The 118,029-nt window shown below is 49.2% G+C and overlaps 6 protein-coding genes and 1 non-coding gene across 15 annotated transcripts; 5 read left to right on the top strand and 2 right to left on the bottom strand.

Annotated features, from left to right (window-relative positions):
• Positions 1 to 10,314: 10,314 nt before the first annotated feature.
• Positions 10,315 to 42,808, top strand: LOC115387471 (myosin-9). 5 transcript variants are annotated; one of them, XR_003931375.1, is made up of 41 exons: positions 24,538 to 24,869; positions 26,807 to 26,963; positions 27,693 to 27,720; positions 27,805 to 27,898; positions 29,418 to 29,435; positions 30,936 to 31,028; positions 31,105 to 31,168; positions 31,267 to 31,365; positions 31,458 to 31,601; positions 31,689 to 31,784; positions 31,867 to 32,138; positions 32,222 to 32,395; positions 32,468 to 32,641; positions 32,718 to 32,832; positions 33,796 to 33,983; positions 34,062 to 34,183; positions 34,260 to 34,329; positions 34,419 to 34,579; positions 34,699 to 34,807; positions 34,888 to 35,226; positions 35,583 to 35,720; positions 35,800 to 35,923; positions 36,003 to 36,174; positions 36,275 to 36,487; positions 36,580 to 36,724; positions 36,815 to 37,021; positions 37,124 to 37,228; positions 37,326 to 37,478; positions 37,561 to 37,809; positions 37,886 to 38,098; positions 38,180 to 38,392; positions 39,378 to 39,539; positions 39,625 to 39,753; positions 39,844 to 39,932; positions 40,022 to 40,145; positions 40,219 to 40,427; positions 40,505 to 40,613; positions 40,694 to 40,866; positions 40,952 to 41,106; positions 41,219 to 41,250; positions 41,616 to 42,808. XR_003931375.1 is itself a non-coding variant. In XM_030090184.1 (40 exons), exons 2-40 carry the CDS (start codon positions 24,543 to 24,545, stop codon positions 41,061 to 41,063), a joined length of 5,883 nt encoding a protein of 1,960 aa, XP_029946044.1. In that variant the 5' UTR covers positions 10,315 to 10,530; positions 24,538 to 24,542; the 3' UTR covers positions 41,064 to 42,807. The 5 variants fall into 5 exon arrangements, 4 of the variants coding, with proteins under 4 accessions (XP_029946044.1, XP_029946041.1, XP_029946042.1 ...); XM_030090184.1 differs by adding an exon at positions 10,315 to 10,530 and having other exon boundaries at positions 40,952 to 42,807; XM_030090181.1 differs by having other exon boundaries at positions 41,219 to 42,808.
• A 7,610-nt stretch (positions 42,809 to 50,418) lies between these two features.
• Positions 50,419 to 56,306, top strand: slc25a38a (solute carrier family 25 member 38a). Of its 3 annotated transcripts, none has more exons than XM_030090192.1 (8): positions 50,419 to 50,503; positions 51,702 to 51,735; positions 54,060 to 54,184; positions 54,338 to 54,422; positions 54,506 to 54,685; positions 54,766 to 54,934; positions 55,038 to 55,198; positions 55,502 to 56,306. In XM_030090192.1, exons 2-8 carry the CDS (start codon positions 51,721 to 51,723, stop codon positions 55,622 to 55,624), a joined length of 858 nt encoding a protein of 285 aa, XP_029946052.1. In that variant the 5' UTR covers positions 50,419 to 50,503; positions 51,702 to 51,720; the 3' UTR covers positions 55,625 to 56,306. The 3 variants fall into 3 exon arrangements, with proteins under 3 accessions (XP_029946052.1, XP_029946049.1, XP_029946053.1); XM_030090189.1 differs by having other exon boundaries at positions 50,461 to 50,532; XM_030090193.1 differs by lacking the exon at positions 50,419 to 50,503 and having other exon boundaries at positions 51,678 to 51,735.
• A 2,163-nt stretch (positions 56,307 to 58,469) lies between these two features.
• On the top strand, positions 58,470 to 61,656 carry rpsa (ribosomal protein SA). Its single transcript, XM_030090188.1, has 8 exons — positions 58,470 to 58,523; positions 59,562 to 59,733; positions 60,091 to 60,209; positions 60,461 to 60,706; positions 60,957 to 61,085; positions 61,168 to 61,327; positions 61,406 to 61,426; positions 61,519 to 61,656. The coding sequence occupies exons 2-8, from the start codon at positions 59,601 to 59,603 to the stop codon at positions 61,611 to 61,613; spliced, it is 903 nt and encodes a 300-aa protein (XP_029946048.1). The 5' UTR covers positions 58,470 to 58,523; positions 59,562 to 59,600; the 3' UTR covers positions 61,614 to 61,656.
• Positions 60,248 to 60,388, top strand: LOC115387813 (small nucleolar RNA SNORA62/SNORA6 family). The gene has a single exon (XR_003931429.1). It is a non-coding gene; the product is annotated as a small nucleolar RNA SNORA62/SNORA6 family (small nucleolar RNA).
• A 2,034-nt stretch (positions 61,657 to 63,690) lies between the features above and the next one.
• Positions 63,691 to 73,586, top strand: LOC115387472 (ubinuclein-2-like). 3 transcript variants are annotated; one of them, XM_030090185.1, is made up of 17 exons: positions 63,691 to 64,358; positions 66,138 to 66,266; positions 66,473 to 66,574; positions 66,709 to 66,840; positions 67,097 to 67,203; positions 67,283 to 67,784; positions 68,292 to 68,362; positions 68,445 to 68,574; positions 68,667 to 68,773; positions 68,860 to 68,970; positions 69,188 to 69,331; positions 69,470 to 69,520; positions 69,607 to 69,649; positions 69,728 to 71,041; positions 72,120 to 72,327; positions 72,784 to 72,852; positions 73,073 to 73,586. In XM_030090185.1, the coding sequence occupies exons 1-17, from the start codon at positions 64,014 to 64,016 to the stop codon at positions 73,117 to 73,119; spliced, it is 3,612 nt and encodes a 1,203-aa protein (XP_029946045.1). In that variant the 5' UTR covers positions 63,691 to 64,013; the 3' UTR covers positions 73,120 to 73,586. The 3 variants fall into 3 exon arrangements, with proteins under 3 accessions (XP_029946045.1, XP_029946046.1, XP_029946047.1); XM_030090186.1 differs by having other exon boundaries at positions 67,100 to 67,203; XM_030090187.1 differs by lacking the exon at positions 72,784 to 72,852.
• Positions 73,587 to 73,808: 222 nt separating this feature from the next.
• On the bottom strand, positions 73,809 to 75,403 carry trir (telomerase RNA component interacting RNase). Its single transcript, XM_030090593.1, has 3 exons — positions 74,608 to 75,403; positions 74,276 to 74,347; positions 73,809 to 74,196 (listed from the first exon to the last, which is right to left on the bottom strand). Exons 1-3 carry the CDS (start codon positions 74,902 to 74,904, stop codon positions 74,089 to 74,091), a joined length of 477 nt encoding a protein of 158 aa, XP_029946453.1. The 5' UTR covers positions 74,905 to 75,403; the 3' UTR covers positions 73,809 to 74,088.
• Positions 75,404 to 81,903: 6,500 nt separating this feature from the next.
• LOC115387562 (transcription factor jun-B-like) lies at positions 81,904 to 83,686 on the bottom strand. The gene has a single exon (XM_030090327.1). The coding sequence runs from the start codon at positions 83,360 to 83,362 to the stop codon at positions 82,373 to 82,375; it is 990 nt and encodes a 329-aa protein (XP_029946187.1). The 5' UTR covers positions 83,363 to 83,686; the 3' UTR covers positions 81,904 to 82,372.
• Positions 83,687 to 118,029: the final 34,343 nt, after the last annotated feature.

The following is a 118,029-nucleotide window of genomic DNA, read 5'->3' on the forward strand; positions in this document are numbered from 1 at the left end:
CGTCAAAAAAAGTTAGTGGGAAGAGCAAAAACAGTTTATCTCATTCACAACAAATGGAATTATTCTGTATTCGTTGATCACTTTGTTGCAGAACACACTGACGACCGTTATATCAGTAAAATGTCAAAAATACTAACAACAAACCAAACTGAAGCCAAAATACTGAAATGAAGAAAAAACAAAATACTGTTTTGTGGTGGATCCACTTTGTGAGGGAGAAGAGACATTCACCAAAGAGGACTTGTACCTGGGGAGTAAAATCTGGATTTCCGGTTCCAGGGTTATAGTGGTTATGTTTTGGTGGTAATGGATATTAAAGAGGGTTGTGTTCAACGAGTTGTGAGTGGAGAAAAGCAAGTAAAGTCTTCGACTCACGTACGTCCCCCGTCTCGTTGCTTCAGCTCCACATTGGTCACCCTGACTTGATCCCCCGCAGCTGGAATTGTGCTTCGATATGCTGGAACCACGACCGTGGGTTATGTTGCCAAAAGTCGGGTAGCTTGACTGCCGCAGCATAGATGGTTTTAGCATTATCGCTAACTGCGTCAGCGGCGGCGACCTCTGGGACGGCTTCATGGTCGGACATAGCTCGCACACGTCGGGGTCACCAATGTGGAGCTGTCCTGGTGGGGGCAGCAGAAGCGGAAAGGGTTTTCCTCGCTAACGCCAGCAGTCCGTCCATGCCCTGCTGCCCCACCAGGACACCCCTACGCCACTCCCGGAGAATTGTGCAGACACCGCGGCTGCGGTGACAGCTCGCCGCCAACCCGACGAAGGCTTCTGTTATTACCATGCCAGGTTTGGAGCCAAGGCCAAACAATGCCGCAAACCCTGCAGCTTCAAGTTTCGGGGAAACGTCGGTGGTTGCAAGCTGCTGTTTATCACAGACTCATTGTCCGGCCGGCGGCTGCTGGTCGACTCCGCCGCGCAGCGCAGCATCCTGCGGGCTCAGACTGTGGACACCATGGCCGGTGGACACGGACCGCGGATGGACGCCGCCAACGGGATGCCCATCCGCACGTACAACACCAGGTCGGCGGTTCACTGATTTCGTGGACCACAAGCCGCTGACTTTCTCCATGGCCAAGGCCTCGGAGCCGTGGTCCGGCCGTCAGCAGCGGCAGCTGTCCGCGATCTCGGAGTTCACCACTGACATCCAGCACTTGTCCGGCAAGAGCAAATTTGTCGCACACTGCCTTTCTCGGGCAGTTGTGGGGTCTGTCCACCTGGGGTTGGACTATGTTGCCATGGCGGCAGACCAGGCCGCGAATTCCGCAGTCCAGGCCTACTGTTCAGCCCCTACAGCACTGCAGCTGGCCAACGTGGCGTTCGGAGTGGCCAACACCACCCTCCTCTGCGACACCTCCACCGGTTGTCCGCGCGCTATGGTGCCTGCTGCTTGGCGCCGTCGGGTTTTCGACGCCATCCACGGTCTTTCCCACCCGGGTGGGAAGGCCTCGGCTAAGCTGGTGGGCGGCAAGTTTGTTTGGCCCGGCCTCCGGAAAGACATTAGAGTTTGGGCGGGCTCATGCGTGCCGTGCCAGCGTGTCAAGGTGCACCGTCATACCAAAGCCCCTTTGGCGCCTTTCGTGGTGCCCGAGAGACGGTTCGACCATGTGAATGTGGACCTGGTGGGCCCTCTGCCTTCCTCCCACGGATACACTCACCTGCTCACAATGGTGGATAGGATGACCAGATGGCCTGAAGCTGTCCCTCTCTCTTCCACCACAGCAGCGGACATCGCCCGGGCGTTCATCGGGTGCTGGGTGGCCCGGTTTGGCACGCCTGGTGACATCATGAGTGACCAGGGCCCCCAGTTCATGTCAGAGCTCTGGACAGTGGTCGCTGACAACCTGGGGGTGCAGATTCACTGCACTACGGCCTACAATCAATGGACTACAGGGCAATGGACTGTGTGAGCGTTTTCATCGCGACATGAAAGACACTTTTCAGGTCGGTCTTACGGACAGTAACTGGATTGACTGCCTTCCGTGGGTCACGCTTGGCCTCCGCTCGGCCCCCAAGGCGGATCTCAAGGCCTCGTCCGCCGAGCTGGTGTACGGTCAGCCTCTACGGGTCCCCGGGGAATTTCTTCCCGACGCCAGGGCTCCCTGGTCAGCCACCTCCCATCATGCGGTGTCCCGGGCCGCCACCGATGCCTTCGTTCCCGTTCCGACGTCGCGCCGCTGTCTGCCTCAGTCCTACGTGCCCAAGGACCTGCCAGCTGCGAATTACGTTTTCATCAGGCACGATGGCCATCGGACTCCGCTGCGGCCCCCCTACGATGGATCCTTCCGCGTTCTGGAGGCGGGTGCTAAGAACTTATTTGTGGAGGTGGGCGGTAAGCCAGAGCGTGTCACTGTAGACCGTCTTAAACCTACTCACATGGACATGGAAGAGCCGGTTCAGTTGCCCCTTCCCCCGCGGCGGGGGCGCCCGCCGGTTTTGGACCGGGCCCCGTCACCAGTCAGGCCTCCGACCTCTGGTGACACCACTCCCACGAAGCGTAGCCGTTTCGGGCGGCGGGTTCGCCCCCCACAACGTTGACTGTTTCTTTGGTTTCGGTTCCTGTGGTTAGCAGTGGTACGTTTTTCAGCTGTCGGTTTTGGTGAATTCAGGGGGGGCCAGTGTGGTGGATCCACTTTGTGAGGGAGAAGAGACATTCACCAAAGAGGACTTGTACCTTTAAGAGGGGAGTAGAATCTGGGTTTCCGGTTCCGGGGTTATAGTGGTTATGTTTTGGTGGTAACGGATATAAAAGAGGGTTGTGTTCAACGAGTTGTGAGTAGAGGAAAGCAAGTAAAGTCTTCGACTCTCCTACGTACCCCATCTCGTTGCTTCAGCTCCACAGTTTCTTATTTTCTGATCATCATCATTACATATACTTTACTCTTCATAATAATGGCCAGCACTGGACCATTTTACTACTTTCTGCCTCCCGTATGTGTTTATCTGTCCTGATAATCAGCGACTGAAACCTCAGGTCCTTTAGACTCATGGACCCACACACACACACACACACACGCACACACACACACACACACACACACACACTCACTGAACTATAAATGCCAGATTTTATCCCTTAAACACATGTTGAATGATGTGTGGCCCTGCAATTCAGGCTCCTCAGCGATATCTAATATTTACAGTAATACTGAAGCCAAGCTTTAACCTAAACTTAACCACAGTCCAGAGGATGAGGAGAACCAGTCCCGGCTCAAGGCTTCAACGCCAACTTTGTCTTCAGTCAAGTAACTTTTGGTTCTATCCATAGCTTTTTTTCAACTCAACAGTTTTATTCAGCGCTGTTGCATAAAACTGAACCAATATGCTTCACATGCTTTTCGAAAAGTCTCCTCCGTTCACAGAATGAGGTTCAGTTAGAGAGTTTGTGGCTTTGGAGACTTGGTTTTCTGTCCGGTTATGGTGAAGGGTAACTGTCCACTTTCTTTAATGAAGTTAGTAAGATTTGTGATTCATTGTCTTTCTTTACATCTACTGGAGTCGCAGTGCCCAAGACCGGTCTCTGGCCCTTCAGGTCTTGCTCTGATCTTGGTCCTGGTCTTGCCTCAGTATCGGCCCCTTACAGTCTTGGTCTTGGGATGCTCTGGTCTTGATCCTAGTCCTGACTCGGTCTCTGCCCATTCAAGTCTTTGTCTTGTCTTGGTCTTGGGATGCCCTGGTCTTGATCTTGACTCTGTCTCGGCCCCTTAAGCCGGGCGGACACTGTGCGATTTCGAGGGGATTTCACCACGATTTTGCCGTCGCAGACCGCGCTGCATCATCGTGGAAACATCGTAGCGTCGGGATGTCCGGTCGGGAGGTCGTGAGCCGGACAGTGTGAGAACACTCGCAAGGAAGGATTAATTGCTGCTACGTTCTAACAATAATGCTGCGACCTCCCGACCAAACTTCTGGCATGTCATAAATTTTCGCCGTAGTTCACACAGTGAGTGGTGCTACGTCACGATAATGCTAATGCTAACGTGAAACTATCATAGCTACAGTAAACAATATACAGTTTACATGAATGTTACCTCAAGCTCCCGATGAAGGACGGACATCCCATAACGACCACGTCTCCTCAGCCATTCACGTACCCAAAACTTTTTCTTTTTTTTCTTTTTTTTTAGTTTCAGCACAGAAGACAGCGCACACAACTGCAGCAGCCGAGATCCTTTTTTTTTTTTTTTTTTCACAAGATCCATCTTGTTGTCATGCACGCTGTGGTTGTCATAGGAACTCGGAACCTTTGTTTTTCGTTGTTCGTTGTTCCACTCGAGCACGTCGTGCCGTCACACGCTGACGGACGACGTGGTTGTCAATAATCTTGACTGACAGCAGTCGTACAGTATGAGTGCACATGTCGTAGAGTCAAACAGAGTACGAGAGACAAACCCTGTCGTGCAGTGGGAGCATTTCCCCGACAGTCAGATTTCTAACATCGCGCAGTGTCCGCCCGGCATTAAAGTTTTGGTCTTACTCTTGAGACGCTCTGCTCCTGGTGACTCAGTTTCGACCCACAGAGTTTTGTTCTTTTCTTGGTCTTGGTCTTGGTCTTGGGATACTCTTGTCCTGGTCTTGACTACAACAGTACTGTCTCCAATCCCAATTCAGTAAACACGTCAGACAACAAACAGACCAGCAACAGCAGGTAACGACTGCAGTGGAACGGCCCAGTGGACGAGACGACAGCAGCTCGGTGCAAAATGTGGAATGAATAATTAGCTTATCATGAAACAAGTTACAACAGTGTGAATCTTTGGCACCTAGTCAAAGCTGAACATGTAGCTGTGATCGCAGAAAGATAAAGGCCATAAAGGCATAATTTTTATGTAATGTGTCTAATTCTATATATTGATTCTTTTATTTCTAAACATCCATTGAATTAAAACACTTTTATTTTGAATCAAATAATGAGATGTGATTAAAATGTAGAGGAACAGGAAACTTCGGGACCTCCAGATTTTCTGGCGCCCCCCAGAGGAGACCCGGCACTTTAAAAACCATGTAGACGTCACTCTAATTTAAAATCTGACTTCAGAACCAGAGTTTGAACAATGAAGCTCTCTCTCGCTCTCTCTCTCTCACACACACACACACACACACACGCACACACACACCAGTGCATCAGAGGTGACTGGCAGCATGACGACAGGTCCGAGGAAGGCCTCGTAACTCTACACCTCTTTCTCCAAAAACAATAGACCACACCTCCACCCTCCTGCGGCTCCCTCCCCTCCTCCCCTCCTCCCCCGCCGCCTCTCTCTCTTACTCAACCTCTCTTGTGACCATATAAGGCAAAAAAAAAAGTCAGGGGGAAGCCAGCCGGCCGCCGCTGCTGCTGCTGCTGCTGAACAAACGGCTGAGGAGGCCAGAGTTCCCAGAATGTTTCTGTTCTTCGGCCGCTCTGTTCTCCTTCAGAGCCTCCGCCTGTTGATGTTTGCTTCGGCTCTAATCGCGCTGTCGCCAGGCCAAGTCGCCGTCTCCGTGGAGAGAGATTCTCTGAGATGTGGTGAACTCTGGCCAGGACTCCAGTGTTGATAGTAAATACCTGACTGTGTTTGTATGTCAAACACTCGCCGCCCTCCACCTCCTTCCAGCGGCAGCCACTGCTGCTGCCTCCATCTCTGAAGCGGGAGAGGAGGAACAGCTTCCCGTTACTCTACGTTCCCCCGTCCTGTGTCTTATCGCTGCTTCCTGTGTGCTGATTGCAGAGGAAAGGAAGCAGGACGACGGTCGCTGGAGCTGGAAGCACATTCCGGAGGAAAAGCGGACCTGAAAGGGCCGACAGCAGCGCATAATTAGTCTTTGTGGTTTGGGTCGTTTAGGCCAAGACAAACAAACGCTTTGCTTCATCCAGTGTGAGAAGTGAGCCTTGTTAGCAGGGATGCATGATGGGAGATGATGAGAAAGAAAAGACAGAGGGCTTAAACGGCGGTGTGCGTCAGGTAAGAGGTTACAGCTGCAGGATCTGGGTCAGACGGGGGCATTAAACACTTTTCAGGCCCAGATCTGACACACATCTGAGCTCCAGTACAGGCCTGTAGATATGAGTGTGTGTGTGTGTGTGTGTGTGTGTGTGTGTGTGTGTGTGTGTGTGTGTGTGTGTGTGTGTGTGTGTGTGTGTGTGCTCATGCGTGACGACACACACACATGAATTCACACCAGTAATTACACGGCAGGATTGGCGAGCGAGTTAACACGGCTCTCTCTCACCGTGCCGTCGCTGAATGGGTCCTTTTCTTCCTGACTGGATGATATAATGGTTACACACACACACCCTGAATTACAGACACACCCTGCTGCTATTACGACCAACTGAAGGGGAAAAGAGAGGGAGAGGCGGGAGATAGTGAGGTCAGAAGTGTCCATATTTGGTAATTCATGCCTTGCAGTCCTCGCTGCGCCCGCTTGTTTGTTTTGTGTCTTTCTCCAGAGTAAGAACTTTCTGTCGTCTTGAACCGGTTCAGTGTTTTCCTTCTCCTCCTCCTCGGCTGCTCTCCTCTCTAAACATGTGGTCCCTCTTAAGCAGAAGGGTGACACACAGACCTTTAACCCCCGGACTCAGAGATTTTCTGATGTTTCCCATCCATCCCAGAGAGAGAGGGTGTGTGTGTGTGTGTGTGTGTGTGTGTGTGTGTGTGTCAGATTTATTGATATTTCCAGGCAGGCATTCTGATCGGTCAATGTTAGGCCCCTCATATACATGCGATGTCCATCTGCCAAGCATATAGGAAAACACACGCGGTCACATTCCTGTCGTGATGACGCGCAGCGAGCATAAATCACACGCCGGACTCAAAATGTGATTTTCCTGTGTTTTTCGGAGAATGCCAGTCATTCCTGAGGCACCGCTGTAATACAAGCCGCTGATGGCAAACAGGCACAGCAGCGTGTAAACCTGCACTGCAATATTTGTCTTTTTCGTCTCGTTGAAGCGCTGTTATTCCTCAGACTCGGGAAGAAAACCTCCTCTTGTGTTTCATGTCCAGGTCCGTTATCGAGCATCGCTTCCGATCGGTGGAGGAGAGACGTCGTCGGAGTAGTGTTTTGCTTGTCGGAGCAGAAATCCCTGTCGTTAATCTTCATGTTCTGCTCTGCTTCGTCCAGTTTACGGTTGACCCAGCACACAGAAGAGAGTGTAAAGTAAACCACTGCACCGCCGCGCAGCCCCGACTCAAACTTTGCACCTTGGAGCAGGAGGTTACCGGTTACCCGCCATTCGTCTCCCAACGAAGAGAAACAGTTGTTAAAGCGCTGACCTCTTGGACCAGATCCAGGGTCAGTCATTAACCAGACCAGGATGTCAGAGGAAGGCGGAGTGTCTGGAGAGGAACATGCACGGGACTGGATTTGAAGGCGTCGCCTCTGATTGGGTCGTGACCTTCAGAGTGATGAAGTGTTTTTCCCTTTGTGTTGTTGATTCTGATCAATGCTTCACGCTGGGAGTGTGAAAGCTGCTTCCACTGCTGACGTCTCTCCTGGTGGTGGCAGCGAGCCTCCTGCTCCGGCTCAGGTCACCCGGTCTGAACCCCGCACAGGCAGACAGGCTCACTGTGTTCTTCTGGCTCCTCAGAGCTTCGTCTCCATCATCTATCATCTCACTTGTCCCGTTCTCCAGCAGCTCCCTTCATTCCAAACACCTCTCGCTTTTCCCTGCCAGTTCTCCACTCCTGTTTTCACTCCTCGCTATCCACGCCCATCTACACCAGCCTCTGCAGGCAGCAGTGCACTTGTGCTCGGTTCCACCTGCTACAACAGGTGTATTCTCTCTCTCCTCTCTCTCTCTCTCTCTCTCTCTCTCTCTCTCTCTCTCTCTTTTTCTTTCTGCTTCACGCTCAAGGCCTTTTTTTCAACAAGCAAAAACAAATGTGCGGAGTGATTTGCTGGCTGAGCAGGTGCCTCCCTCCCTCGCAGTAATTAGATCAGCACCTGCAGCGGTTCCCATGCCGCGGCAGCATGCCCGGTCACGAAGGCAGACTCACCTGTTCCTGCCATGACAGGGAATCGTACCGCTGCACCGCTGCGCTTCGCCTCGTCAGGCGTCTCCATCTGACAAGCGCAGCGCGGCGTTTAAAAACAAGAGGAGCGTCAGGCACGGGGAAGAAGACGCTGGGAGGCGATGGAAGCGGCTCAAAAGCAACATTACAGCTGAAATCTGGAGATATTTGACGTTTGGCTCGGCAGGGGGCGGATCACAAGTTATATACAAACAACACTGCCTCAGACTCTGTGCATCTGTGAGTAGAAGCACAATGCAAATGGTTTAAACCACAGGTGTCAAACTCATTTGAATCCAGAGGAGACACACAGTCGTTCCTGTTCTCAATAAGGCCACATTAAAAAAAAATTATTCCAACAACGTGATTCAGCTGCAGCAACAACAGGAAGACAGCATCATGGAAATGTTTTTTTTTTTTTTTGAAAAACAAGAAAGAAGGCAACATGAATTAGGACCTGTCTGTTTCTCTTTTTTGTAATATTCACCAGAACGCTCCTCATCCTGCCTCATCCCACTGCTGGTGGAAACAGGGCCCAGCTGGAAGACTTTAATCACTCTTCACAGTCACATGAACTCTGCTTTGACTGTCCTAAAGTACGTATCCGTGGCCAGATCAGCGCCCTCGCCGTCCCTCCGGGCTTTATTTGGACTAGACGCTCGGTTATCAGCTCTCCCCCGCTGAGGACCTCCGACCTGCAGACAGCTCCAGCAGGAATGTGCCACCGTCCAGCAGATCCCTCTAACCCCGGCAGACAGGGGCAGGTGTTCGGTTTCAAGAGCCACTGCCAAAGTTTATGTTGGAGTGAAGAGATCCTCCTCAGCCTGCTCAGTGAGACGGCCGGACGAGCAGCGGGCCAGACGAGCTCGGTGCGTGGGACGTACCTGCTATTTGGCCGCCTCGCAAGCAGAAATACCGTCAAACACCTGGAGTCATCACATTCTTTCCCCCTCAAGCTCGGATCCGTCCGAATGTGCGGTGAAGCGTTGGAGATCCGGCCGCCTGCTTCAGGAGAAGCTCCGAAGCTTCTGGAGCTGCTGAAGACGGCTGGTTTTGTTTGGACGGTCTTGATCCCATCGGGGGTAGGAAGACACCCAACAAACTGTTATCAGTTCCAGATAACCTTGGTCACCCCCCCACGGACTGGACACACACTTTTCCCAGCACTGCTGTCTCAGCAGAAGTGCAGCTACCATCTTCCACCGCTGGCTGAAGGAGAACGTTTCAGGCCTGTGATCTGTGCTCCTGCTCTCATTACTCAGGATGGTGGTGAGCTTCAGGGTCGGACCGGCCATCGGAAGCACCGGGACATTTCCTGCACGCCTGCCGACATGGTGTGTGACAAGATTACTGCTGAGCCACTGGAAATAACACACAATGAACCGGGGATCTTCCAGAGCAGGTCATCATCGATTGTGGAAAGAAAATCCACCAAGGCCCAGAGAGAACATGCAAACTCCACACAGAAAGGGCTGTCATTGCCTCACAGAAAGAAATAAAGAGGCTTTAATTGTTTTATTCTCCAGGTGCTTCTGTTTCCTCCATGTTTTCACAGTTAATTGCTGACTGTAAATTGCCCTCAGTGAATATAACATTACATCGATGAACACTAAAATAATCACACTTTTAATCTCTGTAGTGAAATTCTTTTTTTTTCTGCATTACCTCTCCTAAATTATCATAATATCACGTACAAAGCACTTTTCAACCTCTTGAGCAGCCCCGAAAGCACTTTGCACTTTCAGTCACATTCACCCTTTCACACACATTCACACACATGTTAACGTATATGGATGACTAAACCTTATTATACTGTCTGGGTGGAGTGTGGTCACTTTCTGTCTTTACTCATTGTCTCCTGACTTTAGTTGGGTATTTATTGAATGAATACCGTGCTGAAGCAGCAGGAGACTAATCTGGAGGAGCAAAGTACATCTCCCCGTCGCCGCCGCTTGTTTTTCAGCCTGTTGACAGATGAAGGTAGACCCAGATGATGATGATGATGCTCCATCCTGAGGGTGGCTGCTACTTATATGGTCATAAAAATCCTGAGCATGCACATACTTCTCTCATTAAACACGGCTTTATCGGCATGCCCCCTCTTTTCCTCAACTCTTTCAAGTTGGGTTTTTTCTCCCTCCTCCCCTGCACCGTGCACGCCTCCAGCGGAGCGCCATTGGTCCAAAGTGAGCGGCTTGAGCCGGGGCGCCGCAGCGGATTGGCCGGGCGCGACGGGCGCACGACGGCCCCGGTACCCGCCTCATCCTGGACCGCACCCGGGCTCCGGCGGGCCGCGCAGCGAACCAGTGAGCAGCCAGAGGAAGAGGGGAGGGCAGAAGGAAGCCAGCAGAAAAAAAAGAAAAAGAAAACTGCAGAGAGAGAGAGCGGAGCAGAGAAAGAGAGGGAGGAAGCTCGTAGTTTAGCCTCAACTCTGCTGCTGGAAGAAGTTTGACGCACGGCGACGCTGACTGACACATCCCGGCTTGACTTGTTCCGAAAGGCGTCCTGCACCCTTTTAAAGCAGGTAAGACTTTCTCTCATCCCTTTTCGACACTTTCAGGTCCCTTTTCGGTCCCCGTGTTCCCCCTGAAGCCAGACAGCGCGGAACAAGTGCAGTGAATGAACCAGGAAGCGCGGCCGCCGCTGCAGCCCGGGGCAGGGCGGAGCGGAGCGGAGCGGGACCTCCGGGCGGACTGGAAACCCGCTCTGTCCGGCCTCATGGGCGCTTTACCAATCACACTTTTTAATTTCAACCCGGGGACATGAGTTAAGTTTGCGAGCTGGAAGTTGAAACGAGTGCCGTAACGGCCAGAGGCAGGAAGTGATTCGCTTGAATGAGTTGTGTGGGGAGGGGGAGGAGGAGGCCGGTGTTTCGGATCAACTGGTTTCCCTGTTAACTGGTGACCCACTTCCTCGAGCGAGCGCTGTTGCTAACTGGTAGCAGGAGATGTTAAATAAAAACCCGACAGGAATCCGTAGCTGTCCCGGCGAAAGGCGTTTAGTCGTATTTACAATGAAGTTTGGAAGGGGGGGGGGGGGGCAACTTTTTATGAGACTTTTACTACATCTGCTGTCAGGAGCGGCAGCGACGATCGCTACAGGAAGTCGGTCACTAGTTGACAAGGAAACAAAATAATCCGAAACACGGGGTACTGGATTTGAGGTCTAGGAACTGGATCCGAATCCCGTTAGGACCGGTGAATGTTAGTTCACATGGGGGTAAGTGTGTGTGTGTGTGTGTGTGTGTGTGTGTGTGTGTGTGTGTGTGTGTGTGTGTGTGTGTGTGTGTGTGTGTGTGTGTGTCGGTCAGACAGACAGACACGCGCTGTGTGTGGCCGCATGACGTCACTCCGCACCGGTAGCCTGTGTGAAGAGAGAGAAATCTGAACGCAGCCTTTCCGTCCAGCTTCAGTCCCATCTGCCCCCCCCCCCCCCGGTGTCCAAGTGTCCGTCCTGTCCGGTAACCCGACCAGGATTAAGGTCACCGGAACTCCTCTCCGCGTGCGTGGATTGAATTAATGGCATGGACATGATCATGAGTGTGAGTCAGTGGCGGTGCAGAGGGCTTCAGCCCCCCCCCCCCCCCCCCCCCCCCCATATCCTCATACACCCGTCAGACATGCTGTGTGAGCATCATGGGGAACTTTTGCTTCTGTTTATTGAAAGTTTGGATCTGTTTGGAGGTTTGGCAGTTTGGAAGCTCTCGTGTGCCAGTTTTGGCCCTCGGACCTTATGTTGGACAGTGTGCAGACCCACAACACCCAGAACCTGAACGAGGTCACGTTACATTTGTTGAAGGCTTTTTGTGTAATTTGCCGTCCGCTGCTGCGGGTTTGTTCATCTGTTTTTCCTCGTCCTCGTTGTTTGTCAGTTCATGAGATAACGGCGTGAGGGCGGTCTAATGGCGGCTCCTCACTCCCACACTCCAGCAGCACATTTCCATTTTGCGTCTACTTGCAGATATATATCTGTGTGTTTTTATCTGTTACTGTACCTGTAACCTCAGGCCGGTTCATGAGACAGCTGGGGATTACAGAGCCGTCCCTTTGCTCCTTTCTCTCATCTCAGCCTAATGAATATAATATTATGTATATTTTTAACTTCTTTAAGGTTATTTTTCATCTGTGGATAATTTATAGCTTTACTGTGATTCTATACCTCACCCAGGGGCAAGTCATGAGACAACCCTCCCAGAACATACAAGATGTCTGTTCTTTTGGTTTGACATCTCCTTGATCTTTATTTTTCTAATGTTCCACGAGTCACTGAGGGTATCTCTGTCTGAAAGCGGCTCTCGTTGAGAGATTTGTGCTTCCTTCTCTTGCTGGTCATGCATTTCGTGCCTCTTTGTTAATGTCTTGTGTCTTCATTCTGTATAAACTGCTTGTCTTTTTATCTCCTTGTATATATTGTGCTTCTCCTTTGTTTCCATCTGGTGCCACTTTGTGTTGGGAGAACTTTCACATCCCTCTCTGCTTGTTTTGTGTCTCTTTACGGCCTTTTTGCGGCGATCTCGTGTCACTTGTGCTTGTTTGTCTTGTCTGGTTGTTTCTATGGCACTGATATGGATAATTTCATAATCCCACAGTTGATGTGACAAGGCTCCTGGCAGCGGAGGGATTTCAGCCCACGTCACAATATTTTTGCAAGTCATTTCAACACAGACATAAAACCTGTGATTGATCTGCGCTGCGTTGTTTCTATATGTGGCTTTGCTGTCTGGATCGCAGGATGTTACTCAGCTCTATTAAATATTAAGGTAAGAGTTCAGTAATAAACCAGACGAGCTTAATGAAGACGACAAGCTCTTTTAAATGGCTCCACTCTGCTTACGGGTCATCTAAATGTGGATGTTTGATGGGCTCTTTCAGGCTCACGGTCCTTCAGCTGCAGCAGTTTCACAGTGTTGGTTGTTGTGAAGGATTATGATCCAGGATCATCAGTCTCTGCTGAAACTGAGGCGGTCCATCGTCTAATTACTGTGCGGTCCGCTGAGATGTTTCCCTGCCAGGCCGGACGGGACTTTTCCACGGCCTCGGAGAACTTCTGGGCTCAGTATCAATCCCAGCCTGCCGGGTTTTATTTATGTAACCCAATAACACAGATGATGAACTGACCTAACGGGAGGTTTATGGCCTCTCTGGAGGGTCTTCGCTGCTCCTCCCGCCTCCAGAAAGGCTGAGGACATCTTCACAGACCCCGTTATGGAGTCACCGTCTGTTTGTGCCGCAGGAAGAAGATAGAGGGAAAGCAAACGATGAGAACCAGGCTTTGTTACAGAGCTTCTAAAACTTGAGTCCATACTTTCTGACAAGACCGATGAAGATTCCTTCTTGCTGTCTGCCCGGTTCGTCGTCACATCGCAGAGCGCCTCGGACGCCGGCGCTCCTCCACCCAGACCTGCGCCTCATTGTGCGAGGTGTTGGCGTCCTGCGAGCGCGCCACCTTCCCTTCCCTCCCCTCACATGCAGTAATCAGAGCCACGCATCGCAGATCAGCCGCTTGCTGCCAAGAAGCCATTAAATCACAGCGTGAGGTTACCACATGAATAATCCTTTCATTCTCAGACACTCAAGCCATCCTGCAAATCAGGCCTCAACGCGGTGAGCGGGAGCTGGAAAAGTTCTGCAGCATTTGTACAGCGCTGCCATTAATAAGGATTAAAACACAGTTTGGCCTGATTTCAATCAAGCAGAAACTACAGATTTATTGGAGGCTCTTTCTGGTTCAAACATCCGTGTTGTGTTCTGTTGAGTTAGAAAGTTTAAATCCTCAAATTAAAAGGTTAAAACCTCAAATTCCTCTGAAAATGACTCAAACTGTTTATTAAAAAAAAGAACTTGGAGTCCTTGAATTTGGCCTTAATTGGATTTTGCATTTACAGCTTTGTCCCAATGAGTTTTAGTATGACTGGAATTGATGAATTTCTCAAATTCAGGACAGAAATACCCCGAACGAGTCACCAGGCGAACGCACAGACACAAACTGTAATCCACGGTGAATCTGACACGCTCTGCAGAAAACCCATGAACACTTTACAAGAATATTCAAACTCCTCGTGCACAGAAACATGTCTTTTGATCTTACAAGCAACAAAATTCCATCGTGTTGAGCGAAAAATGTCCATTTTGTGCAGAAACCATTTTTTAAACATTGTCCATTACAGTCTATGAAATATTACTTTTAAATGTCAACATTTTGAGGCATAAAATGCTTAAAATCTCAATATTTACAAGTGTTGTTGTGTATGAAACTGTTGTTTTCGAGCTTGAGTTGGATGAAGTGTTTAGATCGTCCAGCTGTTTGCATGAAATAAATCGTGTCGATACTTGAAATGACTCCAGATCTGCACCAATTGGAGAATCTGATAAACAAGTTTCACAATCGGCATTTAACAAGCTGTTTGATTTGCTGGTGTTGTCAAACCTGAACAATCGCACAACCCCTGCATGACTGCAGAGCTGCTTGAGGACGTTATTGGTACATTCTGAACCCTGAAGGTCACACTGGGTGACCCATTCGTCATTTCCTGTTGCCTTTGAGTCATATTGTTGAATTAATTCCAGACAGAGCGTTGTGCAACAGGCTCTGGGGGTGGGGGCTCACGCTGCCGTTATGAAGCCCCCCTGCGGAGATGGGTGCATTCCAGCGCCGGTGTGTCAGCGGCGTCCACGCTCCAGGCCCCCGGGGGGAGTAATGCACCGAAAAGCTGGACCAAATTAAAGGCAGACGTCTTCTGATGTGCAGCGGGCCGCCTGAGCGCGGCGGCCGGTTCGATTCCCCGCGGAGCGACACCGTCTGGGCGAACGTGGATGTTTGGATCTCACTGGAGGCCGGTCGTCCCGACCGAGGCGGGTTACTTTCAGGAGCCTTGTTCTCAGGGGAAATGAAATTGTCGGCGAGGGCAGCGTGACACTGTTGGCAGCTCAGTGTTTTCTGTTGCAGAGTCTTTTTTCATCTAATTTGTCAGCGTGCGACCTTTAGATGCAGCCATGCGGCCACTGAGCGCTGGAAACCGCTTCTCCAGGTTGATTGAAGAAAAAGATCTCATGGAAGAAGAACGGTCAGCGTTTAAGTTGAGAACATTTGAATTTACTCGGATTGTCAAAAGTAACAGAGATTCAAGAGGAAACCCAAAGTATTGGAAACATTTAAAATCCATTTTCCTAATCCGAAATTTGGGATTTGAGCCGAAACGTTGAGGGCGATTGGACTGTTTATCAATTCGTACTGATAAATGAAATTCAAATGGTGGTGAACTCTGTTGGAGCGTTAAAGGAAACTCGACATACATTGAATGGAACAATGATGGGAAAGATGCTGGAATGTTGGTGAGAAGTCTCGATACGTTGGAGGGAACAATGTTGGGAACGATGGCGGAGAAGCTTGGATGAGATCCGGTCAAAGCCCCAAGACTTATCTAAAAATGCGGAGGTGAAATGTCAGCAGTTTGCCTAAACTGGACGGATTCCTTCAACCAGTTTGTGAAATGAACGGTTTCAGAGTTCAGATTCATGAACGTTGTGGTGATTATCCAAAGCTTCCCACTTTAAAAAGCAAATCTGTGCTGTTGTCGTGTCTTCAAAGGCTAAAGAGACAAATTGTGGTTCTGTTCACCACGAGTCCAGAACGATCGAGTTCCTCTTATCAGAGCTCAAGCTTCTGCTTTCTGCTGCGGTTCTTCAGCCCAGCGATGGGTTTTTATGGTCGAATGTCATGTGTAGCCCAGTTTCCCGGTCAGCTGAGATTCATTCATGCGAACAAACCGCTGCTGTAGGAGTCAGCGGAGTTTCTTCATTAACGGCAGACTTTCTGGAGTTTTCTCACAGCGAACAGGAGTCACTGTGTCATCAACAAGGCGTGAAATGAGTGGTTATCGGTCCAGGTACTCGAGTCCCGCTCCATGATCCAGTGCATCGCCACCGATGGTTTTTAATTCAGCACTGTGTTTTTTCTTAGCTCTATTTTGGTTCTGCCCAGACACATTTCTTCTGGTTGAACTGAACGGCGTAATTAAGTTTCCTCAGCCGGAGCGGTTCAGACTGACAGGACTCGCTCTGCTCTCTCTTCCTTCCACTGCTCTAGAAGCGTTTCCTCGCTTGTCTCTCGGTTTCCTTTATTTTGATAGTCTTTGTTTGACTTGCGGCTGTGACCCCTTCCCCGTCTAAACCCCCCACCCCACCCCACCCCCCACGCACCTGTACGCTTTCGACAATACCAGGAAGTGACTGCACTCTGGCTCATATGAAGAACGGACTTTGAACACACCTCAGCAGGTGGAGCCGTGCAGGGCATTAATTATGTTTGCAGACGACTGTCCGCTGTTATTCCCACCTTTCTCACTTTTAAAGATAATATAATACCAGGAACTGGCTGCACTCTCGCTGAGGCACCATGAAGAGCAGGTTTAGGTTCTGAGGGACGGAGACCGAACAATAACCTGCAGAGAATGTTTGATAAGAGATCAGTATCTTCACTTTGATGTTTTATTGGCCGTCCCGTCAGTCTGAGGTTTCTCTGTTCTGCAGGAAATAATTTCTGCAGAACGTTTCTTACTTGAGGAGTGGCGTCTCTCTAATGTTGGCTTTGTAAAATGATTTAAAGCACATTTGTACAATTTCTACAGAGCTGAACAAAACCAGGAAGTGACTGCTTTAATGAATTGTTTTCATCAAGAACTGGATTTCAATGGAAGGACCCTGAACGCACCGTGGTTTATTGTTCTTAATATTCAGGATCGTAGGTTATATCAGTTCATTTGAGTTGTTGCACAACAAATATTAAACAGCAAGAAAATGAGATAAAAACCTGAAGTATGAGACAATAATCTCATGAAAAGTTCCTGACCTACATTCTTTGAAGACGTAGTGGGTTTCTGTCCATTGGGATTTTGAAGACGATGGGTTTCTTTTTCAGATCGATGCCCACCGCGGCTTCCTTATGAAGGTGCATTCAACTCATAAATGTGAATGGAGGTTCATAAATGTCAAATGCTTCAACAGAAGGCGATACCTGATGAGTAGACTGTGGTAAAGCACAGTTTCGGTTCATGAAGTAGACTTTGTCCGTGTGTGAGTGTGTGTGTGTTTATTGGAGGAGCAGTTAATAGTTTTTAGATTGTGACGCCTGAAGCTACTTCTGCTCGGTGAACTTTGAACCTGACGCTGCCTTCCTTCCCGTCTCTTGGATGCTTTGATCCACACTGGGTTTCGGAGCGGGAGCAGCTGAAACCCGGTGGTTCGTCCGCCCTGCAGGGCGAAGGGTGTGCCCTCGCTGCAGTTAACAGGTGATAAAGGTTGAAGGAGGCCTGGAGTGATCCGGCAGGGTGACGTCGGCCCCGCTGGAAGGAACCGTTTGAGAATGAAGACTCGATCCGTGCCAGGGCTGCATTCCTCACAAGAGAAATTACTGCTGACAAAGAGAAATGTGTATCTTAACTCCCCTCTGCGTTCTGTGTGTGTGTGTGTGTGTGTGTGTGTGTGTGTGTGTGTGTGTGTGTGTGTGTGTGTGTGTGTGTGTGTGTGTGTGTGTGTGTGTGTGTGTGTGTGTGTGTGTGTGTGTGTGTGTGTGTGTGTGTGTGTGTGTGTGTGTGTGGTGTGTGTGTGTGTGTGTGTGTGTGTGTGTGTGTGTGTGTGTGTGTGTGTGTGTGTGTGTGTGTGTGTGTGTGTAGCAGACTTATGTAACCAGCCGTCTATTAGCCCTCGGTCAATACGGTTGGGGTGGCAGGCCGGGAGCTGCTGCCGCGGTGCGTCACGGCCGCTCGCACTCGCAGCGCTCCGAGAGCCGAGCCGCCTGAATGACAGACCTGGAATTTGTTCCCTGACCCTGAAAACGACGCGGCTTGTCAGACCAACGCCCTGCTTCAGAGCGTCGGCCCTGGGTCGCCGCCGGGCGTGCGCTCACACTCCCAATAGACGGCTCGATAGAACCGGTATGGAGGCTGGAGATGAGGGCTGCCGTGTTTCAGTCTGACAGAGCGGAGAACCGGTGAGGAGAGCAGTCCTTTAGGTTCTGCGGTAGAGCCATGAAATCTGCACCGATCTCCAGTTTGATGTTGTGAAACCGGAGTTGTTCTTGCTGTCAGGCTGCAGAGCCGCGTTGTGAACTCGCCTCGGTCATTTCTTCCAGAGACGAAGTCGGTTAAACAGGAAGTTGCTTTCTCAGCAAATCTGACTCAGAAAACACTGCCGAGTTTCAATAAACAACTGACACACTCTGGAGGGCGTTTGATGGTGACGCTCGTCCTAAACGACGGACCAAGTATTTTAAGAGTTTTCACAATAGAGCTGCAGAATATGATGCAGCTTATCACAGCTTCTACATGTACAGTCTACATTTAATAAAAAACTGAGCCGCAATAAATGTTTTCATGCTGTTTGGATTATCAAACATGCAAATTGCAGCCGAACCGATGTGAACGGTGACAGTGTGTTGAAATCGGCGCCACGCCGGGCTGATGGCTGGTGCTTGTGGAGCGCCGGCGGCCCCTGGCAGCAGCGGGCAGCTCACGGCGCCGTGAAATGGGATCCCGGCCGGGCAGGAATGTGGAGAGCGGCGCGGAAAGTGATGCGGATCTGATGCAGTGATTTTTCCAGCCGGAGCTTAATTCGGCGCGTGCTCCAGAAACCGCCACCTTTCCTCCTCCTCTTCTTCTGCTTCTTCTTCTTCTTCTTCTCCTCGAAAGACTCGCACACCAGCTCCCGAAATGGCAAAATAGTTTCGTCAGTTTGTCATTTCCTCTCCGCCCCCCCTCCTCGCCTCCCGCCCCACCCTTCCTGGCCTCGGCGGTGAGAGTGTTGAGCCTGTAATGAGTTTTGACTGACTCTCTACCTTCACCGGCGGCTCGTCTGGCGTTCGGCGTCTGCTTCACTCAGGCTGAATACGGGGATACGTTAATGAGCTGGAGTTCCACTCGCTGGTTTAACAGGATACTCAGAAACATTCAGACCAGTGGGATAAGGATCAGTATGTTTGTTTTTCTCCAAATTAAAAGTGAAAATAAAGCGTTCTGTGCACTGGATGCTGCGGATGATGCACTACCAGGTTATTGAAGGATCCTTTAAAGAACCCTCTCCATGCGTGTTCTGCTTCTTGCTAAAGTTTCCCTTTAGCTTTAATGAATTTGTCTCCAAACAGACAGTGTGGCCCAAGAACATGTCATCTGTCTCCACCTGTTGGAATAATGGCGGTTATTGGTCACATTCCAGCAGCAGTGAGTAAATGTTCTGCTGCTTCATGCTTGAAATGTGTCTATAGAGAGGAAACTGCTGCTCAAAGTGGAAAGTAGCTGCTCCCGTCTGCCTTTTGGGATTATTTTCATGCCTCGAGGAGAGCGTTAATCCACCGAGTAGCAGCACCTGGAGCGCCGCGGCCGTGGTTTTTATTGTGCAGAGGAGTCTTGAACGACTCTGCTCCTGATTTCTGACTCCACGTTTCTTCCAGATGCATATTAAAGCATGTTTAATATGCATGCTGGGACCTCACTGGTCTGCCTTTAAATGGGAACATTTCATTAAAAAAAAAAATTCTGCTTAAACTCAGAAATTGAGGCATTTCAATCCTGTAAAAACTCGCTCTGCAGCTCTAGTAAAGTTATGAAGCTGCGGTTTATTGTGAAATCTGTTTCTCCAGGTGGCTTCAGTTCATCCTGAACGGCCTGATTCGGTCCCGGATGGCTCGGACTGCTAAACCAGCCGTTATGACCTTGAAATTTTCAGTGTTTTCTTTGTTATGGCTGAAAAGAGACGTGATGGAAATATTTTGTCAAACCAAATGTTTCTGAATGGGAAATGGCTACGATCTCAGCATAAAGCCGGTTTTAATCTAAACCTTCTGCTGCTGAACACAGTGAAACATCCATAAACTTGCCCCTGCAGCTGTTGCATTGTGGGTGTTTTTACACCCCCCCCCCCACAGCCTGGCTTTGGTATTTATCTTTTCATGCTGACGTCTCAGCTCAGGGCTCACTGCTAGTCAGAAATTAGTTCCAAAATATATATATATATATTTGTAATGTTTATCATTTGCTTGGTGGTTTGGCCGGACTGGAGCCTCTTGCTGGCCAGTTTTGGCCCACGGGCCTTATGTTGGACAACCTGATCTTTTCAGTAGTTTGTCCCAGAACCTCTTCAGTCGCTCATTTCATTCAGTTAGACATTTTTCAGAAAGTGGGATTGTTCCGGTCGGCTCCTCCGTTGTTTAGCTGTCCGGCTCTCGGAACCCCAGAGACGGATCGAAGGGTTCAAGCCCAGCAGCGAACCGTGTCAACCTGCGGTCTGCGGCACGTGCACGGCCCGCGTGCACGGCATGCGGCCCTATTGACTCTGCTGCCGTTCTATTAATAATCCTGCCAGCGGGCCGGTGGCGCGGCACATCTGGTGCCCGGGTTCCCGTCCGCGGCGCTCTGACTGTACATGGTCAGAGAGTGGCGGACGCCGTCACGCCTCCCGGTCTTTACAGTCTCCCCGGGGGAGCCGGTGAGGCGGAACGGAATGAGGGACGGGGCTTCTGCTGCTTCTGCTGCCTCTTCTGCTCGCTCTCTCCCTCCATCCCGGCTCCGGCATCACTTCCTGTCTGAAACCGCACTCTGGCCTCCATGAGCCACATTTAGAGCCTGGCCTCTTCCTCGTGGTGTTTATCCTCCGGTTCCTCTTCTGCAGTCGGCCGCTCCCTCGACAGACGGGAGCAAGGAAGGATCCGGCGACCCGATCGGCTGGGCTTCAGGACGGCTGCCAGGCGTTCGCTTAATGAATAACTCCAGGTGTGAGTATCTGGATGAGCTAATCCGGGTGTCGACGGCGCAGATAGCCGCTGTTTTCACAGCCAGGGGCTTGATTTTTACAGGATTATGACAGACTTGGCACCAGAAGCTGCAAAAAAAAAGAAAAGAAAAGCCCTGAACCTGGAGTGAAATAAAGGAGCGCTGAGGAGTGTTTCTGTTTTACTTCAATGTCAAGTCAACATCCACGAGGACCTAAAAATGGCTCCTTCTCTCTCCTTTCTAAATGGAACGGTGCTTGCTGAACCAGAATAGCCCTGCTGGGGTAATTTTAGCCCCGTCGGGCTCTCGGGGCGGCGGTTTGAAGTGTGTCACGGCGTTATCTGTGTCAGTCTGACTGTGGCTCACATCACCGGGTTCTGCTCACCGGTTTTCCTCCTGTTGGGGTCAAACTGGACAGGAAGCAGGTGTTAGACTGCTCCCGACTGGATCTGAGGACCCTGAACATGATCCAGACACGGTAGCGGACTGATACCAGCGCCGTCCGCCCTGTTTCAGGTGATAATAAAACCAGACGCGTCTGAACTTTGGCAGCGAGACAGCGGCTCATCTGGGGAGTGGCTCTTCCAAACAACACATAATCCCAAAATAATTCGTCTGTTTTTTAACATTCATGATGAAACTGTTGCTGAAAGGAGACCAGGTGTGCTCTTGATTCATATTTTAAAGTGAATTTATCATCTCTTAATGCATTTTCAGGGTAAATAAGTGTATTTTCTGGTCTAGTTTTGAAGCTGTTCAGTATCTCCGTACACGTCGTGCACCGGTTTGCACATCCTGACCTGATCTGGTCCGTATTCAGTCTTTTCTGGGCAAACTGCAGCATAACGGCAACGCTGGTTTAACTCTTCCACACCAAGTGTCTCTAATTCAGTCACACTGCCGACTTTACCGCAATACGTCAGTTTATCTGTTGTCTGACTTCATTTAACCACAAGAAGCAGGTTTAATCGAGTTAAAACCTGATTATACACAGCAGTTTATCAGTCGTTCAAGTGTCTGAATTTGGGCTCACAAACTTGAGTTCTCTTTATTTTATTCAGAATAAACTGTGCGATTAACAAACTGAAAGCTGTTAGTCGGTGAAATATTTATTTTTCTTGCTTGGTCTCTCGAGCACGCTGAAGGAAGCTGCTGTGTATTCAGCTCTGAGCGCAGCAGGCTGCAGTAAACCCACTTCATGTTCACGGCCGTCACCGGGGGGCCGGGGGGGCAACCCGAGTGACGTAGGATCGCAGCGCCAACAGGTGGAGTCTGGAGCTCCTCCACCTTCGCTCTGTTTTCTCTCAGCCACAACAAAAGCTTGAGGGGATTTTAAACTTCTGTTGTTTACATGAAAACAGCCTGAACCGCTGAAAACTCAACTCTTTGAAACGGAAAGACGGAACGTTTTGAGAACGCTGCTGCTGCAGTGAACAGCTGTTCTGCACATGCTCAGTAGATGGACAGTAAAGAACAATGTTTCCCTACAGTGTCATAAAATGGGGGGGGGGGGGGGCAGGAAGGGGGGGGGGGGTCAGGCTTCAAGGATAGAGGAGAGAAATGTGTGGAATGCCTTTACTCACTGTTTCTCCCTGATAAAGGGAGAGTATGGAAGGAATGCGACCCTGAAAAGACTGGACAAACAGGGGGGAGGGGGACGAGGGGGGGTCGGTTTGGGGAGATGAGGCTGGTTCGAGGAAGAGGAGGAGGTTTGTGTCCAGCTGAGAGCTGCAGCAGGACTAATTCTGCTGGGGGGGGGGGGTGATGGACATCAGCCGGACGGCGTGCTGATGGAGGACGGGGTCATGAGAAGCATGGCGCCGCTCTCTTTCTCACAGATCAGGGTCGACGTGCTGGAAACCACTCAAACTCCCCGAGAACGGGTTCTCTGAGGACCGCTCCGGGTCCTGGTGTTGGTCCAGGACAGGAACCTGAAGCAAACATCCAGAGGAACACGGGAACACAAGAACACGACTCCAGTTCCCCGTTTGCAGGGTTTGTTTCTGCTCGGCTTCGCCTGGTGAGGTTGGATTGTAACCGACTGGCAGCCAGAGGAAACCGGAGTTGGTGGCATCGTCTCACAAATAGATTCAATTCAGTCACAAATAACAAATCGGTCATCAAAGTTCATTTTTCAAGGAGTTAATTGTGATGGAAATGGGTCCTGAAAGCACCACGTCAGGATCAGTAAGTCTCTCTAATACGGGATAATTAAGCATTTTTAGATTCTGGATGTTTGTAGCTACGTTAAACAGAACTGAATGAACCTGATTATCCCGTCGATTAGTCTCAATTAATCATTAATTTACTGATACAGTCAGTGTAGTCATTTATAACCATTATCTCTGCATAGTAAACTACATTAAAGGCTGAATGACTAATCGGTTTGTTTGTGCAGAGCTTTGGGTGGAGCTCCCACAAAATGCTCTGCATCCACTGAAAGCACAATAAAAAGCAGCGTGCATTCAGGGAAATGGAGTAAAAGGTAAAAAATAGGACTGAAATGCAAAAACAAGCTTGAAAATGCATGTGTGTGGTGGAGGAACAAAGAGAAAAATGCCTCCAATCAGAGCCTTCTTAACTTGATAGCAGCACTTTGACACATTTCAGTCTCATGTGGAAAAATGACCTAAAAGTTGCTTCAGCTGACCTGAAAGTGGGATTTTTGGAGTCTGATGGATGCTTTACATTCAGGGTTCCAGTTTGCTGGACTCGTCTCTGTCATGTTTTGTCTCCATGTTGACATTTTGAGCCACATCTCAGTCTATTTTGAGGCCGTCGACCTCGGCGCGGCGCGGCGGTGAAATGGTGTCGCTCCCTCGGTGCAGGAATGATGATGGGACTGTAAAGTCTGGGGCAGCGGAGAAAGCGCGCTCTGCCGGGTTAATGTCTAACCGGAGCACTTTGACTCAGACGCACTCTCTCTTTTTTTCTGGATACCGGTTGGACCTGTGCGACTCCTTCCTGCTCTGTGGGCTGAACGGCGGCACTCCCTGCCGCCGAGGAGCCACTTCTGAACCTCCACCGGCGAATTAAAGCCACAAGCTCTGCGTCTGAGCTCCACTGCAAAACATTTGTTATTCCAGTGCCTTCAAAGCGGGGCCGAGTTTGACGCCCCCCTCCCCCCATTCCTCCCCCTGACAAATTGCTTGACTGCATAATGACTGCTGTTACATAAATACATGTTGACTCCGTCAGCCGCCGGCTGCTGCTGAACACATGTACCGTCATGTTGCTCTCATAAACCACACGGAGCCTCGTCCAGCCGCAGCTCAACCCTCACTGCTGTCAGTGTAATGAAATAAATCCGCTTTACGTTCTTTGATTTAGAGTTTTGTGTGCTGGTTCTTTGTAGATATGTGGCTTTGTGTTTTTGATGTGTGGGACAGAGACTGTTTACATGACGCCTGTGTTGGTTGTGGGAGGGCGTGGAGCAGTGAAGGAGATGGATGGACGGAGGGCGTCCAGCCTGCAGGGGTGACGGGAAACCCCCTCCCTCCGCCCAGCTGGAGACCTGACAAGGTGTCGGAGCCCCCGTTAGGTCTGACAGGGTCATGTTTTCTCGTGACCCCTCCCGACTCGACCCCGCTCTTCCTGTTGTGGCGACCTTTGCATTCCTCGGAGATTACATGTGTAGATTGAAGAGGAGCAGAGGTTTGGCTCAGCGAGGAAACACCGCTCCAGGTTTCTTGTGTTTTAATGGATTGTGTTAAAAATCTCCTGCCTCTCCCGTCACTAATCCCGCTTCTCTTTCCCGCCTCTCCCCAACAGCCACCATGTCAGACGCGGACAAGTTCCTGTACGTGGACCGCAACATGGTCAACAACCCGCTGGCGCAGGCCGACTGGGCCACCAAGAAGCTGGTGTGGGTGCCGTCGGAGCGGCTGGGCTTCGAGGCCGGCTCGGTCAAGGAGGAGCGCGGCGACGAGTGCGTGGTGGAGCTGGCCGACTCCGGGAAGAAGATCCGGGTGAACAAGGACGACATCCAGAAGATGAACCCGCCCAAGTTCAGCAAGGTGGAGGACATGGCGGAGCTGACCTGCCTGAACGAGGCGTCCGTGCTGCACAACCTGAAGGAGCGATACTACTCCGGACTCATCTATGTGAGTAACGAAGGAAAACCACCCGGAGAACCGCAGAGCTCGCCGCTCTTCACTGCTCATCCCCATTGTTCAGCACGAGGCATTGTGTCGGGGCTGCGAACACGCTCCTGGTATTTGAGCCATGCTGTGGACCCATTGTGTCTCCTCCCGCCCCCCCTCTTCCCCCTCTTCCCCCCCTCCCCTCTCTCTCTGCCCCTGTTTGGAGTGATCTTGTAAACAGGAAGCTGGCTGGAACAATGGCGTCCAGAGCCGGGGAGATGTGAGAAAAGGGGGTTATGGGAGGAGGGAGGGACGTCCACAGTCCGTACACGGAATGGACGTGGAATGTAAATCATGTCGTAACTGTTGCTCCTGCCGCTGTAATTGATGTTATTTACCCTCATGTTAGTGGGCTGGGAGTGATTTCTGCGACCTCCGGTCATATCAACACTCCTCGCTCCCCCCGGAGATTCAGGCCTGAGCGGCTGCAGGCTCCGGCAGTCTCCAGGCGGAACGTCTCTCGGGGGGCAGATGCCTGCTACAGAGATGCTGGGAATCCAGCGAGGAATGCAGGAGGAAAAAAGAAAAAAGCCTCTTAAGTTCTGTTTGCAGATAGGAATCCAGAAAGAGAGAAAAAAGGGAAGATTTAGTAGATTTCTCAGAAAAGGGATTTCATGTTCTGATGCATGCAGATGTGTTATTTACGACCCGGATAACCTGCCGGGTCGCTGCCGAGGTCACGGCAGCAGGGTGGGGTCGGCGTTGCGTAACGTCGGAGGGTAACAAATCAGAGATCATGAGAAAGCTGGGATGGGAACGGCTCGCCGGCGTGCACTTTATCTGCTCGTCTCTGAGACGCCCGGCGTCGGGACACGGTCGACATGGCCGCCGTTACTCAGACAGAGCTGCACTTCACGTCTCTGAGTGACGCGATCCTGTCACACGACTCGGCAGCAGGCGTTCTCCTCACAACCTGGAACACTAAATAGCGACCATCCAGCAGAGACATGCAGCTCTGTGTGCGTTATCACCATGTCAGTGTGGTTTCATGGTGTTTCTGTGTTATTCTGAATTAATTGAGAATTATATTCATGAGTATGAATATAATCATGAATATGACTCTAAATTAGTTCATTTATATGGAAAAAAATGAAGGGTTAACTCCTCTCTCATGCTGTGGTCTGTGAAGCGTTCTGATTGGACGGGGCGGCCTTGACGTACTGACCTCTCCCGGAAGTAAAAAGCTTTTTTCTCTTCTTTTTTCTCGATTAACTTTGACGCTACAGCTTTGAAAATATCAGCGTTGTTAACCGCCCGCCGATACGCTTGTTTCGTTATGTCCAATTCTTCTAAAACTATCATTACATAAATCGTCTCCATACGAGTCGAAATGCGGACCGCCATCTTGGAATATTGCGTCACCACGGCGGAGCATGCACAGAAGGACCAGAATGAAGTCGCACCTAATTAGCATAAAATTCCACTTCCAAAGGAGAAGAAAATAGCCAGTCTGTTGGGATTTAAACTTAATTCTGAATAAAGTTTTCAGGCGTTTACATTAGGCTTTATTGGGATTTTATAAAGGAAGAAATAATCCCATGTAAACACTCGGCATCTGATGACTGTTTGACTGTCTGCTGGTTAAAGTCAGAGACTTTCTGTGAAATACGCTCTCATGTGTGTTTTTCATCCCTAATTCGAATGAAGCTCATGTTTTGCATGAGTTTGACGCCTTTTAAATGTTGCAAAGTGAGAAATTGCTTCAGGAAATCAGCATTAGTTCTACAGATGTGTTCTAAATGTAGCAGTTCATGTTTTTAACTCTATTTTTACGCTCATTCATGACTTTCTGGGCTGGATATGAGCAACATGCAGCCTCTGAGATCACTTCCAATGCAGAGATAGAGTATTTTTTTAGGTTTCAGTGTGAAGTGACCTTTGACCTCTCTGTCCCTCAGACGTACTCGGGTCTCTTCTGCGTCGTCATCAACCCCTACAAGAACCTGCCCATCTACTCAGAGGAGATCGTCGACATGTACAAGGGCAAGAAGAGGCACGAGATGCCGCCCCACATCTACGCCATCACCGACACGTCCTACAGAAGCATGATGCAGGGTGAGTGCCGTGTGACTCCGCCTCCTCGCCGTCATTCCTCCGTCCCGGGCGCCGCTTGTCCGAGAGCTGCCGAGCGGTTTCACACAGCTGTAAAAGTTAAGGGTCCTCAGAGGGAAAGCTTTTATTTGTGCACTGGAGCATATTTCTATCATGAGCCTCTCATAAAGAGGGAAATGGACAGAGTGTTTGACACAGCAGTCCGACAGAAACGTCGAGCTTCCCTGAGAGGAAATCAGTGTGTGCACAAAGAACAATGTGTGAATGTCAATGAGCGCCGAACACACAGCGCGTCTGTGTGTAAAGAGGAAATCAGTGTTTCAGTTCACAGTGCAAAGAAGAGCGACGCCGCGCGTTTCAGCTCGAAAACAGCTTCGCAAACTGCTCGTCCTGCCAGTTTGCAGCGATCGGCTGAACGGACGTCTCAACGAAGCGCCGCTCGGGCGAACTTCCTGTATCTCCGGGTTTTCTACCTTTGGCCGCTTCGCGTTTCCTGCGTTGCGCTCGCAGCGCCCGTCTTCAGACCCGTCGACCTGATTTCATGTCACCCTCGGCCTCCTTAAATTGCCCCTGCCACGTTTCGGCAGGGGCAATTAGCCGGCAGGAAGCCGGATGTGGACTTCCTGTCTGCGGCCTCGACGCTTCCTGCCGCACAGACACACAGAGTGTTGCAGTGATAAGCTGTTGCTCTGCACGCGTTGCATAACCCACCCCTGTGCCTGTGTGTTGCAGATCGGGAGGACCAGTCCATCCTGTGCACGTGAGTGGCACCTCTCGCCGATCGGGGCGATCGATTGGGGCGTCGTGACGGTGAGTGTGACGGGGTTTTTTTCTGCTTCTTCAGAGGAGAATCTGGAGCCGGGAAGACGGAGAACACCAAGAAGGTCATCCAGTACCTCGCCCACGTGGCGTCGTCTCACAAGACCAAGAAAGACCAGGTGAGTCCCGCCTGGAGACCCGAGCGACGCCCCGAATCTGAATTACCGCATTGGCCCGAATATAAGACTCTGATTATAAGACGACCCCTATTTCCAAATATCATTTTGTGAAAATAAACATATGTTGAAGACAATAAGGTTACTCATAAAATAACTTTTTATTGTACAATTATTCTGAACTCAAACACTCACAACAGAGATAACATTTCACGTGATTTAAGATAAAAACAATATTACTGCAGTATTAGATAAAAAATATATTCTCTTTCTCAAAATAAGTGACAATAAGCAACAATTAAGAACCTCAAAGATTCAATAACTGCATTAATGATGTAAATAACTTAAGAACCATTAAATTCCATCAAATTCCAGTTCTGTTCAGCTTCATGAACATGAATAACTCAGCCTCCTGAATGTTGGGTTCAGTTTGGCCTGTAGAGAAAAGCTCTTCAGAGAGAAAGCAGCAGATTTCAGCTGCTCTGAGCTTTTATTACTTTCTCCTGAAGGCTGTAAAACTGAAACAAACCATATATATATATATATATATATATATATATATATATATATATATATATATATATATATATATATATATATATATATATATATATATATATAGAGAGAGAGAGAGAGAGAAGTGAACAAATACACAAGATGGATCACAACACACATCACTTTCTAAAAACTAAACCAGTCAGTATTTAAAATCAAAGCCGCTAGCTCAATGCTAACTATTAATGGAAACGCCATTGACATGCTAACGGAATTAGCATCTCCGTTGAAACTTCAAAACAAATTGACAAACTCACAAGTATCAGTTCCACCTCCATCCTGAACATCAACTAAGTATACTCGAGTACTTACAGGCAGATATTTTCGATGCTGTTTGAAATGAAGCTCAGAAAAACCAGCAGCAGCCACACTGCTCAGTCTTCTCTCACTGCTGCAGGCTGACACTCTGTCCAGCTCACGAGCTCCCCCTAACGGGGGGCGGAGCCACTGCATGGAGCCGAGGCAGTACAGCTCCCCGGGACTCTGGCTCCATCCAGTCCTCCATCAGAGCACCACCCCATTTTAGAGAAAACCATTTCTGGAAAAAAATATCGTCTTATATTCGGGCCAATGCGGTATTCATACATGTGGAAATATGTTCTTATCAGTAGCATTTTTGGAAATGTAAAATTTTTAAGAGCTTTTCCAAAACATGGGAGTAAAACTAAACCTAATGTGCTCAATCAGCTGTTCTGGTTGTGGGTCGGTCTCCGCCCACTTGAGCACATTCAGTAGATTTTGGGAGTTTTTTTGCCTTCATAGCTTGCAGGCTCAGAAACGGCGCCACTGTATCTGAGCCTGCAAGCCATGAAGGCAAAAAAAAGAAAAAAAAAACTCCCAAAATGCCGCTGTCCCTCGTCCTGTGGCGCTCCAGGGCGGGAACGCCGCCGCCCTCCAGGGCGGGAACGCCGCGTCTCTCAGCTGCGTTTTTGTTGAGGTTGTCGTGTTTCTCTCTTCCCACCAACAGAACTCGGTCTTCTCACATGTGAGTTAACTCCTCCCCATGATTCACTCACTCTTCCTCCCCACCTGCTTCTGTCCTCTTCGCCCTCGCCCTCACCCCTCACCCTCGCCCTCGCCCCTCCCCCCTCCTCCTCCGGCGCACGGTGGGAGGCGCAGCGGTGACGTGTCTTTGCCGGCCAATAGGAAGCGGGGAGGAAGTTTTGTTTGCAGCTCAGCGGCAGCCGTTTGTGTTCCCGAAGAAAAATTCAGCCAGACAATCGGAGGATAAAGAGGAGGGGGGCAGGAGGGTGGGGGAGGGGGCGGGGCTTCACAGGCGAGATACAATACAATAATTCTGGGTGTGATGGATGGGTTTTTTTTTTTGTTTTGTTTTTTTCCAATTGTCTGGTTGAATTTTTTTTTTTTATAACTTCTTTGTGCACCTGAGTTGCTTTTTGCTCTCTGCTTGGTCAGTGTGTGTGTGTGTGTGTGCGCGTGCGCGCGTGTGTGTATTTCCAATACAAAGTCAGCAGGATGCTCTCAGGGTTGGGTGATAATTGGCCTGAATTTCTGTCAATACTACCAGATTCAATAATATTTTTTTTTCTAGATTTTGCGTAGTCTCCACTTTAATCCGCATTTATGAAACTCCACGACTTTACCAGTGACCAGCCAGAGTCTTCCTCTCCCACAATGCACCTTTCTGGACATCCTGCAGCTGGATCGTTGTCCCCAAATCAGCTTTTACTTAAGATAGTGATTGAGAAGATTAGCCAAATAAAACCCAGATTACTGCAGAGGAAGGCAGTTGAAAGCCTTTTAAGTACACTTTTATATTTGTATATATCCACAGGAATGTAATAGATTTCTTTTGAATCGTTAGATGTCAGAACTCTAAATGCATTGAGTCTCTTTAAGGTCCTGCATTGAGCTAAATGTCTTTCTTTCTCTAACTACAGGGATCCTCTAACTCTACATTAACACCCTAATTCTGAGCACGTCGGTGTAAATGAGCTCCGGTTCTTAAAAAAACGCTGCTCTGCTTCATCCTCACAGCTGAACGGCTCATTTCCACATCGTATTCAGACATTAGTGCGGTTTCAAATTCATGATTTAGATGATAAATCCTCAATCGCCCAACCCTGCCTTACATCTCGGATGTCAGTTAAAGGTGTGTATGTGTGTGAGTGTGTGAGTGAATCATTCCTCTCAGTAACAGGTGACGGGTTCTTGCTGACCTTGCTGGTGTTTTGTTGGTTTTTTCGGGTGTCTTTTCTGATTCGGTCACTAATTGTGTATCGGGGTGAAATGCTTCAGTCTGTGTGTTTTTGTTTGTGTGTGTGTGTGTGCGTGCATCCCTCTTTTTACTGCCCTGTGTTGAAATGTTTTGATTTGCACCTCATCTCGAATGTAAGTACATCCCAGATGAATCAGTTTACGGAGGGGAGAACAGAAATGTAATCTGCTGTGAGACCCTGAGATCGACGCTCCGCCCGGGAGGCTGTGTCATGCTCTGTTCTGCTCCTCTGCCGCCGTCCACCAGGGGGAGCTGGAGAAGCAGCTGCTGCAGGCGAACCCCATCCTCGAGGCCTTCGGAAACGCCAAGACAGTCAAGAATGACAACTCCTCCAGATTTGTAAGAACCGTCGGAGTTGCTGGTCTTGGATTTGTGATTCATTGTGTCATTCAACGTTGTGTTTTCTGTCTCTCAGGGAAAATTCATCAGGATCAACTTCGATGTCAACGGCTACATCGTTGGTGCCAATATCGAAACTTGTATCCTTCATAACCCCCGAATGAAAGCCTCTGGATAGTAACTGGAAGGGTTTTTATGTCCGACCGTGAGGTTTTCTTCTTAACCCATTGATCTCCAGACTTGCTGGAGAAATCCCGCGCCATCCGCCAAGCCAAAGACGAGAGGACCTTCCACGTCTTCTACTACCTGCTGACGGGAGCCGGAGACAAACTGCGCAGTAAGGCGTCCCACGGCGAAGGCGTCTCGCCGCATTCCGACACGTTGTGGGAAATCCGCCGGCCGGCTCACCGCTCTCTCTCTTCATCCCAGATGAACTCCTGCTGGAAAACTACAACAACTACCGCTTCCTCTCCAACGGGAACCTGACCATCCCGGGCCAGCACGACAAGGATCTGTTCACAGAGACGCTGGAGGCCATGAGGATCATGGGTATTCCAGAGGACGAGCAGATCGGTCAGTCTGGTCTTGAGAGTAGAGACGATGTCATGGCGCGGGAGTGAAGCCGGGAGCTTTGACGGGAGCGTCCTCCTCTCTGTGCAGGCATGCTGAAGGTCGTGGCCTCCGTTCTGCAGCTGGGAAACATGAGCTTCAAGAAGGAGCGCCACACGGACCAGGCCTCCATGCCCGACAACACAGGTGAGGCCCGGAAACACACCGCGGAACGCACAGGTGGACGGCTCTGTCGACCTCTGACCCCGCCCGCCGCTCTCTCCCACAGCCGCCCAGAAGGTGTCCCACCTCATGGGCATGAACGTGACGGACTTCACCCGGGCCATCCTGTCGCCCCGGATCAAGGTGGGCCGGGACTACGTGCAGAAGGCTCAGACCCAGGAGCAGGCCGAGTTCGCCGTGGAGGCCCTGGCCAAGGCCACGTACGAGAGGATGTTCCGCTGGCTCGTCATGAGGATCAACAAGGCCCTGGACAAGACCAAGAGGCAGGGCGCCTCCTTCATCGGCATCCTGGACATCGCCGGCTTCGAGATCTTCGAGGTAGACCCTCCGAGGGGGATTCTAAAACCCGAGCCGGGCCGCGTCGAGCCAATCGGATCCTGACCCTGTCGTGGTTTTTCCAGCTGAACTCCTTCGAGCAGCTCTGCATCAACTACACCAACGAGAAGCTGCAGCAGCTCTTCAACCACACCATGTTCATCCTGGAGCAGGAGGAGTACCAGAGGGAGGGCATCGAGTGGAGCTTCATCGATTTCGGCCTGGACCTGCAGCCCTGCATCGACCTCATCGAGAAGCCCGTGAGCCCCGCCCCCTCCCAGCTCCGGTCCGGGGCGCCCGGTCTCTAACCTCTGTGTTTGTGGCTCGTCCAGGCCAACCCCCCCGGCATCCTGGCCCTGCTGGATGAGGAGTGCTGGTTCCCCAAAGCCACCGACAAGAGCTTCGTGGAGAAGGTGGTGATGGAGCAGGGAACGCACCCCAAGTTCCTGAAGCCCAAGAAACTCAAGGACGAAGCCGACTTCTGCATCATCCACTACGCCGGCAAGGTGAGCCCGTCTTCACCTGAGGCGTCAGCGGCGTCCGCTGCGTTTTGAATTATTAACCCCCCCCCCGCCCCCCCAGGTGGACTACAAGGCAGACGAGTGGCTGATGAAGAACATGGACCCCCTGAACGACAACGTGGCCACGCTGCTCAACCAGTCCACCGATAAGTTTGTGTCTGAGCTGTGGAAGGACGGTGAGTCGAGGCGGGGGTGACGTGGCTTTGGGTGGGGTGGGGGTGGGGGTCCTTCATATTGGACGTCTGGTTCATTTCTCTCTCTCTGCCGCCGTCTGCTGTGTGTGAACCTCTGTTCTTACCTTTGTTGGCTCTCCGTCGGTCACGTCCTCCTCCTCCTCCTCCTCCGTCTGGCCCCGTTCTGTCCCTTTATTTTTGCACTGAATCGGCTCTCAGAGGTAAAGAATTGTCAGAGAGCCTATTTTTATCAGCGTTTTCCTATCCTGCACTCAGATTCAGGTGAAACGGTTTCTTTTCTTCTGCGTTTTATCCTCCTGTGCTGATTTCCTGGTTGTGTTTCCCTTTTTCCCTCCTCCCTGAAACAATAGCAGAATCTACCGAGTTGTGCAACAACAAACCAGTCCTGACTCTGGTGCCGTCATTGAACTCTTTCCTTCTCTCCCTCTGTGTAATAGTGTTGTTTGGGGCCTCCTGGTGTTGCTCTTGGGTACTGCAGCAAGGGTACATACACACTGCATGGGTGTGGTTTTGTTTGGTTTTTTATTTTCGCCCACTGCATCCGCCAGAGTTTATGCACATTTGCAGTCGATCCTGAGGTTTTACAGCCGGCGGTGCTGAGATGTGTCGATTCCCTCCACTCACTGCACTGGATGTGTTTGACGTCGTCATGTTGTGTGATCTCTCCACTCTTCACTGGCTTCCTGTGTCCCCGTCCCCGTCCCCGTCCCTCCACCCTCACTCGGTGTTTGTGTGACATTTCACTGAACCGTCTCTTCTTTCGTCCCGGCGTCTGTTCGCCGGGGCGAAGCAGAGAAAGAGTCATTCCTCTCTGTGGTCGTGCGTTTGGTTTGAATTTGCCTGGTTCAGTGTTCGGCTGCGTGCGAACCGAACGTCTGGCCTCGTTCCTGACGGTTTGTGTGTCTCCTTTCCTTTCCCCGCCTCGTCCCGCCGTCCGTCCCTCAGTCGACCGCATCGTGGGCTTGGATAAGGTGTCCGGCATGTCCGAGATGCCCGGCGCCTTCAAGACCCGGAAGGGCATGTTCCGCACGGTGGGGCAGCTCTACAAGGAGCAGCTGTCCAAACTCATGGCCACGCTGCGGAACACCAACCCCAACTTCGTCCGCTGCATCATCCCCAACCACGAGAAGAAGGTGAAGTTTGCCTCATTCAGACGTTCGGTTCATCCTGTTAGTGTTAAATCTCTCTGAGCAACCGCTTCGTGTCCTCAGGCCGGAAAACTGGACCCTCACCTGGTGCTGGACCAGCTCCGCTGTAACGGCGTGCTGGAGGGCATCCGGATCTGCAGGCAGGGCTTCCCCAACCGCATCGTCTTCCAGGAGTTCAGACAGAGGTGAGAACCTGGCCGGGGCTTTCTGTCTCCCAAGTGAGAAACGTATTCAGCTTCCGGGTCCCTGCTTCTCCGCCAGGTACGAGATCCTGACTCCCAACGCCATCCCCAAAGGCTTCATGGACGGGAAGCAAGCCTGCGTGCTCATGGTGAGAGAAACCTCCAGAACGGCGAGCCGGCGCCTCCTCCTGCCAACGCCACGGCTCATCACCGCCACTTCCTCTCCGCTTCCACGCAGATCAAAAGCCTGGAGCTGGATCCCAACCTGTACCGCATCGGGCAGAGCAAGGTCTTCTTCCGGGCCGGGGTCCTGGCCCACCTGGAGGAGGAGAGGGACATGAAGATCACGGACATCATCATCAGCTTCCAGGCCTGGTGCCGAGGCTACGTGGCCCGCAAGTGAGAAGGCAGCGCTCGATTCGGGATGCAGCTGAGAGCGGAACGCTCCCAGCAGGGGGGATTCGCTGCTTCTGGCTCAGGAAGGAAACATTGACGGTCGTTGTTTGCTGTGTTTGCAGAGCTTTTGCCAGGAGGCAGCAGCAGCTCACCGCCATGAAGGTGATCCAGAGGAACTGCGCCGCTTACCTGAAGCTGAGGAACTGGCAGTGGTGGAGACTCTTCACCAAGGTGGAGCTCGGGTTCCCCCAGACCTCGGTTCCCCCTGGATCGCCGGCCGCTCCTCTGACTCTCTGGATGTTTGCCTTCAGGTGAAGCCTCTGCTGCAGGTCAGCAGGCAGGAGGAGGAGATGCAGGCCAAAGACGAGGAGCTGGTGAAGGTGAAGGAGAGGCAGCTGCACGTGGAGCAGCAGATCCGCGAGATGGAGGAGAAGCAGCACCAGCTGTCGGCCGAGAAGATGGCCCTGCAGGAGCAGCTCCAGGCCGAGACCGAGCTCTGCGCCGAGGCCGAGGAGATGAGGTCCCGCCTGGCCGCCAAGAAGCAGGAGCTGGAGGAGATCCTGCACGACCTGGAGGCCCGGGTGGAGGAGGAGGAGGAGCGCGCCAACCACCTGATGACCGACAAGAAGAAGATGCAGCAGAACATCACCGTAAGCAGGAGGGGCTGCTTTCAGGCAGAGGAAGCTGTAGAAAACAGTGAAATACACATGCAGCATGCATTCAGACAGTTTTCTGCAGCAACCACACAGCTAAAAATACGTTCTCTGGTAACCTCAAGAACAAACCGCAGCCACACACACTCCCAGAAGTCAGTGTGTTGGTGTAAAAAGCAGACATGAGCAGCACCGAGGTTTCAGACACATTTAATTAAATGAGTTTAATTCTGCAAGATGTTCCTGTAAGTTCAGATGCACATAGAAAACAATCTGTTTTCATCAGATCATGTTGCTTTCATGAGTCCGGAGTTAAAATCCTCCGTGTTGGGTTGTTTCTTGTGTGTTTGCAGGACTTGGAGCAGCAGCTGGATGAAGAGGAGGCAGCCAGGCAGAAGCTGCAGCTGGAGAAAGTCACTCTGGAAGCCAAGATAAAGAAGACGGAGGAGGACGTCATCCTGCTGGACGACCAGAACAACAAACTCAACAAGGTGGGGAGCGCCGACGTTCCGCTGGCGGTGGTTAGATCGCTGCATCAGACTGACGAGCCGCCGCTTCGTCTGGAAACAGGAGAAGAAGCTGCTGGAGGAGAGGATCTCCGAGTTCACCACCAACCTGGCAGAGGAGGAGGAGAAGTCCAAGAGTCTGCAGAAGCTGAAGAACAAGCACGAGGCCATGATCACGGACCTGGAGGGTAGGAAGCCGCTCCGCCTCTCACCTGTCCGCCGCCGCCTCCCCCTCCCCGCCCGCTCACCCCCCCTCCTCGCCGCCAGACCGCCTGCGCCGGGAGGAGAAGCTGCGTCAGGAGCTGGAGAAGAACCGGCGCAAGCTGGAGGGCGACTTCACCGAGACGCACGACCAGATCTCCGAGCTGCAGGCGCAGATCGCTGAGCTGCGGGCGCAGCTGGCCAAGAAGGAGGAGGAGCTCCAGGCGGCGCTGGCCAGGTGTGTGCGCGAGCGGCGAGCATCAGGAAGACGTGTTGCTGATGACTCAGGACTGCCGGGGTGCAGAGCTCTGATGTCCGTTTCCTCTTCGGCTCCTCAGGATCGAGGAGGAGGCGGCCCAGAAGAACATGGCCCAGAAGAAGATCCGCGAGCTGGAGGCCCAGCTGTCGGAGCTGCAGGAGGACCTGGACCTGGAGAGGGCGGCCCGCATCAAGGCCGACAAGCACCGGCGGGACCTGGGCGAGGAGCTGGAGGCCCTGAAGAGCGAGCTGGACGACACGCACGACCACACGGCGGCGCAGCTGGAGCTCAGGTCAGGAGCTGGAGAGTCACGCTGCTCCTGCCGCGGACCGACTTCACCCTTCCCCTGCTGCAGGCTGACTTCTCGATGCTTTTCCTCCTCAGGGCCAAGCGTGAGATCGAGGTGGCTCAGCTGAAGAAGACTCTGGAGGAAGAGGCTAAAACCCACGAAGTGCTGCTGGTCGAGATGAGGCAGAAGCACAGCCAGGCCTTTGACGAGCTGAACGAGCAGCTGGAGCAGGCCAAGAGGGTAGGAGGCGGCGGCCAGCCCATCCTGGAGCCAGGCCGGGTTCACACACTGGTCCTCACTGCAGGTGTGTGTATCTGTGTGTGTGTGCAGAACAAGGTGTCGATGGAGAAGGCCAAGCAGGCCCTGGAATCGGAGCGAAACGAGCTGAGCATCGAGCTGCAGACGCTGATGCAGGGCAAAGGAGACGCCGAGCACCGCAGGAAGAAGGCCGAGGCGCAGGTCCAGGAGCTGCAGCTGAAGCACAGCGAGAGCGAGCGGCAGCGGCTGGAGCTGTCCGAGAAGCTCTCCAAAGTGCAGGTACGACCGCGGAGATGGACACAAATCAGTGATCCAGCTTAACGTCTGTTGAGACGTGATTTAATGCTGAGGGTGTGTGTGTGTGTGTGTGTGCGTGTGCAGGCGGAGCTGGAGAGTGTGAACCTGGTGCTGAACGACGTGGAGGGGAAATCCATCAAGGCGGCCAAAGACTTCTCCACCGTGGAGTCTCAGCTGCAGGACGCTCAGGTGCGAGGACCGGCAGGAGGACGTGAGGGAATCGTGCTCGCGCCTCCCCGCCTGGCGCCAGACTGGAGCTGCTCTCTTCTTCTTCGTACCTCAACAGGAGCTGCTCCAGGAGGAGACGCGTCAGAAGCTGTCCCAGAGCACCCGGCTGCGGCAGATGGAGGACGAGCAGAACAGCCTGCGGGAGCAGCTGGAGGAGGAGGAGGAGGCCAAGAAGAACGTGGAGAAGCAGCTGCAGACGGCGCAGGCTCAGGTGAGGCAGGAAGTGAGCGGCTCGCCCCCGCGGCCGGGTTCCCGCTCCGCCTGACGCCGCCCGCTGTCCGTCCCCCCCGCAGCTGGTGGAGCTGAAGAAGAAGCTGGAGCAGGACGCCGGCTCGCTGGAGACGGCGGAGGAGGGGAAGAAGCGGCTGCAGCGGGAGCTGGAGGGCGCCAGCCAGCGGCTGGAGGACAAGTGCGCCGCCTACGACAAGCTGGAGAAGACCAAGACGCGGCTGCAGCAGGAGCTGGACGACATCCTGGTGGACCAGGACCACCTGCGGCAGATCGTCTCCAACCTGGAGAAGAAGCAGAAGAAGTTCGACCAGGTGAGCGGCGTCGTCCGGGGTTAATCCAATACCAAGCGTCAGGGCGTCACGCTCCGCCTGCTCCGACTCGCCGCAGATGCTGATGGAGGAGAAGAGCATCTCGGCCCGCTACGCCGAGGAGCGCGACCGGGCGGAGGCCGAGGCCCGCGAGAAGGAGACCCGGGCGCTGGCGCTGACCCGCGAGCTGGACAGCCTGATGGACATGAAGGACGAGCTGGACCGCAACAACAAGCTGCTGCGCGCCGAGAAGGAGGACCTGCTGTCCTCCAAGGACGACGTGGGCAAAAACGTGAGGAGCGCCGGGCGCGCCGCTCGCTGGCCCCACCCCGTGGTGTACTGAACCCCCCCTCCCCCTCCGGTCCGTCCGCAGGTCCACGAGCTGGAGAAGTCCAAACGGGCCATGGAGCAGCAGCTGGAGGAGATGCGGACGCAGCTGGAGGAGCTGGAGGACGAGCTGCAGGCCACCGAGGACGCCAAGCTGCGGCTGGAGGTCAACATGCAGGCCATGAAGGCGCAGTACGAGCGGGACCTGGCGGGCCGCGACGAGATGAGCGAGGAGAAGAAGAGGGCGCTCTTCAAGCAGGTCAGGAGGCCATGCACACACACACACACACACACACATACACGCACACACACACACACACACACACACCTGAAGGCAGGCGCTTTAGTGTTTCTGCACTTATTTCTTCACTCAGGACATAAACAACAAAGTTTCAACTGTTTTTAAGATGCTGTATTTTTCATTTTCGTGGTTTATAAACTGAGAATGACCGTTCTAAAGAATAAAAACAAACATTTTGAATTATTTCAGTGAAAATCAATTAAATGAGTTGGAAGGAACCTGTTGCTTCAAGTTGTGAAATAATGAGGCAGAAAGGGCCAAACTTCAGCAGCCATTGCTTAAAGGTGCATTAAGGAGTTTTTCAACTTTAGAAATACTTATTTTCCACCGTAAATATGTTACAAATATTCAATGATGTGTACAATGTGCCCTGACATATTCATAGTACCTCTAACGGCGCTAAACTGTCACTTGAAAGTCGCAGTGCCGGTCCGGCTCCAGAGTTTTCTTGGGGAGAATTTGAAAGGAATGACGTAATGCACGCTCCGGCTGGCCTGATTTCCTTAGGTTTCATTTTGTCCGCCATTACTCCAGATACCAGACGCTTAGTGAGCAACAACTGAGCAGTACTGAGGATGGAGCTTCCAGAAAGTAAGAACAGACCGGCTTCTGGCACTGCCACAGCTCCACACAGACCCGCCAGGCAGGAGAAACTTAAATTTTACTTGAGCACTACTTAAAGAGCGAGGAAGGAGTTCCCCTCTCCCGTGCACGTACATGGACGCAAGCCACAGGCACAGTGTTTCACAAAGCTGCAGTTACACCCAAGGCCTGCAGGGGCCGCTGTTTCCCATGAAACATGCAGACTCCGTAATGCACCTTTAAGGTCTATAATTCAGATGCAGTGAGACGTGATACGAAAGCACTGTGGTCTGTGATGAATAAATAAAAAGTGAGTGAGGTGAGGATGACTGACTTCAGCTCCGCTCGGCGTTCCCTGCAGGTGCGGGAGATGGAGCTGGAGCTGGAGGACGAGAGGAAGCAGCGCTCGGCCGCCGTCGGTGCCCGCAAGAAGATGGAGCTGGACCTGAAGGAGCTGGAGGCCGCCATCGACATGGCCAACAAGAACCGCGACGAGGCGCTCAAGCAGCTGAAGAAGCTCCAGGTGAGCCGAGGGGAGGGGAGGAGGGAGGACCAGAGGTGAAGCCGGGTCCAGGTCTGACCCCATGACCCCTCCTGCCCCCCCCCAGGCCCAGATGAAGGACCTGTACCGGGACCTGGAGGACACGCGCATGTCCCGGGAGGAGATCCTGGCCCAGAGCAAGGAGACGGAGAAGAAGGTGAAGAGCATGGAGGCGGAGATGATCCAGATGCAGGAGGTGAGTGTGAACCGGGCCGGTTCCGTTCTGTGAGCTTCTGCCTCCGCTGCTCGCTGACCCGTGACCTTTTGACCCCGCCGCCTGATCCAGGAGCTGGCGGCCGCAGAGAGGATGAAGAGGCAGGCCCAGCAGGAGCGGGACGAGCTGCAGGACGAGATCAACAACCAGGGAGCCAAGAAGTGAGAGGAGCTCTGCGGATCGGCGAAGCCCAGCGCGGCCTGACCCGCCTCCGACCTCTGACCTCTGACCTCTGCTCTCTGCCCTGCAGCGCTCAGGCCGTGGAGGAGAAGCGGCGGCTGGAGGCTCGCATCGCCCAGCTGGAGGAGGAGCTGGAGGAGGAGCAGTGCACCGTGGAGCTGACCAACGACCGGCTCAAGAAGTCCATGCTGCAGGTCTGCATGTTCTCCCTGGGGGGGCGGGGCGGCGCGCTGCGTTTACTGACCCCTCCTCCCGCGCCCGCTCCAGAGCGACCAGATGAACGTGGAGCTGACGGCCGAGCGCAGCAGCTCCCAGCGGGTGGAGGGCGCCCGGGCCCAGATGGAGCGCCAGAACAAGGAGCTGAAGCTGAAGCTGCAGGAGCTGGAGGGAACCGTCAAGTCCAAGTACAAGGCCAACATGCTGGCCCTGGAGGCCAAGATCGCCCAGCTGGAGGAGCAGCTGGACCAGGAGACCAGGTCCGAGCGCAGCCGTGACCGTCCGCGTCGCGTGTGTCGCTGGGACGGGCCGGTGTCTGACGGTTTGTTTCCCTCAGAGAGAGGCAGGCCGCCACCAAACTGGTGCGCCGCACCGAGAAGAAGCTGAAGGAGGTCATCCTGCAGGTGGACGACGAGCGGCGCAACAGCGAGCAGTACAAGGACCAGGTGAGCTCCGCCGCCGCCGCAAAACGCACGAGCCGGGGCGAGAGCGGCCGGCCTCACCCCGGCGGTTTCCCCTCCGGCAGGCCGACAAGCTGAACTCCAGGATGAAGCAGCTGAAGCGGCAGCTGGAGGAGGCTGAGGAGGAGGCGCAGCGCGCCAACGCCAACCGCAGGAAGCTGCAGCGCGAGCTGGAGGACGCCACCGAGTCGGCTGACGCCATGAACCGCGAGGTCTCCTCCCTCAAGAGCAAGCTGCGGTGAGTCGCCTGCAGACGTGAGAGTGTGTGTGAGTGTGTGTCCGGTGTGTGTGTGTGTCTTGACGGCGGCTCCGCTCTCCCGCAGGCGCGACGTTCCCTTTACCACCGTGCGCCGAATCATCACCCGCATCGGACCCGAGAGCGACGAGGAGAGCGAGGCCAAGCCGGAGACGCCCGAGACGCCCAAACCCGAGTGAAGAGCAGCCCGCGCGCGCGCACACACACACACACACACACACACGCACGCATTACTGTAACTCCTCATCAACAGAATCACACACACACACCAAAACACCGACAATCTATGCATCATGAAACAACAGAAGCCAGTAAACTGGGGACAATCCACACGCACACACACACACACACACACACACACACACAGACGAACGTAACCTTTGATTAGTTCTTTTGCTCATTTTTCTCTGGGAAAAGTACAAAAGAAAAGGATATTTTTGTAGGGAATCATTCCAACTTGGTGATTGTCCTGATTTATTTTTCTAATTGAGGAGAAAAGAAAATAAGACAGAAAGCAAAAAGAAGGCGACACAAATGAAGACGGATTACTGGAAGGGGACCAAAGTTAATATCTCCAACTATATAATTGTATTTTATGCAGACGTTTTTATAATAATGGTTAAGAAACGAAGTGCTTCGTGTTTATTCTGCTCGCTCGCCTCAGTTTATAAAGCTGACATGTATTCTATCCACTTAGCTGCAGTTAGCACTCCTGACCTCGCTTTCACGCTCACACACACACACACACACACACACACACACACTGAGCTGTCACAGAAGGGTTTTTCTGCCACAGCAGAAACATGAAATTGAACTTTTCCACATATTTGTTCCGTAACATTTTAATCTCTTATCTTCTCAAACTTCATCTCCTCATAATGTGAGATTTCTCAACTTTTTTTTCACATTTAAGAGCGTAATTTCCCTTTTCTCACTGAAATCGTACATTCCAAGAACGTGGAATATTATGAAATGTGAAAAGTTTTGACTCATTTAATAGGTTATTCCATCATGGTGTGAAGCTTTAATGTGTATCTTAATATAACACTGCACGGTTACAACGTCATTATATTGTATTGTGATGTTTAATTAAAAAAAATGTATTTTCTAAAACGGTTACTTTACGTTATGAATCTGTCTCGAATTTTAACGTCACCTAACATGATTTTTTTATAATCCAACTTTATCGAGTTGAAAATCAAAAACTATAAAACGAGACGATACATTTAAGACATCTGGTGAAACATCTGAAGACGAAACATATCATTAAACCTCAGAATTTCCTCATCAGTGTTTCAGAACTGGGAATCATTCAGTCTGATTAAATCAATGTGGGAATTAAAATGTTATTGTCATTCAGTTTTACAATAGATCAGAGTTTCTTTCTGCTGTGGCAGTTTTTGAGCTTCTGGATGGAACCACAGCATCCGTGTGTTTCATTAAGATGTGGACGAAGCAGCGAACACACACACACACACACTCACTCTAAAGGCCTTAAACATGCGGGGTCGTGGGTTTTTCTCCGCCAGTGTTTTTGTTGGGCTGAAGTGTGGGAGAGGTGCAGGGTTGGTTTCACTCGCTGTATTCTAAGGGCACGGCCGGCGGAGACGTCGTAGTTACATCCTGAACCAAACGCAGACTCAGGAGGCCTGTCGGTCCGGTCCGGTCCGGTCCGGTCCGGTCCGGTCCGGTCCCGGCCCCTCGCAGGCTGTGCCCCGGGTCGGCTTTTGGCTCACACTGCTGGAAAGTGAGAGGAATGTGTTACTTTGAGAATAACGCCTCGCAGTTCAAAAGGATCGTAACTTTCTTCGCACTTAATAAACAAAAGAATTCCAAAAAAAAAAAAAAAAAAAAGAAACCTAAAAATAAAAACAAGAGAGCGAGAGAAAAAAAGTGCATCTCATTTATTTTGTAATGTTTATCTGTCTGCACCTCTGGAATGGAAATCATGTTGTGAAATGTTGGTATTATTGCAAATAAAGATGCTTTCTAAACTGCCACATGGGAGTTTTGTGTTTTCATTCAGGTCACAGCAGAAAGCAGAACTCAGAACATTTTACTGCATCGCAGTGAAACGGTACAGACGAGACTCTTCCTGCTCCTCGGTCAGTGTTTCAGTTTTCATGTCCACCCCTGACATGCGCTATATTTCCAGAAGTATTTGCTCAGCTCTCCAAATCGTTGCAGTCAGGTGCTCCAGTCACTCCTGAAGCCACAGCCAAACAATCCACATTCTGCAGGGTTCATTGAAATTCCTCTGCGAACTTAGGTTCATTGAAAAGTAAAAAAAAAAAAGATCTGCAACTTGTTTCTACGTTTTTGGTCATTAAAATGCATATTTTGATGAATTCATTTCTTTTGTTGTACTGCTTCTACTCAGAAGTCTCAAATGAATTAAATGCTAAGTGCTTCTAAAACTGCTGTGAACCGCAGGACGCCATCTTGGACGTCGTGCCTAATTAGCATATAATTCCACTTCCAAAGGAGAATAAACCGGCCGGCCTTTTCAGATTCAAACTTAATTCAGAACAAAGTTTTCAGGCTTTTACATGGTCATTTCAGAACAGAATGAGGCTTTATTCAGATTTATACAGGAATAAAAAGTCCCAAGTAAACACAGATTGTGTCCTGAGGCTTGAAATGATGAACTCAGCTTCAGGGCAGAGCGGTAACGTCAGTTTCAGACTGGAAGTGAAGATCTTCCAGATTTTGATTAGAAAGCTTTGACAAGAGGAAGAATTGTGCTTTTTATTGAATTTATTGAACAGAAATGAATGGTTAGCTCTGATGGAAAGACGTTTATCTACCAGTCACTGCTTCTGGTGCACTGAATGTGCACCATGTCCACTGATGGGACCAATGCAGTCTGAAGAAGCACCTGAGTACTTGTACGATGATATATATTTTTTTAATTCAAGTTTTCATTTTAGTTTTCACCTGGTGTGTGACAGTCACACATCTTAAATGCTTAAATGAGATACCACAGGAAAGATTAACGGCAGCATAAGACCAAAAACGTGCTCAGTCTGGCGCCGTGGCTCCATCCCCATGCAGCATACATTCAGATGAAGCAGTCTTCATCACCATTCTTTAAACTGCGGGGCTTTGTTGGTCCTCCAGTGTCAGAATAATTCTAGCAGGCACTGAAACCCCAGTCATAACGTCTTCATCCAAACTTCCTTTGAATGTAACGTTCTCACACCGAATGTCCAGTCTTGGGTCAGGTCAGGCCCGGCCTCCCTTTGTCTGTGGGTAAACAGCTCGTCCAGCTTGATCCTGAGCCTTTTCCCTTCCCAGAGAAACTCCTTGACCTTAACTCCTCATTGTGTCTTAGAATGATTGAAAATGGAGGGGTCACTGTAACTGGCAGTCAGGAGAGGATAGTTACACTGGCGAGAGACCATTTTAATGACTCTTCAACACTGTCAACCTTATTTTATTCCACTTGTTCTAATTATCTGTTGTAAAGCTGGATTAAAGTTTTAATGTGGCATTTCTTCCACCTCCCGATATATTTTAATTACTAAACAAGTGAAGCTTCACCTCCTCAAGCTATTTTTCCGTTATATCTCTGCTATTATTCTGATATTGCCGTTGTTTCTATGATGATGAAATTCGATGCTCTTCTTACCATCGAATGAAACAACCATACACTCAGGTGATGAGTTCTACTTCGTGTGGTGCTTAGCCCTCCTACGGGCTTCATTGGTAGCCTCCTTTGGCGCCAGCCAGACACTGAGACATCAAAAAAGTTGCTGCGCCAATCATGTCCACGCGTTGGCACAGGCCCCGCCCCGCTCCCAAGCGGATATTGATTGATTGATTGATTGATTGATTTTATTTGTTTCATTCTTTTCAAAAGAAAGAAATGAAAAGGAACAGAAAGAAGTGAGACTTATGTCTGCCCCTATCAACATAAACTAAATGACAATTTGTCAAGATTTGTTAACATATCACAAAAAAATGCAAAATTAAATGCAACCATTTCACTAAACCAAAATACAAATACGACCATTTCACAAATAATTACAGATCAAATACAACCATTTCCCAAAATGTAAATACAAAAAAAAAAAAAAACCTTAATGAAATATTTTCAAAAGAAACAATCATTCTAAGTTTGACCATTCTTTAAAACAAAGTCGTACCCTCCCAATAACTGTGCTTTTAAACATTTCTTGAAGATGTGAATGGACTGAGACCTTTTCATTTCACTGTCAAGTTTATTCCATAAATTGATTCCTTTTGTTGTGATGCATCTTTCTTTCAATTTGGTTCTTGATTCCGGTCGTTTGAAAACTTCAATGCCTCTTAATCTATATTGACTGTCTCACTTTGCAAATCTATTCTGTAAATTAAATGGTATTTTTTTCCGGTGAGCTTTATACATTGTTTTAAGAAGGTTGAGTTCTACCAATTCTTTAATTTTTAAGGATTTCAATTTTATAAATATTGGGTTAGTGTGGTCTCTGTAACCACTTCCATTCACCACACGAATCGCTCGTTTCTGTAAGAGGAAGACTGGTTCAATGTAGGTCTTACAAGCATTTCCCCAGACTTCAACGCAGTAGGTCAGATATGGTATAATCAATGAATTGTACAACAGAAACAAAGAATTATTGTGAAGTGACTCTTTCAATTTGTACAGAACAGCAATGGTTTGAGAAATCTTAGTTTTAACGTGCTCTATATGGGATTTCCATGTTAGTTGTTCATCCAGCAATACACCTAAGAACTTAATTTCCTTTGTTCTTTCGATCTTTATACCTTCCACTGTCAGTGTTGTGTCAACGTCTTTCCTTCTGTAACTGAAAATCATATATTTGGTCTTACTGATGTTCAAAGATAGTTTGTTAGTTAGGATATAATCCGGGCGGCCCGTAGTGCTCCCTTCTTCTTTCTCAGCCTGAAAGAGATCATTGCTTTTCAAGACAAAGACAAAGAGAAGATTACAAAGATGGACAAGCCGGCCCGATCTGATTCGCCTTCCGACATCGACACACCGCTGCTGGAACCATACCGCCTCTGCTCCGCGTGCTTCCTGGTCGGCCTGCTCTCTTCTTCCCGCTGGAAGAAGTCGAGCGCCGAGCTGCTTCTTGGGAGCCGTGTCTCCTGCTTCCGCACCGTGAACCGAGGGAGCGTCTGGTGGCTCTGTTCACCGCAGCTCCCCTGGGTGCCGAACGCACGAAACAGAACGAGGCTCCGGCGTGACGGAGGCCGCCTCCCACTCGCTCCTGTACCGTAATATAAGGCCATCAGGCCGGTTACATCACTAAAGAGCAATCCTACTGGCACCACACACCTCTGCTGATAGCGCTCACGCCACAGAGGCGCACCAAGCTCGACAGGGGTGTTTCCCCCTCTCCTTCAGCCGCTGCATGAGAGAAGTGGCGGACAGCAACGGGCGGACGGCGGCGGCCGGGGGCGCTCTGGCTGTGGCCAGACGCCCCGCGCTCACCGACATGATGGCAGGTCTGATCACGGCGCCGCTGGCTCAACGCTGCTCAAGCTCATGGTCGCCTTCTCTGCATCAGCTGCCACGATTTGGCAAGAGTTGGAAGGACACCTGGCTCTCCTCCCACCCCTAGCCGAAGCACGGCCCTCTCAAGGGAGCCCCCCCACCACCCCAGGTTCCGCATGCTGACGGTCAAACACCTCCTGGAGAGCGTCCGTCCCGGGGATTGGATGACGTCATTTGACCTCAGGGACGCCTACTTCCATATCCCCATCTTGATGAGGCACAGGACGTTCCTCAGGTTTGCCACTGGAGACCGGTGTTTTCAGTACAACCGTCTCCCTTTCGGCTGCTCTCCCGCTCCGCGCACTTTCTCCAAAAGCGTGGAGGCTGCGCTGGAGCCCCTCCGTCGTCATGGTCTGAAGATTCTCACTTACATCAACGACTGGTTGGTACTGGCATCCTCTCGTCAGGAGGCCGTGGAGCACACGGCTCAGGTTCTCCACCACATCAAACGCCTTGGGTTTGTGGTGAACGAGGACAAGAGTGCGCTTCTTGTGGCCCAGCGCACGGCGTATCTGGGCCTGGAACTGGACGCTGTGACCATGACGGCTTGCAGAGTTTGCTGGACAGCGGTCGCTCTGCTTCCACTCTCGCGGTGTTTGCATCGGCCATCACGACGGGCCACGAAGGCTTTGGGCGCTTCTCGGCACGCAGCCACCCGCTGGTGAAGCAGTTCCTGCGAGGTGCGTGGAGGCTGAGGCCTCCCCCGAGACACGTTGTTCCTCTGTGGGACCTCCACACCGTGTTGGACGGCCTGGGGGGGCCCCCTTTCGAGCCTTTGGAGCAGGTGGACTTCCGTTTCCTCTCCTTCAAGGCTGCCCTCCTTTTGGCTCTGGCTTCTGCCAAAAAGGATGGGGATCTCTGCGCCCTGTCGGTCCACTTCTCCTGCATGTCTTTCAGCCGGGATGGTGGACTGGTTCATCTCTGGCCTAACTCGGCCTTTCATCCCAAGGTGATCACCTCGCAGTTTCGATCGAGAGTGATCCGGATCAGGGCTCTTTGCGCCTCGCCTGGTTCGTCAGTGGACCATCCTCGGCTGTGGTTGCTATGCCCGGTCAGGGCTCTGTGTTGTTACGTTGAGCGTACAGCTAGTTTCCACACTCAGACCAGCTGTTCGTGGGATTTGGAGCCAGGGGGCGTGGAGCTTCGCTGTCCTCCCAGCGCCTTGCCCACTGGGTCCGTTGAGCTATTTTGAGCTATTACGGCAGTTTATGAGGCTCGGAACCACCCGCCACCGGCGGTGGTTTGCACCCATTCCACACGTGGTGTCGCCGCCTCTGCAGCTCTGTGCAGAAGTGTCACGGTGGGTGACACCTGCCAGGCTGCTTCTTGGTCTTCAGCGTCCAGTTTCGTGCGCTCCTATCTTGTGGATGTGTGCGCCGACTCTGTGGCGTGTTGATCTTACGCAGGGACGGGGATCCAGTCGCTTAAGTGGATTGGTTCTTGACCTGCCCGGCTGCTCTTTTCCTGGGAGGAATTCAGGCTGCGGTGTGGGTCCTGCCGCCTGCCGGTGTGACTCTGGGAGTCCTGACTGTGTGCGTGCTCCGTTGACGGTGTGTCACGGTTTCTATTGGACATGTGTGCGGTCAGCGCCTCGGGGCGAGGGTTCTTGACGTTAGGGTCTTGAAAGTTTTGGTGTGGTGGTACTGGGCGTATGGCCTGCCTGCTTCCTCTTCCGCGCTAATCTTGTCAGCCGGTCCAGCTGGGGGTACATTTATCCCTACGGCCTCCACCATGGTAGGGTACCAATAGCGAAGCCCGTAGGTGGGCTAAGCACCACACGAAGTAGAAATTATAGTTACTGGATGTAACTATAGTTCTAAGAGTGTGTGCGTGCCCGCCTACCTGCAAGCCCAGCTGGACTGCTTCCCTTTTTTCTCCTCAGCTGATCCGAAGAAGGGAGAGCTACGGGCCGCCCGGATTATATCCACTTGGAGCAGGGGGGGGGCGTGTCCCAGCGCACGGGCGTGGTTGGCACGGCAACTTTTTAGATCTGTCTCAGTGTCTGGCTGGCGCCAAAGGAGGGTACCAATATCGAAGCCCGTAGGTGGGCTAAGCACACACTCGTAGAACTGTAGTTACGTCCAGTAACTATCAGAGGTTTTCTGCAGCTCTTGTACTGCAGTTGCTTATGCAGTAAGGTGCTGAGGGCAGCAGGGGGCGCTGAGGATCAAGGAGGAGCAGGAGCAGGTCAGAATGGACCCACTGGGGTGAAAAAAGCTTCATAACCGTTCAGACGAACTCCTGACACAACATGCAGTTTCTCATTAAAGTGGTTTTGTATCTTGGCTGGACTCTTTGTGGGAGTTTATCATCTGTTTGACTTCATTTCTTCAGTTTGTTTCCTTATTATAAAATGCGTAAACTAAGTGTAATCTCACTTTATTGAACAAGATACTGTTTGTCATTCTGTCTTTCTTTGAAATTGACACTCAGATTCCACAAAACGGGACATTTTTTGCTTTTACATTCTGACTGAGAACTAATTTAAAAGTCAGTTTCCTCTCTGGTTGGCTCATATTTACATCGCATTCATCAAAGTTCAGATTCATCTCATCTGCCTTCACAGGGTAGAACAGAGGCTTTAGAATCAGGAGATTCCTCTGTAAATCAGGAGGATTGGGACTTTTATAAAACATCAGTGGTTGGAACGTTTGCAGTCACCTGTTAATGCACATTTTAAGGCTCTGATGGTGAGTTAGGACCTGAGGGTGAATAATTTTCTCTGCTTGTTCCTATTCCATTCAGAGGTATACTGTGCAGCTTGATTTTTGCATTTGTTGGTGCACTGAGAAGTTGTGTGTTAAGTTAATTAAATTCTAAACAACTGATTTGGCTCACCTGAACTGAGAGCTGCAGCTGAAAAACATCGTCTTGTTACCAGAAACTGTCACGTGTTTGCTGAAGAGTAATTCTGAGTTTGAGCTGTGACAAAAGCATCCACACCAACACATGGCGATGAAAATGACTTTTAATGAATTCACGTGGGTTTGTTTGGTTTTTAAACTGTCTTTATTTGAAACTGCTAAGATGAAAAATGAAATAACAGTTGGGCCTGGACTTCAGACCGTTTTTTTTCTTACTTTTTTTTTTTTTTTATCTTATGTAGATAAAATCACCGCAGCACGGAGCTCAGTGCGCCATCTGGTGGCCAAATCTTGGTATTACAAACAGCACAACTGATCGATTTGACTTGGAGGAATATTGACAATAAAGAGCAAAAGTTGGGATAAGCCACGCCCACCTGTCAAAAGGAAACATTGAGTTGTGAATCCATTTTGTCATTAAGGAGGGAAAAACGATTAAACTAGCTGAATATCCTTTTTTATTTGTTGGTCAAAAACTAAAAGAAGAAAAGAACCTGATTCTGGAATCTGATAAAGTCAATATCAACAGAAAAGTAAACTAACAAAAGGTACCTTGTCCTTTATTGATCCCCTTAGTGAGATTACTTTAAATAAACAAACAAACAAATGAATAAATAAATTGTACATCTGTCTCTCTGTCATTGTTTACTGTTGTTTTCTTAGTCAAACTACAAAGAAAATCACCTGCCAAACAAATTTAATAAATAAATACCTATTACAGAAGCAACAAATCCTTTTTTTAGACAGATTTGTCAACTTTATTGTGGTCTCAGTTCAGCTGAAATGAAGCTGTCTTTTGGGAATTTTTGTGTGGCACGACTGAGTTTGTCCATTATAGCTGCTGGAATTTTGGTATTCAAAACTTGAAATCTATATTTGTGTATGTTTTTAGAATGCTGCAACGCGTATCTGAAAGGTTGATCAATTAAGAATTTTCAGAAATATTGCACTGACAAACCCAAAGCTTGTAAATTACATCGAGCTGCATTTAATTTCTGAAAACTCATATAAATAACGATTAAATCAAAATGAATTACTTGCATGTTTTTGTAGTTTGTATTTTTTGCGTTTTGAATAAAGTTGCTTTGAAATGTAAACGTCAGAGTGAAGGTCAGCCAATCAGAAGACAGGAGGTCTTGGAAGGGCGGGGCTTGACCTTGAAACCGGAACCGGCTGGTTTTTAGTTTTATGAAGAAAGTCAGGAGGAAAAAAGTGGAAAAGCTTCGTTTTACAGGTTCGTGTAGGATTTCCTGATTACAGACGGTAAAAGAAACTTTTATACTCAGATTTTAGGTTGAAAAAGTCTGTAATAGATCAATTTTCAGGCGTGTTTTGGGTCATTATGTGGTTTCTTTTCCTCATGTTCTCTCTTTCATTCTTCTTCCGTGACAGACGTTTTTATCTTTTCTTTTCATTTCACGTCACGTTTCTAGAGGTTGGCGTCTTTCTGGTGTGTTTATGTGGGTTTTTTAGTCTTTCTTTGACAGTACTAATCAATGTGTGGTTGTTTCATTTCTCATCTTGTGTGTAATTTTACTAGTAAGTTGTTTTAGTGTACTTGTGTAATTTTTATTCTGTGATTTTGTATCTGGTGGATTTGCAGCTTTTCTTAGTTCTGTGTTTATTTTCTCACTTGAGTTGAGATATCTGGTATTATTCTGTATCTGTTTTCCTAAATGTTTCATATACTGAGCTGTTTATATGGCATGTTGGTCTTTTTTAAGTGTTTTGTGTATTTTTTTATGTCAGTTCTGTATGTTTTCAGTTTTTTGCTACTTTTCCATCTATTTACATGGATAATAGTTTTTTTTATGTAATTGTCATTTGTTTTTGCTGTACACAGTTTTATATTTCATTTCTTTTCATTTTTTGTGTCTTTGTGAGGTTTTTTTTCCTATTTTTGTCCTTTTGCAGACTTCAGTATCAGTTATACCTCTGTGTTTTAGCAATTCGTCAGTGTTGCATCTCTTTCTGTTCTTTCGTTGTCACGTTATGTCACTTTGTGGTATTTCCATGAATTTCTTTTTTTGTTTTGCACCACTGTCTTAGTGTTTTTGTCTTGGGGTGTTTTCTAACATGTTGAAGTGTGTGTGTGTGTGTGTGTGTGTGTTGATTACGCTTTGAGATTGTTTCATCTCACAAATATCTTTTTATCAATATGGAGCCAACAGAAACAGAACTCCCAGTGATGTGGAAATGCTGTGTCAAGGAAGTGAAATTATTTGAAATCAATAACACACACACACACACACACACACACACAGGCAGCCTCAGTCTCGTGAACAACGGGATGTCTCCAGTTGGTTAATGAGTAGCTGTGTGTGTGTCAGTTGTGTCAAATGAGGAGTGTGTTGCTGGCCATGTGATCAGTGTGTATATAAAGTGTGTGTGGGGGTGTGTGTGTTCATCTGCTGCTCTGTTCCTCTGTTCAGGTGTATTAACTGAAGAGCTATGGAGCTGACCCTGGTGAGTCTCTCTCTCTCACACACACACACACACACACACACTTCTGTTTTTCTCTTCTTTTTGTTTGTTTGTTTATGGTTTTGCGTCACTTTTGCACACGTTTGTCATTTTCAGGTGTTTTTTTTCTTACATACTTTCATAGTTTCACACTTTGGGATTAATTTATTTCGAGTCAAGTGTTTCATAATCTTGTTTATTTTTGTGCCATTTTTTCACCCTTTGGTTGTTTTTTTCCTATTTCAGCTCTCATTGTGTCTTTTTGTGCTTGTTGCACGTTGTGTTGTGGTCATTTTCTCTCTTAGCGGTCACGTTTCGTGGTAGTTTCTTCTCACTTTCTGTTCATTTTGGGTATTTATCGGTAGTTCACGTTAGTTTCATGTCTTAGTGAAGAATTTGCTCTAGTTTTTTGCTACCTTCAGATTTTTTAAGTTCTGTATACGTTTTGCTTCAGTTTGTGTAGATTTGTTTGCTTCTCTGTGTTTTGTGCTCATTTTGAATCACTGCTTGGTTTTCGCTGCTGTTTGGTCCATGAGGAACTCATCGAGTCTTTTTGTGGTTATTCCTCATGTCTTTGTGACAGTTCGGTGTTTTTATCTCTACATTTACGTTTTCTCATCATTTTGTTTCCATTAGTTCTTTTTCAAGTTTTTACTTTAGTTGTTTTAATTGTTTGCAGCTTTTTGTTTCGATATTTTATATAAAACTTGGGTGTGAGCTTTAGTCTTTTTTCAGTCGGTTTAATTTATTTACGGTAGTTTTTGGATCTTTTTTCTATCTTTATTTGCCATCATACTTTTTTTATGTTTTCCATCTCCTACTTTGGATGCTGCTGTTCTTTTAGGTCAGTTTAAGATTTTCATTCCTTTGCAGTATTTGTTTTTCTTTATGGCAGTTTAGTTTCTCTTCACCTTTTACATCACCCTTTTGTGTTCATTTTGCTTCTTTGTGGTAGTTTTTCCATCTGTTTTGTTCTTTTTATGTTGTTTTTTTTTGGGGGGGGAGGGTAATTTTCCAGTAATAAGTGTTCGATAAGCCTCTGTCTTTATGTCTCTTTGAATTGCTTTGTGGGAGTTTTTGGCTCTGGTTGTTATTTTGTGACTCTTCCAGAGTATTCCGGCTTTCTGTTTGTTCCTGCTCCTTCAGTTCAGGTTTAATCAGCACACTCATAACTGCTATCACATCTTATGTAACAAACTCCGTTAGCTGGCAGAGAGCAGTCCTAAAAAACTGATTAACTTCTTGAGCCTGGTTTCTTTTGACCTGATAATTGAGTCCAGAGGTGAATGAAGCTCTTTAAGAGGACAAAACCTCGTGAAAGGGTCAGCAAATTCAGAAATCTAAGTGTGTTATTTATTTCAAACGAAAGAAAGAGAGAAGTGTGGGTTTTGGAAGTTTTGTGAACCAAACAACTTCATGAGATGTTAAAAAAATGATTTATCTGGTTGTTAGTTTGAGTCGGTGAAAGAGTTCAAGAGGCTTCCTGCTGGTTTGGTTTGGTAACTTGTGTCTCAGGATCTGAGATCGTTTGCAACAAACAAACGTTGAAGAATGAGAATCAATTAATTTGAAGAAACACGAGGTAAACACACAAATATCCAATGAAAGGTGACATTAAAATTAAATTGAACTCAATAGAAACCAGATGAAGTTGAGCCAACCAGCTAAGAGACAGATTTTCATCTGAATTCTGCTCAGATCTCACATGTTTGCAAAAGAAAAGCAAACTGAAAATTTATTTTTCATTGTAGAATCACTGAGATAAACTCTGCAAAGAAAAACATAAAAGGAAGAAAAAAGAATTTATAGGTGATAAATCATCATTTTGAACATGCAGCTCGGTCTCGGATGATATTAACACACACTACTCAGATTTTTTTTAATTTCACAGTCACATTTTGTTTGTTTTGTCAGTTCTTATGTAATAAAGATGAAACGAGCCAAAAGAATCAGATTGTGGATGTAAACGTTTTTATGATCCTTCCTCTCCGATATCAAGCGGTTTGAGGAGGGTGTTGGTGTCGTGGTAAACTCTTCTGTCTGGTCGTGAGCTTGCGCCCTGTGAGTCCTGGTTGGGCTTTCAAGTCCTTCCGATGTGGAGTTTGCATGTTCTCCCTGCAGGCCGGTTTCCTCCCGGAATCCAGAAACACACACCTGAGCTGAGTGGCGTCCGCGCAGCTGCTGTGTTTGTCCTGCGGTGGACTGCTGACCTGACCGTTACGTAACCGGTTAAAGCGGTCCGCGGCGCAGAACTAGAACTAAAGCCTCGTGTGTGTGCCCCCCCCCCCCCCCCCCCCCCCCCCCCCCCCCCCCCCCCCCCCCCCAAGGCTCACCCGGTCCTCAAGGCCTTCATGTGCGGCTCTCTGAGCGGGACCTGCTCCACGCTGCTGTTCCAGCCCCTGGACCTGGTGAAGACCCGCCTGCAGACGCTGCACGGCAGCATGCAGCCTGGGTCAGTGTGTGTGTGTGTGTGTGTGTGTGTGTGTGTGTGTGTGTGTGTGTGTGTGTGTGTGTGTGTGTGTGTGTGTGTGTGTGTGTGTGTGTGTGTGTGTTTCATTGACCTTGGGGGGGGGAGAAGCCTCTGACTGTGTTCTCGGTGCGGCAGGTCGAGCCGGGTGGGGATGGTGTCTGTGCTGCTCACCGTGGTGCGAACAGAGAGGCTGCTGGGTCTGTGGAAAGGCGTTTCCCCGGTAACGAGCCCGTCACGCCGCCTCCAGAAGGTCTCGGCCGCCGGGCCCCCCCCCTTCCTGACACTCTGCTCTGTGTCCCGCAGTCCTTCGCTCGCACCATCCCCGGCGTGGGGATCTACTTCAGCACCTTCTACTCCCTGAAGCAGCACTTCTTCCCGGACGGCCCCCCGGGGGCCCTGCACGCCGTGCTGCTGGGGGGCGGCGCCCGCACCGTGGCGGGGGTCGTCATGCTGCCCGTCACCGTCATCAAGACACGATTTGAAGTACGCACAGGGAAACCCTCCTACCCAGAATGCCCCCCGGCCCGCGCTGACTCCCTGGCTGTGTGTTTTTTGCGCTGCAGTGTGGCCGGTACAGCTACGGCAGCGTGGCCGGCGCCCTGCGCAGCGTCTGCAGGACCGAGGGCCCCGCCGCGCTCTTCTCCGGCCTCATGGCCACGCTCTTCAGGGACGTCCCCTTCTCCGCCATCTACGTCATGTTCTACAGCCAGACCAAGGCCGCGCTGCCCAGAGGTGTGTGTGTGTGTGTGTGTGTGAGAACACAGAGTGGCCGTGTGTGTTGGATCGTTCCGGTTTGTCTTGAATCGAGCCGGCATCGTGGTTTTCCTCCCCTCAGAGATCAGCTCATCGCCCTCGGCCGCCCTGGCGAACTTCGGCTGTGGGATCCTGGCCGGGGTCTTGGCGTCTCTCATCACGCAGCCGGCGGACGTCGTCAAGACGCAGGTCCAGGTCAACCCGCAGCTGAGGACGCTGCAGGCCGTCACACTCATCCACACGGTAACTGATGAGTGGTTTTTTAAGATCAGATCATGGTATTGGATGGAACAGCTGCACTTTATACTCAGGATTCTTCTCTGTGGATTCCCGGTTGAAGCCAGAAATCACCGTTCGTTATGGGATTTGAGACATTTTACACGACAGCAGTTCAAGTGAAAACGCATCATTTTTGCATTTTCACATCCGAAACGTTTTGCATTTACAGAACAGAATTTTGAAAATGCTGCCTTGTTTCCATGGAAACAAAGACTCCAGGAAGTGCTCTGAGTGATGTCTCCTGTCTGTCCTCTGTCCCCCTGGAAGGAGTCGGGGCTGCGGGGTTTCTTCAGAGGCGCCGTCCCTCGCTGTCTGCGCCGGACCCTGATGTCGGCCATGGCGTGGACCGTCTACGAACACATGATGGCGCAGCTCGGACTCAAGTCCTGAAGAGGAACGTGGCCCAGGAACATTTTGGGGGATTGAGAGCGGGAGCTGGAGAGGAACGGAGTTTCACGGCGGCGCCGGTCCAGGAGGCGTGTGGACAGTTTGAGCGCTCCTGTGCTTCAGAGCTGTCAAAACGGATTTCTAATCCACGCCGTCATGTTTAGTTTTTGCACTACAGCCACTCGGCCGCGGGATTTTATGTGTTTGAGGAATAAATCCCACTCAGGGCAGACCAGACGCCGCAGACGGTGATCACTGGGGACGGCATCCCAGACCCAGCTCAGACTGAAGCCGTGCACTTTAACCTCAGCAGTGGTTTGAACCTGAGAGGAAACAGTGTTATTTATAGTGTTGATGAGGTGAGATGTGTTCTTCTGCATTTATCTGCCTTAGAATGTGACTTTTATTTCAGTTGCCTTTTGCTAAACTGTATAAAACTTTTAACGATAAATTAATCTTTGAGTCATGAAACATGCTTATTGATACAGGTTTTTTATGAATTTATGTTTGCAAGGCGAAGAATGTGAACTCCTGCAATGCCACTTTGAACCATGAGGGGGTGTAGCGAGTCGCTCTATTCACAGCAGGGTGGTTACCATGGTTACAGATCTAAAGATTGTTTGAAGTTGGGACGGACTGAAACACAAATTGATGCACTTCTTTACTTCAGGTTCTTTTTTTTATATAAAACACTTTGCAGGAATGTAAATAATAAATGAATCCTATGAAACGAGTCTTTGAGTGTTTGTGTCGAAACATCTGTCTGCTAACATCCAGATTACAGAGCATCTTCCTCCCACTGCCTGACGTAATCTGAAGAAGCCTCGTCACTTTCCATAAGACCGACTCGCTTTTACTTTTTTAATGGAGTAAATGATTGAGCTGACAGTTTCATATTAGCGCCTGAAGCCAGCTGACCTCTGAGTGCAGCAGCTCAGTTTTATGACACTGGAATCCTGGAGTCGCTGTGACATGAACCCCTCGGTTCAGGTTCAGAGTTTCTTCTCCTGCAGAGCTCCAAAATCCACCAGAAATAATAGATTTTAAAATGTAAAGAAGGTAAAAAAATAACCACCAAAAAATAACAATTCTGATCAGTTACATTCAGTTTTCTGTGCTCTGTTTGTTTCTTGTCACTGACATAAATTAACACTGTTCAGTGTTAGGGGGGCGACACGTATCGCAGCAGCCCAGATTACAGCAGAGCACAGAACATCAGGGCCAAAGACTTATCGCCTCGGTGGAGATAAGCGGTCGGTCAGGGCGAGTGGTGAAATAACATCAATGAAAACGGGGTAAGGAGTGGAGGTCTGAGGCTGCAGATGTTTCACTGAATGCACCACAAGTCGAACCTTCACTGTGGCTCGTTTTACACCCAAACTGTCAGAACTGTGCACCGGAAAAGACTGAAATTTATTCAGATCAGTTAAAAATGGTGAATTGATTCGAGTTTTATGGTGTGTTTTCACCACTTCGGCTGTCTTAAAGCATTTTGCAGTGTTATAGTACTTTAGTTATGGTATATTTATGTATAAATAGTTCACATGTTGATGCTCATGCAGGGTGCTCGTGGTCTGGGTGAGCTGGTGAAATCAACCACCATCCTTGGGATTGCAATATAAAGTGGGTCTATTAAATAAATCAGGAACTTTCATCTGCTGAAATCAGTCCTTGACAGGTCACCAGTCCACCATGGGACTAACACACACACACTTATTATAAGTTTAGAGGACCCGTTTTAATTTCATGTGCATGTTTTTGACAGGGAGCAAACCAGGTTAAACCTATGCTCACACAGGGAGAACATGCAAACGTTAAATAGAAAAGTGAGGCCTCATAATCCCTCAATAAGAAAGGAAACTTTTCTTGGAAACACATTTTGACTTATTGCAACCAGGATGCCAACTTCCAGACTAAATATACACGATTATTCAGAATTCATGAAGCTGACACTTCCATTTACGAACTTGGATGTTTGTGTGTGTGTGTGTGTGTGTGTGTGTTCTCAGATGGAGTTGACCTACACAGGGTGTAGCCTGCTGTCAGCCAGTCAGCTCAGATCAGCTCCACTGCCCTGTAGCCCCAGCTTGGGTCAGATGTGTGATAATCGTTGTTAACTCTCTCACTCAGTGCGCAACACTGAAGGTACAAGTTAAGTTAGTATTTCTGCTTTAGTTTTAGCTTCTTTTAGGATCCAAAAAGTGTTATTTTGACATTTCTGACATTATTGTATGGAATGTGGAGTGTATGGAATGTAAATCCGTGTCATGTTTTGTCCCAATCTTGTTCTATATGCCTTTGAATTTGTGTATTTGACCTTCACCTATTGCAGAAAACAACTCCAAAACAAATCCATTTATTTTTTTCCCTTAATTTGTAATTTCCACCAACACTTACATCCACGCTTGTTGTCTAAAACACCCTCGTACAGCTCATCGACTGCTTTCATTCCAACCGATCCTTGTCACATCCAACATTTTGCAACTGTGTGTTTTACAGGTTTTACTAATTGCGCATAAAATACTGAAATAATTTCCCAACATGCTGTGTCACTGTGTACATATTGTGATGCCTCTCTTCCTGGAACTCCTTATCTCGAACAAACAGGCTTTGAGCACAGGTCAGTCCTTCACCGCGCAGTCAGCGTCTCAGCATTGTCTTAATATGGTCTTTCCATCTCCATTGTCTTAATATGGGATGAGCGACGGACGTTCCATCCGCTTGTCTCCGCACCACGTTTGCGCAGCGCCACCTGCCGGCTGATGCGCGTAAATACAACAAGCGCGCCTTCGGAAAAACCAACCAATCACAGGGCGAGAATCTGCTATTTATACTACGTCACTTCCTCCCAGCGCCCTCTTTTTCACCGTGTGGGCAGATTTCCATACGGCGTTGTTTCGTGGTGAGATTAAATCGTCATTTTTGTCGAAATAAACCAAATCACCAAATTCAAAACGCTGCGTGATGATAGATTACCAAGTAAAGAAGCAAATTAGCGGTCAAGGTGCTTTATATCGTGACTTTAATTCAGCAATTTTCCGGTATATCGGGTATGCTAACGGGTAAAGCTAACTTAGCCGCCACCACGCGCTCGTGTTCCTGTATCTCCCGGGTCGTTATGTTCACATTACTGGGTTTTAAGTGACTTTAGAAGTGCATATTGGGAAAAAAATATTTCCAAATGCATGTCCCTGTCACTGAGAAGATGGACGTGCTTCTACTAGCGGTTTTGTCGGAGAAAATGCCCGCAGTCTGTAGTTAAGCTGGGTTTTCTCCACTGAAGTTCAAGTACTCAGTTCATCAGCTAGCGATTGTGTAAAATGTGAACTCTTCAGACTTTGACTTACTGTAATTACTCTTGTACAACACGTGAACGCCAGCTTCCAGATGCATTTAACTCTACGAATTGATATGCCCTCAAATGGCCCATATCTACATGATAAAACCAAGTGTCGTCTTTCTGGATTGTGACGGACAATCCAAGCATATATCCTTAAAACCAAAATTGTATGCGACTAACACTGTAAGAGAGTTGGTTGCTGAGCTAGGTTCCCCTATTAAATGTTTAAAGAAATCAAAGTCTGACTAATGGCTGAGTTCTTCAGACTTAGTGATTGACTTTATGCATGTCAACTCTGATTTTGAGAAGCACATCGTCGGCGTTGGAAAAGCCCACAAATGAAGCAAAGCTACAATTTAGTTTCGGATTCCTAGTTTGTTAAAAAAAAATACGTATAAGGAAGCAGCCTCATTGGTTTAAACAGTTGGTGCATATTTATGGACTTACCTCACTTTGCCTTTCCACCCATTGCTACATGGTCAAAGTCAGACCTAATGTGGGGAATACTGTGAAAGGGATATTGACGTGATGCTTAAGCTTTGTTTTTCAGACTTGTGTGTGTAAGTACTTGACTGATTTTTCTGTTTTTTAATTTCCCAGCTCTCCCGCTTATTCGTAACTCCAGGGAAAGCGGTCACGATGTCCGGAGGTCTGGATGTCCTTCAAATGAAGGAGGAGGATGTGCTGAAGTTCCTGGCCGCAGGAACCCATCTGGGAGGCACCAACTTGGACTTCCAGATGGAGCAGTACGTCTATAAGAGAAAAAGCGACGGTGAGTGCAAGTGTTGAGTAAGCTGTACATTTACAAATGTGAATTTACAGAAAAACCTGAGTGTAAATGGCACTATGCCAATTTGCTGGAGGAAATAAGATCTGTGTTCACTGAATCAGTGTGAAATGCTATGTTAAGCTTTCAGAGTAAGCTGCGGCGGTGAATTCCTCAGTTCATGCAATCATGGCCATAGTAGATTTCAAAGAGTTAAGTCTTGTATGCTGTTATATGCTGAAAATTGTCATTGAACACCCTCAAGTTAGACCAATGATGCTCTTGTGCAGCTTTATCTACTGTGTTGTCGCTGATTAGATTTTTAGCAGTGTATTTATTGATCACTGTCTCCCTCATTCTCAGGTGTGTACATCATTAACCTGAAGAAGACCTGGGAGAAGCTGCTCCTGGCAGCCCGGGCCATTGTTGCCATCGAGAACCCTGCCGACGTGTGTGTCATCTCTTCCAGGAACACTGGACAGGTGAAGGACTGAAGAACAGTGGACCTCGGTCCCTCTGATACGCACACTATTAAAACCGGGCACTGATGTCGGTGTTCTGGTGTCGGAAGTGTGCAAAAACAAGCAGGCCAGGATTTCGCTAACACCATTAGGACTGCTTGTCCCATGACTGGCGTTTGATAGTGACCTGGGCCACATGTCATTGCTAAACGCCTAATTGATAATGAACAGCTGTGAGATCATGTTGTTAACTGTTTTCCTGCCCTCTTCAGAGAGCCGTGCTGAAGTTCGCCTCTGCCACCGGCGCCACCACCTTCCACGGTCGCTTCACCCCCGGTACCTTCACCAATCAGATCCAGGCAGCTTTCAGGGAGCCCCGCCTCCTGATTGTGACGGATCCTCGCGCGGACCACCAGCCGCTGACCGAGGCTTCCTACGTCAACATCCCCACCATCGCCCTGTGCAACACCGACTCTCCGCTGAGATACGTGGACATTTCCATCCCCTGCAACAACAAGGTGGGAACGGCTGCCCATGAGCGCAGCCTCTGGGTAGATTTACCGTCTTGCACACTACTAGAGCTCGGCACTATCCCATCTGTGCAGTGCGGGGTGTGGCTGTGTGCTACAGAAAACCGCCTGACCCTTCACCTCCGCCCTCTGAACCACTCAGGGTGCAGGAGGTAGAGGTCCTGCTACAGTGCTCTTAATGAATATAAATGAGCAGGTGTGGAGTAGATCCCGTCTGACAGGTCTGTGGTTGTTTCAGGGTCACCACTCTGTGGGTCTCATGTGGTGGATGCTGGCCAGGGAGGTCCTCAGGATGAGGGGAACCATCTCCAGGGAGCACCCATGGGAGGTCATGCCCGATCTGTACTTCTACAGGGACCCTGAGGAGGTGAGAGCAGTTCAGTGATCTGAGTGAGCTCCAGCAGATAGCTCCGACGGTTTTCTTCATGCACGTTCTCCTCTTCTTGCAGATTGAGAAGGAGGAACAGGCTGCTGCTGAGAAGGCTGTTGGAAAGGAGGAGTTCCAGACCGAATGGAGCGCCCCCGCCGCAGAGTTCACCCAGCCTGAGGTGGCTGACTGGTCCGAGGGTGTCGCGGTGCCGTCTGTTCCCATCCAGCAGTTCCCTGCTGGTAAGACCACCAGCTTCCTGACACTGTATCAACATTCCGCACTTTCTGATCTCACCTAACGTCTATTTTCTGTTTCAGCTGCTGCTCCTGTCAAGACAGGTGAGCTCCTCTCCACTGTCTTCATTTGCAAACATTTGAATTATTCTAGTGTCCTGAGAGAAGTCTTGAACATCTTGTCTTTATTCCTGCAGAGGACTGGAGCACTCAGCCCGCCACAGAGGACTGGTCCACTGCTCCCACGGCTCAGACTTCTGACTGGGGCGGCGCTACGTCTGACTGGTCTTAAACCTGCAACCTCGGCAACAATAAAAGTGTTTTTTACACTCGGACTGTTGTTCTGTTTGAATCTGTGGACGTTGTGTTTTGAATTAAAATCTGCAGACTCCATACATTGAAGTGCACAGAAAGTTTTGGATCTCCTCTGGATTAATTTTAGTTGTGGGGATTTTTTTAACAGTCAAATTTTTTTACGATTAATCCACTGGAGATTTTAATAAACCAAACCGAGCCTCCTTTACCAATTCACTGATCACAGTAAAGCAGGTTTCCTGTTTGGGTTTTCAAACATGTCACCTGGCCTGCATGAGGGTCTCAACCTGCCAGTGGGAAATTACAAATTGTAAAACATTCAAAGAGGTTAAGTTCAATTGTTAAATGGATGTGATAACTTACAAGGTTTTTCCACTGGGAGTCGGTGTTTCTTTTGAGGTTCTAAGGCAACACTAGGAACTACAAGTGAGCAGCAGGTGGCAGGATAATTTGTCAGATGTACTTCCACCTCTTTTGGTGTTCCCCAGGGCTCTGTCCTTTGTCCTATGCTCCTCATAGATTTCGTGTTTGGCCATATTTTTTTTTTTTTTTTTTTAAATACAATTTAATTGCTCTGCAGATAACCAGCTGACACTAAAGGTAACCCATAGCCTTCTCCCTCTATCAGGTCTGCCTCTTCAGCCTCACTATCCTTCCATTGTATGACCACCATGTGGTCCACCCAGCCAACATCCAGATTTTTCAATTCCTGAACACTTTAAAATCACACCTTAAAGCTATATGATGTTCTGTTGTGAACTTCTCAAAGCAAAGTGTTTTGAAAGGTATTTTCTAGTTATTTGTCTTCTGTACAGTGTGCGAGCTATACCGCGGCTGTCGGGGGGGGGGGGGGGGGGGGGGGGGGGGATGCGCGTGCCTCGGAGGGCATATGTCTGCTTTAAGTGACGTTTAAGGCATAGCGCCCCCACGCTTCAATGGTGAGGACAAGTACTGCATGCAGGTCGGCATCTCTATTAAAATCATCCATTAAAATTGGCCTAATTCTGCATATAATCCATGATTATGATCATACAAAATCAATAATAACAAATTAAAGGAAATACATGGGGGAAACAGCATTTTTCCAATATTTAGGCCCCCCCCCAAAATTTCACAAATCATGTTTTCAGGGGGGCTCATGTCTCATCAAGGGGGGCTGAGACCCCCCTGGCCCCCCAATAGTTCGCACCCTGCTTCTGTATCACTTTAATCTGTTCAAGGTAGCAGGGCACTGGAGCTGTCCAGCTAGACAGGCCTCTGCTTCAACTTAATTGTCAGCTTGGGGCAATCTGACTTTATCACTTAAACTCTTATGCATGTTTTGGACCGAGGGAAGAAACCCAAACTCAACATGCAACTCATCTGATTAAAATGCCCACTGTTCTCCTTCCATTAGGGGGTCACCAGGCACGCTCGGCTAGAAGGCACCTCTGAAGTCATCTTCGGATTCATGAAGTTGCAGGTGATGAGATGTCTGGGCCCCATACAGACTAAGTGGGAAAGAAGGTACATGGACAGTGTACAGTTTCATTGTTATGCAGATGACACGCAGCTCTCCCTCGGTACCGGGGCCATCCAAAACCCCCTTCACTGTCCTTGCAGGACACATGGCCACCATGAAGTACAGAGCCTTTTGCTGCTCAATGTTTTTAGGATGTACTTCTAATTTATTTGCACTGTACTGAGAGGAAATTTATTTTTTGTGCTGCTGGTATTCATTAAACATTATATAGTTGTCAGTTTTTAGGTTTAGAAATCGAATTGGGCAGTGTGGTTGCTTAGCTGAATTGAGTGTGAGTTACGTTTTTTAAGTTTTTTTTCTTTAACATTTTCTCTTCATTTTGCAGGTTAATTGGTTTAAAAAGTGTTAAACAGCTAAAGGTTAATTGCTGAATTGATGTATTTCTCCCGGCAGTAAACAGTCGCTCTCGGAGGGGTCCGGACAGCCCGCGGCTGCACGTTCGCGCTCGTGCTGTCAGGTGGGCGTGTTCCTGCGCTCCCATTGGTGGAGCCGCGGCTGTTCTCCGCCCGGCTTCCGCCCGGCCTCTGAATAATGATAATAACCATCAAGATGGCTCCTTCTCTCCTTCTCTCTCCTCCCTGCGGTAGCTAACCACCGATTTCATGGAAGCTCTCCAAACTGCGCTTTCCTTCTCTTTAACTCCCTCCTAGTTGACGGGGCCCGCGCTGAGGATTGTACTATATGGATTAAAACGGGCTGAGAGGAGCTTAAAGTCGTCGCTCTTCATTCGGAGGAAGCTAACTAGCACAGCCACTAGCTAGCGCGCACTCGTCGATCGTCTCCGGTTTTCGGTGTCCAGCCAGCGGCGCTCTCCGCCTCGCGCTCGGCGCTCCCCGCTCCACGCTCCAGCGTGAGATGGCAGAGCCGAGGAAAGTGCCGTTCGTCACCATCTCCTCCTTCAGCACGCCGACCCCGGAGTCCAGCAAGAAGCGCCGCCGCGAGGATGAGGCCGCCGACATCACTTTTGGGAAAGATGGTGGAGGTGCGGCGGCGGGGTCAGCAGGAGGAGCAGCAGGAGCATTAGGAGGAGTTGGTGGTGCAGGTGGAGGAGGAGGAGCGGCGCTGTTCGGCAACGCCAAGGGAGGCGACGCCGAGGAGAAGAAGCCCACGGTCCGCCTCAGCATCCCGCTGAGCGAGCCCAACGAGCGGGGATCCTCCGAGTTCAACTACGGCGAGCTGGTCCACTCAACTCTGTCTCAGGTCAGGGCAGACAGCAGCTCCGTGGTGGAGCGGGCTGCACGCATGGCTCTCTCACACATGCACACATCTCTACACTCCAGCCTGTACGCTTCCAGCTCCTGGCGGTGTGTGGAGCGTCTCTGGAAGTGTCCTGAGCTGCCCCGTGCTGCTTGGATCAAGCGATGCTTCCTGCTCTGTAGCCTGCTTTATCCGCACGGCTCATGACATCTGCAGACTGCAGTGTTGACAGCATGGAAGCGCCCTGAGGGATGAGTGTGTTACTGATGTGTTAAGAGACAACACGTCCCTGGACACACACTGGAATGAGGTCCCCAAAGACCTGCAGACAGGGCTTCGACAGCAGACCCACCCTGTGTGTTCGTGTCTTTGTCATTAGTTTTCTTTTGCTCGTGTGTGTTTTCCATAATTTCTTTTTTAAATGTATTTCACTCACTGTTTCATTTTTTCTGTCACTCTGTTAAGTTTGCATGCCTTTCCCAGTGTTTGTGCTGATTTTGCTTCTTTTTGTCACCATTTCATCTATCTTTCCACCTGTTCTCAGTTGCTAGAGTCTCTATGTATTATTTTTGTCTCTTTCCCTGGTTTGCCTCTCTCTTTAGTAGTTTTGTACTTACTTTTTGTCATTATTTGAAAATTTGGATCAGTTTCTAGATTGTTTGGGTCACATTTTATTATCTTTGTTTCTCTTTAATTGGTTTTCGTCCCTTCCTGGTGTTTTTGTGCAGGTTTTGCTTCCTGTTGGTTTTTCAACTGTCTTTATGCCGTCTTCAGTCATCAGTTTGCGTCTTTTTGTATTTGTACAGTGGTTTTTCTTCTACATTGAAAAAGTCTGAGTCAGTTTTGAACTTGTTCTGGTCTTTTTTTTAAGTTAGAGCAAATTTTGCCTTCAGTTAGTGTTTCCTCAGCAGACAGCACGCACGTTCGGCTTGTGTTTTTATGGAGGTTTGTGATGATTTTCATGTTTCTTTCAGTTTTGATTTCAGTCGGACCTGGTTTTGGTCCCTCTCTGTTCCTTCCCACTCTGCACCTGCTTTTGGTCTTTTTGTGCATTTGCAGTGTTTTGTTACGGTCATTTCTTGTTACCTGAGAAACCTTTCCATCCTGTTATGTTTACACACGGATGACTTGATTGTTTTCTAGTGTTGTGTATCTTTGTGATCAGTTTTAATTTAATGGCGCCTCTCTTGAAGATGAAATAAGTTTTGTCAGGTAGATTTCACATTTGTTTACATTTGTTTTTGGTCAGTTTTAGGCATTCTAATCCTTTCCTTCATGCACCTGTGTGGTTTCTTAAGTTACGTTTGCTTTGTGCATGTCACTTCAGTTTTTTCTCCATCATTGTGTGTCTGTTTTCATGCACATTTTTGTTCAATCTGCTTCTATTTAGGATTATTTTAATTTTATTTTGTTAGTTCTCTTCATATTGTAGCTTTTTGATTACATGTTTGCTCTACTTTGTGTCTTATTCTGTCTCTCGTCACTCCCAACAGGAGCTGTTTGCTCTCACTCTTTTAGGCCTTTGGCCTTTGTCCTCTTGCCTCTGTAATTTATACATAATGTGTATGATTTACAGAGCTGGTGGACTGAGGGTTAAATATTAGGCATTTATTGATGCGCTGTTTGTTTTCATGACCTTGATTTGTGGATTTAGGATGACAGTTTTCATCTCATAATTATGTATAAATGTCCAGAATCGACAACAGAAGAAGCTGCACTGCAGTCTGAGGAATCACATTTGCAGCTGTTGGTAAGAAGTCTCGTTTTCCTGTTGCCCCTCAGGTAAAGCCCCCGGGGTCCGTGGTACCCAAAGGACTCGCCCCCCCGCTGGACCCCAGCGACCCGTTTGCAGACGACGACAGAGAGAGGAGGGAGGTGGAGGAGCTGGCCCGAAAGTTTGAGAACAAATATGTGAGTCCAGGAAGGAATCTGGGAAACTCGACCAGTTCTATAAAGTTTACAGCTCGAGGTCTGACTGGGCTGTTTGGTAAAGCTTTATTTTTATTTCCCATAATGCTCTGTGACGGAAAGCAAGCTGCAGAATCCTGGGCTCTAATTTGTCAGGAACCCACCACGCTTCAGTTGTGTCCGTTAAATACTGGCGTCTGTGTTTGCAGGGCGGCGTCTCGAAGAAGAAGAAGAAGGACAGGATGCAGGATCTCATCGACATCGGCTACGGCTACGATGAGACCGACCCGTTTATTGACAATTCAGAGGCGGTGAGTTTGCTCTGGATTTGCTTTGCTCGGGTCCCACAGTGGAGAAATCAGACGTGCAGCTTGATGTTCGTCGTTGCGATATCTCCAGTAAGACTGTCCCGGTAACTGTGACCCTCCCCCTCACCCGCCCTCAGTACGACGAGCTGGTTCCTGCCTCTCTCACCACCAAACACGGAGGTTTCTACATCAACACGGGAACGCTGCAGTTCAGAGCCGCGTCCGACTCCGAGGGAGAGAACGCAGGGGCCGACGATAATCACTTCAAGGTCACTTTTTATCTCGCTCTGTTTGTGCCAACACGTGAACTCTGGCTGGGAAGACGAACTGAAGCGCTCTGAATTTATGTTTAATAGCTCTGTTTTTCATAGAAACTGAATCATACAGCTTCCTGTTTCTTGTCATATCAGTTTGCGGTAATGAGGGAGAAGTACGGATGTCATTTCAAAGGATATGCTTCTTTTTTTGTCTCCATATGAATCGTTCCTGTAAACCAGAAAAATGAAATGTTTCGTTTATTTGTAGAAGACGAAAGATGGTGAGGAACGGGTCATTAAGAAGCGACGGAAAAAGCAGGAAGGAGGAATTCTGGAGGAGAAGAAGCCCAGAAAGAACAAAGTACCAAAGCCTGGGTGAGTCCCGCCGGCTCCTGGTCTCCGTTGGACCGTGAGACGCCGCGCTCATGTCGTCCTCCGTGTCTTCGCCCCTCAGAGTCTCGGCTCTGAATGTTCACCGACCCGAAAAGAAGAAGAGGAAGAAGCTGATGAAGGACTCGCTGCACTTGGCCAACATGCTGCGCCGCTTCACCCGCGAGAAGGAGGAGATGCGCAAGAAGAACATGGCCGCCGGCGGCCTGCCCAGACCCAACGCCAAAGTGCCGGGCGCCAACAGCGCGCTCATCAACGCCCACCCCAAGGCCGCCGCCGGCAACGACTGCAACATGGCGGACCTGGCGGCCGACCCGGCCGTCATGTCGCTGCTGGGCTCGGCCAACAACGACGTGCTGCAGGACATGATGGGCGACCTGGACTTCGGCATGCTGGACTCGCCGCAGCCCTCCAGCCCGGCGCAGGGCGAGAACGGCTCCTTCGGCGTTGGGGGGAAAGCCGGCGTCGGCGGGGGCCGCGTGCCGCCGGGTACCACCGCCAACCCTCCCCCTCTGCCCGGAGGACTTCCTGGACCGCTGTCCAAACGCATCGAGGACCTGAGAGCGGTACGGAGTCCGCTTTCCCACGTTTTCTGTTTTCTCTCCTTATGAGTCGTTCTGCAGTCCGGAGCTCAACACGGTGTCCTGATTGCAGTGTTTTGAGAATCTCCGTTGATAGTGAATCTATTGAATCTAGTGAATGAATATCTGCAGTTTCACACATGATCAGACAGAGGAGTGAGGTGACGCGGTTCTGACTGAATCTGCCCCATGCCGCCCCTCCCCCTCCCCCCTCCTCCATGTGGGGGGTAATCAGCACATGTGCAGGGTGGGTGGAGTCGCTGATAATGCGGCCTGCCGCCTCCCTGCCTCTAGAGCAGCAGGAAACTTGTCATTGAGTGAAACATGTCAGAAACACCTGTCGTTCAAATTGAAAAGCAGTGATGTTACTAAAACCAGAACGAGGTCAGTCAGGAGGTTTCCGCTGATTCCACAGGACGTGTGGCTGGATGGTTTGGATAGTTTGTGTGTTAAGAAGCGGCGCCGGTGTGTCTGACTTGTCGTCTGTCTCAGGCGTCGCGGCTGTTTGACGAAGAGGGCAGGAAGAAATTCTTCACACTGGACATGAACAACATCCTCCTGGAGTGAGTCCCTCAGAGAGTGTGTGAGAGTGTGTGTGTGTGACTGGTTGACGACGGCTGATCTGTGCGGTTCTGTGTCCGTCAGCATCGAGCTGCAGGTTCAGGAGCAGCCGCTGGACGTGCGCTCGGCCGTGTACTCCCACCTGGAGGCCTTCGTGCCCTGCAATAAAGAAGCTCTGCTCAAACGCCTTAAGAAGCTCAGCCTCAACATTCAGGTGAGAAAAAAAACCCAAAACTCCGTCGGGATTGACGCGGCTGCGGCTGTGCTGGTGAGCGAGCCGGTGTGACTTTCCCTTCCTCCCCGCAGGACGACCGGCTCCGAACGCCGCTGCTCAAGCTGAAGCTGGCGGTGTGCAGCGTGATGCCGGAGCAGATCGCCCGCTACAACATGGACTGCATCGCCAAAGTGGCAAAGTAAGACGGCGGCGGCGGCAGCGGAGACCCTCGCTTCAGGCGCAGGATCTCCTCAGTGTGACGCTCGTTCTGCTGTTTGCTCCCAGGCAGCAGTCGGAGGAGGGAGAGAAGAACGGCTCGGAGGACGACGACGACGAGAAGCCGGGGAAGAGGGTGATGGGGCCTCGGAAGAAGTTTGTCTGGGACGACAAGCTCAGGTGAGGAGGGGCGAGGGGGCGGGGCTTAAAGAGACGCTACGGCGACTGGCTGTGGTGCCGAGCAGCGACTGACGGAGAGCACTGGCTGTTCTGCCGGGATGAGCCGAGGCGTCTTCCTCCAGCCGTGCCTCCAACGGGCAGTGTTTCCGCCGCAGACGCCAGCGGCGCCTCGCCGTCGTTTCCGTTCAGTTGGTGAGCGTGTGCACGTGCTCCGCAGGGCTCTGCTGTGTAACCTGGTGCGAGTGAAGCTCGGCTGCTACGAGCTGGAGGGGAAGAACTCTCTGTCTCTGGAAGACTACCTCAAGGCCTTCATGGAGACCGAGGTCAAGCCGCTGTGGCCCAAAGGCTGGATGCAGGCCAGGTGGGTGACGCTCGCAGAAGTCCTGAACATGATCCCATCATAGGCTCGGCGTGATCAGAGCAGTCCCAGCAGAACTCTGCTTCCTGTCTGGCTCCAGCCCCGACCCTGAACGCGTCTTCCCCGCCCTTCTGTTTTCAGGATGCTGTTTAAGGAGAGCACCATGGCTCACGGTCATCTCACCGGCTACACGTGAGTCGCCCGGCGTTTTAACCGCTTGTTTCAGTGGCTGCCGTGCGCTCCACGTGCGCTCACTCTGCTGCTTCGTTTCCCTGCAGAGCCAAGAAGAAGATGGTCCCGACTCCCAAGGCCAAGCCCAAGGTGAGAGCCGCAGGCTCCACACACCGAGCCACGGACCGAGTGATGCATGTTGTAAATGTTTTCTTTTTGTGCCTTCAGGAGGCGGCGTGGGTCCAGCGAGCCCCCCCCTTGGTGGGCGCCGCCACCCCGTCCCCCGCCGCCCAGGTCGCCAAGCGACCGCCTCCGTCTCCGTCTGAGCCCATCTGCCTGGACTCCCTGGACGAGGCTCCGTCCCTGGACTCCATCTCTCAGGCCCTGGCCATCCTCGGCAACGCGGCCAAAGGCCTGGCCCAGGGGGACAGCCCCCCGTCCCCGGACCGGCCCAAGACCGGGCCCGCCCCCGGCCCCGCCCCCTCCAGCCTCCACGGCTCGCCCCTCATCCAGCAGCAGCAGCAGAAGAAGACCTCCGTCAGCACTCCGGGCTCCAGCACACCTCACTACATCTCTACCTCGCTGTCTTCCTCCTCCCTGGCGCGGCCCCCGTCCATCACGTCCTCCCCGCTGTCCTCCGTCAGGATGGACGGGATGGGGGTCGTCAAGGGAACGGCGCCGGCGCACAGACACTCAGTTTTGAACGCTCAGAGACCTTTGGGCGTGGGTTTGACAAAAGCCAACATGGCTGCCTCGGTGCCCCCGCCCAAGCCCCGCCCGCCTCCCACGGCGTCGCCGCTGTTGGCTCCGGGATCCAAGGCGGGGGTCTCCGCCCCCCCGTCCAGCCTCCTCAAAGGCAGCAGCAATAATAGTAGTAATAAAGCCAACAGCGGCGACGCGCTCATCATCACGCCGCCCCAGCCCCGCCCACACGCCCTGTCCTCGCCCTCGCTCATGACCGCCAAGTCCTTCCCCGCGTCCCGGCTGTCCCAGACGCCCCACAGCAAGGCGTCCCCCTCCGTGTCCCAGACGCTGTCCAGCGCCCTGAAGCCCGGCGCGCAGGCGCAGCCCCAGTCGAACTTCATCACGCCCATGCACGCCACGCTCACCAAGTCGTCCCACAGCAGCATCCCGCCCATCGTCAAGCTCACGCCGCGGACCCTCAACCCGGCCGTCACCGTGTCCACCTCCACCTCGTCCTCCGTCTCCCAGAGTCCCAGGTCTCAGGCAACCCCCACCCTCCACCAGTACACCGCCAAAAGCCCCGCCGGGTTCCGCCCGCCGCTCTCAGGTGCCCCAGGAGGAGCGACCAAGCCGGGGCAAGGCAGCTACGCTCCTCCGGGCGGCCAAAAGACCCCCAACAGCACCGCCAACACCAGCCTTATGAACTCCTCATCCATCAGCAAGCATTCAGGATCCAGTGCCTCCCCCACGGCCGCCGCCGCCGCCGGCCAGCGCCAGAGGCCCGGGGGCGGGACTCCTCAGGGGGCCAAGCCCGTCGTGTCCGTCCCCTCGTCCGCCGTCTCCTCTCAGTTACCGCAGGTTCGTACCGCCGCTCGTCTGCAGGCAGAGGGATGAACAGAATCTGCCACAGAATTCATCACTGATCAACATCTGGTTCACCGCAGCGAGTCCACAGCTGGACAGCTTGGATAGAGAGAACACAGTGATCGTGTTGAGGAAAAGCTTCGCTTCAGAAATTCTGCATCTTTTTTAATCGAACGAATTCAAACTTTTTCTTCCAGTCTCCAGGAAGTTTTTAGTTTTTCTTCTGTTTCATTTTAATCAGTGTCAATACTTCAAATAGCAGTCATTTTTTTAGAGTTTAAAGGTGCTTCAGATGTTTACATCAAGAGTTACATTAAGCTTAGGAGTTTATTTATTGTATAAAAATTCTTTAAAAATTGAATTTCATATCCTATTTAGTGGCTTTGGCCTGAGTACTTGATTACTCTGCAATCATTTGAAGTAAAAACTCAAACTTTTTGTTGCGGAAATCACTGAACCTACTTAGTTTTGCCCCAAAAACAAGTAGCACCCACTAGTGGCCCAGCAGGAACACTGCACAGTTTTCGTTGTTTCTTCTTGTTGCCATGGAAACGGGCTTTTTTTTCTCCCAAAAGTTGTGAAAGTTCAAAAAGGAAGCATTTTCACCTAAAGTCACGTAACCGGGGCCCTACTCTTATCTGGAGCTCTGAGATATTTGGAACTTCTTTAATTCCCGGGTCTGGATTAAGAACCCTTTCACATCCTCCCACTTTTTGAGATTTTTTTATTTAAGAATGGCACAAAATGTAAAAATATGATTGAAAAATGCTGACAAAGTTAAGAAAAAAAGTTTTACTATATTGAAAGCCCATTGATGCATCAGACAACAGCTGCGTACTTCAAAAAGTGTTAAAACTTCAGAGAGTTCAAAAAGGAAAAATAGTTTTTCCAAAATAAAAGCCCTCCTGCGTTCTTTACTCTGAGAATTTGACCTTTTGTTGTCAGTGGATTTTCAGAGACTGAAGCTGCCTCTCTAAAAACAACAGAAGATGAAGACTATTAATCAGGACGAGTTGAAAGTGGGTATTTTATTGTGAAGTTCCTGCAGTGATGCCTCTGTGCGTCCTCCCAGGTGTCCTCGGCGGGAAGCGGCGGCCTGCTGAGCTCCACCTCGCCGCTCTCCCTGGGCTTCGGGATGCTGGGGGGCCTGGTTCCGGTGTCGCTGCCCTTCCAGTTCCCGCCGCTGCTCAACCTGCCCTCCCTGGGCTCCGGCGGCTCCGGCACGGCGGCCAGCGGCTCGGCGACCAGTAGCAACGCGCCGTTCTCCACCCTGACGCAGAGTGAGTGACGCCACGAGGCGCAGACGCCGGCGCTCCGTCTCCCAGATGCTGAACTGAACGTTTTTTTTCTCCACTTTAAAATGATGAGGAGTTCAGGTTTTCAGGTTGTGGAAATGAGTTGAAGACATTGCAGATGTTCCTTCTTAATAAGACCCTTCACATACAATTGAATCTGAGAATTGAAGCCAGTGTTACGTGTGTGTGTGTGTGTGTGCGTGCCACTCTGCTGTTGTGTGTTTGTTGTATCACCATATTGTGCGTCTGAAGCTTAATGTGATTAATGTAAGACATTCCATTTTGTTTGCTTCTTCTCTCTTTTTGTTCCTCCTCCTCTTTCTTCTGCTCCCGTTACTGGTCACGTCTCCATCTGCGTCACTTCCTGTCCCCCTCTCCGTCCCCCCGTCCCTCCCTCCCTCCCCCCTCCCGGTCTCCTGTTGCCCTGTCCTGTCTCCTCAGATCTGTATAAGAGTCTCCAGTCAGGGTCTCAGGTTGCTCTGCCTCCTCACTTGCAGCTCGCTTTCTCAGGTAAACTCTGACCCTCCCTCCTCCTCAACAGCCTGCTCCATGTCTCCCCCCTCCCTTTTCCAAAGCGTCTGGTGTTTTCTGTCTCGGGGTTGGGGGGGGTCGTCCTGTTTCTCTGCTCATCTGTCAGTGGCAGCATGCCTGATCTTTTTTTTTTTTTTAAGCTGTCCTTGTTTTGTTTGCGTGGCGACGGTTTGACTGACGTCCTGCTCTTCCCGTTCAGATGTCGGTCAGAGCCAAGGAGGAGACTCCAAGAGGAAGACACTATGATCCGGCGGGACGCCGTGGGACGGGAGTGGACGTGGCAACAACACTTCATCTGCTCACAATCTCATCAACACCACAGTTAAATCTAACTTTTCTAAAACAATTTGATAATTTTTCAGTACTATCCTTCATAGAACTGTTAAACGATGTTTACAACATAGACCTCTATCACTGTGGACGGGGAGGAGTGTATGAGATTTGTGTGTGCGAGAGTGTGTGTGAAGCTGTTTGATGGGCGGGACTGTGTGCCTTTTTGTACGTCTCCCTCTGATGCATGGTCAGTGTCTATTCGGTGCTGTTTTTACCTTGTAATTATCACTGATACCTGTAAGAAATGTAAACTGCAAATTGTTGAATTTGAGCTTTTTTTAAACGGAGAGCTGTACACCTTTTCAATGTACTTGAATTCTTGGGTGAATTCGTTTCTGTATAGAACTCAAGCCTACTTTTAATTAAAATCTTGAACAGGCCTGATTATTCATCCAGAACTCTGATCACTTGTGCTCACGTTTTGGGACTGAGGGACTGAACTCATGCATGCACATGGAGAACATGCAAACATTCCAGAAAGATCCAAACCACTACAACGATGGAAACTGAAGCTAAGAGTGAAAAAATCATATCTATATTGGAGTTGAAGCTTTTGCACACACAACCTGATGCTCCTTCATTTAAATCCCAAAAACCACAAGTTAATCAATTTCAATTTATTAACGCGCCCTATCATAAAGCAGACATGACATATTCAAAGATACTTAATGGTGATCAACGCCCAGCTGGTCAAACACCTTGACACACCAGATCAAATTACCAGAGTCCAACAGATAAACAAGACGAAAACAAAACAGGGAGAGAGAGAGAAAGGGGGTATTGATCTAAACAGTTTGTAAAAACTTGACAAATGAAAGGTAACTTGAACTGGCAGTACGAGAACTTCGGAGCTTCTCCCCGGCAGCGGTCGCCGCTTGGCGCTCACTTGACCAGAGGCCTGGTTTTATCGTCGTCGCCACACTGGTGAGCTTTGTACTTTTTCACCTCGGCCATGTACTTTGACCAAGCATCGCTCTTGCCTGGCTCGGCCTGGAAGAGACGTAACACACAGTTCATCATCACCTGCAGCAGTTCACTGAAATATCCCCGCACGTTCTCCTCCACTTACTTCAGAGTCCTGTTTCTGCTTCTTCGCAACAATGCCGGTCTTTAGGAACACGCCGCCTCTGCGCTTCCCCACCTGGGTTAGGGGATAGAAGACTGACACCGTTATAGGAGCTCTTGCAGGAGGGCTGCCAATGAAGGAGACTACACCAGAGCAGAAGGTCTACATTCAGTCTGCTGCTGCTGCACCACCAGGAAACCATCATCAGTGAGGAGCGTCCCTAGTCTATCGCTTACACATTTCCACTGAGAAGGCCAGTTTAAAAAATGACATGTGGGTCATTAGAATTACTCAAGTGTCAGATAATCTCATCTTACAACTGCTGAACCCCTTACAAAGCTCGTCACGGGAGGTGGCCTCTTTTCCACTGAGGCGTGCCCCTGCTCGGCGGCTTTCCCGTCTCCTGACTGCTCCATCTCCTTTCTCCTCTTCTCCTCCTCCATCTTCTTCTTGAACATCTCCATGAAGCTGCCGTCGTTGGCGAACACGTTTCCCCCGGGCACCGGCGCTCTGGCCCCCGGCGGGGCCGGGCTTCCGGAGGGGGACGCGGGGCTGCCGCAGCTGGAGTCGCTGCTGCTGCTGCTGCTGGTGGTGGTGGTGTGAGGGTTTCCGTACGAGCGTTTAGGATCCATAGTTTCAACTTGTAAACAGGAAACAGTCAAAAAGTTTCGATGGAGGAAAACGTCCGTTTGTTTGTTTGGCCTTAAAAAAAAAAAAACAAGAAGCACCGTCAACACGCCGCGGGACGAGCTGGACCCACCCAGGGAATCTTCTCAGGTAGGCAACCCAGACTACAAAAGACACATTTTAAAGAGATAAGGCCACGTTTAAACGAAGTTCCGTTTTCCTTCGAGTGTAAAAAAAACCCAATGTTTATCAAGAACAAAAACAAAAGCTGCTAGCGCGGCTAACACTGGACTAGCATACGGTCACAATAAGGCCTTTGTGGAGGAAATAACTCAACTTCAGCCTTCGGTTTGCATGCAAAACGCCCCTTAATACAAAAACAGCAGTCACCGCGGAGAATAAGGCTGAAAGAACCGCACGAACACCGGGAGTTCGCAGACTTTACCGACGCCTGATGCTAACTTTAGCCAGCCATCACCTCCTGTGCGCCATGTCTGAGTCGACGTCAGCACGTAGCTTTACGTCAGTTTACGTCACGCCGCAGCTTGGCGTGCTGTCGTGGGGAGACGAGAAAAGCCTAATAAATAAAAAAAAAAACACTTTATTTTATATTTACTAGGCTAATTCCAAAATTTTAAAAAAGCGTGTTTAATTATGTTTGTCTGTTGTTTGTTTGTTTGTCTGATTTTTGTAATATTAGATCGGAGACAAATGTCACAATCACAGTCAGAAAGCATGCTTCAAATTCAAGTTCTGTTGAAGGCAGAGTCCATCCAGGACAGACACTGCTCACAAACCACACACTTCCACAGCTGCAGGCAATCTGGACTCATCAATTAACCTTTTTCAGCAAGAAGGTTTCGGGTTCAAATAACACCTGGGCCTTTCTGTGTGTGGGTGTTCTTCTATGAGTTCAAAACCAATAGAGAGAGGACATTTTTGCTGGTCCTCACTTTCCAACAGACCTTTTAGGCAGTTAGGTGACTCTCAACCGCCCCCACAAGGATAGGAAAACCTGGAACGACGTGCCTTGTGGGACCTTTTTCTGGTCCTAATGAGGGGAAACAGTGTTTTCTTGACCATGTTGTTGTTACTGAAAAAAGTAAAAGTGCAAAAACATTTCTTTAGGGTTAGGCTGTGTTTTGGTGTGGGTTAGGATTAGGGTCAGGGTTAGGGGCTAGACATGAATGGGAGTCAATGGAAGGTCCCCACAAGGATAGAAATACGAACCTGTGTGTGTGTGTGTGTGTGTGTGTGTGTGTGTGTGTGTGTGTGTGTGTGTGTGTGTGTGTGTGTGTGTGTGTGTGTGTGTGTGTGTTTGTTTGTCAGGACACCCTGCCCTCACCCATAGTTATCGGGGATTATCTGCAGGGTAAAGTGGTACAGAAGATTAATAGATCTGACCTTTGGACTGTGCAAAGGAATCAGAAGATCCATCCAGATGGAGAACATTCACACTGTGAGGTTATTATTCACACTACTTAACCCTACAGCATATAAATATTATTATTGAATATTATTCTTGAGCAGTTTTCTGGTGCAGAATGGTGAGAGGATGTTGTCCTTTTGTCTGAAATCCTTTTTTCAATCGTTATAAACAGTCTTTAACACACAATCACATTAACCTTGACACAGCAGGAGTGTTTGTTCTACACCGGCTGAACCAGAGAAAGCACCATTCCTCAAATATTTGTTTTGAGGGGAAACCGATCATTAAATTAAACAGTGGATGTTTTGTAAAAAGCCTCCATTGCAGAGCAGGCTGTTTGATTCCGGAGAAACATGTAATTTAGAGGGATTACTTCACTCCAATGATTTGAAACTGTGCCTCTCTGAGGGTGTATCAGACAACTCTGTGAAGTGATTTATAGATGAAGCAGCTACACTTTTCCCTCAGATAGAGGTCAGGCTCCAGACTTTGGTTTCATTCAGTGTGGAGTTTGCATGTTCTCATGTGTTCTCTGCATTCTCTGGTGAAATGGTGACTGGGTGATGGGCTGGTGAGCTGTCCAGGTGTGAATTCATGGAAAACAGGGTCGAAGATGTGACATTTGGGCTCCTTGACGGAGGGTAAAGGTCAGACTGGTTGTCAGTCCTCTTCATAAAAGAATGTCTGCAGGCTTATTCCCCACTAGGTGGCGCTGTGTGCCTGGAAATCCCTTCCAGCCTTCCCAGTGTTTACTCCTCGCTGAAGACCTGCTTTCTGGGCCAGCTCTCTGCTGCAGTGTAAACACACCACCATGTTTCAGTGTGTGAGTGTACATTAACAAATGCTGAACAAATGCCAACTCCGAGCTGGCTTTAAAAGCTTTCACAACCTTCACAGCTTTGTTTGAAGTCACACTAGGAGGCCCTGATACCTCAGTGTGAAACTCTATACCAGGCTTGAATTAATGTATATTCATCATATTTACAATAGAGCACCATGTTTTCCCATTTTTACATATATTTCTACAGTTTTCTCATTTTCTCGTGAGATTCTCGTCCTTAGATTGTTGAGCAGACTTCATCTGAGGTCGTGAAGATTCTCACGTTCAAATAGCTTCAAGTGGCTTTTTAGGAGTTCAGAGAAAAACTGACACTTGTTTTGTTTTTAGCTTTTTAGCTGAAACCCAGCGAAGCAACTTGTGCGAGAACCTCAGATGGCCAAAACAAGGTGGGAGGAATATTCATGGTTCTGGAGAAGATAACAGAAGATCAGAGAGAGAGAGAGAGGCCTGTGAGTGTCTGTGGGAGGGGACGGGGGCTCGGAGAGGAAAATCAAACCCACCCAGGGCCCTTCAGACGTCACTGTTCACATCACAGATGTTCCCACAGACACTCAGTGTGGGTTGTGGGCCGAGGCGTGTGGAGAGCCAGTATGGCTTCAATTGGCTGCTTTTTCCTTCCCTCAGTGTTTGTGTGCATAATATTAGGCGCGCCTGCTGTGTGTGCGTAAATGAACACCCAGGCACTGCCGGGACGTTCAGCAGCAGCTCCGTTATTAATAAACCAGCAGGGCTTTCACTGCAGGTGGGTTCAGACCAGTTCTACGGAGCTGCTCCGTCAAGCTGGATGAAAATGGAAAGATTTTTCAACACTAGGGTTTGTTCACTCTCATCGTCTTTGTGCACCTTCGCCACCTGTAATACTTTAAAGCCCTCAACTCCCCCTCAAAGTCTGTATTTCATTAAAGAACAATTTTCATACAATAAGGAATCAAGTAATAAAACAAACAGGGGAAAAAAAACAACCAATTCTGAATGAAATAACACAAAACACTTTGATGAAGGAATAACTTTAATTATATGGCAGGTGAATAAACAAATTCTAAATATAAAGAATGGATAACAGGCAATGACAACAAATGGAAAATAAAATAAGATCATTTATTCATTTATAACATCAGACAAATACAATAATAAAAGGTAGAAATGAAACAAAAATAAATATCCCATTCAGTTTACATCTTTTGCAATGTTTTTGTACTTATACATTAATGAAAAATATATTTGAAATTAAATAAGGATTGAGTTTGATGAATAAATGAAGGGAAATGATCAAATGTCACGGATGACTGATGATTAAATTGAACTGAAAAAAGCAAATTTCATTAAATGTTAGACTATTTAATTCCCAAATGTAAAAAAAATCAAACAAATAAAATTGATTCTAAGAAATATGAAATAAAGATCTGACAATACATTTTCAAACAAAAGTGTACAAAAAATAGTTTATTTAGACGTTATAAAATAAGAGATGCTTACATTGACCCCTTCTGCCCCTTTCCCATGTTTTGAGTATAATCACCTTCTTTCCTCCTGTATGGCTTTAACTGACAGTGAAGAGGGATTCTCTCTGAAAAGGAGACATGTTCGTGAAATGCGCCGTTTACCGATCGCAGCTTGTTGTCTCTCTGCGCGACGCTTCGTGCGGCTCATGTGATGAATGGAGGAGCGCGGCGGACATCCCCCGAGAGAGGCAGGAACCGGGAGCGGCGGCGTGGGCGCCGGGCCCGGTTCTGTTTCCATGTCGAGTTGTTATTGATGGAAATGAGCCTGTTCGACGCCGAGACGGATGAAAGAGGTGAGAAGACAGAAACCGCAGCGTCCCTCGGTGCGCGCCGCGTGCGCGCGCGCGGAGACGCGCTCCTCTCGGTCCAGGTCGGGACTCCTGCTCACTGGTCCGTCAGCAGCGCTTTTCACACGCAGCAGAAATCCCCCTCCGGTTTCCCCGAGACCACTACTTTTTTTTTCAGTTAAAGTTCCAAAACACGCGCTGTTTTGAACCCGCGAGGCTCCTTGAAAGGTCTGTGAAACAACATCAACCACTGCCGTGGCGCAGTGGGTTGCTCTTTCACCTCATGGAAAGTGTATCCACGGTGAAAATATAGACATTTTCTTCATCTGCTCCACAACAAAGGAGAACCTTAAAGTGAAATTTAAAGGTTATTGTTCCGCCCTGATGTGGAAACTGGTCTGTCTGTGGCTCCTGAACTAAAAGTTGTAGAATCTGAAACAGGATTGTAGTCCTGCAGGTACCACTCTGGAGTGACTTCTTCTGTCAAAAAATGACACGTCAAAGAACATTCTTATCAGATGTTTAATCTTATTTCTTGTATCACACTTCAAAGTGACAAATGTGTCTCTTAGAAGATCGTCACTTAAAACATGTGTCACATCCTCAACAAACAACAAAAGGTCAGAAAGTGCTTCCATTTGGCCTTTAAAGGTGTAATATAGGATTTTCTCGAAAAGACAAAGCCAAGCGTCTGTTACTCGCTTTATGAAAAACGTGCATGCGCCAGACAACCGAGGAAACGCCCATCAATGGCAGAAGCGTGCGAGCGAGAGCTCATCTTCTCCGGGCGTGCACGGCTCTGTTTACAGTTTGTGCGATCGGCCTCGCTCATAAAGCTTGTTTTCCGAAACAGTTCAGTTTCATGATGTCAGACTCGCCGTCGGTAAGTACTGGCTCGAACCGAAGCTCATAAACACTCTGAATGCGCTATTGGTAGCGAGCACGTTCAACGGCTTGACGAAAGCAGCTCAGCAGAATGATTGACAAACAGACCCACCAGTTATTTTGATGATCCACCCGGAACTCAAAGCAAATAGAACATCCGGTAACACTTTATTTGAAGCCCCCCTGTATAACACATTATAAGTACATTTATAAAGCATTATAATGCCATTATAACACGTGTAGCTATAGTTCTAAACATTCATAGATGATCACAATGCCAGGACCGAACCCTAACCCTAACCCTGACCCTGACCCTGACCCTGACCCTGACCCTGACCCTGTGCTGTATAGTGAGTTATAAAGCACTGTGATCATGTATGAGTGTTTATAACTACTTGTAATGTGTTAAACCGGGTGCTTAAAGTAAAGTGTTACCAAACATCCTATATTACACCTGTAAGTGCACGTGCAGGGTTGCTGGTTTGAATCTCACAGCCCCCTTCACCAGCATGACCTTTGACCCCCCCACCTCTGACTGAGATGCCATGGGGATCTCTTAATGACTGAACATAAGCTGGAGTTTGGTCTTTGTGGACATGGTGGTGAAGTGGTTTGCATTCTTATACTGAGGGGCCTTTTGTGTGGAGTTTGCATTTTCCTCCTGTGTGTGCGTTTCCTCCTGCAGTTGAAAAATCTGCCTCACCTTGATTTCTCTCTGAATAGTTGGTATCAGACTGACCTCTGGGTTTACTTTAAATGGCTCTCAAGGTGTTACCTCCAAACTGGATATATTGATACTTTTTTCCTTTTTATTGCGCACTGTTTGAAACACAGGATTTATGGAAAGATGATGGCATTTTACTTGAATGACCCTTTGAAGCCAATAAAAATAAAAACTTTAGGTTATTAATATCACATGATATCAGTTAAACTGATTAAATCGCAGGTGTTTCAGAAATGTATGGCTATGGATAAAATAGGTTATTAAAATTCAACAAGCTGATGCCGCATTTCTGAGGATCTTTAACATTTGCCCATATTTTATATTCATTCTATGCCTGTGAGATTGTGAGAGGTTTGAAGCAGAAGTTCCCATCATTGGGGTCACTGTACCGCACTTCGTGTGAAAAAAGGCCTTTAAATCTGCCCTTTGACCTTTAATCTCCTCACTGTGTCCTGGAAACCTTTGCTGACCCCTCTCAATAGACGCGTGCCTGTTTAATGACTCACTCTCGTGAACTTAACGAGGGACTTTTCCCTCCTCGCTGCGTCTTTTGGAGACCCCGCTGCGGCACATATTTGGCCATCGGTGCGCAGCTCCGCCCGTCCATCCAGCCGCTCCCGGACGCACACTCCACGCCCCGCGCACAGCTCGAGCCCGGCGGCGTGGCACTCGGTCCAGAGACGCCCCCGGCATTCCTGAGGCCGCTGTCACTTCCTGCCGTGCGTAATCCCTCCAATCTGACGGACACTGACAGGCCCACACGAGCCAGCTTATATCTTTTTATGGTGACCTTATAATTCAGGCAGCAGGCTGTAAAACCATCTCTAAAGTTGTATTTCTGCGTGTCTCTCGTCTGCTTTCTGTTATCAAGTTGGACTTTGCTCCTCTGTTTAAAAAAAAGAAAAATTGCTCAACTCTCAAAGGAAAGTCCGCCCCCCCTCCCTCCCCACGCGCTCAGCCCGGATCAATACAAGTCAGGGAGGTCATTAAAACCGGTTTGCGTTACCTGGGGCGGGGGTTCCCAGAAATCCTCCCCTCTGACGAAACGCGCACCAACATGCCCATATATGGACAGGCGCTTGCGTAATTAGGAAATGCCGTGCGTACGCAGCGTCGTGCGTAAAAGCGCAGAAACCGTCTTTCTGCTTGTGTAAGGCTTCCTCACCGGGAGCAGCAGCGCTCTTCTGAACCCTGTTGGTCCTCTTCAGTCTGCCCACTGCTTCCTGGTGTGTGTGTGTGTCTCAGCTGTGTGTGTGTGTGTGTGTGTGTGTGTGTGTGTGTGTGTGTGTGTGTGTGTGTGTGTGTGTGTGGATGTATGACGCAGAAACACTTTCAGTTCATTTTTAAGACACTTTACTTAAATACACATCACAAATAAAAAAAGACACTGTAAACATTGGACATCATCAGTTTTGTCTGGATCAACCGGACAAACTAAAAATAATTTACACATTGAATAAATGCAGCATTTCATGACCATATCAGTTGCAAAAAAAAAGTACAAAGTATTACAACAATCTTTCCCATTTTCTACCATTAGTGAAGCACGCGCGGGCCAGAGGGAGCCCGCCGGTGCTCAGTGTGCTCGGTCCGGATGCTGCCCCTGGTTTCTGAGGGTTGAATGGTCCTGTGAGGGTGTCCAGCATCCGAAAGTACCATTTCAATCAGTCTCTCCCCCCTCAGCGGCGCACAGAGGAGCGCGCGCTCCGTGCGCGTCCGCCCGCTGCTCCAGCGCCGCGCATGCAGAGCTCCAGTGTTATTAACTTGTCAGTCTCGGTGAGTTCAGTGAGTGTCGTCCCCGCGCCTCAAAACGCCTCCATCTTGCTCGTGAGCATCAGCTGACAGCCGCTGCTCACGTGCGTGAGCACTTTCTGTTTGAGCTGCGCGACCTGGTCCCGCAGGACGGACGCGGTGTTGGACAGGCCGACGTTGTCGCTCTTCAGCACCTTCACCTTCTCCTCCAGCCGCGCGATGCGCTCCAGCTTGCGCCGCCGGCACTTGGTGGCGGCCAGCCGGTTCCGCAGCCGCTTGCGCTCCGCCTTGATGCGCTCCTGGGTCTCCAGGTCGATGGGGGACATGGGGGGCGAGCCGTCGCTGCTGAGCAGGTCGGGCACGGTCTGGGGCTCCTCCTTGAGCGCCACCAGCCGCTGCGGGTGCAGCCCGGAGCCCGGCAGCGCGTGCTGGAAGGGGGCGTGCGCGCCGTGCGCGGGCGGCTGCGGGTGGCTCTGCTGGTGCGGCGGCAGGTAGCTGATGGTGGCGGTGGGGTAGCTGGACGCGGACGACAGGCTCGTGCCGGGGCAGTACGCGTTGAGCGTGGTGTAGATGGGGGGCTCGGGCTGCAGCGCCGAGCCGAAGACGCTAGAGGCCGCCGCCGCCGAGCACGTCGTTACTCCACCGGCTCCGATCGACACGTTGGGAGGGGCCATCTGGTTCATCTTGTGGAGTTCGTCCAGCGCTTTCACGAAGCCCTCGGCGAAGCCCTCCTGCTCATCCGTGATGCCCCGGTTGTAGAAGTACTGGCCCGGGGTGGGAGTGGTGATCACCCCGTTACTGTTCTGGATGATGAGCCTCTCGAGCTCGGGGGACGCCAGCTTCAGGGACCCCACGTCCTGGTGACCCCCCTGGTACGGGTCAGCTTCCCGCAGCTGGGATTTCAGGTTGCGGTAGGGCTCTGTCAAGTTCAAATTCATATTCTGCTTTAGCAGTTTGTAGTCGTGCATGGCTGCATCTGAGTGGCCGTAGGCCGGCAGGAAAGAGTCGTCATGATAAAAAGGCTGTTCCATCTTTGTAGACATAAAGTCGTAGGAAGAAAGTAATCTTACCGGCCGCTTTCTAGAAACAGTCTCTGGATAATCAACAAAAGTCAGTGTCAGCAGAGCGCGCGCATCAATTCAGGCGCTCGTCCTCTCTCTCTCTCAACTGTGTCCCAGAATCAGTGTTTCTGATAATAATAATGATAAAAGAAGCGTGACAGTCCAACACAAGCGCGCAAAAGTCTTTTCCAGCCTCCGAGGCGCTGTCTGTCTTCACGGTGCTTCCCGGGAAAAGTTGGATCTGTGCGTGTATTCCTGCGAGCCGGCGCGTTGTTCTCGGACGCTTCTGGAGGTGTGTGTGTGTCTCTGGGTCACGCCGTGCCTAATAAAGGCTCACACACATGCTCCGAGCCGGGGCGGCGCAGCGCGCTGATTGGCCGGCGCGCCGCGAGTCTCCGCCCTCCCGCGCGCACGTCGCCCGGTGACGTTAATGCCGGGAAGAGGCGACTGTAAACAAGCCTGTAGGCAAGAGGAGCGCTCCGAGGTGGGAGCGCGGCGGGCGCCGCTGTCACGGCGAGGACAGCGCGATGCGTGGACGCGCCTTGATCGCCGGGATCAGACTTTAATGCAGAGGCGAGGACGCGCAGCTGGATGAAACTCTGCGTCTCTCGCAGCTTTTCGTTCAGTCGCGTCTCAGCAGACTGTTAATAAACGCACCGGTTTCGTTCAGTTGGGCCCCTCCGCGCGTGAAAGGGCCAGTATGCTGTGCGTGACGCCGCGCCGGGTTCATTATCTGTGATTTACGAGCGCAGAAGCGCCGGACAGGTGTTTATTGTGATCCGTCCCGTGGAGGAAGCGGCAGCTCCTTATATGGACATGATGACGCGGCAGTTCCTCTCAGGAAGAGCGGGGAAGCCACGCCCACTCGGGCCTCATTCCAACAGCATTCCTGCCCTGTGTAATCCCGATCCCGGAGCCAGAGAGAGTCAGGGACTTTCTGGCCCGGCGGGGCGGAGGAGTGAGCTCAGCTGGAGTCAAACCAGAGGGACCCTCTCGGTGTGTCTGGTCGCTGTTTCACACACAGATGTTGCCAGAGGTCATTCAGAAGCAGCCTGTGATCCGTTCCAGCAGAAACAGCCCGTCCGCAGTGTCCTGACAGCTCTGCGAGGTATCGCTGAGGTTGGACACGTTGTCCCGCTTTGATCCGGACAGAGAAGAGTTTAGTCCCACGACTAACCAACCTGTAATTAGTTTCCTGGTCGGGTGTAAATGCAGAACATTGAAACATCTGAGGACATGAGGTTCATATGTGACAACTGGTGCATCCGTTCATGTTTTCTTCTAGTATGTAGAATAAAAAGTTGCATTAAGTCCGAGTTAAAGTGAGCTTTGTTGTCAGTTCTGCAGTAAATTAAAAACACACAATGGAATAGAAATTACATCTCAATTGCCCGTATGTAGTGGGCATGTTATCACCCAGATTATCAAAAAACAAAAATATATATCCCCGAGAATTCAATAAAAATGAGAAAATAGACAAGAAAGACAGTAGAAAAACACATAAAGCAGGAGCTAAACTGAAACGTACAACATAACGTACAACATAACAGTTGGGAAATGTGTTGTTATAGTGTTTTTTATCATGTGTTACATTGGTCCCTCCTCTTCATAACTCATCTAATGCACTGGATTGATCCAGTGATTTTAAAATGTGAAAAATGGTGCTTTAACGTCACGTTGCACAGAAAACCACTGGAAGTGTCAGAATCCAATTTTCAACTCGCATCCAGTAGGTCTAGACGTCATATTCAATTTACTTTTACAGTAAATAACAATTCAATTCAGAGCGATCAATAGTGTAAAGGACATCTTTCAGGTTGTTTTTACTAGAAATGTTGACATTTTGTATAATCAGTTGTCTTGCAAAGTGACGTTAACCTGAACGAAACCACTCATATTTTGTCTATTATCCAGAATTTGAAGGAACCTTCGCCTTGATGACTATTTGTCCCTTGAAAGGCGATGTGTTGTGCAGCAGCAACAGAAGCAGTAAAACAATGAGGACACAATAAAACGATCGAACACAGTAAAGCAGTAATCTCGCAGCGGCAGCAGCAGTTTAGTGCCGCAGAGTCCAGACAGATAAAGTAAATACAGAAACACAGGACATAATAAACTCCAGCAGCAGACGGTCGGAGCATCGCCGCCTCCTTCTCTCAGTGTTTATGTCTCAGATGGAGGGAGGAGCCACGGAGGACCTCTATCTGTGCTCTGTGGCCTGTGGTGGACGGCGGCCGGAAGGACGGGAGAAGCTTTATACTCCTATGAGCCGCTTCCACAAGAGCAGACTGAGCTGTGCTTTTAATCGCTGTGTTAGGAATGTTAAAACACTCTGCAGCCACAAGTACAAGAGTCGCGCTGTAATAACTAGCATACTATCAGACTTCCCTTGTTTTCCAATACTTGTACCAGTTGCACACAGCAGTGTAGTGGTTGACAGTGCGGCCTCACAGCAGGAATATACCCGGTTCCAGTCTCGGATTGCTGACTCTTCTGTGTATAGTTTGCATGTTTTCCTGTAAGTTTCATGAATCTCGATGAAATATAAAGCTTGTGTCTCCTGCATAAAGATTATTAATATAAGTGTAAAATGGCCCACCGTGGCCCTTGACCTCAGCGCACACACATTCCCAGAAATCTGCTTTAAAATGAACCGTTTTGTCAGTCAGTCGTACGCTGATGAGAAACTTAAAGGTTTCAGACGTTGTGGCCAAAGGGAACCTCTTCAGTTCCACTGTCTGTGAAAGACGCACAGCGAATCTGAATTATGTCTCGCTTGCTCCCAGTCACAAGTCACACCAAAAAATAAAGATTAAAAAAAGAGAACATAGAAGAAGAAAAACACAGAAATTGAATTTAATTTAGAAATTCCCAAAAATCTAAAAAGGGTAATATTTTAACTGATAGTTCAGGCGCCTTGTGGGGGAAAAAACTTTTGATTATTTTTGACTCTAAACAAAATTCATTACTTTTGTTAAAGAAAATAGATGGAAATATTTCAGCTGATAAGGAATAAATGTAAATTATACAGTTTTTATTAAAAAAAAAAAAAAATCTTAGAAAATGAAGTGTTTCATTGAGACACGCCAACCTTTTCCAGCCTGAGCTTCCAGTCATTTCCGCTTCTTGTGTCTCGTTCTGTTCGAGCTCGTTCTTTCTCTCGGCCGAGCAGCGGAAACGCGACTCCTCCGTCGCTGCACCTGTCTCCGCTGTGGAGAAAGCAACCTTTGTCTCCTGTTTGCGCTTCTCCTGACGCCCACGCAGACGCGCAACAAACGCCTTCGCCGCCGTGTCCCGCGTCTCTGCGCAGACGGAGGGAGTCGGGCAGGACGCCGCGCTCCAATCCTCCAGCTGCACCTGCAGGACGGCTCTCGGATCCAGCTCATTACGCAACCAAACACATAAATAACAGCTCTCCTATGTGCAGATGTGCGGCGGAGACAATGCCAGAGTGGGATGTACATTATAGGTGAACAATAAAACACAAAAACACACTCCTCTTCATTAAAATGAGCAGATGATCGGTGTTTGACAAACCCCCACGACCGCGGCGAGCGATCACACCGCCCACCATGTTCCAGATGTGTTCTCATGAAGGGATTATAAAATACACGGTTATTTAACAATATATAAAGGAGGAGATTGTTGCATTTGTCTGGAGGATTTGAAAACACTCCTGGAATTCAGTCAGCAGCAGGTTCTGTTGACTTTTCAGCATCTGGAGTGTCTCCTGCTGATGTTTGTTACGAACCTGTTGAAGCTCTGATCCAACAAATCCACCTGTGTAACTTTAATTTAACGCATTTACTTCAGCTTTCTAGTGTTTGAAGCCGCTGATATTGGTTTATTTCTGTAATGTGACCTGATGACCTGCTGATCACAACAACCAAACACCAAGATTCAGCTGACAAGTCATCCGATGGGACGATGGGCTGTTTCCCAGTCTGCCGTGAAATTTATAATCTCTGAGAAGATGTTCAGATTAAAAGGGAAAAAGTGTAAATATAGTATCAGTATAATTGTAAATAAGATGAAAGTGTAACGATCTAGTGTGCTGCCGATACTGATCCCAACGAACCACTTGTGATTTTTTGTTGATTCATTAAAAAGTACAGATATAAAAGTTTCCAAATGTGAAAGTGTTACTGGCGATCAAATTAAAACAGGAGCTTTTAAAAACAGCGCTCCGAGTCAATGAAACGGGTTGACTTCGTTTCCATGGAAACGGGAAATAACGCATCTTTAAACGGGACATGCTCATTGTGTAGATGGTGCAGTCTTTGTGTGTGTGTGTGTGTGTGTGTGTGCGCGTGCTGTGTTGCAGTGGTTACGGTTATGTGTTAATGGTTCTTGTTGGTGAGGTGCTGACCGGGGGTCAGAGGTCACAGCCCTGACGGCTTGAGGGAAAATGCTTGTGGTCGGACGGTCGCGCTACAGGAGTCCTGGGTGTCACAGTAAGAAGCAGCATGTCAGTAAAAATGCTCCAGTTCTGAGCTTCCTGGTAGTTTCTGGAACTTTTCGGATCTCCTGGAGGGTTCAGGAGTCTCAGTCACGCATCAGTCGAGCATCCTGCTCTTTATTTGATCGCCGAGGCGTCGTGACCTGAAATCCTCTCCATAAACATGTACTGGAACTTTGGATTTATGTTTCCAAACCTCTGATTATCCTGCCTGACATTTCTGATCCATAAAATGTCACTCAGCACTAATGGGAGGAGGAGGAGGAGGAGGGGGGGGGGGGGTTTCCCCCTCGGCAGTGAACCACGTCACCCTGCATCAACATGTACCTGATATAAAACAGAACCGAATGCAGGGATCTGTTCTGGCACACCCTGCTGTTCGTCTTCAGGCCCAGAAGAAACTTATTTTTTGTTTTATTTATTCGTGACGAACTGATTTCAAATGAAAGTGTTAAGAAGTGTGTCTCATCAAGCCCTGTTGTTCTTCTGCAGTGTGGAGCGGTGAATGTTCTCCCACTCCACCAGGCAGGATGGAGGCTCCAGGAAGAACAAGGTGTGTGACCCGAACACTCTCGTGAGCCACTTTTGGCCCACGGGCCTCATGTTTGACCCCCCTGGATGATGCCATCGTGATCATATTTCATAAACTGCCTGCAGAGCTTTCCTGAGATGTTGTGGATGTTTGAAAACCTCCACCCAGCTTTCTGAAAGCAGATTTGATGCGGGGAGCAGGAAAATCCCCGTCGTCACATGATCAGGACCGTCCTGCAGAGAGTTCCAGCTCGCACTGAAACTCGCTGCTGATCGGCGTACGTTCTGGAATTTGCGTCTGCAGCCGGTCACAAGTTGCTGCAGCTCAGTGAGAACGGGGCGGAGTAATGAAATCAACTCCTCAAAATACTTGATCTTTTAAAATTTCTTTCCTTGTGTTGGAAAAAAAATCAAATGTCACATTTTTGTAATATGAGAAATTTTGAAAATCATTAAACTGACTGACACGACACAAAAGTCACGTTTCTGACAGAAATAATCTGTAAATCTGACTGGATTTCTTGAAAAATATTGAATCTGGACTCTGAAATTCTACATGCATGTATCATTTTGCAATAGATAACCATAAATATGAGCTCCTGAATGTGCTTGGAAAAGGATGCATCTGCTTGTTTTATGAGATGTTTTTTTTTAACTGTCACAAGCTTAGTACAGAAACGGGGGTCAAACATAAGGCCTGTGGCCCAAAACCAGCCCGCAAGAGGCTACAATCTGGACAAACCTCCCAGAAAAAGTGAAAACTTCAAAGAAAACATTGATATTTATGTGTGTGTGTGTGTATATATATATATATATATATATATATATATATATATATATATATATATATATATATATATATATATATATATATATATATATATTTGCACATACATATATATGTATGTGTATATATACAGTATATATATATATATATATATATATATATATATATATATTAGCATTATCCTCAAAGCCAGGCTGTCAGGGTGAGTTTATAAAATTACCCATAATGCAACAGCTAAAGATTTTTTTAATGATTCACAGTATTTTTTTCTCTAAAAGGGTTCATAACGATTGGCTGTTTGTTGAGATTGTAGTCATTTCCAGTAGTAATTATTTGATTTTGTTAACATGTATCCATTTTTATCACATCTTTTCTGCACCGCAGCAAAGAAAACCTGAAATGTTTTAAATTTAAAGGGTATTCCGACGCTGCTTCACCGCTGCCGCCCACTCGAGATGAAACGCGGCCGTATGTGTCCCCTGACCTGAAACGTGTTCCACACCCCCGTCATGAAGTGCGGCCTGATTATAAAATCAAACAATACGAACGTGACTTATCGCTGCTCCAGTGGCGCTGTTACGGAGGCAGCAGCTGTTTTCCATCGTCTCCTCACGAGGAGGATGGAGAGCTGGCTGAATTCGCTGGTTAATGAACTCTTGTCAGGTAATTCTCTGGTATTCGCAGCCGGAGTTTTGATTCTATGCCTTTCTGTGAGTTTCCATGGGAGAACGGACAAACACAGGAAACAGCAGTTCCTGGCAGTGTTGCCTCCACGCTGCCGCCTCCCTCATAAATTCTATTCTCTGCTCGGCCCCGCTCGGCCCCGCTCGGGGTTTTCAGGGTTCCTTTCCTCCTCAGCGCCGCGGTTTGAGGTCGACCGCGTTCCCAGTGACATCTTGGCACCGGGCGGCGTCCAGAGCGGCGGGGGTTTACGGGAACGCTGGTGGAGTGGCGCCGTGCCATCGGGCCAAATGTTCGACTCTAAAGCAGCCGCTGTCGGCGCACACACAGGAGGAAGCAGAGCGTAGTGGCGGAGTGGAGCCGGTTGATCCACCACCACAGAGCGCCTCACGCAGTTTCTGGAGAAGAATGAGATGAATCTCCTCTCCCATCCGCCTGATTCGCCAGATGAAGCCTCCAGTGACTTTTTCTTGTTCCCCAAGTTGAAGAAGCAGCTGAAGGGACAGCGGTTTGCAGATGTGGAGGAGGTGACAGACAAATCGCAGCCGGCAAAAAATGGCACAATTACGCACGGGGTCTGACGACGCATTGGTGAAGTGGGAGACACGGCTGGAGCGCTGCATTAATGCGGATGGAGATTATTTTGAAGGCGACGGTGGTGTTTTATTTTGAAATGTAAGAAATAAAAGTTACAACCAAATTCCGGTTACATTTGGGTACCCCCTCGTACGTAGCGTTTGGCATCAAGTAGAAAATTTTAGCAGGAACATGTAAGTAACTTATTAAAATAATATACTGAGTGACGGTGCTGCGTTCACTGACTGGTTTTTATGCCGTTACTGATTGATTTTGTTGTTGGGAACAAAGTGTTGTTTTTTTTCCCTGAACTGCTGGGTGCAACGTTAGCATTAGCTGTGGTTAGCATGATTAAAGAAAATGTTAACTTCATTTTAGAGAGAAAAGCAATCTCACCTCTTTTGTTGCTGCCATTGGTCTTTAAGCATTTTCTCTCAGGAAGCACGAACATCCAGATTATAGAGCATCTTCCTCCTCTAGCATCAGATTTTAGAGCATCTTCCTCCTCTGACATCAGATTTTAGAGCATCTTCCTCCTCTAACATCCAGATTGTAGCGCGTCACACCCCAGCAATACGCTTGACATTCCAGGTAACTGGAGAAAGAAGTCAACTGATTTCATTAATACTACTAGGTAGTTACTAGTAACTAGTTACTTTTACTTTCCAGTACCTATCAGTTCCTCCACTTTATTGAAGAATTGCCTGATTTTCAGCCAGTCTTCAGAGGCTTATACAACACTGTCGATAAGTGACATTGTTCTTTCCCTGAACAGCCTCGATTAATCACCCGGGTCTGTTATTACCAGTCGAGCTGTTAATTTTGGGAGCATTTTGCTCTAAACAATGACGTGGTGATTAGTTAGATCAGGTTTCAGCTTTTGCGACAGAAAAGAAAAAAAGTGGCCGACGGATTAGTCAGATCTTGATTAGTCACATGTGTGTTTGGTCTGTTTAGATTTGGAGCGGCTGGGTCACTGCTGGACGCTCCGGCTTCGCTCCGACCCATACCCGAGGTCTGCTCCGGCTCCTTCGCTGTGTCTCTGCTCTTCACCGTTTGGTTTTTTTTCTTGCTTTATGCATATTTTCTGGGCAAACTTTCAAAGAGTTTGAGGGCAGGACAAACAGCTTGGCAGCAGACTCGGCTCCGGCAGTCAGGATCAGATGGCCCCGTGCCAAAACCAGCCGAGTGTTACCTGCCCCCCGTCCTGGGGGAGTCCGGCGAAGGCAGAGGCCTGGGGGGGGATCGGAGCTGTTTACCGGAGGATTAGGGAAAGTGAGTGTGTGAGTGTGTGAGTGTGTGAGTGTGTGTGTGTGTGTGTGTGTGTGTGTGTGTGTGGTGTGTGTGTGTGCCCTTGTTCTCCGCTCTTTCCAGCTCACCAGCCCATGGGAAGTCAGTCCATATTTAAGTGAAGACATGTTTTAGGGTCAGGCTGTGGTTTCAGGGCGGCAGTGAAACAGCTGGCTACGGCAGAGTTTAGAGTAAATCTGCAGAAAGTGTGTGTGTGTGTGTGTGTGTGTGTGGCTGACCTCAGCCTCTTTACACAGGGGTCAAAAATCAAGCCCTTCCCCACCCATGCTGGTTTCAAACCCACACACAGGCAGAACATGCAGACTCCACACAGGAAAGCCTCCAGCCTGGATATTTTTTGCTGTGAGGTGAATCATCCCTCCCATGTTACCTCTGAAATGCTAAAGGGCAGAGAGGAGTTGTAGGAGACCATGTGTGAGGGATTTATTTTCCCAAACAAAAGGAGTCGAGCGCTTCTTCCCCCTCCTCGTTCTCGCAGCGTTTCCCGTCCCTGCACAGGAAAATCCCCTTAATTTCTTGGCCCTATGCATTCTGGTCTTGTCACAAAGCGGGCTTTGACAGTAAGGTGCTTATGGCGCGGATTGAGCCTTCCTCACCTCCTCCTCCTCCTCCTCCTCGTCCTGTCAGACTGTCCCATTGTGCCTCGCCACCTCTGCAACAAGCCCTCCTTTTGTCAGCGCCGGGCCGGCGGCCGGCGGCCGTCTGCTCCTCTTCGGCCCGCGCTCCGTGACTCAGGGCGGCGGGGAGGCCAGCCGGAGGTCACGGCTCCTCTCCCTCCTGACCTTCACGACTCCTCCGAAAAAACGCCCACTCAGCGGGGAGGCGGCGGCGGGCCGGCGAGCGCCGGCTCCGTCAGATGAGGTCGCTCAGTGAAGAGTCCTCTTGACGGAGCGTCGGACGCCTCGGTCGGGACATAATGGGGCCTCTCATCAGCGGCGGCGCTCCGCTCCTTTGTGACTGCGGTCACTTTACGGCCCGCTCTATTAATAGAGGTCTCCATCATCCTCCGCGCCGTCGTCATCCTCGTCCTCGTCAACATCACATGACGGCCCGCTGATGTTTTCCTCCGTCGACTCCAGGCTCCCTCATCGATTCAGGTTCACCTTGGATTGAGAGGAATGAGAAACCGGGAATCTGATCGCTTATTTTTAAGACTTCCAATGAGAATTTTATATTATTTTGAGAGTTTTTTTAAATGTAAATAATCCTATCATGAATATTCCTGGATGTGTTTTGCTTTAAATGTTGTAGAATTGTGAAAACGAGGAGCTTCCAGCCGTTTCCACTACAGTTCCATGGTTTGTGTGTTTTTGGCAGTCCTGAGCGGCTCCAGTTATCAATGTGACCCGACTGTGAATCTTCTGGACGTCCTGGAGTCCACTGTAGCAGCCTCTCTCTGCTTTCTCGTTGTTTTCGAACCGTATATGAGCCATAAACGAGCTCTGAGTTGTGGTTATGAAGAGCATCACTGTACAAACCAGACCTGAAGCTTCAAATGGAAAATCAACAGATTTTTCCAATATGCTGAGATTTACTGTGAGGATGCTTTGTTGAAACAAAGAGATGATCTGTTCTTGTTGTGTTTACTCTGCAGTTTCATTGTTTTTGGACAAAGTCGATGCTTTTAGCGTCATAAATCTGCAGCACAGACCGAAGAGTCACAACCTCGTTAAGGTCGAACCCAGGGAGGCACAGAGCGCGTCACGTTGCCCCCCGCGGAGAGGACTCTTCTTGGCAAGATCCCCGGTAAAGCGGCCCGCTCAGCGAAGCCGAGGCGTCCGGCGGCGGCCGTGAGTCAGGTAGCTCCGCGGCGCCGTGGGGGGGAACGGAGGGGCGGAACGACAGGACGACCGTGAGTCAGTCCAGAGTGAGGGTCAGTGACGCCGTCGCCAGAGGTCAACACGCCGGGCTCCGCTCCTTCCTCCTCCCTCCTCCTCCTCCTCTTCATTAATCAGTAATGAGCGCAGAATGTGCTCCGGACCACTTTGCCCTGTAGTGAGTTATAAGTTCAAAACCCCTGAGGAGAGCAAGGCATGTGACATTGGCACCGCCGGCTCCAGATCCGCGTCCACTCCTCGTGCGTCTGCAGCGATCTGGGATAACTCACATTTCATCCCCGCAACTCTTGAAGTGGCAGATAAAACACGCTGCAGAAATTCCTCCGTCCGTCTCTGGAGCGTGTTTGATCCCGGCGTGTTTCCCGTCTGCCAAGCGGCTCGGAGACGCTCTCTGATGGGCCTGGTCTGCTCGGTGACGGCTTTGGCTCCGTCGTTTGGGTTTTCTCGTGGTCTTCAGTCTGCCACATGGTCTAAACATGGCTTTGGCTTTTATTAAAACAAGATCCCTGCGGAGGATTGCCATGTCAGCCCCCGCAGAGCACTTTTCCTCTGGGTTTTTTTCCTCTTTTAAATAATACAAATCATCCTCTAAGCAGTTGACTGCTTGAGGTTTTTGCCAACACGTGCTGTGAAGCATCATGCAGGAATTCGCTCGTGAAGTCATCCCTCACAGCGGCTCTCTTCGTCACTAACGTGAGAATCCAGCACGTTCTGGAAGTCTTGTGATTAATGCGAGGTAAAGCAGACAGTATTGCTGCTGCCTTGGCAGTAATGTGACAGTAACTGATCACTGTCATGAAATAATTCATGTCGTTACAAGTACCGAAGGTTCGGGAAGCTGGAGGACTTGAGTTATAGTCATCGTGTCTGTTCTCTGTCTGTACTGAAACTCAAGCAGATGTTAGCACAGCTGTTGTCTCGGCAGTTACTGTTTCTCACATTCATGATCCTGAATTGTTTAAATATCAGATATTTTCCAACCGAGGCTCAATGTTCTTGTCAATCCGGCTCAGAGGGGTTGTGTCATGTCTGTGCTGATCTGTACAAACATCAGAAAATGCCTCGTTGACTGCTGCGGACCGGAGTTGACGGGTCCTCGTCCAAAATGGCGACTGCCGCCATATTGGATGAGGTCCCACTTCTCACGTCTAACGAGGAATTGAATTCATTCCTGTAAAACTGAAGAAAAATACCTTATTTTTCAGAATTCTTCCTAAAAATATTTCATAAATGAGACTGACTGTCCAATGTTTGTGAGAAATTGTTGAGATTTTTTGTATTTTAACGTGATTCCTCATTTAGATGTTGTTTACAGCATTCAACATTTTTTTAATGATATTTTAGTCATTTAAAGACCCCATTTACATTGTGATGTTTTGTATTGGCTTTGCGTTTTCATTTCAAAATAAGTTCGCTTTTGCACGGCTACGTTTTCAAAACGATGCCTGTTTACATGAAAATGACAGAAACGCTGAAAACGATGCTTTACTAATGTGGGTTGTTGCTGTTTTTTGTTTTTCTAACGAATGAATGCAGACATGCACCAGAGAACAATACACTGTTTACACTGACAGTGGGAGAACACGGACATTCACATGGACACAACGCCAAGGTGGATTGTTAGTACGATGGCCGTCAACTCTAAAATGACCAAATCCAGGAGATTCTGGACTGGAACCAGGACCAGGAGAATCTGGACTGGGAGCCATGACGGTTGTTCTTATTGTCCGTCTACTGAGCGTGTGCAGATCTACTGGTCACTTCGTCGGTTGTTGTTAAAGGAGCCAAACATTCTTAGTTGGAGCAAGTGTGCGAAATGATGTATTTGTGTGATTACTGGACGTTTAAATCACCTTAATTGTCTCAAATTCTCAAACATGTACCCAAGCTACACTGCTCTCAGTGTATGCGAGTGATTTGATCATATATTCAGATTGGAAGAGCTGCAGACAGATGAGGAAGTTACCAAATATGGTCACTCTCCCGAAGTGGGGCTCGTAAAAATGTTGGGATTGTTCAAACTTTCTTCTTCATTAGAAATATTTTTGGTGTGAATCGCCACATTTGCTTCCACTTTGCTTGTGCTGAGTCTCGGGCGTCTGATCTCCTTCCCGGTTTCCCTCTCAGTCCAGACGAGCGGCAGACGGCAGAACGTCACTGGGCGGACGAAGCCGGAGCAGGGAATCCCTCCAAGGGGGGGAACCGACGCCGTGGGGGTCGTGACCTCCGCTGCAGTGACGTCAGGCGCCGAGGTAGAGCGTCGCAGGCGATGGGAGCGGAGTGACTCAGGCTGAAGTCACACACCTTCGCCGAGCGAAACACTCTTACTGACACATGTGCTTTTGCTTTGCCGTTGCCCAAGTGTTTGTGTGAGAAATCCGCCGGGATCATGTGAGGTTAGGGACGGTTCAGAGCGGAGCTGCGGAGCCAGCACTTCTCCGGGGGCAAACGCTCGCACGCAGCTCTCGCTGTCAACACCAGGAGACCGCAGATCCGCTCGGTTTGTCTGCGTCGGCAACTCCCGCTTAAGCCTCGGGGAGGCTCGGCGTGATCCTGGAACTGAGCGCCGTTCCGGCCGCCCCGGACTCGGCACGTCTCAAACAGGCCTGGACACGGACGCCCTGGAGTGAATCAGCGCCTCCCCCACAAAAACACCCACAGATTTCATCCACACACACACACACGAGGAGACAAACACTCTCACTCGCGCTCTTACTCACACATGTAAATGCACTTTTTGCTGGTGCATCACCTTGCACACACAGCTCGAAGGGACGTCTCAGAGCGGCGTAGCCTCCGCCACCGGCCGGCTACCAGACGTGTTTTTCTGTCCCACAATTACTGTTTGCATCCTGCGAGCTGGAACAGAAAGATCCCGAGCTGAATGGAGGGTATTAGGAGGCTGGTCTGCAGGCTGTGATGGGTGGAGGAGGGCAGATGCAGCCACAGGCAGCGCAATTAGCAGTTTGCGGTATTTTAGTAGCACGCTAATTACCTCGCTTTTAATGCAGTTTACCTTAAGTACTGCGTTCAGGAAGCCCCGCGCCAAATATAGACTCTCTCTGGGCAATTTGGGAGTCTCGTTTAGTCACAAATTACTGTTTAATTGTTTGCATGGCACAGTTGTTTACTCCTCTGTCAAACAGAGATGGTATCACGCTCCATTTGAGGCCGTCGCAGTGATTTCAGATGTCGGTAAATATTTTAATGGAGAAAGTTTGATGATAAGTATAAGGGATGTTTCTTCCACCGTGATAATAGAAGCTCAGGTTATTCAGCCTGATAAGACCACGTAAGATGCACGTCTGTGGACAGTGTTGACATTAAAATTCATACGTATAAATTACTTCCTCAGAGTAGCTATTTTATTTCGAAAGTACTGCTCCCCCCTGATCTGCCACCTTAATGTGGTGGGGCAGTCTGAGTGCCCGTATGATGTTGTTGGGGGCTTTATGGTTTCGTTGGACTGAGGTCTCAGAGGTGCACTCATCAACAACCCAAGCTGAAGTCCCCGAGGTGGTCGGTAAGCTCCTCGGTGGCAAGGCACCGGGGGTGGACGAGAGTCGCCCTGAGTCCCTGAAGTCTCTGGATGTGCAGGGACTGTCTTGGTTGACACGTCTTTGTAACGTCAGGTGGAGGTTGGGGACGCTGCCTCTGGATTGGCAGACCGGGGGTGGTGCTTCCCCTTTTTAAAAAGGAGGACAGGAGGGTGTCGTCTAACGACAGGGGGGTCACACTCCTCAGCCTCCCCGGGAAAGTCTACACCAGGGTTCTGGAGAGGAGGATTCGACTGATAGTTGAACCTCGGATCCAGGAGGAACAATGCGGTTTTCGTCCTGGTCGCGGAACACTGGACCAGCTCCAGATCCTCCATAGGGGCTCGAGGGCTCGTGGGAGTTCGCCCAGTCAGTCCACATGTGTTTTGTGGATTTGGAGAAGGCGTTTGATTCTCATGGTGTTTTGCGGGGGGTTGCTTCAGAAGTATGGAGTTCCGGGGGCCCCTTGTTAAGGGCCGTCCGGTCTCTGTATGACCGGAGTAGGAGTCTGGTCCACATTGGTGGCAGTAAGTCGGACCTGTTCCCGGTGCATGTTGGAGTCCGGCAGGGCTGAACTTTGTCACCAGTTCTGTTCATAATCTTTATGGACAGAATTTCTAGGTGCAGCCAGGAGCTGGAGGAGGTCCGGTTCAGGGACCAGGGAACGGAGGGGGTCCAGTTTTGGGGACCACAGGATTTCATCTCTGCCTTTTGCAGATGATGTTGTCCTGTTGGCTTCATTGAACCTGGACCATCATGCACTGGGGCGGGTTTCAGGCAAGTGTGAAGCCACAGGGATGAGAATCAGCACCTCCAAATCAGAAGCCATGGTCCTCGGCCAGATGAAGGTGCTCTGCTCTCTCCAGGTCGGTGGAGAGACTCTGGTTCTAGTAGAGGAGTTTAAGTATCTTGGGGTTTTGTTCATGAGTGGAGGAAGGATGGAGGTGAGATTGACAGGCGGATCAGTGCAGCGGCTGCAGTGATCAGTCGTTGTATCGGTCCGCTGTGGTGAAGAGGGGGCTGAGCCGAAAGGCGAAGCTCTCGATTTACAGGTTGGTCTACGTTCCCACCCTCACCTATGGTCATGAGCTTTGGGTCATGACCGAAAGGACGAAATCCAGATACAACCAGCTGAAATGAGCTTCCTCCGTAGGGTGGCTGGACTCCCTTAGAGACAGGGGGAGGAGCTCAGTCACCAGGGAGGAGCTCGGAGTAGAGCCGCTACTCCTCCACATCGAGAGCAACCAGCTGAGGTGGCTCGGGCATCTGTTCAGGACGCCTCCTGGACGCCTCCCTGGGGACACGTTCCGGGCATGTCCAGCCAGGAGGAGGCCCTGGGGAAGACCCAGGACACACTGGAGAGACTGTGTCTCTCAATTAGCCTGGGAAGGCCTTGGGATCCTCCAGGAAGAGCTGGAGGAAGAGTCTGGGGACAGGAAGTCTTGATATCCCTGGTTAGACTGCTTCCCCTGGGACCCGTTTCCAGATAAGGGGTTGACAGTGGATGGATGGATGGATGGATTATCACTGTTACTGAAACACGTCTTTATAATGTGCATATAGTCATATTAATGTGGAGTTAATGTGACACATTTGCTGATTCATTAGTTTCAGATGGAGTTGCATTAGTGGAGGAACGTGCTCTAAACTTGTAGAAGTGAGCTGAAGTTTTGCTTTTTCGTGTAAACCTGGCCTGAACCTGAGTCTCCTCGTGTCTCAGCAGGACTGTCCTCTGAACAGCAGTACACCGCCATAAAGACGCACGTGCATCTACCTCTAATGAGCCAGTTCAAAGCGGCGCAGCCTCATATTCACCAACAAACAGGAGAATCACATCAAGCCTCTCATCTGACGACCGCTGTGTTTAATCCTGCGACTGACGCTCGTGTTTCATCTCCAGCGCTGCAGCCAGAAAACCCAGAGCCTCTCAGCTCATCTGACATGTGGTCGTCTTTATGAGGGAACCAGCTGCGCACAGCCACCAAAACCCAGCAGGATAAAGACAAAAAACACACAAACACACTCGATGTGGTATCTGAGGCCTTCAGATAGTTTTTCCCCTGAAGTGCAGAACAAACAGCATCTTTTGGTATCTCACATTGAAAGTTTGGACTTAGTCATCTTCACAGCGCCTGTCAAGCAGCTCGCCGCTTTGTCATTCCTCATCGCAGTGTCAGCCTGGGCAGAGTCAGAGGTGTCTTCATGTTTTAGCACATCTACCTCCGTAATCTGGAAGACTTCATCCCCGAAACACAGGAGGACATTTGTTCGAGGAGCTTAGAGTTCTGGACCACCCAGGTCCTTTGTCCGGCCTGACTCTCCCCCATCTGCTCTGCTTGCTGCTTTCTTTGAGCCGACAGCCACCTGTAAGACTCCTGCATGGTTTTCTGTCCACATGAATGTCCGTGTTCCTCCCATGGTGTATCGTTTAGCGCAGTTAGCATAGCCCAACATGCTAACTAGATTGTTTTCAAGGTTTCTGCTTTCGCCCCGTTGATGTGAAGCTCAGCCTCAAAAACAGTGTGTTTTCATGATAACATCGTTGTTTAAATGGGCCTCTGGCTTCATTTTTCCACGAGAGAGAGAAAAGAGAGGGAAAAGAAAAGCAAACGTGATGTTCAGGAGGGGCTCACGTTTCCTGTCGCGGCTGTTTGAAGCGCAGCTTTAATGGGCCCTCCTGCTCGATGTTTCAGCGTGAAAGCGCTCGGACAGAAATAGCAAAAAAAAAAAAAAAAAAGAAGAAAAAGAAAAACAATGCCCGGCGGCGAGAGGCTCGCATCCATAATGACCCCGGCCTGTGATTGAAGAGGCCCCTCTAAAAGGCAGAGCAGGTGGAAGTGTAGGTGGTCTCCCCACACAGCGCTCTGCTCACACACACACATGCACAGGCTGCCTCTCCAACACACACACACACACACCACACACACACACACACACACACACAGCAGCGCCGCTGCTGCTGCTGTTTTCACTTCGCCAGCCGGCGCTCAGAGTTGCGCTCCCCGCCGACCCCCTGCTCACGCTAAGTGGCTGAAACGACTGTGTCACCCGAGGAAGTCTATTGTTGTTCCGACTGCGCTTTATTCCGGGTCTCTCCGCGGCTTCGTGGGTATTTTAGTGTCGGTCGCAGCTCGACTGATTGATTCTAATCGTCCCTCAAGTGATTACAGGCGTCCTCTCATTTCGCTCGGAAGACTTCTCCGGTTAAACAAAACAAAAAGGCGTCTGCAGGGAGCCGTCGGCGCTCTCTGCTTGCTCTGAGTAATAGCTGGAGTTTTACTTGACGGCGCAGTGTTGGTGACTGTTTGAGAGTATTTCCATCTACCTGCTTGAAAATGCTGCAAAACCCCGAGAGGGGAGAAAACGCATAAAACGCTTTAAAAATAGGAAATAATTGAGGTTTCTTTAGACACTGCATGAATTAGACTTGCAGAGGAATGAGTTTGAGGGAAACGTCTGTGCTGGTCCACACAAAAAAAAAAAACCTCAACAAAGAGTTTTCCTCCACTCAAACTTGTGCAGTGTCCAGTGTCTACATGCGGACACATGCACGTGCACCACAGCAGTTAAAAGAGCTCACAGCACATCCTGTGGAAACGTCTGGGGACTTCTGGAAAGACTGCACAGATCTGACCTGCACAGAAATGCTTATCAGGAAGAAGTAGTTGTTTATAAGTGATGTTCTTCTGCAGTCCAATTCTGCAGAAAAATACAGTGGTTTCTGTACAGGATGGACGCATTTGACTTGCATTGACATGTTTTTGGATGAAAATTTTTGTTCTGTGCAAGTTGATTATGAGTAAAATTAATAAATTTTTAAAAACAAGACTTCCTTCCTGCAGATTTTGTGGAAACATTTTGGGATTTCTGGAGGGATTAGACAAAATTTGCAGTAACACTTTACTTGAAGCACCCCTGTATAACACATTATAAGAACATTATAGCACTGTATAACTATAGCTATAAACACTCATGATGATCACAGTGCTTTACAACATCAGGACCTAATCCTAACCCTAATCCTAATCCTAATCCTAATCCTATGCTGTATAGAGGGTTATAAAGCTTTGTGATCATTTATGAGTGTTTATAACTACTTATAATGTGTTATACAGGGGTGCTTCAAGTAAAGTGTTAAAGCGTTACCAAATTTATTTCCATGGAAGATGTGTGTTCTCTGATGGAAGCCGTCAGTAATTCCATTGGAAGACATGACACACACAAAAAAGAGCAATAGACGTCTGTTGCATGTTTCAACATTAGCAAACACACATTTTTGCTCTGTGCAAGTCAAATTGTAGCCAGAACTTTTATAGTGTGGACAATGGTTAAACTGAAATAAAGTGGAAGACACGTGCACTTTTACATCAAACTTCACCAAAGCTCGCATGGTCCCAGTTTTTATTTTCTGACCAAATTTCCATGAAAGCAGCCTCTCTGAATCCTGAGAAAACGTTGAGGATTTTCTGGAAATCGTCGCATGAGACTGCATGTGATTCAGGCGCTGCTCTGTCTTTGTTTCTGTTTTTGTGGAGCCAAACTTGCACTTTCACTGAAGCGGTTTCAGATTGTTCTGTCCAGTTGTTCCTGCGGAGGACTTCAGCGACGTGTTATCCCAGTAAAGGGTTTTTCTCTTTTCCAGCGCAGGTCTAATCTCTGTGATGTCTTCAAACTGTAAACACACGTTTGAACACGAGTAATCAAAAGCTGCTGAGTCTGTGGAAGAATACTGTTTTCTCCGAGATTGCAAAATTGGAAGTACAGGGGGGAAAAAAAAAGCCTTTGTTGGTCCTCATGAAAGCATTTTCACATTTTGTGTGGCTTTTTTTTTTTCTCTTGTGCATGTCACATTTGTTCAACGTCCTTCGAAGTTTCGCCACATGCATTTTAATCCACGCAGTGTTTGAAATCAAGTTTGAGTTTGTGAGGAAAAAGCTTGTCTGGTTGCATGTTTGCAGTGAAGGAGTTGTTTCTTGCTTTGTTGCATTGAGGACACGTCCACTTTTAGCAAGGCCTCTAAAAAAGAACTCCAGATCCTGTGCAAATGTGTGGAAGCATCCAGAAAGATTGCACAGATTTTTACCGGCACAGAAGAGGTTTATCAGGGCAAACAGAAAGAATATTCCTCAAGTGGAAGTCAATTCTTTTGCATTGCTTTTTCAGTCGTGGATCCAGGCGCTTTTACAGACTCATTCAGAAGATCTACCTGCAGAGGCTGAGGTCAGATTTTAGGGGCCTTGGAGAGAGGTTTTCGTTTTTTTTGCAGATTTTGCAAGGGCCTTCAGTCCTAACTGCTCTCCAGCCTCCTCGCGTCTCAGCCTTTCAGACTTTCTCCAGTAAAAGCAGACGCCTGTGCAGGGAGCTGTTGGCTCTCTCTGCTGGCTCTGAGTAATCCGAGAGCCGTCGCCTCGTCCCGTCGACGTTCTGAGACGGCGGTGCGGCGCGAGCGGCTGAGAGCGTTCCATTCAGCTGCTCAGAGAGGCTGCAGAGCCTGCTGGCATGAACGGGAGGGAGACAGAAGAAACTGGTTTCGGTGTCACATGCAGAAGACTCTCTGAATGCAGCAGTAGCCGGCATGCGCCTGTCCCACCACAAGCACCCGGCGTGCAGCCGACGTGTCAGTCGCTGCAGGGTTCTCTCATAAGACGACGGTTTCAACTTTCTGAGTGTGTCAAACTTTCATTTGATGTTATCTTGGCTTCAACCTCTGCCAAAAACCATGAGCATTCAGTCTCAGTGAGTCATAAATACTTGTTGACATCTGATCCTGAATACTCGGCCGTGTGTACGTTTCCGCGCCGAGGTCTGAATGGCGGCTTTGGAGCGTGGAGTGCGGCGTCGGATAAGCAGATCGCTCTCTTTGTGATGCCGACGAATGAATGCGGATGCCGAGTGCGAGATGATTGCGTGCAGGTGGATCCGCTCGCAGATGTTTCTCTCTGCTGACTGGAGCTGGAGTGCACACACGAACACACACACACACACACACACACACACACACACACACACACAGTGGCTGTTTGCTCCATCTGCTTCTTATGCACAAGTTCACATGTGCAAAATGTGGAGAAGAAGCATGTATGACAGAGCAAACTTTCGCATGTTTGACGTTTGGACTCTGCTGCTGTGTTTGCATGGGCTGTTAGCTCGCCGAGATTTCAAGAGCCCTCTAAGATCTCCGTAATCGAGGCTCAGCAGCTCGTTCCCGAGGAGCCGCACCAGATTACCTCTCAGACTAGCTGCAGACTCGGATTTTCCAACACGGTATGGTGAAGGCAAACATTACTGCCGCGTCCAGCAGCATACAAAGGCAGGAACCTTTCAGGGAAAAAAAAGAAAAAGCATCAGGTAATTTCCCTCAAAAAGAAAAAAAAATCCTGTAATCTAAGATCTATGATCACAAACGATGCCTGCAAGTGTCCCAGTCTGACCTGAAAGCTAAACTGCAGCAATGCAAACATGGAGATATCATTGCAATCAAGAACAACGGTGTGAAAAATACAGAGAATCATCTCCAGACATCAGCCGAAAGTAGACCAAGGAATAAAAATAGGTGAACGGGTCCAACAGATGAGTTACTGTAGGTCAAAGTGCTGCTGCAGTTACTGCTGGTTTTAGTAATAGTTAAAAACTCTGGATGCACTGAATGTAGTAGGTGACTTAACCAGCGTTCATCAGAGTTCAGTAGTTCAGCAGCTCAGACTGTCCCCTTTTTTACTCTGATCACTTTAACTCAAGATGGCTCAGTGTTTGACGGCGCAATGTTTCAGTCCACTGAGGTGACTGACGCTCCGCACCGCAGGGACACTGGAAGTCCCTCCTGGACATGAATACAGCAAAACCATCAACCCGGACAACGCTGCAGGAGCGGTACAGACGAGAAAAGGCTCGTCATGGACGTAAACGGGCAGTATGGACCTCTGCTGCATTTCCGTTGGCTGTTGGGATCTGGAGCTGCGTCCGGCTGTCCGCGGTCGCCTGTGAATGTTTCTACTATAGAACGTAAGGTTGTATATTTTAGGCCTTGAATGAAGACACGACCAGTCAAGATCACATTCATACAATGTTTCACACAAACTCTCGTGAAACGACGACGGTCTAAACATGTAAACTCCGAACAGGAGAGGAACTTGTATGAAAAGTCAGCCGTATTGGCTAACAGATAATGAAGTGAACTCTCTGGGCCTTGTCTAGAAAGTGAAACTTCCTCTCTGCTTTCAGCTGTCCTTGGTTTTCCCCTGCTCTGTCTCTCTCTCTCTCTCTCTCTCTCTCTCTCCCCGTTTCACACCCTCCTCCATCCCTCCGTTCTCTCGCACCTGTTTCGCCACGACGGCCTCAGAGTAAACAAGCGGGTTTACAGTCGGCGGCCCGCCCCGTCCTCCCGGATAACACGAACCACCTTCCCAGCAGCCTTGATCCGAGGGTCCATGTGCTTCCCATCGCGGCTGCTCGCAGCAGGGGCCGCGCTCCAAACCGCGGCGTGCGTGAGTGCAGCCACTTAAACGGGGCCATTCAGAGCCATGTGGACCCAGCAGGTGCTTCTTCTCCCCCCGCCGCCGCCGCCCCCTTCTCCTTCTCCTGAACCAAACCGCCTCGCTTTCCACCCGCCGCCTCATCGTCTTCCTCCCCTTCGGCTCAACCCGCCCACATCCGTGTATCAATTAGGCAGGATCAGAGAGCGGAGCCGCGCCCCGAGGCCAATCATCTGCAGCATCAGCCCCAGTCGCATGAGGACGGATTCTTTCAGGCAGGTTTGTCAGCTGGCTGAGCGTCTCCTGCCCTCATGAATGGATGCTCTCTAATGGCTGTCAGACACTTTTCAAGCCTCCAGCTCGCTCGCTGCGCTTCTGGGGAAGGAAGCTGCATTGAGCCCAGACTCGATTAGTATTGATTGCGTGATTAGCGGCGGGTTTTCATTCCCTGCCGTGTCCCGACTCGCCCCCTGTCCCTCCATGGCAGACGTGACTTCCTGCGCTGCTGCTGCGGTGCTGAGGTTTTCACACAGGATGCGGAGGGGGCAGAGAGGATGCTCAAACCCCGATCGCATCCTGTGGTTGTGTGTACTCGTCCTCTGTGCGTATTTACTCTTCATTCCGATTTCGCTGGAAATAAAACACAACAAATGTAAAGCCGGAGGTGTGAAGCGACGTGTCGGTGTTGAGCTTCCAGCTGATTAAAATGTCAGTCCCCACAGGTCAGTCCTTCCAGCTCCCACCGCTTCATCACCAGCGAGGTGTTCTGTGGGCGGGCTGTAAGTCTGCGTCTGACATTTTTTCATCTGGTAACACCATCGACTGCAGCGGTTTGCACATCTTTTTTCCAAAAATAAGAGGCTGTGGGGCTCAGTTTTGAAGAGGATTTCATTTCCAGAGGGAGGTTGAGGTGAAACAAAGTGCTGCGGCTCAGGTTGTCCGATCGAACTGCTGTAGGTTTAGGCCCCGTTCGCACCGTGTCTTCAGGTGAAAACACAAACGTTTCGTTGTATTTTGGAGGTCAGTTTACGCGTCAGCTTTCTGAAAACGGCTCCCAAGATGCTCTGGTTTTCCCATCCGGTCAGCAGGTTGTGGATGCTTGCTGTTTCCTCTCTCTCCTTTTCCTGTCCTCTAACGCTAACCACCTCCAAGCACATGGAGGTTTTCTCGAGGGAGTTTTCCCTCCCCGGGACCTGCTGGGTTTTTCCCTGTTAAGGTGAAATGAGATGACTGTGTACTAACTGTGGCGATATTAATCAGGCACAATTGAATTGTTTGCACTCTTGCCTCGTGGTGAGGAGTTTGCATGTTCTCCCTGGATGCATGACGTGTTTTCTGGGATACTCTTCTTCCCAGTTAACTCAACAATCCCTCATGAGCAGACAAAGGAAGAACTGGTCTTCAACAGGAAGGAACCTCTGCAGAAGCAGACGATGGAAACTTCCTCCTGAACCAGTCGGTGGTTAGAAAGAGACAACAGGATATAGGAAACCAAGAGCATCAAGCACTTGAGCAGATGGTAATCAGACTTGATGTTGGCGTCAGGAGGTGATCAAGAACATCCAGTTCCACCGTCAAAAATCAGCAGCTGCTTGTTTCGGTCTGTTGACCGGTGCGCCTGAGTTCACAGAGAGAGCTCTGCACAGGGAGAACATGCAGGTCAGTGGGTTTATATTTATGCTTTTGAGCAGGAATGGCGGCGTGGTTGACCCAAGAACACTTGAATGTTTACAGTTTGAAAGTCAGAGGATTTTTTTTATTTTTTTTTTGCACAGGAAGGAGCTGTTATATTTAGAGAAAGTGATGAGAAAAAAAAACCACTCGAGAAAAGAAGTATTTTCAATAGACCGATCCTTTTTGATTGTACAGCTGATACTTTCCATTCCTGTCAGAGAAATGAGACGGAGATATATCCGTCCTCAACTCGCCTGACCTTTTGACCTTACAAGTGCAAAAAAAACTAAAACAACTGGTCAAAATGAGCTACAAGCTACAGAAACGATGTGAAAAAACTCAGTGACCTTTAAAGGTGAAAGAGCCTGCACTGCAGAGATGCTTCAGAAAGACGCGTTTCTGTTCACGTGAATTGTTAAAATTCACAGGTCGCTGTTTATCTTCACAACAATAGCTAAGTGTTGATTTCCAGTGAAACAGCTGATGAGGATGCAGCTGTGGAATCGATCACAGGTCATTTATTAGCCTCATTGTGTTCCAGCGCAACGCTGTGTGGAGACGGCGAGGCTGGCGGCAGAGACCGCCGCCGGGAGGCGGACCGCCAAAACAGAACCGCGATCCGTCAGGAAGGATGCGGGTCCGGCGGTGGCTGCTCTGCCATCGTGGAGAAAGGAAAAGACAAAGGCAGGAGCCACGGGGTCAGACAGAGCAGGTCTCAGTCTGGAATCCTCCACACGGCTTCCAGTTTATCGCTCGTCTTCTTCCGCCTGTGCCATTGTTGCCGAAGCTCCCCGGGCCGCGGGATAACGGCAGAAAGGTCATGTTTTCCTCCGACAAAGGCCCGTTGAGTCAGAGGTGACTGCTGCTGCCTGCAGATGATACCGGAGGTTTTTCTTTTTTCATTCGCTGGGAATGTGGAGAATGTTTGAATGCTGGGCTGCTCGCTGGTGCGTCGCCGGGGAAAAGGCGTGTGGGGCGGACTCCGAGCCCTAGGAATAGCGTTTGCGTCGTAAATGCTCTGTTTAAGACAATCAATATCCACTCTCGGGTCCGGGCGCGGTAAGAGAGCATGAAGTGGTGCGGTGGGATGTGTGTGTGCGTGTGTGTGTGTGTGTGTGTGTGTGTGTGTGTGTGCACATGTGTGTGCTCAACAGGCGGGGTGAGCTTGCGTGAGCGTGTGTGTGGGCTGCAGGGCCACCCTGTGATGGTCTCCTTGGCAGCCGCTGTGCTGAAGTGCTCTGCAGAGGCCTACACACACACACACACACACACACACACACACATGCTGCAGACTCTTCATCCGAGCTGACAGCCGCTTCTTCCTCTCCTCACTGGGGTTGGATTGGCCGCGGTGCATCTCTGCAGGTTCGTGCCACATTGTGGCGTGCACGTGTATGTGCGCGCCGGCGAACACATGAACCCGGCCCGGCCCGGCTCGCCGCCCCTCCTCCTCCTCCTCCTCCTCCTCCTCCGGTGTTTGATGTGGTCTTTAGAGAACCATGTTTAAAAGAAATTCTCCTGCAGCTTTGAAGTCGCTCTGTGTTTCCCGCTCTGCTTGCTGCAGTTTCCTCTTTATCTTCTGACAGCCAGCGAGTCGGGAGGGAAGCAGGCCAGGGCGGAACGAGATACCTGCCCCACATTCTCCACTTGCCATGTGTTGTACCTGTGAACTTGAGAAGTTTCAAGAACAGAAGCTATTGTTTCTCCTGCGATACGGGTATTACCCCCCCCCCCCCCCCCCCCCCCTCCTCGCTGCTCCTCCCGGCAGAATGATGTGTCTGCTTGAAGCTCCTCGATGCTTGAAGGAAGCAATTTCATTTTAGAAAACCGTTGTTCAGCGGTGTCTTTTGGGATTTTTTTACCGTCGGATCATCTTCTTCCAGCTCTTTCTCTCTCCTGCATCTTTCCAGTCCTGCCTCGCTGCTTGCCTGAGCCTCCTCACTCGGCGCTTCTCCATCTTTTTTTTTCCCCGCTCTTCATTCCTCTCCTCTCTAATGCATGCCTCCTCGTCTCCTGCGTCTCCTCAACCTGCTCCGCACTGTCACTAGAAATCTGCATGTCATCTGCAAACACCTTCATCAAAGCAGACTCCTGTATCCGGATGTCATCTGTTAGCCTGTCAAACAAGACCGGGCTCAGAGCTGATCCTCCACTTAATCCCACTTCTATTAAACATGCTGTTTAAATAAGTGTACACATCATTACATTCTGGTTTACCCGCATTTTAACCAACGTCTTGACTTCTTTCTTTTTTTTTTTTTTGAGGTTTGCAGCTGTAAGAAAAACAGTCTTCAAAGCATTCATCTGCAGCTGAAGACTCTCAGCTCCGCTCTCATGTTGAAGTCGTTCACCAGGCGGGACGGCGGCGCAGAGTGGAAAACGCTCTCCTCAAAACGTGCAGGAACAAACGAACCACTACTGCTGACGTGCGCTTTTTCAGAGAGAGAAAATTACGACCCGGGCTCAGCGGGGCATGATGCGGTGGAGATGTTGTAACTCGATGATGACTGTTTCCATTGAATTAAGCTGTTGTGCAAATTCTCAGCTGGTAAAAGACAACACAGCTGCAGGAACAGAGGAACCTCTCAGCCCCCCTTCAGGTGGAGAGCCATTTATGTCCTGCGGAGACTTTCCAAACCCTGACTGTCGAGTAACGCGCCGCGTTCAAACACAAATCGCTTCGGTAACATTCAGAGCTCTGCCGTGAAGCAGGAAGCAGCAGTAATTACAGCTGGTCTGAAGGGCTCTCCGAGGCCTCGTCCGCTCCGACTGGCCGTCCTCGCCGCACTGAGCTCGCCGTCTCGCAGGTCGGCGGTGCCCACGTTCCTGTTTACGGATGCCGCGGATGATTAATTTCGGAGAGGTCTCCACGAAGCAGGGCAGCGAGAGCTCATTAGTTCTCAGGGTCGGCTGGGAAACCAGAGGCTTCATCAAAGCTGAGCGACCACAGGGAGGAATCTCAGGCCGCCGTCCGATGTTTAGCAACCAGGCGCAGATCAAGGCTTTTCACATGATCAGGTCAGGTGATTTCTATTTGGGGGATGAAGACATGTAAAAATAGCGAGAGGGCATCAGAACCGCAGGTGAACTTCCATGACTTCCTGTATCCATTTCTAATTAAAATCCCTTTTTTAAAACATTATACCATTAGGTAGTGTGTTCCCCTGATGAATCCAGAATGCTGGTACTTCATCTCAGCTCTTGGTTTTCAGCAGATTATTGATCAGCTTCTTTTCTAATTTCAAGATTTGAGAGCAGTGAGGCCTATGAGCCAAAACCAGCCTGCAAAAGACCCATCAAACCACCCAGCAAACTGTAAAAATTCCAATGAAGCTACTGACTTCTCAACATGGAGGTTCTTTAGGCCTGATTCCCACGTACGCGGTCACCGCGCGGCGCGGGGCGGACGCGTAGACGGCGCGGCGCTGGAGCGGCGTGTTCAGGCATCCCTTTCTCACCAGCGCGGTCTGCGTGAGCGGGTTGTCCGCGGCAACAGGGCTGCTAGTGTGACATGTCTGAAGTAACTCCAGAGGCGTTTCGGGAGCGAAAGGATGTTTATTCCAAGAGCAGCATCGGTAGTCAAAAACACACAACACAATGCGGCTTCCGTAGCTCCGGCATAGACCTATAGATTTAGATCTCTAGATATGTGTATCTAAGACACGCGCGCCTCCTCTCAACTGCGCCAAATAGTAAATTCAACCGAAACATATATCTGCATATATGACAACTTGGACCTGTCTTCTTTGTTTTCAATGGGACCCCGCTCCAAACCGCGTGGAAACAGACGGAGCAGAACACTGGAAAGCCTCTGGTGTGACCAGTTTGTGGCAGACATGAGCTCAATGCCTGCACAGAAAGCCGAGCTGACACGAGATGTGTGTTTATGCCTTTGGTTTCAACCGGGAACGCCGCGCACAGCCCGCGCAGAAAAATAGACTTGATTTCTATTTAGAAACCGCCGCGCGGATTTGAACGGGCGACGCACGGCGCCCGCACGGCGTCCGCGCGTGCAGTGTGAAAGGACTGATCTGTTTGCATGCAGTTCTGACTTTTCCCGCGCAGACACCGGGCAAACCCGACAGATCCGCGCCGCACAGCCGCGTATGTGTGAATCAGGCCTGGACACACACAACGCAAGCACTGAAGCCTGAGATGCCACAAAAGCGAGCTACCAAATGCAACGGTAATGCAGAGAAGTTTTTGGACATTTCCACCGATTTGGACCATAAGTATCGTTTGGCAAAACATACACTTATTTAATTGTATACCCGACGCCACAACAAAGAACAAACTCACTTACAGGATATTATTGCAGTGTTTAGGAGTTCAGCTCTCTCAATGTCACATTGAAACCAAAAGTACTTTGATGCTTCTGGTTTAGAGCATCTTCCTTCAATCTTAATGTTATTTAATATTCTAATAAAGAGAAAATGTTGAAGCGTGACTTTACTAAGTCCTCATTCCCAATTAGGCTTATAGTGCTACACCAATCAATTAAATCAAATTAAAGTTAAAATGAAGTAAAAATTGCTTTCAGATTCCTGCTTTTGATGTTTGGTCACACAAAATGAAATGGAAACTGCATTTAATTCTGCAGTCAGGCCTCAGTTAGCATGCAAAGAGCTGATTAACGGACCTCACACTTTATCCCACATGGTCACCACAGGCCTGCTGTAATTCCCTGTCAGTCACTTCATGTACATGAAACCGACCACAATGTGTTTACTCTGAAATGTGTGTACACACAACTCGGCTTCTTTCCTCCGTTTCTTCTTCGCTGACGTTCGATTCGCATCGTTCTGTCATGATGAGTTCGGATCGGTCGCATTACTGAGGTTTTCTTGCGTGATTCTCCTCTCGTCGTCCTTCTTCGGTTCGTGACGCTCAGCGGTGGAAACCAGATGAATTTAAAAAGCAAGATTAAAAAAAAAAAGGCAGTAGTGCATTCTGGGTGTGATTGTGGGAAAAATGCAGACTCTCCACAAGTTGTTTCAAGATGAAGCTAAAACCATATTAATAGAAAACAGCGACGAATTACTTTCTGTGTTGAATCTATTTTTTAAGACAATAAGAAGAAAACTCATCTTAATGTCTCACTTTTGCGTTTTCTCTCGGCCAGTTTCACGTGTAGCTTCCTAAACGTAGAGGTTCATCCTGCTGAGCCGGCGTTTGACCGAGAAGTGAATCTAACGTTTAAATCTGCGTCTGTCCGGCTGATTTCAGTTGTTGCTCCTCAGAAGTTGCCTGAACACCGACAGTAAAACTGTTCCTCTCTCTGGTTTTGGTATCAAACGGTGGGCCTCCAGGTGGTCATAATGTTCTGGCTGGTCAGCGTGCGTCCAGGTTAAACCGTATTCAGACCAGCGGCGGCCCGAGAGGCGCTCCTGCACGTCAGCTGTTCTGACAACTGTTTACCAAGTGAGGCTTCCGTCCACTTCAGGGCGCTCGATTGTCATTATGGAGCCGCCGGCCGCCACTGAACCCCCCCCCCCCCCCAACCCCCCATCCCCCGTCCTCCATGGCAACGCAGACAGACAAAAGGAAGCAGCTGTTGCCAGGGAAACAGCCAGAAGGTCTGTGTGGCGGTGGAGTGTGAGTGAGGTAGGAAGAGGGGAAAACGTGGAGCAGGAACGCCATCGCCGTGCCGGAGGAATCTAATTAGCCTGCGACAGAGGATCAGAAGACGGGATATTTCCAGAGTGAGAAAGTGTGTGTGGAGCGTGTGTGTGTGTGTGTTTGCGCAGATACTGTTGGCTACCTGCGTCGGAGCCTGGGAATAGACTGACTGACGCACAGAATGACAGACAAGCTGTGGAGTCCTGGCAACCCGGCTATTTCTCTCTCTCCCCCTCCCACCACCTCGCACGCCCCCACGCCTCCTCCTCCTCCTCCTCCTCCTCCTCCTCACCCCTCCATCTCCCTCCCTGCACGTCTGTCTTGTCACTTGGCATAAAATGATTGCATATGGATCGTCACATAATCGGATTCTGTCACCAGGAGGCCTCTGGTTTCCTCCCAGAAACAGAATCTGGATCAGTCGTCTTCCAACCGACAGGACGAGCCTCGCTCGTTCCTGTTCGCCGTGGAACCGCACAAACTGTGGGAATAAGTTCCACGGCGGCCGGCGCGGCTCTCCCCTGTGAAACGGTGTCACGGAGCGGAAAGTCTGCTTTCTTGGAGGCACATTAAAGAGCCGGGCTCCTCTGGGTCCGACACACAATGCAAAACCCCTCTCAGCTCATTTTAAGGCCACCTGACTTTGATCTGGTGCCGAGAAAACAAACGAGATCTGTCAAGAGCTACCCACTTTAAAGCTTTCCACGGCTCAGTGCGCGCACACACACACACACACACACACACACACGGATAGTGTGGTAAAGAAGCAGGACCAGACAGACGACGGGAACCAGATAGCGTTGGCCGTCATGTTTCCATTTGATCTCCGTATCAGCAGACATTCTGCTGTACGTAACGACTCGCTTTCACACAGACACTCTGTTGCCCTCAGGACCAAAAACGCCGCTTCCAAAAGAAAGCAGCGCCATTTTCCACCAAGTTTTGGCAAATAGCCCTTTCCTGTCTTTGTCTGTTTCTAATCTCTCAGTCAAGCTGCAGTCGGCCGCTCTCATTTCTGCTCTTTTTGTCTGGTCAGATGCCCCAAAGCTTTCACAATGGATTTATCAGAAGATTTGGAAAAAAAAACAAAAAAAACGGAGGCAGCAGCAGAGGTTTGTGTGGCAGGATGCCGAGTCCGATGTGCTCTCACGGCGCCCGGGGTTAAAGCAGCTGCAGCGCTTCAAGGCCTCAGCGCTTGTTAGAATATTTAGATGATTTTTGCAGAAAATCGGACAAAAATGATAAATAGGGATATACTGATCCCATTTTTTAAAAGAGCAAATACAAGTGTCGTTACGGATTACAGATATGAGAACTTACTGATTCTCATTCGTACTTCATATGTGATCGATACTTGAAGACTGTGTGCTGTGTGTCGCCTCCACCCTGACAGTGTAGACTGAGGCTGCTCACCAGTTTTTTGTCAATCAGTTTTTGCTTCCTGTAAATGAGGTTTAGGATAAAACACAATTTTTTCTACTTAAATACATGGGACTTTTTATTCCTCTATAAATCGATATGAAGCTCTAAATTCACCACGCAGTCGCCTAAAAACTTTAATCAGAATTAAGTTTGAATCCAGATAGACCGGCGGCGGGTTTATTCTCCTTTGGGATCGCAATTTTCTGCTAATTAGGCGCGACCTTATTCGGTCGTTTGCGCATGCTCCGTCGTGATGACGCCATTTCCGAGATGGCGGCCCGCGGTACGCGTTTCAACTCGTATGAAGACGATTTATTTAACGGTAGTTTTAGAAGAATTGGATGTAATGAAAGGAGCGGATCAACGGCCGCTTAACAACGCGGATATTTTCAAAGCTGTAGCGTCAAAGTTAATGGAAAGAAAGATTAGAAAAACGCTGTTTACTTCCGATCAGTACGTCACGACCGCCCCGTCCAATCAGAACGCTTCACAGGTCCCGGCGTGAGAGAGGATTTAATCCTTCGTTTTTCTCATGTAGACACGACGCTCATAATTCTGAATTACTTAATTCAGAAAAAAACAATTCCGAATTAAAAACACCAGGTAACCTCACTCATTTAAATATGTGTGAAATTTATATTTCTAGAAGGTTCTGGAGAAACGCCTCATGAATATTGAGCACGCCAACATTTGCAGCTTCCAGTTGTTGATGGAAATATGCTGACTTTGCAAATAACACAAAGTCAACCACCAAAATTTGTCCTGTGAAAAACAACTTCTATGTCCATTTGAGGAAATTCATTCGAATGTGAGTTGATTGTTTTGTTTTTCAGGCCTGATCAAGATAAGGAGGCTCAGAACTCCAACGACTCTCTGACAGGTTCGATCTCTTCTCTCTCTTATGTTTCCAGCTCAAGGCGTTGCTTCGCAGGGCCCCGCCGGCGTTTGACACATTCAACTTTTCAGAAGTGGAGTCATCAAACCGGTGTCGAGTGCGTCAATGAAGTGCGTTGCTCAATCATTTCGCAAAACCACAAACCCCTTGAAGCCGTGGCCTCAGCCGCAGTCAGGTCGCAGGGGAAGGGCGTGCGCGAGAACGCCTCCTGCACCGTTCAGAGGTTTCCATTCGCCGACAGGAGCCCAGCGGCGTTTGTCTTTCCATTCGGGGGCAACGCCGGCGACCTGTTGCCCCACTTCTGGTAACGTTCACACGCACCTCGGACGGATCACACAACGCTACGTGGACGTGTGAGTGTGTGCGTAACGTGTGATTGGCGTGTCTGGAGCTCGTCGATCGGAGATAAAAATACAGGCGGATGACATGAAGCGATGATGAGCGTCTCCAGCTCGGCTCGCCGCCCCCGATCAGCACATATTGGATCTCACGCCCACGCGACGCAGAGATCATGAGCGGTTCTGACCAAAACCGGGCTATTTCTGTCTGCTCGGCTAATAATAAAGTCAAAAGGAAGTGAGATCTTTCTGTTTAAAACATCCACGTCAGTGTCGAGAAGTTCGCCTCTGTTCGTTGTTTTTTTTCTCTTCCTGGTGATCGTGTGATGATCTTTATCTCCGATTCATAGAAAGGTCAAGATCTGCAGATTAAATTGAAATCATGAAACTTCAGTTTCCCACAGCTCAGCAACAGTGTCTCTAATAAAATAAAATAAAACAGGAAATACAGGAAACACCAACTCCACCCTCCAGACCTGAACCCCGCAGCCTGATCACCTGGGAGGACCACGAACCCCGGACAGCTTCAGACCAGGACCCCTCAGAGGAGCCCAGGACCTGAGTTCACTCATCCTGCTTCGGGGTTTTCACACAACGTAAAGAAGATGAATCAGACGGAGGGTTTTAGGGTCCGTTCAACCACGCAGTACATGACAGAAATGCAATGATGTCCGTTTATTATAAATAAAATTACACGTTTCTTGTTCAGAAAATAAAATTACAAAATCACGAAACACACGAAAAATCATGAAAAACTCTTTTTTATAACTTATAATTAATAACTTAGAAGTTCAGATATTTGTGTAGAGGGATAAAAAGGTTTGTATAAGCATTACAGTTCTGATTCAACTCCTTTAATGAGGTAAAAGTAAAAAAAAAAAAAAAACAAACTTGAAAGCCTTCAGTTCAGTCTAATTTGTACATCACCAAAACACCAGTCATTTCCAGACCAGTTTAGTTGTCGGTCGTTGTTCTGCATCCATCCTCCTCTTTCGGAGAGGCGGTTTCAGAGGGAGGAGGCGGTTGGTTGATGGTGGTTTTGGTGGAGAGCTGAACATCATCAGCGGCGGAGAAATCAGTAGAGGAGACGAAAGAGGAAAAGAAATAAAAAAAACCTGCCGAACCAGAGTCAGAGGTGGAGATTTCCCTTTAGAACCAGACTTTCTGTGATTTTCATTCATCTTCATTATATTTACTACATTCAGTTCTGCAAAAAGGGAAAAAAAAACCTGTGTTATTCTTCATTCGTTTTATTTTAAGTCATGTGGCGTTTTTTAAAATAAGAAGTGGCAGAAGGCGAAGAAGTCACCCTGCCCTCTGGTTTCCTCACGAACGCCATCCTGAGACGAACAGACACATCTACAGATTTAATCCGGTGTCAGTCAGTCGGGCCTCTGAAGAATCAACACAAACCGATCCTGAGCCGTGAGAGGAAGACGTGGTTCCTGTGGTCTGGCCACTTCTCCGCGCTCGTGGAGGAGTTTCAGGCTCGGCTGACATTTTGCTGGCAGATTACAGAAACTGTTTCTGAGAACAAGGCGGCTTTATCTGCACTTTTCACTTCAACATGCTTTAAAGTCATTTTTTCCTAAGGTGAATATGAAGAAGGAAAGGGACACAAAAGGATATCTTGTACGTCTGAGGAGCTCTTGACTGGGTGTGGATGCATCACAATAGCTTTATTTTCCAGTCGGTCGGCGCTGCGAGGCTGCATGAGTGTCTGCTGAGTTAAACCATAAGAAAACATGCCACTGAAAGGAGTGCACGTGCATGTGCGTGCAGGAACCCGCACCGCATTCACAGGCTTTGTGGTTTTTGTTTACATTGCGGATCTATTTTATGATTGATCTCTGTCTTCGCAGAAATGCTGGAGCGCTTTGGGCGTTCGGGTTAGGAAACTGCTGCACAACCAGTTTTCCTTTTTTATTCTTGCATGTCCAAAGTTATCGACTTATTTTGAGGCGTTTTCTCTCTCTCTCTCTCTCTCTCTCTCTCTCTCTCTCTTCGTGTTCTGGCCTGCTGCCTACAAATGTTGGTGTTCTGCCTGCAGAGAGCTGCTGGTTTCACTTCATGCCAGAATAGTGCATGCAAATCCTCTTGAAACTTGTAGCAACCAGTCAGCCACCTCCAGTCATTTTCTCAAATCCATACTTTCACTGGGAGGAAAAATGCAAGAAATTCTGTTGCCAAATAACTGCGAAATGCTTCTTCAGCAGTTTAACTCACTTGCTTCTCTTCCATCCATGAAATTAAGAATAAGCTTTTAATTCCTACATGCACTGATGGATTATCTCACTACAAGTGTCACATATTTAATCTGATTTCTATATGGAAACATTTTGCACAGTGTGTTTCAGATATCTGTGTTCATGCGGACCGAGGTAGCCATGGGTGCGACATTCAGATAAAGAAAATAAATCATCTCCTGATTGCTTTATACTCAGGTGCACTTACACTTTGACAGGTTGCTATCATGCAGGAGTTTTTTGCCAAGAAGTAAAAACATAAAAGTATAGGTGGAGCTCGGCCGTGGCTCCAGCCGATTCATTAAGTAACTGTTCCTGTGTTACGGCTCCAAAGTGAAAACTGAGATCCTGGTCCTGCATTTCTCCATCCATTACTGCTCCATTCCTGTTCGGAAAGGTTCTGCTAATAAGAAGCTAACATTTTTATATTTACAGAATAAACAGTAACAGTGAAACAGTGAAAAGACGAAGGTAATAATAAGAACAACGGCAGCCATTTGCTCCCCAGGCCAACACGAGACATTAGACGGTACACAAAAAGAGAAGAAAGACAAGAAACAAGTATTTCTTCAAGCTTTAGAGACATAACACAGAAGAAATAACTTAAACAGTTCCTTTATGGTATTCTCAACGACGTTTTCAAGTGAAAATGCAAAACTTTCCATTTATGCGACAGCAGAGCTAATGAAAACGTAACTACTCCCGCGGTGGAATGTTTCGAAAACGTTCTGAGTCCGTCTCCATGGAAACGGAGGAAAATGCAGTTTTTAAAAAAAAACTGCTCCATCTCCTGCTCACTCCCACCAGAGTGAACACTTCTTCTGCACATGCTCAGTGGACAGACGAGAAGAACAATGTTTTCCTCCAGAGTGTCAGGACTACCAGGACCAGATTCTCCTGGTCCTGGTCCTGGTCCTGGTCCTGGTCCTGGTCCTGGTCCTGGTCCTGATTCTCCTGGACTTGGTAGTTTAAGAGCTGACAGTCACAGCAATAACAGTCCCGCTGGTATTCTGTCCATATGAATGTCCGTATTGTCATGTCAATGGACGTCGTTTTCAAAACGTTGCCATGGTAACACGAAGCCGTTCTGAAACGTTGTCTTGTAAACGAGGCCAAAGACACGAGGGAAGACCAACAGTTTTTTTTTTTTTTTTTTTTTGATGTGTTTCAGAAAATAGAAACAACATAAATCAGCCCAGAACAGACCGGATCAGTGAAGGGGGGGGGGGGGGGGGGGGGGGGGGGGGGGGGGGGGGGGGGGGGG

This window comes from Salarias fasciatus, chromosome 4 (genome assembly GCF_902148845.1).
Source record: "Salarias fasciatus chromosome 4, fSalaFa1.1, whole genome shotgun sequence".
Lineage (NCBI taxonomy): Eukaryota > Metazoa > Chordata > Actinopteri > Blenniiformes > Blenniidae > Salarias > Salarias fasciatus.

Excerpts from the sequence above, each read along its gene's own strand:
- LOC115387471 (XM_030090184.1), top strand. The coding sequence starts at position 24,543 with ATGTCAGACGCGGACAAGTTCCTGTACGTGGACCGCAACATGGTCAAC. Across the intron at positions 38,099-38,179 it reads AGGACGACGTGGGCAAAAAC|GTCCACGAGCTGGAGAAGTC; the intron begins GTGAGGAGCGCC and ends GTCCGTCCGCAG. Across the intron at positions 40,428-40,504 it reads CAGCTGGACCAGGAGACCAG|AGAGAGGCAGGCCGCCACCA; the intron begins GTCCGAGCGCAG and ends TGTTTCCCTCAG.
- trir (XM_030090593.1), bottom strand. The coding sequence starts at position 74,904 with ATGGATCCTAAACGCTCGTACGGAAACCCTCACACCACCACCACCAGC. Across the intron at positions 74,348-74,607 it reads CACCTCCCGTGACGAGCTTT|GTGGGGAAGCGCAGAGGCGG; the intron begins GTAAGGGGTTCA and ends CCCCTAACCCAG. Across the intron at positions 74,197-74,275 it reads AGCAGAAACAGGACTCTGAA|GCCGAGCCAGGCAAGAGCGA; the intron begins GTAAGTGGAGGA and ends CGTCTCTTCCAG.
- slc25a38a (XM_030090192.1), top strand. Across the intron at positions 54,423-54,505 it reads TGTGGAAAGGCGTTTCCCCG|TCCTTCGCTCGCACCATCCC; the intron begins GTAACGAGCCCG and ends TGTGTCCCGCAG. Across the intron at positions 54,686-54,765 it reads TCATCAAGACACGATTTGAA|TGTGGCCGGTACAGCTACGG; the intron begins GTACGCACAGGG and ends TTTGCGCTGCAG.
- rpsa (XM_030090188.1), top strand. The coding sequence starts at position 59,601 with ATGTCCGGAGGTCTGGATGTCCTTCAAATGAAGGAGGAGGATGTGCTG. Across the intron at positions 60,707-60,956 it reads CCATCCCCTGCAACAACAAG|GGTCACCACTCTGTGGGTCT; the intron begins GTGGGAACGGCT and ends TGGTTGTTTCAG. Across the intron at positions 61,328-61,405 it reads CATCCAGCAGTTCCCTGCTG|CTGCTGCTCCTGTCAAGACA; the intron begins GTAAGACCACCA and ends TTTCTGTTTCAG.
- LOC115387472 (XM_030090185.1), top strand. The coding sequence starts at position 64,014 with ATGGCAGAGCCGAGGAAAGTGCCGTTCGTCACCATCTCCTCCTTCAGC. Across the intron at positions 68,774-68,859 it reads TGCATCGCCAAAGTGGCAAA|GCAGCAGTCGGAGGAGGGAG; the intron begins GTAAGACGGCGG and ends GTTTGCTCCCAG. Across the intron at positions 69,650-69,727 it reads CTCCCAAGGCCAAGCCCAAG|GAGGCGGCGTGGGTCCAGCG; the intron begins GTGAGAGCCGCA and ends TTGTGCCTTCAG.
- LOC115387562 (XM_030090327.1), bottom strand. The coding sequence starts at position 83,362 with ATGTCTACAAAGATGGAACAGCCTTTTTATCATGACGACTCTTTCCTG.